At 42.1% G+C, this 141,308-nt stretch overlaps 6 protein-coding genes and 1 long non-coding RNA gene across 15 annotated transcripts; 3 read left to right on the top strand and 4 right to left on the bottom strand.

Moving 5' to 3' along the window:
* Positions 1 to 40,585: 40,585 nt before the first annotated feature.
* On the bottom strand, positions 40,586 to 64,679 carry LOC135555647 (uncharacterized). The gene is made up of 3 exons (XR_010457890.1): positions 64,449 to 64,679; positions 61,814 to 61,927; positions 40,586 to 41,064 (listed from the first exon to the last, which is right to left on the bottom strand). It is a non-coding gene; the product is annotated as an uncharacterized LOC135555647 (long non-coding RNA).
* LOC135555639 (myocardin-related transcription factor B-like) lies at positions 43,921 to 84,919 on the top strand. Of its 6 annotated transcripts, none has more exons than XM_064988256.1 (15): positions 43,921 to 44,060; positions 61,352 to 61,554; positions 70,440 to 70,505; positions 72,528 to 72,583; positions 72,694 to 72,769; positions 73,519 to 73,683; positions 73,919 to 74,139; positions 74,474 to 74,620; positions 75,761 to 76,008; positions 76,420 to 76,582; positions 78,254 to 79,129; positions 80,226 to 80,393; positions 80,516 to 80,626; positions 80,729 to 80,789; positions 80,897 to 84,919. In XM_064988256.1, exons 2-15 carry the CDS (start codon positions 61,398 to 61,400, stop codon positions 81,394 to 81,396), a joined length of 3,015 nt encoding a protein of 1,004 aa, XP_064844328.1. In that variant the 5' UTR covers positions 43,921 to 44,060; positions 61,352 to 61,397; the 3' UTR covers positions 81,397 to 84,919. The 6 variants fall into 6 exon arrangements, with proteins under 6 accessions (XP_064844328.1, XP_064844327.1, XP_064844331.1 ...); XM_064988255.1 differs by having other exon boundaries at positions 61,308 to 61,554; XM_064988259.1 differs by lacking the exons at positions 43,921 to 44,060; positions 61,352 to 61,554 and adding exons at positions 64,711 to 64,960; positions 66,929 to 67,353.
* Positions 84,920 to 90,668: 5,749 nt separating this feature from the next.
* LOC135555644 (U11/U12 small nuclear ribonucleoprotein 25 kDa protein-like) lies at positions 90,669 to 93,147 on the bottom strand. 2 transcript variants are annotated; one of them, XM_064988265.1, is made up of 7 exons: positions 93,067 to 93,147; positions 92,370 to 92,620; positions 92,176 to 92,266; positions 91,957 to 92,062; positions 91,444 to 91,518; positions 91,284 to 91,348; positions 90,669 to 90,951 (listed from the first exon to the last, which is right to left on the bottom strand). In XM_064988265.1, the coding sequence occupies exons 2-6, from the start codon at positions 92,613 to 92,615 to the stop codon at positions 91,291 to 91,293; spliced, it is 576 nt and encodes a 191-aa protein (XP_064844337.1). In that variant the 5' UTR covers positions 92,616 to 92,620; positions 93,067 to 93,147; the 3' UTR covers positions 90,669 to 90,951; positions 91,284 to 91,290. The 2 variants fall into 2 exon arrangements, with proteins under 2 accessions (XP_064844337.1, XP_064844338.1); XM_064988266.1 differs by lacking the exons at positions 91,444 to 91,518; positions 93,067 to 93,147 and having other exon boundaries at positions 92,370 to 92,883.
* A 67-nt stretch (positions 93,148 to 93,214) lies between these two features.
* LOC135555646 (DNA-directed RNA polymerase III subunit RPC10) lies at positions 93,215 to 95,321 on the top strand. Its single transcript, XM_064988269.1, has 3 exons — positions 93,215 to 93,325; positions 93,453 to 93,540; positions 93,805 to 95,321. Exons 1-3 carry the CDS (start codon positions 93,215 to 93,217, stop codon positions 93,930 to 93,932), a joined length of 327 nt encoding a protein of 108 aa, XP_064844341.1. The 3' UTR covers positions 93,933 to 95,321.
* Positions 95,322 to 95,866: 545 nt separating this feature from the next.
* Positions 95,867 to 109,058, bottom strand: LOC135555642 (cell death-inducing p53-target protein 1-like). Of its 2 annotated transcripts, none has more exons than XM_064988264.1 (6): positions 108,948 to 109,058; positions 104,402 to 104,462; positions 103,708 to 103,868; positions 102,735 to 102,878; positions 102,321 to 102,603; positions 95,867 to 97,102 (listed from the first exon to the last, which is right to left on the bottom strand). In XM_064988264.1, the coding sequence occupies exons 3-6, from the start codon at positions 103,790 to 103,792 to the stop codon at positions 96,991 to 96,993; spliced, it is 624 nt and encodes a 207-aa protein (XP_064844336.1). In that variant the 5' UTR covers positions 103,793 to 103,868; positions 104,402 to 104,462; positions 108,948 to 109,058; the 3' UTR covers positions 95,867 to 96,990. The 2 variants fall into 2 exon arrangements, with proteins under 2 accessions (XP_064844336.1, XP_064844335.1); XM_064988263.1 differs by lacking the exon at positions 108,948 to 109,058 and adding an exon at positions 107,789 to 107,939.
* A 9,250-nt stretch (positions 109,059 to 118,308) lies between these two features.
* On the bottom strand, positions 118,309 to 124,397 carry LOC135555645 (UBA-like domain-containing protein 1). The gene is made up of 3 exons (XM_064988268.1): positions 124,093 to 124,397; positions 123,680 to 123,739; positions 118,309 to 119,817 (listed from the first exon to the last, which is right to left on the bottom strand). The coding sequence occupies exons 1-3, from the start codon at positions 124,198 to 124,200 to the stop codon at positions 119,521 to 119,523; spliced, it is 465 nt and encodes a 154-aa protein (XP_064844340.1). The 5' UTR covers positions 124,201 to 124,397; the 3' UTR covers positions 118,309 to 119,520.
* A 51-nt stretch (positions 124,398 to 124,448) lies between these two features.
* Positions 124,449 to 134,133, top strand: mgrn1b (mahogunin, ring finger 1b). 2 transcript variants are annotated; one of them, XM_064988262.1, is made up of 16 exons: positions 124,449 to 124,805; positions 125,084 to 125,202; positions 125,441 to 125,529; positions 125,875 to 126,021; positions 126,628 to 126,745; positions 126,846 to 126,912; positions 127,103 to 127,146; positions 127,286 to 127,333; positions 127,559 to 127,627; positions 127,876 to 128,035; positions 128,285 to 128,394; positions 128,586 to 128,800; positions 129,534 to 129,691; positions 129,873 to 129,983; positions 130,610 to 130,655; positions 130,902 to 131,012. In XM_064988262.1, the coding sequence occupies exons 1-15, from the start codon at positions 124,718 to 124,720 to the stop codon at positions 130,648 to 130,650; spliced, it is 1,584 nt and encodes a 527-aa protein (XP_064844334.1). In that variant the 5' UTR covers positions 124,449 to 124,717; the 3' UTR covers positions 130,651 to 130,655; positions 130,902 to 131,012. The 2 variants fall into 2 exon arrangements, with proteins under 2 accessions (XP_064844334.1, XP_064844333.1); XM_064988261.1 differs by lacking the exon at positions 130,610 to 130,655 and having other exon boundaries at positions 130,902 to 134,133.
* Positions 134,134 to 141,308: the final 7,175 nt, after the last annotated feature.

Genomic DNA, 141,308 nt, shown 5'->3' with positions numbered 1-141,308 from the left:
TGTATTGAACCATTCCTGAGGGCTTTTTTAAGTGTGTCATTGTCCTGGTCATTGTCCTGCTGAAAGACCCATGACCTTCGATGGAGACCCGGCTTTCTGACACTGGGTACGACATTGCAATCAAGATTTCATGATGCAATGCACACGTTCAAGGCACCCAGTGCCAGAGGCAGCAAAGCAACCCCAAAACATCACTGAACCTCCTCCTTGACTGACTGTCGAGAAGGTATTATTTTCTTTGAAGTCTTCATTTTGTTTTCTATAAACATAGAGATGGTGTGCTTTACCGAAAAGCTCTAATTTGGTCTTCAATGTCCATAGGACATTCTCCCAGAAGGATTTTGGCATGTTCAGGTGTGTTTTGGAAAATTGCCGTCAGGCTTTCTTATGTCTCTTTCTCAGCAGTGGGGTCCTCCTGGGTCTCTCACCATTTTACCCCCTTTCATTGAGTTGGCAACAGATGCTGTGAGTTGAAACCATCGTACCTTGTGTCCGAAGGTCAGCTTGAATCTGTGGGGCAGTTGATCGTGGTTCTTTCTCCACCAATCAAACAATTCTTCTCTGCAATCTTCCATCAGGTTTTCTATTGTGTCCACGTCCAGTGAGTTTGGCTACAGTGGCATGGGCCATAAACGTCTTGATAACATTACGTACGGTGGAAACAAGAACATTAAGGTCTCTGGTGATGGACTTGTAGCCTTCAGATTGTCTATGCTTGGCTACAATCTTGTGTCTGACCTACTCAGATAATTCTCTTGTTTTGTTTATTTTCTCCATGCTCATTGCAGTGACACAAAACAGGAGAATGAGTCCTTTTCTCTATTCCAACTGGTTGAATTAGTCATTTTTATATTGCAGGCACCTTCAACTCTCCACAGGTGAGTTCAATTCCAAAGTAAAGCAGAATCACCTGCTCAAAATCGAATCATTTCTATCTGTAACGATGTGCGCTGAGAGTTGAGAAGCAAGTTCAGGGAGTGAGAGTTTTAGTAAATAAACACAACATAATACAAAACAAGAAACACGGACAAGGCACAGACATGACACAGGAACAGAAATAATGACGACTGGGGAAGAAAACAAAGGGAGTGACATATAAAGGGCAGGTAATCAAGGAGGAGATGGAGCCTGGTGACCTAGAGGCCGGAGAGGGACAGTACCCCTAATCCGATGCGCGGCACCAGACACAGATCCCGGGGATCAGGAGTGGACCGGTCACCTCTGCTAAGATGCGGGAACCTGTCAATCCGGCTAAGGCACAGGAGCATGACGACCTAGAGTGCCGGAGAGAGCGCATACGTGACAGTAGCCTCTCTCTGGAGCGTTCGGCTCCAGCCGCAGGGCGCCATCCACAGAGACGTTCCTGGGGATGAGCGGATCAGTTGCCTCTGCTGAGGCGCAGAAACATGATGAACCGGCTGAGGAGTAAGAGCCTGATGAGCCTGCTGAGATCTCCCCGGTTGCCTCTGCTGAGGCGCAGAAACATGATGAACCGGCTGAGGAGTAAGAGCCTGATGAGCCTGCTGAGATCTCCCCGGTTGCCTCTGCTGAGGCGCAGAAACATGATGAACCGGCTGAGGAGTAAGAGCCTGATGAGCCTGCTGAGATCTCCCCAGTTGCCTCGGATGAGGCACGGGAACCTGATCATCCAGCTTATGCATGGGAGCCCATCCAACCCGCTGAGGAATGGGAGCCTACAAACCGGCTGAGGCCTCCCAAGTAGCTCCGCTCCAACACCCGGACCCTACATCACCCCCAACACCATTTTTTTTTGAAAACCTCCCTGATGATTCCCTTTGTTGAGTCGTCATTCTGTAACGATGTGCGCTGAGAGTTGAGAAGCAAGTTCAGGCAGTGAGTGTTTTAATAAATAAACACAACATAATACAAAACAAGAAACACAGACAATGCACAGACATGACACAGGAACAGAAACAATGACGACTGGGAAAGAAATCAAAGGGAGTGACATATAAACATACTACCCACCATTGCGACCTGTATGATCTCGTTGGCTGGTCCTCGCTACATATTCGTCCCCAAACCCACTGGCTCCAGGTCATCTATAAGTCTTTGCTAGGTAAAGCTCCGCCTTATCTCAGCTCACTGGTCACCATAGCAACACCCACCCATAGCACGTGCTTCAGCAGGTATATTTCACTGGTCATCCCCAAAGCCAACACCTCCTTTGGCTGCCTTTCCTTCCAGTTCGCTGCTGCCAATGACTGGAACGAATTGCAACAATCACTGAAGTTGGAGACTTATATCTCCCTCACTAACTTACTAAAGTATCGGCTGTCAGAGCAGCTTACCGGTCGCTGCAGCTGTACGCAGGCCATCTGTAAATAGCCCATCCAACCAACTACCTACCTCATCCCCATATTTTTTTCTCCTCTTTTGCACACCAGTATTTCTACTTGCACATCCTCATCTGCACATCTATCACTCTGTGTTAATTGCTAAATTGTAATTACTTCGCAACTATGGCCTATTTATTGCCTTTTCTCCTTACTTCATTTGCACGCACGTATACAGATTTTCTATTGTGTTATTGACTGTATGTTTGTTTATCCCATGTGTAACTCTGTGTTGTTGTTTTTGTCGCACTGCTTTGCTTTATCTTGGCCAGGTCGCAGTTGTAAATGAGAACTTGTTCTCAACTGGCCTACCTGGTTAAATAAATGAAGGTTAAATAAAAATAAATATTAAAAAAAGGGCAGGTAATCAAGGAGATGATGGAGCCCAGGTGAGTGTCATAATGCGCAAATGTGCGTAAAGTTGGTGACAGGTGTGCACCATAAACAAGCAGCCTGGTGACCTAGAGGCCGGACAGGGAGCACACGTGACACTAACTACTTCTAGAAGTTGCCAATAAAAATGTCCGGGCCATTTTAGTAGGGGTTCAACTGCAAACCAAAAACATACATATGCATACGTGGATACCAAATATATTTTTATTTCAACAGTTTTCTGGAAGAAATGTGCATTATTAGAAAAACGTTAGAGTGCCAATATTTTTGGCCACAACTGCATCGGCATGCCAATTTCAAGTCTAACAAACGTTACTGGTGAGCTCATCATGCTTGTGACATTATGCTAGCTAGCTATCCCCAGTTAGCTTGTTAATTGGTTTTCACTTGTCGCATCTGTGCTTGTCACATCGACGGTTCTGTAGTGGGGTGGGTTGAGAGCTTCAAGTTCCTCGGTGTCCAAATCACTAAGGACATATTATGATCCAAAGACACCAACACTGTCGTAAAGAAGGCACGACAACGCCTCTAACCCCTCTGGAGGCTGAAAAGATTTGGCATTGGCCTTCAAATCTTCAAAAAGTTAAACAGCTGCAGCATTGAGAGCTGGCTACATCATCGCTTGGTATGGCAACTGCTTTGCATCTAACCATGAGCCATTACAGAGTAGTAGTGTGTACAGTAGTGTGTACAGCCCAGTACATCACTGGGGTCGAGCTCCCTGCCATCCAGGACCTTTATACCAGGGGGTGTCAGAGGAAGGCCCTGAAAATTGTCAAAGATTTCAGCCACCCAAGTCATAAACTGTTCTCTCTGCTACCGCATGGCAAGCAGTACCGGAGCGCCAAGTCTGGGACCAAAAGGCTTCTGAACAGTTTCTACCCACATGCCATAAGACTGCTGAACAGTTAGTTTATCAAATGGCTTCCTGGACTATTTGCATTGACACTCTTTTTTTGTACTGACGCTTTTGCACTGGCTCTATGCACACTCACTGACACTCCAGCACACACATACACACACTACATAAGCTCACACACACAAAACACACACATACATGCATATTGACACCGCACACACACTCACACATACACACACTTTCACACTGTTTCACACTCTTCACACATGCTGCTGGTACTCTGCTTATTATCTATCCTGATTGTCTAGACACTTTCACCCCTACCTACATGTACATATTACCTCAACTAACTTGTATCCCTGCACATTGACTTGGTACCGGTACTCATTGTACATTGCCTTGTTATTGCTATTTTATTTTGTTTGTGTCATTTTTTTAAACTTTTAACTCTGCATTGTTGGGAAAGGGCTCGTATGTAAGTATTTCACGGTAGTCTACACCTATTGTATTCAGCGCATGTGACATAACATTTTATTTTATGCGTTTTCCCTGTGCTTGTGAGTGTGATCGATGCACTGTTAAGCTGGCTAGCTGCTCTCTGCATGTTCTAAATATAGACAACATTGGCAGCATGGGCAGTTGTGGTGATTCTGTTTACACGCAAAAGTGAAATACAGTATACATTAAATACAAAGTATGTGGACAACCCTTCAAATTAGTGTATTTGGCCATTTCAGCCAGACCCGTTTCTGACAGGTATATAAAATCAATCGCACCCCCATGCAATCTCCATAGACAAACATTGACAATAGATTGGCCCATACTGAAGAGCTCAATGACTTTCAATGTGGCTTTGTCATAGGATGCCACCTTTCCAAAAAGTCAGTTTGTCAAACTAGAGCTGCCCCAGTCAACTGTAAGTGCTGTTATTATGAAGTGGAAACGTCTAGGAGCAACAACGGCTCGTCCTCGAAGTGGTTGGCCACACAAGCTCACAGAATGGGGCTTCCAAGTGCTGTAGCACGTAGCGCATTCAAATTGTCTACCGAGCTCCAAACTGCCTCTGGAAGCAACGTCAGCACAAGTACTGTTAGTCGGGAGCTTCATGAAATGGGTTTCCATGGCCGAGCAGCCACACACAAGCCTAAGATCACCATGTGCAATGCCAAGCGTTGGCTGGAGTGGTGTAAAGCTTGCCAGCATTGGACTGTGGAGCAGTGGAAACGTGTTGTCTGGAGTGACTAATCACTCTTCACCATCTGGCAGTCTGACGGACGAATCTGGGTTTGGTGGATACCAGGAGAACGCTACCTGCCCCAATGCATAGTGCCAACTGTGAAGTTTGGTGGAGGAGGAATAATGGTCTGGGGCTGTTTTTCATGGTTTGTGCTAGGCCCCTTAGTTGAAGTGAAGTGAAATCTTAACGCTTCAGCATACAATGGCATTCTAGACAATTCTGTGCTTCCAACTTTGTGGCAACAGTTTGAGGAAGGCCCTTTCCTGTTTCATCAAGACAATGCCCCCAGGCACAAAGCAAGGTCCATACAGAAATGGTTTGTCGAGATTGGTGTGGAAGAACTTGACAGGCCTGCACAGAGCCCTGACCTCAACCCTATTGAACACCTTTGGGATGAATTGGAACGCAGACTGCGAGCCAGGCCTAATCAACCCAACATCAGTGCCCAACTCACTGATGTTCTTGTAGCTGAATGGAAGCAAGTCCCCACAGCAATGTTCCAACATCTAGTGGAAAGCCTTCCCAGAAGAGTGGAGGCTGTTACAGCCGCAAAGACGGGACCAACTCCATATTAATGCCCATGATTTTGGAATGAGATGTTCGACGAGCACGTGTCCACATACTTTTGGCCATGTTGTGTATGGGTGTATATTTTCTGTTGTTCAAATGCACAGATCACTTTATAAATATATCTTCCCAAAAAACAACCGGTAATTTGTAAACTTGGCATGATTATTATTTTGTGCTTTGCTGACAATATGACAATCCCCCCTGCCCCGGGTATTCAGCTTAGCAGGCAAGTAAGTATTTTGTGCAAATGGGGGATTTGATGACACACTTATTCATTAAAAAAGTACAACAAAAACAGAACACATAAAGATGCAGCTATTTGCCATTATTGAGAAGAGTGAACATCTAGGCCTATGTGTATTATTTTTGGAATCTAAAATAATTAGAAATTATAATCTTTTTCCTGATTATTTTCATAACCATTGTAGAATAAATTCCTCATCTTTACTGGCTGTGATCAGTTCATATTCCTGAAGTAGCCACATAACACATTTCTATGCGCATCTCTCATTTAACTGGGCATAGTAGCCCAGTAAATAGACTATGTATTTAAGGTTTTGCTGTATGTAATCCCATAGAGCAACACTTATAATACACAGTCGAATTTAACTGGTGAACAGACAGTTGATATTTTACATTGAAGTATGTAGGCTGCAGCTAGCTACTACTGTAAGTGCTGTCATTTCCATTTTTCTGAGTAGCCTCGACAATGTTTCAGAATTTGCGAGCAGTCCACCATATTTAGGTTGGTGGAAAAGTCAATGGAAGACATTGAATTCTAACGTTCTGCTGACAGGTCCACAATAATTTGCCATTGCTCTTTCTTTTAGAAACTGCTGTGGGCCAACTCCAATAGTTCCACATTATACAGCGTTATTGTCACCATGAAAGGTGAATGGAGGACGTTTTCCAGGCGGACTGTTGATTCTTGTTCACCTGAGTACAGTTTTACGACAGGTCTGATTTATAACGGGAAACATACATATGTGTAGTATGCGCCAAATATGCATTCTAACACAGGCTATTCATTTTGAAAAATGGCATGCGCAGATATTTAGTGGGAAATTTATAAATTAGGTCCCAGGCGTGTAGTGTCGATAACTTAATTGCTTCAAACTCAGAAAATGCTTTGAATAGCATTAAAAGTTTTCCCTTAAGTTTTTGGTAATCATATTCAGAGCAGCTTGAACTGCTGTTTTTCCTCTCTATGTGTGGTAAATATAATATATGCATCCTTAACAACTAATTACTTCTCTCTTTAGTCTTTTATTACCAAGAAATTATAATGAAGGGGTCTTGTCAAGCATGAATTTGCAAAAAAGTTATGTATTTAATCATTTCTTTTTAGCGAGGCTGCTTTTATGTACGTTTATGATCATTCTTGTTTGAAAGTACCACCTGCCACCTGAGAAATCTCACTCATTTGGTGTTTGAAGTCAGTTCGTCAAAGGCACTGAAAGCCTACTTTTATTTACAATTGGTTGTCATGGGAATATGGGCTGCTGGTCTTGTCTATTCATATCTTTAAAGTTCCCTGTAAATAGTTCAGACGCTCCCCAGGGATGTTACTTTTCAAGTTTGTTTAGAGTAACAAACTGCAGCTTTATTAGAGCCTCATAGAGCCTCATAGACACTGGCATCTCCTCATCACAACGACAGATTGTTAAGTAACAGGACATGTGACTGCAAGGTTCGGAATAACACTGTACTCTAGTGATTCCATCTGGATACAAGTGCATTACACATCTTTCACGGGCCCACACTTGTCGATAGGTGGTTCATTAATTAACCTTACACTGAACAGTAAAAAGCATTTACAAATTAATTATGTAGCAAATGGCAAATAGTGCAGTCTTCTATTTCCATGGCACAGAATTTGGTACTTTTTAACAACCACCAGTGTCTGTCTTCCCTCTGTGCCACCTCTCATTTCTTTATCTCCATGTGATGGAGAGATCTACCATATACACTTTCATTCAGAAAAGGCTTGGGTTTGTGTTTAACATTCAAGAGGCGGATGATGAAGGGGTTCCCTGGGGAGAACGTAAAGGCAGTGTCATCATCGAGCCTGAGGAAGGAATGAGTAATTCAGTATGCTGCTTGCTCCATCCACTCTCTGTTTCTCCAAACTCAAATGAGAGGAGCACTAGGGGCCCAGTTGTAAACAGCCAGGGAAATGTAGTCAGAAAACATTTTTATGGAAAATTCCCGACAAGACACTAACAGATGCAGGATTACAGAAACACTGTCTGTATACTGGAATGTTTGGTTCAGAATTAGAATGAAGTTGTGACAAATTCATTCTTTGGATGGACTGAACGGTGCAAATACCTGTCGCTACACATCAACTTCGACTTTACAAGTACAATGTTTGAAAATACAGATTATTAGAAAACACAACACAAATCTCCACTCTATAGAATCCATTTACAAACCTCCACCCTCACATGAATATACAAAGTCAAGACACATCTTTACCCTCGTTGAAAAGCACCATAATAGAACGTATAAATGGTTCCTCGTTAGCTTCTTCCTCCGTCAGTCTTCGTGGCCACCAACTGGGCACACCATGACATTTCAAAGTGGAAAATTGGGTCATATTTGGTTGAGACGTTGATCAATCAGATTTCAACTTTTATTCATCCACTCAAAAAGTCAGAAGTTTGTTGAATTCCCAATGTGTTATCACTATACTTTCAACCATCTAAAAGCACAACCAAATTATGATGGAAAATCAATGTCTAATGTTTGGTTTTGTTGTCATCTAAATGTAATATCACTGCACGTTCAACCAATTAAAAGCACAACAAAGTTCAAATGTAAATACAATGTCAGATATTTTGTATTTATACAACAACTAAATGTGTTATCACTAATAGCACAACCTGTAACGGCTGTCGTCAGATGAAGAAGGAGACCAAGGTGCAGTGTAAGTGTTCATGATAAATGTATTACTCCAAACACTCAAACAAAATAACAAAGAGTGATCCATGGCTCCGGGCCATGGATCATCACTACAGGCTTCGGGCCATGGATCATCACTACAGGCTCCGGGCCATGGATCATCACTGGAGGCTTCGTGCCATGGATCATCACTGGATGCTTCGGACCATGGATCATCACTGGATGCTTCGTGCCATGGATCATCACTAGAGGCTAAGGGCCATGGATCATCACTGGAGGCTCCGGGCCATGGATCATCACTGGAGGCTTCGTGCCATGGATAATCACTACAGGCTCCGGGCCATGGATCATCACTGGATGCTTCGTGCCATGGATAATCACTACAGGCTCCGGGCCATGGATCATCACTGGATGCTTCGTGCCATGGATCATCACTGGAGGCTCCGGGCCATGGATCATCACTGGAGGCTGCGTGCCATGGATCATCACTGGAGGCTTCGTACCATGGATCATCACCACAGGCTCCGGGCCATGGATCATCACTAGAGGCTTCGGACCATGGATCATCACTGGAGGCTTCGTGCCATGGATCATCACTACAGGCTTCGTGCCATGGAACATCACTGGAGGCTTCGTACCATGGATCATCACTGGAGGCTTCGTACCATGGATCATCACTGGAGGCTTCGTACCATGGATCATCACTACAGGCTTCGTGCCATGGATCATCACTAGAGGCTTCGGACCATGGATCATCACTGGAGGCTTTGTGCCATGGATAATCACTACAGGCTTCGTGCCATGGATCATCACTGGAGGCTTCGTGCCATGGATCATCACTACAGGCTTCGTGCCATGGATCATCACTGGAGGCTTCGTGCCATGGATCATCACTGGAGGCTTCGTGCCATGGATCCACTACAGGCTCCGGGCCATGGATCATCACTACAGGCTTCGTGCCATGGATAATCACTGGAGGCTTCGTACCATGGATCATCACTGGAGGCTTCGTACCATGGATCATCACTACAGGCTTCGTGCCATGGATCATCACTAGAGGTTTCGGACCATGGATCATCACTGGAGGCTTCGTGCCATGGATCATCACTACAGGCTTCGTGCCATGGATCATCACTGGAGGCTTTGTGCCATGGATAATCACTAAAGGCTCCGGGCCATGGATCATCACTGGAGGCTTCGTGCCATGGATCATCACTACAGGCTTCGTGCCATGGATCATCACTGGAGGCTTCGTGCCATGGATCATCACTGGAGGCTTCGTGCCATGGATCATCACTACAGGCTCCGGGCCATGGATCATCACTACAGGCTTCGTGCCATGGATCATCACTGGAGGCTTCGTGCCATGGATCATCACTACAGGCTCCAGGCCATGGATCATCACTGGAGGCTTCGTGCCATGGATCATCACTGGAGGCTTCGTGCCATGGATCATCACTAGAGGCTTCGGACCATGGATCATCACTGGAGTCTTTGTGCCATGGATCATCACTGGAGGCTTCGTGCCATGGATCATCACTGGAGGCTTCGGACCATGGATCATCACTGGAGGCTTCGTGCCATGGATCATCACTACAGGTGCCGGGCCATGGATCATCACTGGAGGCTTCGTGCCATGGATCATCACTACAGGCGCCGGGCCATGGATCACCAATAGAGGCTTCGTGCCATGGATCATCACTACAGGCTTTGTGCCATGGATCATCACTACAGGCTCCGGGCCATGGATCATCACTACAGGCTTCGTGCCATGGATCATCACTGGAGGCTTCGTACCATGGATCATCACTGGAGGCCTGGTACGTGGAACCGGAATAGGTCTCACCGGACTGGGGAGATACACTGGAAGCCTGGTGCGTGGAGCAGGCACCGGATACACTGGGCCGTGGAGGCGCACTGGAGGTCTCAAGCGTAGAGTTGGCACAACCCATTCTGGCTGGATGGTTACTTTCGCTCGGCAAATGCGGGGCGCTAGCACAGAACGCACTGGGCTGTGCAGACGCACCGGAGACACAGTGCGCAGAGCCGGCGCAGGATGTCCTCGGCCGAAGAGACACACTGGAGGCCAGGAGCGCTGAGCGGGCACCATCCATCCTGGCTGGATGTCCACTCTAGCCCGGCCTGGGAGGCGACCCCTCCCAGCCAGAATCTCCTCATACGTCCAGGATCCTTTCCCATTCAAAATGTCCTCCCACATCCATTCCTACTGACCACGCTACTTGGTCTTTTTGTGGTGGGTAGTTCTGTAACGGCTGTCGTCGGATGAAGAAGGGGCGGCAGGGTAGCCTAGTGGTTAGAGCGTTGGACTAGTAACAATCTAGCTGACAAGGTACAAATCTGTCATTCTGCCCCTGAACGGGCAGTTAACCCACTGTTCCTAGGCCGTCATTGAAAATAAGAATTTGTTCTTAACTGACTTGCCTGGTTAAATAAAGGTAAAATAAAAAATAAAATAAAAAAGAAGGAGACCAATGTGCAGCGTAAGTGTTCATGATAAATGTATTACTCCAAACACTCAAACAAAATAACAAAGAGTGAAAACCGAAACAGTCCTGTCAGGTGCAGACACGAAACATAACTACCCACAAAACCCAAACGAAAAAGGACAACTTATATATGATCCCCAATCAGAGACAATGACAGACAGCTGCCTCTGTGTCACACCCTGACCATAGTTTGCTTTGTATGTTTCTATGTTTTGTTTGGTCAGGGTGTGATCTGAGTGGGCATTCTATGTTGGATGTCTAGTTTGTCTGTTTCTGTGTTTGGCCTGATATGGTTCTCAATCAGAGGCAGATGTTAGTCATTGTCTCTGATTGGGAGCCATATTTAGGTAGCCTGTTTTGTCATTTTGGGTTGTGGGTGATTGTCTATGTTAGTTGCTTGTGTCAGCACAGTTCTTATGATAGCGTCACGGTCGTTATTTGTTTATTGTTTTTGTACAGTTTACTTTGTGTTTTTTGTCATCTATTAAATGATGCATTCACACCACGCTGTGCTTTGGTCCACTTCTTACGACGATCGTGACACTCTGAATGGGAACCACACCAACATAGAAATAAAGAAACTAGAATGCCCACCCTAGTCACACCCTGGCCTAACCAAGATAGAGAATAAAAGCCTCTCTATGGCCAGGGCGTGACACAACCAAATGACCTGGATGGCAGTTGAGATAACATTAAAAGTATACAGTACAAGTGATCAATGCTGTTCGAGATTCTGCTCAGATTATTATAGAACTTGTGAAGGTCTCCACAGACCTGCAACCTTTGCATGCTATTTTGAACATGCACGCTTTCTATGATTACATAAGAAGACATTTATAGTTACAGTAGGCTAACCTCAACATGTGGCCAAGGATGTGTCACTCATTTTAAGGTGGAATAAATACTTCTACATTAGTTTGTAAGAGCTTTAACTTTAGGATATTTACTGTATTACAAAAGTATTGAAATGTGTTTGGTTCACAATGCAACCAAATATCAACACTTAAAGGATATATTAATCTGAACCACATTTTTTTTTGGGGGGGGGGGGGTTAGAGACGTGAATCCAACATACTTTTGGTCATGTAGTGCATGTGGACACCTGTTAGTCAAACATCTCATTCCAAAATCATGGGCATTAATATGGAGCTGGTCCCCCCTTTGCTGCTATAACAGCTTCCACTCTTCTGGTTGGATTTGCTGCGGGGATTTGCTTCCATTCAGCCACAAGATCATTAGTGGAGTCGGGTACTGATGTTGGACAATTAGGCCTGGCTCGTAGTCAGCGTTCCAATTCATCCCAAATGTATTTGATGGGGTTGAAGACAGGCCAGTCAAGTTCTTACAGCCCGATCTCGACAAACCATTTCTGTATGGACCTCAATTTTTGCACTGGGGCATTGTCATGCTGAAAAGGAAACTGTTGCCCCAGACAATTATTCCTCCTCCACCAAAAATTTAGTTGGCACTATGCATTCGGGCAGGTAGCATTCTCCTGGTTTCTGCCAAATCCAGATTGGTCTGTCAGACTGACAGATGGTGAAGAGTGATTCATCACTCCAGAGAAGACGTTTCCATTGCTCCAGTGTCCAATGGCGGCAAGCTTTACACCACTCCAGCCGTCGCTTGGCATTGCACATGATGATCCTCGTCTTGTGAGCGGCTGCTCGTCCATGGAAACCCATTTCATGAAGCTCCCGACGAACAGTTATTGCGCTGACGTTGCTTCCAGAGGCAGTTTGGAACTCGGTAGTGAGTGTTGCAACTGAGGACAGTTGATGTTTACACAAAAATCAGTTGATATGCGCTTCATCTCTTGGCGGTCCCGTTCTGTGAGCTTGTGTGGCCTACTACTTAGCGGCTGAGCCGTTGTTGCTCCGAGACGTTTCCACTTCACAATAACAACACTTACAGTTGACTGGAGCAGGGCAGAAATTTGACGAGCTGACTTGTTGGAAAAGCGGCATGCTATGATGGTGCCATTCTACTGCCAATGTTTTCCTATGGAGATTGCATGGTAGTGTGCTCGATTTTACACACCTGCCAGCAACGGGGATGGCTGTAATAGCCGAATCCACTAATTTGAAGGGGTGTCCATATACTTTGTATATGTATATAGTGTATCATTTGTTAACTTTACTGTATTACAAAAGTTTCTTTAATTCCAGTTTGTCTTCAAATTAACCTTGGTAGCCTATTGTTTTTCGTGGTTGTAAATTGAACTATACGTATTGGACACGTGTTTATGGTAGGCTGACATTGCTTAATTGATTATGTGGGTCAAATTTGATCCACATAAGTGTATTGTGCCATGTCACAACTTGTTGCTGTACTCATGAGCAGCATGGTTTTCAATGTTTGAAGTGGGCCTATAGGCCTATTTGTTTGGCAAGACAGCTTTGCGTTGGCTGTTTTGGTTATTTGGATGTCCAGTCACCTTTTGTTTACTGCGTTTGTTTACTGTTAATGTAACTTGCCTAAATATAGATTGTGGTATGCCTTTATCGGTCTGATATTTAAGCCTACTTTGTATCGTTGTTTTGTTCTGTTCGCATTCATTCTTTCGCATTTGCAGTTGTGTCGCTATTCTAAGCCAAAATGCTAGTCAGTATTTTTGTTTGCATGCATGAATAACTAGGCTACTACTTTCAGCATTTAGTTTGCATTATTTTGGTAAGACAACTGTATGTACGGCTGCATTCACATAGGTTGTTTGTAATAGGTACATTACCCTATCTATCTTGTAGCCTATTTTCATTACCAAAACGGCCTGGCTTTAGTGTGTAGGGTACTGTCTATTGCGCTGATACAGCGCCAACCTGTCACTTCAACATGGTCTCAGAGTCTCTGCATTTGAAATGTATGTTTATTTTGGTATAGCATGATAAGCAAAATTCAATATAATTCTAATTCAAGAAAATTGGTTTTAATGATCACATTACCTTGTGGTTGAAATTTCCACATCACACGACAGTTTGCACTTACAGTTTAGCCATTTAGCAGATGCTCATATCCATACCGACTTGCCAGAGCAATTAGGGTTAAGTGCCTTGCTCAAGGGCACATTGACCGATTTTTCACCGAGTGGGCTCCAGGATTTGAACCAGCGACCTATCGGTTACTGGCCCAAAGCAATAGGTTACCTAACGCTGCTGAATATGTTGACAAATTACGATGACACAACGTTGATTCAACCAGTTTATGCCCAGTGGGCACTGAGCTCTGCTATTACTCATGCATGAATCAGAGCATCCTTCTAGAATGGCCTCTAATATGCATGCAGAGTATGAGGCGGAAGCCGCCCACTGTACTTGTTGCCATCAAGTGTAACAAAGCAATTTGAGTATTTTTCCCCAGAAACACTCAAAGGGGTGGTATTTAGGATAGCGTAGAGGAAGTGAAGCACAGAGAGTTGTCAGGTTGGACACGTCAGGTAAGAGCCTTCTGGTGTAGAGAAGAGAGTAGAGCAACAGCATAGAACTCATGAGAAACAATGCAAAATGTGACATCAGATAAACTCCACAAAAATGGGGTGTAAAATTCGATATATGATGTAGAATGTAGATGTAGAATCAAAAATACATACCATAGCCTACATTGTCTTCCCATGGCTATGTTTTCTCATTTACGGTGACAGATCTTGTCGGTTCCACCTAATTTCAAGGCTTCTCTGCTCAAGCTTTAACTGGTTTCCCACTGGACAAAAACTGGTTGACCTAACATTGTTTCCACGTCATTTCAACCAAAGAAATAATTTCTATGGTGAGTAAACCATGCATGTGCCTGTCTCATTCAAAAGTGGGGGATTTTGTGAAGGGAAATAAATCTGCAAATTACATTTGTTCCTCAATTCCCCTATGCACCGTTGCTATACCATCTGGCGTTTCAAGATAAAACAAGCAATATTATGTGATTTCAAAGAGCTTAGGATGCACTTCCAGGACTTCACTAACATCACCTAGCCATTCCTCCTCACAGGCTACCAGCGCTTTATACAACATGTGAATTCCAACAATGCCTGTGTTGTGTGTTAATATCTATTTGCATTACCTTGAGGATTGAGAATGGCACACAGAGCAAACACAGATGCAGGGAGCATACACAAGTTTGGGGATTTAAGCGTCTGCCTCGATAAATATTCCATGAGTGAAATGATGCTGTAAGCGAACTGACCCCAGCATGGTATAGTTCCCACCCGGGCTTTGGCTTTGACCTTTACCTTCATCTCTCAGTCAGAATTATCATTCTGCTCATTGTTTGATTATGCCATGTTCTTTTCGAATGCCCCTTGTGAGAGTGGAACCTGACAAAACCATTTTACAGAGAGCAGAAGGACAATGGCTTTGACTGCTACATGTCTGAGGGATGGAGAGACTAACCATGGCTGATAGTGGGTAGGGTACTATACAAAGCAACTAACACCCGAAGACAATGCACCAATTAACAATAACAATGCATGTTATAAATGCTGTATGTTAGTAATATCGAACCTGGCTTGGTGTGAATGCTTTCCCAGTACTTGTAGTACAGCCATGGGTGATTGGCAGCACAATGCAGTTGAAGTGATGACAATTCAGATGTTTTCAGGTGCTCCCCATATGAATCAGGAAGAGGGAGTTCAATGTGTCACATTATCTCACTTCTGTCTCTCTCTCTCTCTCTCTCTCTCTCTCTCTTCCTCTACTCTGTTACCAAGTTACCAAGGATATATATTTTTTCTTCTTTCCATTCCCCCAGCATAACCACAGATAACCTTAGGGCAGCCATTACGGTGTGTTTAATCTGGCATGTAGGCAGCCTGAGCTCCCTCCCCTCCTGCAAACAGTCTGTGATTGAGCTGGAAACCACATAATCAGAACTGTCCCTCCACTCACCAGGGCTGACCTGCCTGCCTGACTGCTGCCTGCTGGGTAATTGAAAAAGGAAATGAAATGTGATTCGCGGTCTGCAAGGAGTCCACCTGATGGGGCTCACTATTGACTAGTCCAGGACTAATGTAGATATCAGAATATTCCCTGTGTGGATGTTACTTGAGGTAGAATCCTGTAGAGGCACACCATCACACACTCAGGGAGAGAACCCGTTATGCACATGGGTTCAAAGACAGTGTGAAATATGTCACACTGGGAGATTGTTGTGAATGGGCAATTCCACGGTGACGGAATTGCTCTGAGACTCATATTTCTCACTTAAAATGTTTTCCAAACAAAAACCATTGATTTCAAAGTTTAACAAACCATACAACACTATGCATAATAACTACTTTTAAAGATGCACTATGCAGAAATAGTCTAATAGTTTCTGTGACAAAACAAGAAAGTATAATGTAGAGAATACTTGTACCATCTAAAACGATGTGAAATATATTTTTCATAACCAAAAATATGGGTTATTACTGTTTATTGCTTTTTGAAACTGGTGTATAAAACCGAAAGTAAAATACGCAAAAACAAACGTATCCCATTTAATCCCGAATTTTTCCCAGACATGAAAATATCCACATCAAGTGTCATTAGTAACCCTTTGAAGTAATCAATCATTAGTTTTCGATATTTTAGTGGAAAAGTAGGTGAAAAAGTATGTTTCATAATGGGATAATGTTACATATACTAAATTAACATATTTCTCCTATGCAGTTATCAAGGTTCTTATAAATCCCAACCCAGTTATTAACACATTTAAAACTCTGTCACTAGCAGTCTCCAGCATTGCCACTAAAATGCCCCGTCACATTCCAGTGTGACTATTTTACACGTCCAAAACCCTTATACAGCACGATATGAATACTGAGAGCAAAGACAAAACAAACAAAAAAGCATCAACATATTTCAACATTGTTACTTTATGGTTACATACATTGTAACATTGTTACTTTAGTGCAATATGTATTGAAACATTAATATTGTAACTTTGTAACATTTGAACTTGTACTTTAGTGCAACATTCACTAACAACTGTATAGCAGTTGTGTGATTAATTCCCACTGAACATAAAAGGTAACATTTAGGATAGAGGTAGCCTGTAGATTATTGTTGGTATAATTTCATTTATTCCAATATGTTTTCATTAATTTAATTCACTTAGTCTATTTTATGAGAATTTGTAAGATTCTTATTTGCATAAAATAGACGGAGACCAGTCTTGTCAAAATTAGATAATAGTATTTATTCTCGGAGCGCGCTGCCATGTAACCACGAACAGCAGTTTATATACAAAATATGACGTCACAGGTCATAAAATATTCTTTCTCCCAACAGTTCAAAAGTTAATTCGAGATAACTTCAGAAGGTTTTTCATTGATCACCCTTCAGCAGACAGTTCCAGCTAATGGAAAACCTAAGAAAACACACAATGTCTTTATCTGAACATTCCAGTGCTAAATTGAGTCGGTTCAACCATAGGTTAATTACCCTTTCTGCTTACTTAAAAAAAAACACTTCCAATCTTCTCCAACCTGGCTGGAATGGTATTTATTTTATTTCCCCCTATTTCAGGCTCCACAATCCCTCACTTATGAATTCATATTGTTAATCAGATATAATAAAACAGAGTATAAGTTTACTTAGTTACAGTTCTATTTAAAGTAGGGATATTGTTTAGTCATTTATTCATAAAATTCATAAAAAATATGCATTCCAGTAGAGGCCTACACTGAACAAAATACAATTATATATATAAAAAGCTCCACTGCACATTGAGTGCTTATGAATATATATATATATATATTATAGAGTTAGGCTTCAGACCCAAGTGCAAGATTTGTTTGTGCATCACTATTTTAAACTGTGATCTGTCAGACCTACTGTCATACAGTATGTCTTGAATCAATTGACCTTCTTTACCAAAAACATTTCAGTCATTTTGATTGTCTTTTTCGGCGACTTTTCTTTTCTTCCTAGAGTCCGTTGTACTGCTTCTCCTCACCATTTATCCACTTTTCTTTTCTTCCTTGAGTCCGTTGTACTGCTTCTCCTCACCCTTTATCCACTTTTCTTTTCTTCCTAGAGTCCGTTGTACTGCTTCTCCTCACCATTTATCCACTTTTCTTTTCTTCCTAGAGTCCGTTCTACTGCTTCTCCTCACCCTTTATCCACTTTTCTTTTCTTCCTAGAGTCCGTTGTACCAAAGTCTCAATGAAGATGCATAGGTAGTGCCACAAATGACTGATACAGTTTTCCTGTCATGATCTATTTGAAAACAGCCTGGCTGGAGGCCTGTCTCCCCTTCAGGACATGGAGGGATAACTGCAATGTTGCCTCTTCCAACGCTTCTCCTCACCCTTTATCCACTTTTCTTTTCTTCCTAGAGTCCGTTGTACTGCTTCTCCTCACCATTTATCCACTTTTCTTTTCTTCCTAGAGTCCGTTGTACTGCTTCTCCTCACCATTTATCCACTTTTCTTTTCTTCCTAGAGTCCGTTGTACTGCTTCTCCTCACCCTTTATCCACTTTTCTATTTTTCTTTTATGATCTTTTTCAGCCCTTTTTCATTCGCTCTTATCTCCTTTTCTCCTGTCCATGGTATATCTTGAAGCACTCATGTGCAGTGGCGCTTTGCATTTCTCAGATGCATAGGTAGTACGTTTGTCACAATGATGACTGATACAGTTGTTCCTGTCATGATCTATTTGCGTAGGTTCAGCCTATAGATTCAACAGCCTGGCTGGCAAATGGCCTGTCTCCCCCTCAAGGTCCATATCTGACCCATCGCTATCACAATCACTCAGGACAGCATCTTTCTCATTTTGAGGGATAACTGCAATGTTGCATGCCTTGTCTGGGCAGTCACTTAGATCGAACATATCCAGTACTTGACTCAAAGTGAATCTAAAAGAAAGGACAGAGTAGAACGTTAGATAAACAAGAACTATGTATGTGTATCAGTATGTGTACACCTAGATGCACTGTGTTATCCCGCCGGTCACTATTGTTGCCGTCAACATGTTTTACATTCTATGACCACACTGAACAAAGTTGAGTAATTGCAAATGCATATATCAATACTAGACACCTTAAAGATGATGTGTACCAAAAATCTTTGTCCTAACTTTATGTTAACATACTTTACTAACCATTTGTTTGGGAGCGTTGATGCAGCCCTCCTCTTCTCATGGTGCAACCAGGAAGTAAACAGCTCTGGTCATGTAACATTTTACACTAAACATGTGACACTGCACATCATTCATTGAGACCCTTTATTATTTCAATATTTGATGGAAATACATTGATAGATCATTCAGTAACATTTATCGAGCCTTATAACCGAAAACGTTTGCTTACGGTCACTATTGTGACCGTTGGGATTAAATAGGTTAAGAATGGGAAGCATAGAAATAATGGAGAGAGAACAGATCTAATGCTTCATAGACTTGCTTTCAATGAGAATGACAGATCTGTAACTGTAATTTCTATGTGAATTTGTTCGGGTAGCCCAAAAAAATAGCAGAATTTATTCCGAACATTTTACAAAAACATATTTACTGGAAGATCTGTGCAGATGCTAAGTTTTTACACCCTGTAACAGAATTGTGATAAAGGAATTTCATCATGCATCTTTGATCAGTACTACACAGAAATCCATAATTATGGATATAAATGTCACTCTCTTCATGGTGAGGTATCCTAAATAGGCACACAAAAGTAGAAATATGCAATATCCTCCTTTGCATGTTTGGGTATTATTTTCACACGGGCTATTATTTTTTTATGAACTCCACCTCCAAATAAAACTGCTATTTGGTTGGTCCGAACTGGACAAATTTAAATCAATCATAGACGTCTATGTTTCACAAGTATGGACATCGAAACACAGCACAGTAGAGGTCAGTAGTGTACAGTGGAGTACAGTACAGTAGAGTTCAGTACAGTAGATTATAGTCAAGTAGAGTATAGTACAGTAGAGTTCAGTACTATATTATATTCTACTTTTCTTTCTGTACTGCAGTGGTTCACAAACTCAGTCAGGCTTTCAACTTACTCTTGAGTGGGTGAGGATGCTGGTTACAGAATGGGTAGGTGTAAGTAAGAGCCGGAAGAGGTGACATTAATTGGAGAGAGGAGAAGAGAGAGAGAGCGAAAGGGGTTGTCCAGACTTTTCACATTCTTGCTTTGACCATCAGATGACAGAAAGAGAAAGAAGACAGTAATGAGCTGAACGTAACAGTATTTCATTGAGGGTAGGACAATAGCAGGTGACCCAGCACTGGTTTGTGACTACTAGGATTTCCCATTGTAGCCAAATAAGTTGCAGAAATTATCTTAATAATTAATAAAATGTATATCAGTAAAAACACTAACTAATTGATAGGTCTACCTTGTTACTTCTGTGAACTTTTGTTATCCTCCTTTCCCATGAGGGAGAGAAATTAGAAAATATCCTAAAGATATGTGGGGTTTTGGTAACGGAATTACAAGGCACAAGGTAATGTTTCTTAAACTTACAGAAGGCAGAAAAATTATCCTAAACTAAATATAAGTGTTGATATTAGTTGGCAGGAGTCTGTACTTCATTCTTATGTTTTGATGTACTGTATTTCTAATGACTTTTAAGACTTTTTCTGTTTTTGGAAATGTGTACAAATGAAAACTTCTTCAGGCTAGGGTTTATTTTTCTCAATTTCTGCCTGACTGACATGCCCAAAGTAATCTGCCTGTTGCTCGGGCCCTGAATCCAGGATATGCATATAATTGGTACCATTGGAAAGAAAACACTCTGAAATTTGTAGAAATGTTTAAATAAAGTAGGAGACTATAACACAATAGATATGGTAGGAGAAAATCCAAAGAAAAACCAACCAGAATTATTTTCTTTGAGAGCCCATGCTCTTCCAATGGAACGTGTAGGGAAATAATTAAATCAAGCTCACAGTATGCAATTCATATGGCTTCCACTGGGTGTCAGTAGTCTTTGTTCAAGATTTCAGGCTTGTTTCTTCCAAAACGAGTAAGAAATATGAGTTTTACTACATGGACACAGACTTGGAAATTTGTGCATGTGCACGCGATAAATAGGATGCACACCTGCTAATATTGCTTTCCTATTGAACATACTTCTTTCCGTATTAAATATTATAGTTTTATTACATTTTAGGGTATCTGAGGATTGAATAGAAATGTATTTTGACTTTGTTGAAACAACGTTTAGGGGTACATTTTTGGATTCCTATCTTGGCATGTTGAACAAGTAGATTACTCAAATCGATGGCGCCAACTAAACAGACTTTTTGGGATATAAAGAAGGATTTTATCTAACAAAACGACACTACATGTTATAGCTGGGACGATTTTCAAAAAGTAAGTGAATATTTCATCGCTATTTGTGAATTTATGAAGCCTGTGCCGGTGAAAAAAAAAACATTTTGATGTGGGGAGCCATCCTCAACAATCGCATGGCATGCTTTCGCTGTAAAGCCTACAGTAAATTGGACAGTGCAATTAGATTAACAATAATTTTAGCTTTTAACCGATATAAGACACTTGTATGTACCTAAATGTTTAATATCCATAATTTTTATTATTATTTATTTGAATTTCACGCCTTCCAGTTTCACTCAAAGTTGTCCCTCTAGTGGGACGACTAGCCTTAAGTTAACTCAAAAATGAAGTCAATAATTATTCAACCCCTTTGTTATGGCAATACTAAATAAGGTCAAATCTTATCAAGTCACAAGTTGCATGGACTCAATCTGTGTGCAATAATAGTGTTTAGCATGATTTTTGAATGACTACCTCATCTCTGTAACCCCACGCATACAATTATCTGTAAGGTCCCTCAATCCAGCAGTGAATTTCAAACACAGATTCAACCACAGGGAGGTTTTCCAGTGCCAGGGAAATTTTCCAGTGCCTTGCCAAGAAGGGCATCTATTGGTAGATGGGTTAAAAAAGAAGCAGACATTAAATATTCCTTTGAGCATGGTGAAGTTAGTAATTACACTTTGGATGGTGTATCAATACACCCAGTCACAACAAAGATACAGACGTTCTTCCAGTTGTCGGAGAGGAAGGAGACCGCTCAGGGATTTCATGAGGCCAATGGTGACTTTAAAACAGTGTTAAATGGCTGTGATAGGAGAAAACTGAGGATGGATCAACAACATTGTAGTTACTCCACAATACTAACCTAATTGACAGAGTGAAAAGAAGGAAGCCTATACTGAATAAAAATATTCAAAAACATGCATCCTGTTTGCAACAAGCCACTACTAAAAAAATGAGGCAAATCAATTCACTTTTTGTCCTGAATATAATGTGTTAGATTTGGGACAAATCACATTACATCACATTACTGAGTATCACTAGATATTTTCATTGTCATGGCTGCATCATGTTATGGGTATGCTTGTAATCTTTAAAGACTGGGGAGTTTTTCAGGAAACTATCAGAAATGGAATGGAACTAAACACAGGCAAAATCCTAGTGGAAAACCTGGTTCTGTCTGCTTTCCACCAGACACTGGGAGATGAATCCACCTTTCAGCAGGACAATAACCTAAAACACAAGGCCAAATCTACACAGGAGTTGCTTACCAAGAAGACAGTGAATGTTTCTGAGTGGCCTGGTTGCAATTTGGACTTAAATATACTTGAAAATCTATGGCAACACATGAAAATGGTTGTCTAGCGATGATCAACAACCAATTTGACAGAGCTTGAAGAATTTTGAAAAGAATAATTGGCTCCTACAGACTTACCCAGAAAGACTCACATCTGTAAGCCCTAACTACAGTATACAGATGAAGGATCTTAATTTGAGCCAGTTTGCTGTAGCAGGAAAATAATCCTGCAGAAACTTGAAACGTGAATTACTATGTGGATTATAATTAATTAACATTTTTGTAGGGGTTGAAAGAAAGTTCTCCTGCAACAGGGTGATCAAAATAAGATCCATCATCTGTATGAGGCCTCCTGCTGTTGAACTATGCATGCCGTCTGGGAAGAATGGATCTGTTGGGGATACATATTACATAATGTAATCATGAGGAATGTTCAACAATGAATGCTAAGTGAAGGCATCCTTGTAATCTCCAAGGTTCAGCAACCCCTTTAATAAATGGTGTTTACACCAATAAATCATGCAATCCTTGAGGTTTTACACTTTTCATTAAGATTTTACATTCAGAGTTAAACCCCAATTTATTTGGAGGAATACTACAATGGGTCTTATCCTAAACCAAAAACCCCTGTTGAAAGGAGCGGTTTTGAAACCTTCATAATAAAGTTTTGTCCTAGAACCGTGATGTTTGGCCTTTAAATTCATCTATCATTTCTGTGTTCCATTGAAAATTCAGCTCCTCGTGTTAGAAGCTGACATTTGTCCCAGGGGAAATGGTAAGCAGAACTAAGGCTCTCCTTTCCTTTCTAAGGCTCTCCTTTCCCGATGCTTCAAACCATACACGGTGAAAGATGGATCAGAATCTTAGGGGACCAGCTCTGGACCATGCAGATGTGTGCAGCTGATTAATGTTCATTACCTTTTACAAAACTGGTTGAGGAGAGTCATTATCCCGATGCTGAATTCTGATGAGAAGATTCTGTTGAACATTTGCTCTCTGATGTTTTTGAATTTAGAATTTTAGCTAAGATGTATAACCTACACACTGTAATGTTTGTTTTACATATTAGAAAGGAATCTGTCTGCATAATACACAGCCACACGAGATCCCCACAAACTTGACCCTGTAGTATATCATCATTCATTTCACGCTATCACGTTAGTTCATTACATTTTGATTGATGACGCACAGTCACATAACCGAGTTTCACCTTCAGAGACATAAATTATGTTTGAGGAGACACCTTGAGGGAATAGACTGGATTGATCAACAGTTTTGGACACCATTCATTTAACAGAGTTGAACAGAGGCAATTTAAACTTTGGGAAAATGTCCATCTGGTGGAGTCGGTCTGAACTGGACTCTTTCCACACATTCATGTCCATTATCCTTGGATTTGGAGTGAAGAAGGTTGTTTTAGCCATCAATTTCAGGCTGTATCACAACCAGTTATGATTGTGAGTCCCATAGGGTGCCACGCAATTGGCCCAGCATCATCTGTGTTAAGGTTTGGCCGGGGTAGACTGTCATTTTACATAAGAATTGGTTCTTAACCGACTTGCCTGATTAAATTAAGGGGCAGTAGTGGTGCTGCAGCACCCCCTGTAAAATCAGAATAAAAAAAATATATGAATCAATTAAAAAAATAACAAAAATAACAAAAGTAGCGCACTTGGCCTTTACTAGTCCTGTAATAGTGGAACGATATAGCCATCTGTAGCGCGGGCAAAATATATATGTCAAACACCTCTGTATTGTAATCTGTGTTTTCACTGATATCACCACTTGTCGTAGTCAAGTCCACACTCCATCCATATTTCATCTATCTTGCCTGTGAGCCAGTAATGTTGATGGATGACTTGTTTTGACAAGCAGGATAGACTGTGTCGCACTGTTGAACTATTGAGGTGTCACAAGGTGAAATATAAACTTGACTGAGAGGAGCGTAGTAACAACGCTCCCAGACTCAACATCTCTGTCACACCCTGACTGAAGTCAAGGTTTTATCCTCCTCTATTTTGCTTCTCTGTCACTTACCATTACCTCAATGTATCAGCCACACACAACCTCACTTCCACCCCACGGAACTGCAGACTCATTGTGCTGCAGAATTATAGAACTTGCTTGTGAAATTACAAGCCCATTATATGTGATTCAAATTGGCTCATGCACAAGAGACGTCTCTTCTTCTGATGACTGTAATTTAGGCCATCTGGTTGGAGATCAGATCAGGTTGACTTCACAGCTCAATCACAGCTCCCTTTCAAATGTAATTGTGATTTTCAAATGGTTCTGTCAACTTAGTCATAGAATGTCAATATCAACCGCAATTTACAGTGTGAAGGTAATTTTCTAATCTCAGTTGGAAAGATAACAATTATGCCTACCTTATTTCATGGACAACCGAGGTGCTGTGTCGAAGTACAAACGCTCTATCAAAGCAGTCAATTGTATTTGACTCTTAACATGACTTTTGTACTAAACCACTACACAGGAGTATCCAATCTATTGAAGCGCATGTGAATTCATTAATTACATGTTGTCAGCAAAACAACTTCCACACTGTGAAAACCCTCGGTGTTGACATGCACCCAATCAACAGTAATTCCTGTCTCAGTCGTAATTTCTCTGGCAAAGTTTGTAATAAGTGAATGTTTTCTTGCCGTGCTGACTTGAGCAGAATCAGTATGCCCAAAGGGATGTGGACGTGGTTCCATCTGTACGTATGCATCCGCAGCGCAGCCTGAACCAGTCAGCTTCCTCAGCCAGACCTCCAGGCGAAGCAGCGAAGGCACTGATGGGCTTGAGTGCTAATCCTACCTTATCCCCAGGACAACGCTTCCCAGGTGCCAGAACCCAATACTGACAGGCACTTCAATCAAGGATTTTGTCTTTCATTCTCTCTCTCTCTATCTCTCTCTCCTTCAATTATTTTGTCTGTGTCAGTTGTTCCTCTACAATTTTCCTTATGGTGTATTAGCTTTTTGCATGGCCCCATGCTGAGTTTCTATTCTTCCTCCTCCCATCTCAATGCGCTTCACCAAGTTTTAGAGCAACAAAAGCGTAAAGGCATGAAATGCTGTCTCTATTCATCCTGGCTTACATCCCTGGTATTTTCACTTTGAAGAATTACTGCCTCATCTTGGACACACTATGAAGCTCCATTTTTATTCTCAGCCAGCTGTCTGCATTAGCTGACCTTTCAGGGTTCTAACACTGGGACAATGGACCTGTCTTGTCTGGCAGTCTGCAGTATTCAGAGATCAGGACTGGATGGCGGCAATTCCAATTCAGCCTCCGAAAACTAGGCCCGGAATTCATACCTCGTGACAGATTTTATTAACGCAGGAAGACGTTGATGGATTAGCCTTCCTTTGAGGTGCAGACGCATCCTTTTCAATGACAGACTATAAATAGTTGCCTGTGAATTTGGAATATAAAATATGTGCTTGTGACATTTTAATGTTTTTCTTCCTCGCTTCACATCTCTATTGCTGAGATACTGTATTTAAACAGGAAACAAGTCCTTTGGAAACTTTATATCCATCTAACTAATTTCCTAACTCTAAGCTTCAAATGCAATAACAAGGCAATACAATAATCTATTCTTATGACTTAAACAAAAATTGTGTATGAAGCTGTTGTGGGAGGCTTGTTCTCCTGGATATATTTGCCCTGGAGGCGGGTGCTAACGATCATACTGTCGGGGGTCTGGATCCTCTTTCACCTACTGTGCGTTCATAACAGTCCATTTCCTATTCACTCTTTCTTTCATTTCTCCACGATGCTACAATAATTAATTTAATAAGGCCTCTCTTTTTCAGAATTGTTCATGTCCAAAGGTTGAATATTTTTTTGTTTGACCTTTTCTCAGATAGTCATCAAATAATCCAAGTTGCCTGAATGACAACATCAACATCATGACAACACATGAGTCAGACATCTTTCAAACCAACAATTGGTTTGATTTATATTGCGTTTGTCACATGCAGAGGATGAACAGCTCTTTAGATGTCTTTTTTTCTGCACAGTTTCAGTGAGCCAAATGCCTGAAAGAGTCTTGTACAGATGCTTGCTGAGAAACCCAATCCGTTTACAAGCAGACAGAAACATTGGCTCGCTTGATGCCCCAGTTTTCCAAGACCTCAAAGATATCTTTAAGAGGATTGACCATAACATTCAACCCCAATCCTGGCTCTTTTATATAAACCTGTTTTATTCAATAAGATGAATATAATGATAATAGTGTATATTGAGAGATGGTCGTCATCATGCATTATCTGTCAACGACTTGACCATACAGTGGTGATGTATTATGAAGGGGTAGGCACATGATAGTATTGCAACATCAACTGGGGAAACAAGCAGAGCATCTGAAATGTGTCCTACTTCACATTATTTTGACAACATTCACTTTTCACAGTCAATCTGTCTCATCAAACCCAGACGATTGCTCAAAGAGGAACTTTTACCTCTTTTTTCCCTCCCCAATATCTGCCATACTGCAAGTGCACTGTAATTACACACTATTGAGCAATGAGGCAATCTGGATTGCAAAGCAAATTAAAAGGTTTTCAAACCAATATCCATGTGCTGATACACCGACAAGCTGTTCTTTGAGCTCTGTGTGTGAACTCACTTTGAAAAATATTAAATGTGTGTGTGTGAAGATTATTCTGTGAGCTTTTCTTCTGTAGATGCAAGCATTGTTACTGCATATGGTGACACTTGTGCTTCAAGGTTACAACCTGCGATCCGATGTAATAAGTCAAAAATGTTCCCAAATATCATGGCAAATAGTCCTAATACATAGAGAGCTCATTATATGGCATAGCCTGTCTTGGAGATGGTCTCAGCCCACTGTGCTACTTACTGTATACGGAAGCAGACTAACAAGTAGAAACCTCATGTGTGCACACTAATATGTAGCCGCAGGGCTAATTCAGGGGCTATGTATTTCAGCAGTACAGTTGGCTCCTCTGTGCCAGGAAGCATCTCTTCATCTGTAAACCTTTAACTAAAAGAGGGAGCTGGGAGACTTTACAGACTGTGGATGAAGAGCAACATCTCTAGTAACTCATTGATTTGGATGATCATTTTATTTGATGTCAATGAGCAGTGACTCTTATTAAGAGTGACAATAGCTGGTAGATTGGGAGTGCCTTTGAACATGGTGTGACATACACGTTCCTTATACACGTTCCTTATCCAGTGTAATACGTCCAAACATACAGTATGTGTGTCAAAATCACTCGTGTTTTATGTTTCCTCCTTTTCCCTGTGGTGTTCTCTATCCATGGAGACCAGACCAGAGTAATGAGCTCCAGAGAGAATTCAGCGTGAGTTAAACGCCGTTCATCTTGAATATTTATACACAACCAGAGCAAACATTTGAGGTCTATCGTGAGTGGAGCGCCTGTCATCATCCTGTTCTTCACTCAAGGACGTCCCTTACAGTTGATCTAACTCTTACACGGAACCCAAAACATGCTGCGTTCATGCACCATCGTGCTCCATCATGCATAAATTTGTTTTGTTCCCCCCCACACCAAATGCGATCACGACACGCAGGAAGCAATTAAATTAATTTGGGGACAGGTCGAAAAGCATTAAACATTTATGGCAATTTAGCTAGCTAGCTTGTACTTGCTAGCTAATTTGTCCTATTTAGCTAGCTTGCTATATCCTGGGATATAAACATTGAGTTGTTATTTTATCTGAAATGCACATGGTCCTCTACTCTGACAATTAATCCACATATAAAACGGTCAACCGAATCATTTCTAGTCATCTCTCATCCTTCCAGGCTTTTTCTTCTTTGAACTTATATCCTGATTGGTATCTAAACTTTCATAGTATTACCACGAAGACGAACAACACAGTCCGTCTTTCAATCACCCATGTGGGTATAAACAATGAGGAGATTGCACATGGGTATCTGCTTCTATAAACCAATGAGGAAATGGGAGAGGCAGGACTTGCAGCTCGATCTGCGTCACAAATACAACTGACTTCTATTTTAGCCCTTGGCAACACAGATGCTCGTTGACGTGGGCGAGCAGTGTGGATGCAATAATTTAATAATATAGATTTCTAAATGTATTTTGCAATGCTTGCACATGACACCAGCAGTGTAGTCAGGGTGTTACATGCTGACTATACCGCTTGCGTCGTGAGCGCGAGCATTGCAAAATAAAGGTACACATACATGTTACTCAATCAATGTACCCACACTGCGAGCACGCGAGCACGAGCGTCTGCGTTGCCAGGCGCTAAAATAGAAGTTGCTTCTATTTGTGGTGCAGAATGCACTGCAAGTCCTGCCTCTCTCATCTCCTCATTGGCTTTTAGAAGCATTTGCCCACGTGCCATCTCCTCATTGGTTATACCCACGTGGGTGACTGAAAGATGAACGGAGGTCAGTGGTGGTAATATACCTTATGAAAGTTAGTATATTGCCATATAAAGTCCAAAGAAGAAAAAGCCAGGAAGGAGGAGAGATGACTAGAAACGATTCGGTTGACCGTTTTATGTATGGATTAATTGTCGGAGTAGAGGTAGAGGACCATGTTCATTTCAGGCAAAATAACAACTCAACATTTATATCCCAGGACAAATTAGCTAGCAACAGCAAGCTAGCTAAATAGTACAAATTAGCTAGCAACTGCAAGCTAGCTAGCTAAATTGACATACATGTATAATGCTTTTCAACCTGTCCCCAAATTTATATAATTGGTTCAAAGTTTGTTTTGATATTTCAACCTGCGTGTTGTGATCGTGTTTGGTGTGGGGGGACAAAATCAACTTGCAGATGCACGCGCACACCCGGTTTGGGTATGTTTAGTCTTACTTGGCCCATAGTGTGAGACTGGGCTGAGACTACAGCTAAGAGTCACAGGCAAAGTCAAACAAATGTTTTTTCATTTTTACTTTGTTATAGTAAGTTTGTTTTGGCTGCGGGTGTTCCTGTCTGTCACTGTGATTCGATCAAGGGGTAGTCAATCTCTGAATTGATATTTTAGGAGGCTGACAGCAAAGTCAGTGCAGAGTTGTGTCTATCTTCTATGAAGCTGAGGTAGGGACAGGGTCTGAAATGCCTCAGTATAACTGGAGTATCCTCCTAGGATGGTGCAGCATGCTCTCTTCTGAATACGCTCCAGGTCATCAGACTGGGCCTTGGTCAGTGAGCTGTGCCAAGCAGGAGCGGGGTGTGTAAATGCTCACTAGGTCTTCCTATGGCACATGGAACCTTTTAAGGCAGCGAGTGAGAAAACACTTTCGTAAGAAGACATTTATTCTTAACTGACATTTTATCCTTCGCTATAGATTCAAGAAGAAAGTTAAGCAAAGTTCCTCAAAAAATGTACTGGAAATTTTATTGCGCTATTTCTGATGTTTCTCCTGAAAGCAAAAAGTTAAGAAGTAATTAGATTCTTGAAAATAAAGTTATTGGAAATGTTCTTCATTCCAAGATAGCTAAACCGTTGTCTTAAACTCTGAGCAGTGAGAGAAAAAGCTCATAAAAGCAATTGAACATGCTCAATTCCCTCACAAATGGATTATTTTAAACACAAGAACATGTTTTAGAACAGTAATCTTAGTAAGAAATATGCTAATTAGATTGCCATTGCTAGCTAGATCGCTAGCTAAAATGGTTGCCTAGCAACAAGCATCTTAAGAAGACTTGTAAGAAGATATTTGAGAAGTTCGTAAGAAAATCATTAAATCTTAAGATATTGTTGAGGAATTGCACTTACAAACTATTTTATGAACTTCTTTTTTTTTAAGAAGCTTCTTAAGTTTTTGCGTAAGAAGTGTTTTGTGAATCTGGGCCCTGCTCATCCCATTGTGAGTCCTTCTGTACCGTTACCCCTGAAATGTTCACACTATCACACAGTTTGAGATCCTGGCCCTTGATCCGGAGAGGGCATGGGACAGGGGCATGATAGGACTTTGCACTTGGCAGGGTTCAGTGACATTCTGCTTGCACGAACCCACATGTCGAAGTTGTTCAGGGCCCGGCTGCTGTGTGCTGATGTTTCCTGATATATGCGTGTGAACCAGATTTAGATCGTCAACATATTTCCACCGACAGTTGACATCCTGGGCTGTGCTGTCAATGACCGCAAGGAAGATGAAAGAGCCCAGAAGAGTTCTTGAGCCTTACCTCCTTCCGACTCCTGCCAGGCTGAGAGGCTGTCTTGGTAGTGTACCGGTTGGTTGCGGCCGGTCACAAAATTGCAGAGCCATGCTATGAGGGCAGGTTTGACACTCAGTTGGATTAGGCGTTCAACGCCAATGGTGTGGTCGATTTTGTCAAAGGCCTTGGAGAAGTCAGTGGGGATGAATGTGGTTATGGTGGATGAGATGTTGAATTGCTTGTATAAACAGTACAGGAGGCATAGGTAGATGATCTTTCTGGGGTCTACGTTGGGTGTTGTGTCTTCCTTCATCCAGTTGGCAGCGAAGCTCTCAGCAGCTTTTGATAGTTGTGGTGTTAGGGATATTGGCCGTAGCTGGTTGAGTGAAGGATGGTGGGCCTCGAGGATGGGCACGACCATGGTTTCTTTCCACTGGGAGGGGAATTCACCTTGCTGGAATGCAATATTGAGGATGTCACAGATGTATTGATTCAACTCGCAGGCGAATTCTCATAGGATCCGCTGTGGCACATCGTTGGGGCCGTTGGTACTGTGCTGGTAATGTGACACTGTGCTGGTAATGTGACACTGTGCTGGTAATGTGACACTGTGCTGGTAATGTGACACTGTGCTGGTAATGTGACACTGTGCTGGTAATGTGACACTGTGCTGGTAATGTGACACTGTGCTGGTAATGTGACACTGTGCTGGTAATGTGACACTGTGCTGGTAATGTGACACTGTGCTGGTAATGTGACACTGTGCTGGTAATGTGACACTGTGCTGGTAATGTGACACTGTGTTTCTCATCAGGACACCAATGTTTTTCCATTGTTGCTACAGAGGGGATTCCATTTACCATGTTCAAATCATTTTTCAACATTTAGTCATAGGCTACAAATACCACATTTTTCTTACATCCGTTAGTCATATTCAAATTTCTACACTCCAATTTCCAACATAAAAATGTATAATCTAGTTTAAGCTACATTATGGACCAAAACTGACTAGTCGACAGGTGACTAAAGTTCATATTCCATAATGACGAGTCACAATCTCAAGCTTTCAACTACTGCACTTCTTTCCGTGATATTGTAAAACCACTGAGGTTAGTGATCAGCAGCATTGAAGGCAGCTGCTGATGGTCTGAAGAATTCTGCCTCGGTCTCCTTGTACATTCAGAAAGCAGGGAGGGCTAGTGCAGAGGGATGTTGTCATGGTAACAGATGAAAAACAGCCATGGATGACCATGAGTGACGAAGGACTGCCAGTAGGATGGTTTGTATTGTGGAAGTTGTTTCATGACCTGATTTCATACCGCACTGCATCACGTTGAGAATTTCCACAATCACATGGCAATAAAAAGTAGCAAGAGTGCTAAATCAAGATTATAGTATAGCACTGAAGTACACAGCTCAGTGTTTTAATACTGCTTCTCGCTCCCATTGAAATGTATATAAACAAGGCTGACGTTTGACGTTTCTGTGTTGCATTTGTCAAATAAATTCAGACAGTACTTGGGTGGAGGAATTCTAACGATGAGCATAACTTTGAAAGAAAATAATGCTGTTGTTTATCTCTGCATAACCTCTTATTTCACCCTGTCTTGGGCTTGTATTCGATGAAGCCCAGTATAGCTCCTCAAGTAGCCTTTTCACTAAAACGACACAAATACAGGGCCGTAGTTGAAATGAAACATCATAGCTTTGTCCTTATCATAGTCACAGTTTGTCAAACTGACCTAGATTTTCTTTGAAACGGCTCATTTAATTCCCTGTGCTGTTGTTTCCTTTGCGTATTCCATTTCAAACAAGCCAAGAGAAGAAGATACAGGAAGGCTTATTCCATGCACACAAATTATCGGATGGTTATTCACAGTGGACCAATTTCAGACTCCATATACAGTAGCTGCTGTTTCTATTGTTGTTGTGGACAACCTTGGGATTCACTGTCATTTGCATGTAGTCCCTTCACTATGAGGAAAGTATGTGAAAAATATTTGAGAAAAGTCTTAAAGCAGACCGAGCCACAACATTTTCAAAGCGGCAGCTGAGAGGATTCCATTTAGATTCTGTTTCCAAACAGGAATCTAAATGGAGTGTGTGTTGCTGAGTTTGTGCACACACCTTTTATGAGCAGGGAGGTGGTGAATAATACCTCATAAACGTGTGACACCGTGGGATATGCTACACTAGTAGATCTAGATTCAGAAGGAGTATCAACACACGCTGTCTTCAGTAATTGATGAATACTTTTACCTCGGCTATTTGGACACTTTCATTCAAGAAGCTCATTGTTGTCATTACGTTGTGATGATGCAGCTACTATGGAGCTGTTGTCCTCAGCATGCACAGGACTATAGTTGAGTGTCTGCTGTGCCGTGAGAGGGAAGAGCGACTCACAGAGAGCTCTCATTACCCTGACACCAGAGAGCCAGACTGAAGCAAACCCCTGATTGGGGCATAATACCATGGTCAGCAGGCAACACTCTTTGTCAAGGGGTCAAATGTGGCTCAGGCTGATAAACTAATGGGACCTCTTTTCCATCATCCGTATTCTTAAAAAGACATTGATTTATTCAAGTACAAAAGGCCTTTGTTGTGATTTGTGAGCTTTTCAGTGCCAGTCGTGATGAATGCGTGTGTTATCAGAGGGGTTGGGTTGAATGCGGGGGACACTATTCAGTTGAATGCATTCAGTTGTACAGCTGACTGGGTATCCCCCGTTCCCTTACTTTCTTTCTTGCTCTAATACATAGTCACAACTCAGAATAAAGGCTTGAAACAACCAGACTGAATATATTGACAGCATTGAATAATTTTGTTCTTTCTTTGTAAAGTAGTCAAGGGATACAGTGCATAGACACAGTAGCAGTGCGTGGGTAAAATCACTGGGGAAACCAAGCTAGGAGGAAAAAAGCTATATTACAACCTATGTGTTGTGATAATTGCGTTGTTTGCTCAATAACCTGTTAAGTCACATGCCTTGCCTAAAAGCCGATACAATATACAGTGGCAGAAGAAATTCAACCACGCCTTTGTTTCATCACAAAACCGGAGAGCAAAGCAAATTGCATGTAACAAACAGTTACATGACCTACAGCATGGTCAATCAAGTTACTATTTCGTACATTTTTGGACTAATAAACCACTATTGATTTAGAATGTTATTTTATTTTATTTAATCTTTATTAAACTATGCAAGTCAATTAAGAACAAATTCGTATTTACAATGACGGCCTACCAAGAGGCAAAAGGCCGGAGAGTTACCACAAGTCGCAAAGAAATTGGAGCTATCTCTACTATTCAGCACCATTTCAACCTCAACATTTGAACGTTATTAAAGAACCTATGCTTAGTATAATACAGTGACAACTAAGATACCAAAAACGATTTAGTCCAACGTCAACTAAATATCATGTGTCTGTCCATGGCGCTGACTCCTCATCTCTTTCATGTTGCCAAAACGGTCTATGACGCTGTCATAGAGTACATGCTTTTAGTTTTTGTTGTCCTAGGCTACCTGGCTAAAATGCTTGCTTGCTAGCCCAACATCCTTTCATGGGAAACGATTAGCTAGTTAACATTAGCCTACTACATCTAGCTACATATTGAACTTCCATATTCTCAGGCCAGAGGCACAATGTGTGAATGTACGGTTGGATCAGAATCATCATTATAATCAATGGCCAGTACAGAGAATTAAGTAAAACCCCAAGACTAAATCCCTATCTCCGTCCATGGCTAATTTAGGAAAGGGACAATTTTAGCTAGCTAGCTAGCCACCGGAGGACAACAACACAACGAGATGCAACAATTCAAGTGTTTTTCTGTCAATTATGTTATGCTTGATGTGATGCGATTGGTTTGAAGCCAAATCCAAACTGGCTTCCCATGACACTTGGCCAAATGCTCGCTAGCTTCCCTTGCATTCAATGCTCGGTGCTGCAATAATATCAATACTATTTTTTACCAGACAGCATCAGATAGTTGGGCTGCACATACAGTACAAACAACAACATACAGTAAAGCATATTCCATCAATCAACTCCTGAGTTTTGAAACGTAAAATTGGCCAAAACAAGGTCGACAAAAGCCCTATAAATTGCTACACTTACTAATCTTGATGACATCAAGGTCAGTTTTTGCCGTGAAGAGAGCTGTGGGGCAATGATGCGCGGCAACAGACACTCAGCAGAAGTCATTCAGATAGTCATCTGGGGCCCATGCAGCTCACAACCTCCCTGTATGGTGAACATGTTAGGAGCTACATCAGACGACTGACAGCAAATACATGCTACATCATTGGATGTCTTGTGTAGAATGTAAGTCCTAATATGTGCACCGTGCGGCAGAACAACAAGGATGCATGGAGCCTGACATCCTCCAGGTGGGTCTGCTTCAAAGAGCCACAGAGCAGATGAGTCTCTGGTGGACCATCAGACACATTCGGACCAGGATGAGAGTTCACTTCTACCCTAACAGTGTGAGGCTTTGGAGGAGCAAATGAACCCCCTGTTTGTCTGTTGGGAGTAAACAGAAACCTGTCTTGACTTGCCTCTCCAGTTTTTTAAAGTGGTGTGGCTGCAGTGCTTCCAGTCTGCCTCTTTTGTTTCACCTCTCTCTATCCTTCTCGTCCTCTCTCTCTCTCCCCAGTGGAATCCTGAAGATCAGCCAAACAAATACTTCTGCAACTTTTCCTCACCTACCTGCACACCCTGTAGTGAAAGGAAATGGGGTTGTTTTGTAAGAGTATGATGGGTAGACAGCAAGTCCCAGTCAATAGCTGGAAGTCTGATCAGGTCTTTGGGTGTGACTACCTCAGAGCAAATCATGATAGAATCTTTTGTTCAGAAATAAAGAGACTTTGAAGGGTTTTTTGCAAAATGCAGAAATCAGCTGGATCATCATAGCACCAGACCTACAGGGATTTTATGATTGAAATGAGCGGCTCATTCATGACAGAGAATCATCAAACATCATCAAAAATATTGGAAATGAATGAAAGGGAAATACTGCTGTGATGTACTCGATGTCGCTAATGTTCTACAGAGTTGGAGTTGGTTTATAATACAGTCAGGGGGGGAAGTCATCTGATTAAAACATAGCTTTTCTCAAAAGCTTTGAAAGTTACAGTTGAGAAATTGGAGCAGGTCTTTCTAAATAAATATTTAAGCTCCGATCCCTTACATCCCAGAGACATCTTCCCTCTAAGAAGCCCCAGCGTTTGTTTCCCTGTCGATAGGCTTTTTCCTTTTACCAGAAATACAGCTGCAGGTGCTTATTTTAGCCGTCAATCACAATTTACCTCTTGAAAAAAAAAAGACAATCTCTTAGTTGGTAGTGCATTTGCAAAACATTATGTCTTATAGACCACGCTGAGGAGAGAGAGAAAGAGACACACAGAGAGAGAGAGAGCACCATTAGCGCTGAGAGCATTAGCAGTGCTGAGTGGAAGAACTCTGTGGACCTGACAAAGTGGAGATACTAAACAGAGCTATGCTGTTGCGAACCTTGAAAGGCTTCCCAGTCAAATGTGACTCACTGTGACAACGACATGTGAATCTGCTCCCAGGTGTGGTGGACTGGTGAGCTCTGCCAGGCTTATTGCTGCTGGTTTTGTTGAAATTTTCTGACCCCAGAATGCAAGGCTACGCTCTAGAAATTTACTGGCACATTGCTTTGTGAATACTTGAAGGGGAAAGAGAACGTCAACCTGAAAGAGATACTGAATAGAAATTCCTTCAAATGTAGTGCTCTGTCACTCCATCTGAGCCACAGAACTCTGACAAGAGATCGTTTTTCAGTAATTTATTGAGAAACCACCAAGACCGTGGCCTTGTCAGACCATTAGTTGAGACACAGACAAAGACATTGGTTGGCAAGACCAAGGTCCAGACCAAGACCTTTGGTACTGAGGCCCACACCCATATCCCTTTATACGCTACGACCAAAGAGAAATACTTCATCTCTGTCCAAGCTAGTTTTGTGACAATATTCATTTCTGTATTCAAACCCTGTTAGAACCACATTTCCCACCCAGTAGGAAAAGGAATGTGTATGTGGAATGTACTGTGCTCATGTTTCTAACTCAGCACATACAGCATATCAGATAAGAAAACCAAATACCAGACCTGATAGAATTGGAGGATTCACTGTAAGCCATGGTTTCGGTTTTCCAAGCAGCTCATATGTGGAGACAGTGAAGAGGTCTTGTCAAAATGTTCTGATGAAGAAGAAATGCCACTGCTTTATTACTCTCCCAAAACATCATGCCAACACAGATGAAATATGTTTAACATATGGTTGGAAAAAGGTATAACCGGTGTAACACGTGGGATATGAACCCGAGTCTCCCACAGGATCAACCAATGTATTAGACCAAGAGGAAATTCCCTCTTGGGCTGAGGGCAGACACTGGTTTTGAAGATCGCAGGAGGGGCTACCTCATAACGTGAACATGACTGACTCCTGTCCACTACATTCACCACCCTTTTGACCCCCTCGTCGGGAGCCATTGTAACATGTGGGATATGAATCCGGGGGTCCCACGGGAGCAACCAACGTATTAGAACAAGAGGAAATTCCCTCCTGGGCCGAGGGCAGACACTGGTTTTGAAGATTGAGGGTGGGGCTACGTCATCACGTGACCATGACCGACTCATGTCCACTACACTGGCACAATATCTGCAACATGCAATATGGTTTGTTGGATCACCCCACAAAGTTAATTTCAGGTCCTCAGTGATACCCTCTATAGCAGCCTACATAACTAGTGATAAACACATACAGTACTGCATGATAATGTGACCCTTATAAGCGTCCTACAGGAATCCCATCTCATGTTATCTGGGATGAGTTTAGACCCATTCTGCTAATGAGGACATCCGTGAAGGCTGTGTCTGCTGTATTGCAGGGGCTTGGGTCTCCAGTGCACTGTAACACGAAACACAAACCCTTCGATCAGGCCATCTATTTACGGCCCACACTTTTTACTGGAGCAAAACGTGTCCCTCGAAGCCTGTACTCTGTCAGAATTCGGCAGCCTGGCAGCTGACTGAGACACAGAAGATAGTGGGCTGGCTTATTCTTCCAAGTGAAACCAGGGCTATAGTTGACCTTATTTTCTTGTACAACTGCCTCAGAATAGCTTGCATGCATGAATAGGTGCATACTGTTGTCAGATATCTGTGTACAGTCAGTATGAGCTGGATGACTGTGGGTTTGTGGCATAGACCTCCTGCATCGTCAATTTGACAATGTCCCTATCTGCGATTCCTCCCTGCAGTTGGAAACCAAACTGTTTGGTTTTGGCTTTGAGTCCATGTGCTTCTTCTAAGTGCCTCCACTGTTTCAAGTCAAGTTCCGACTTTATTTTGTTTTGTCAGGGATCATCAAACAAAAGTTTACTCTCCTTTTCAAATTTTGCTTCCATAAAACATGCATATATTTCATCTTGTTGAATATGTTAGATTCATTTAATGAGCTGGTGACACTACCACTGCATTTCAAAGCACAGCTTCTGTCACCGTCTGACGGGCTGCTCAAACATCCCCCATCTTTCTCAAGGCTGACATACCTCCCTATTTAAGTTTCCAACAAATGTAGCTCTTTTTTTTTACCTTAGCGTCTGTCATGGCAGTTTTTCACCACAGCAAGGATGTCTATTTGTTTTGCTCCTATTTACTTTCTCTCTACAAATTTACCTTCCCCAAGTCATATACCTCTGCTGTTCTTTTTCCTGTGCACAATGTTTTCCAGGTTTTATTGCTAAAGTCGTTTGGTTGTGCTGAATTGAATCTGACATCATTGTTATAGTTGCAACAACATCAGAATTATGGCTAGAAGTAGTCTTTTGTTGGGATGTTATTTTCTGTGTAGACATTTGATTACAAAGTTTGAATGCAACATTTGAATATACGTACTGGCCTATACAATGAGTGTACAAAACATTGAGGAAACCTCCACCCTCCCCCCATTTTGCCCTCAGAACAGCCTCAATTCATCGGGGGCATGGACTCTACAAGGTGTCAAAACCGTTCCACAGGGATGTTGACTCCAATGCTTGCCACAGTTGTGTCAAGTTGGCTGGATGTCCTTTGGGTGGTGAACCATTCTTGATACACATGGGAAACTGTTGAGCATGAAAAACCCAGCAGTTCTTGACACACTCACACTCCTGGCACCTACTATAGTACCATACCTTGTTCAAAGGCACTTAAATATTTTATCTTGCCCATTCACCCTCTGAATGGCACACAATCCATGTTGCAATTGTCTCAAGGCTTACCAATCCTTCTTTAACCTGTCTCCTCCACATCATCTACACTGATTGAAGTGGATTTAACAAGTGACATCAATAAGTGATCATAGCTTTCAGCTGGATTCACCTGGTCAGTCTATGTCATGGAAAGAGCAGGTGTCCTTAATGTTTTGTACACTCAGTGTATGCCGACAAAGTATAGCTTTTCAAGTTTGGCCAAATTGTAAATGGCATGTATAATTGCCTTGGAATCATTAAAATTACCCCTGTACTGCCATTAACCCAGATAATTATAATAGCCACCCAATTAACTGCCATTACCAAATTAGTCTGATACTGAAGTGATGATAATTAGTCCACTGAATGTCCAGCCACAGGTACTACTGAGTCTGCCATAGCGGCATCCATTGAACAGTAGCCAAAGAACCCTGCCGCAAACCCTCCATTCGTACCGCCTAACTTTAACATAAGTAATATCATTGTAATTACAGTACATTGTAGAATATTCTCCGTGGTACTGGTCCAGGCTTAACTTGAGATCACGAGAAGACCTGGAGATGTTGTTAAACACATACACCAACAAATCTGAACGGAGAGAACATCTTGTTTTATTCTATATATTCTATTCTAAAGTGATCTGCACTCGGTGGAATCTTTCAACCTCCAAGGTAAACCCCTTAGAAAGTCAAGGAGCTTTTGATGTCAGTTTGACCATTATTTCATTACATTTTCACTGAAGAAAGCCTTAGTATTCAGCCTCTACTCCTGCACCTCTACAGTTCCTCCAACGTGGGTTTGACATTTGATTTGAATACACTTGTTGAGTCACTTACTAGTAACTAGATTTTTTTATTTTTTGTGAATTTATCTGAAATTGCGTTGTTCGTCACAATCACCGTGGACTTTAATGCAATCATGGTAACTAAGGCTTTTTTGTTTCCTTCTTTTGTTGAGACCTTTTCCTAATTTATTGATTATTACTCAACTTCATTGAAATACATTTCAGATGTTTAGACTTGGCTTGCACCCCCAGTATTTGACGAAGCCTCGGAATATTTCAGTTTCCTTCTCTTTTCTACCTGGACTGAATATTGTTACTATATGTTGATACGAGACAGTCTCGAGACTGCCATGGATCAGTGTTTCGCATCTGCCAATGGCTATTTTACAGGATTTATGTTACCAGAGAATCTTACTGTACAGTAGTTGATGTCCTTCCTGAAAGCATTTTAGTCCTCTTTACCATGCTAATAAACATGAGTTTGGGATGCCTTTTCGACTTATGAATTAAACATGAGTTTGGGATGCCTTTTCGACTTATGAATGCAAGTAATGTAGTCATGGGCATTTCGGCTACGAGTCACGACACATTTCCACATAACAGTGAGCATCATCCGTGAGCCCTATGGTTTGTGTGCTGAGGACTCAGTTGCCTTTGAGTCACTTTGCTGGACACTGAGGTGTGACTGTCTGTTATGGCAACAGATTCTGGGGGCAGGGATGGCATCAGGAGCTCAGCTGCAGCCTGCGACGCTGTGTGTACTCTAGGAAGGTGACATCCCAGCTTTGTGAAACTTCTTCTTGATTGTAGGAGTGACACTGAGTCAGAGCTGGGGATGTATTATGTAGGCTACTGTTGACCGAAAAACAAATTATTGTGTCTGAATAATACCAAAGAATAATAGCACAGACCATAATCGACTCACTCCTCTCTCCGCACAAATGCCAGAATTTTTAAGACAGAGAGAATAAACAACATGTGAATTGAAAAGGCGTTTTTAAGTAATCATTCTGTTCAGGTGATTTAATGCCACAACATTGAAACCAATAACTTTACGGTGTCCCAGATCAAATGTAGACGGCAAATACATCCATAGTTGTCTCTTTAGGAATACTATACTGCCCCCTTGTGACTTTGTGAAAATAAATCCCAAAATGACAATGTATTGTTTTCTTCTGATTCTGTAAATCACTTCTAGAAAAATGACATCTCATGCACCACCAGTGAGCACAAAGCATATACATAGTGGCACATTACCGTCTGGGTTTACGTCAACTAAATGATGTCTCCGTCCTATGTAAGCTACTGTTAATGACAAAACACCAAGTGTAGTCTTGATAACAGCAGGCTCCACTTGTCCACCCACCAGGGCTCTGATGACGGTCCATACACCTTCTAGGCTCCTGTAGTGTCACACACAGTCCCACTCCATGGTCCCTCCTTTGCCACCCAGTTTTTCTCCCTCCATCTGTATCAGCGAGGGAATGAAAGGCTGCAGGGCTGGAAAAGACAGACCACAGAGATGAGTCACTTCACACATAACCACTCCTCCTACTAGTGATAGGGTTGGCATTTGGTCCCTCAGTGAGGGGCAGCCCCCCCCCCCCCCACACACACACACACCAATTGCCTCCTGATATTTTTGGGGCCGGTGATTAAGACTCACAACACATTGACAAAAGTGTGGGCTTTGCTTTGCAGGACATGTGTCAGACAGGTTCCAGCAATAGCATAGGAATAGCAGTGGCACAGGGAACAAAGACATGGGAAGACGAGAACAACTCCTCTCATGACTCGTACCACAGCATGCGGTCATGTGTGTTCTCGTGTGTGAGGAGAAAATATTCAACCGCTATCTCTCCAAGATGCATATGAACAGCACATGCACTCCACACTATACGCAATCTACAAGCACTATTTCTTTTACACTTGTCATTGGAATTAAATGGTGTATAGCGAGTGGAATCTCATCTTTGATTTCTCTAGAAATATACACTACCGTTCAAAAGTTTGGGGTCACTTAGAAATGTCCTTGTTTTTGAAAGAAAAGCTCATTTTTTTGTCCATTAAAATAACATCAAATTGATCAGAAATACAGTGTAGACATTGTTAATGTTGTAAATAACTACTGTAGCTGGAATATCTACATAGGTGTACAGAGGCCCATTATCAGCAACCACCACCATCGTCATTAAAAATAGTTCCCAGAAAACACCAGTCTCAACGTCAATAGTGAAGAGGCGGCTGCAGGATGCTGAACTTCTAGGCAGGTATAAAAAGTATTGGCAGCCTTGATAAATATGAGCAAAAAAGACTGTATAAAATAAATAATACAAATACCAGTGGTGGAAAAAGTACCCAATTGTCATACTTGGTAAAAGTATTGATACTTTAATAGAAAATGTCTCAAGTAAAAGTGAATCACCTGGTAAAATACTACTTGAGTAAAAGTCTAAAAGTATTTGTTTTAAAATATACTTCAGTATCAAATGTAAATGTAATTGATAAAATATACTTAAGATCAAAAGTAAAAGTGTAAATAATTTCAAATTCCTTATATTAAGGAAACCAGAAGGCATACATTTCTTGTTTTTATTTACATACAGATAGCCCGTGCCACACTCCAACACTCAGACATAATTTACAAACAAAGCATGTGTTTAGTGAGTCCACCAGATCAGAGGCTGTATGGATGACCAGGGATGTTCTTTTGATAAGCGTGTGAATTAGTGTCACACCCTGATCGTAGATTGCTTTGTATGTTTCTATTTTTAGTTTGGTCAGGGTGTGATGTGGGTGGGTATTCTATGTTGTATGTCTGGGTGTTGTGTTTCTATGTTTAGGCCTGGTATGTTTCCCAATCAGAGGCAGCTGGTTATCGTTGTCTCTGATTGAGAACCATACTTCGGCAGCCTGTTTTCCCACTATGGGTGTGGGTAGTTTTCTGTCTTTGTGTGTCTGCACCAGACAGAACTGTTTCGTTTGTTCCGGTTTTGTTGTTTTAATGTTCTAGTATTCAGTTTCTTTATTAAATTTACCATGAACATGTACCACGCTGCACCTTGGTCCTCATCACCTTCTTCCACCTACGAATATCGTTACAATTAGACCATTTTATTGTCCTGCTAAGCATTTCAAAATGTAATGAATACTTTTGGGTGTCAGGAAAAATGTAAGGAGTCAAAGTGCATCATTTTCTTTAAGAATGTAGTGAAGTACAGATACCCCCAAAAACTACTTAAGTAGTACTTTCAAGTATTTTTTACTTAAGTACTTTACACTACTGACAAATACTGAGCTATATTGTATGCTAAAAAATAATGAAATTATTTTATTTATGTTAATACAATTGCTCAAAAGGCACTCGCACATCTGAGCTTTTTTTTGCAGGTGCATAGTAAAAAATAAGAAACCCGGACACTGCTCTTGATGGTATCACCGCTCTTTAACAAGTAAAAAAAAAAAAATCTCAAAGATAGGGGTCAAAATTATTGCCACCTACTGTTTTCAATATCTTTCTATACCTCACCTTGTGAGGATGACAACAATGAACCTTTTTTCTAAAATGTTTTATGAGATTGGAGAACACATTGAGAGGGATCTTAGACCATTCCTCCATACAGAACCTTTCCAGATCCTTGATATCCTTCCTCTACGCTTGTTTACTGCCCTCTTCAATTCAAACAACAGGTTTTGAATGGGGTTCAAATCCGGAGACTGAGATGGGCATTGCAAAATGTTGATTTTGTGACCAATTAACCATTTCTTTGTGAAAAGTGATGTGCGCTTGGGGTTACTGTGTTGCTGGAAGATCCACTTGCGGCCAAGTTTCAGCCTCCTGCCAGAGGCAACCAGGTCTTTAGCTAAAAACGTCCTGGTACTGGGTAAAGTTTATGATGTCGATGACCTTAACATTGCCCCAGCCAGGACCGGTGGAAGCAAAATAACCCATAACATCAGATATCCACCACCATATTTTAAAGGAGATATGGGGTTCTTTTCTGCTTATTGAATCCAGGGGTGCCAAAAATCTTTTTCGATTGTTTTAATTCTTGCTTAACAAAATCACTTTTTCTGAGCAATTGTATTAGTACTTTTTTTTATTTCCCATTGTTTTGGAGCATACAATATCGTTCAGTATTTGTATTATTTATTTTATACAGTATTTTTTTGCTCATCTTTATCAAGGGTGCCAATAATTATGGACCTGACTGTATATCAAACATTTAAAAATTCAGTGATTTTAAAACAATTATGAAGGGTTTATTGAATTCAGAATGAGACGGAGCAGGAATAAACACTTCTATTGAACACATCAAAGGGTTAAAATTCAGATTACATCATCGACTCCAGCCGAGGAGCAGCCATCTTTTTCCAAGACCAACAATTTCACTTTCACCGAAGAAAAACAAATAGATATTTCTTTATTAATTATCTCAAACAAGCGACTATTCCGTTCCTTCGAGACAAATACCAACGAACTCCAAGGAAAATCGGTAAGATTTGCATGTCAATGTTTCAATAATTCTTCTGTCACTGTTTTTCATGGCTGTTTCAATATGCATCACTGCCACCGGTTGCTTTGGTGATGCATTGTAACAGTGCAATAATAAGTGATGAACAGTGGATACAATGTCGCGAGGCTAGATTTGGCAAAAACATAATGGCAGATCTTGACAGGCTATTCTCACGATAACGGTAGGTTTTGTATGTTGATTGTATGTAGAAAAACTCATATGCGTGACCATAATAACATGCAACTTTTCTGATAATGTATTAGGTAACCTAACACACCTGACATTTTGAAATATTGTCTATCTACTTGGCAATAGCCCCACACGTGTATTTGTCACCAATTAAATACAGCTCATAGTGGGGGGATTTGAGCTAGATTCGATTAGATGTAGTGTTCTTATGTGAAAAAGTATTTTAAATGTTAAAAGTCGCAATCAGCCGTCGCTACATCCATTTTTGACTTATACATTAATTATATGTACCCATTGATTCTAGAAGAATATAACTTGTTAATGCAACTTGTTAATTTCATACCCAATCAGAACCCAAAATATAAGCTTGTTTTACCCCAACATTTGTAAACAAAGAAAATGTAAACAAACATGGTTAAAACTATCATTTTGATTTCATGGATGGTCAGTCCTTGAGTCCATAGCTATGTCTATGAATTTGAGAGAGGTTACATTTCTCCAGCCCCATCCCATAGCTTTTTACCGAACTAGGAGTGGGGAACCACTTTGTTGTTGTCAAATCAAATCAAGATGACGCCGATAGACATGGCAGCTCTGTTTCTAGCTCCTTTTTGTTTCTACTGCTGATTGACGCCTTAAGATTAACTCTAAATGCTCTGTTAAAATTCTGGGAGTTTATATGCCGCTTAACATGGTTAACAAACACAACATATATTTGAAGTCTTTTCGGACTTCATTCGTTTTGAAATCCCACTCACCAAACAAACCCATGTAACCAGAAAGCGTCTCTCAAGGGAAAACAGTTTCTAGATTGAGACAGATTGATCTTCCAGCACCCTTTCACCACTGTATGATGCACATGGATGTGACTGTGAGTGTAGGGCCTGAGTAAATAATGTATCCATCTGAGCCAGCAGCACTGTGAGGGATGGAGGAAGGAAGGAAACGGTTGTAATCAGGGGAACTGAACTGTTTTCCAAAGTGGAGGCAGGAAGTCAATCAGCTCTGGGGAGATGACAGCCAATGAATGCAGAAGAGAGAGAGTGAGCGAGAGAGAGAGAGAGAGAGGGAGTGAGAGAGCAAGAGAGAGAGGGGAGTGAGCGAGCGACAGAGAGAGAGAGAGAACCGTTTTTGACAGAGAGATGCTGTGCGCTGCATTTCATGTTGAATTTGAGAGAGATGGAAAACATGTATGGTACATGACGGTCTACTTCATAAACTTCCTTTCATAATTGATTTAATCTCTGTTGCAACAGATGCAGATGTATACAACGTAAATTGTCAAATCAATGACAAACTCTTGAAGGGCAGACCACCTGGAGAATTGCACACTCCTTTTTGTCTCTGCTACCGTTTTCTGTCAATGTTGGTGTATCGGTCCATTGATATGGGCCCATTGCAACTAATGGAAGAAGCGTGTTTACATTACAGTTTTACAAGGGTCTACAGAAGGGCAAAGTTGTATATTTAAAGTCTGTTTATTGAAGCAGCTAGCCTGGACAGCATCAATGTTCTCACACTCATTCAGTAGTTCATGTTGCAGTATTTTTGCAGAGCTGGTGAGAAGTTCAGTTTGCATCGAGAGTCCAAAAGATAAGATAAAAATTGAATCAAATTGTATTTGTCACATGCACCGAATACAACAGGTATTTCACCTGACAGTGAAATGCTTACTTACAAGACCTTAACCAACAATACTTTAAGGCATTTTAAGAAAAAAAGTGTTGGAGTATAAAAGTTCAAATAAAAGTAACAAATAATGAAACTGCAGCAGTAAAATAACAATAGCGAGGCTTTATACAAGGGGTACCGGTACAGAGTCAATGTAGAAACTTGAGGTAATATGTCCATGTAGGTAGAGTTAAAGTGACTATGCATAGATAATAAACAGAGAATAGCAGCAGATTAAAAGAGGGGTCTGGGTAGCCATTTGATTAGCTGTTCAGGAGTCTTGGGCTTGGGGGTAGAAGCTGTTAAAAAGCATTTTGGACCTAGCAGGAGCAGAGAGAACAGTCTGGCTTGGGTGACTGGAGTCTTTGACAATTCTTTGGGCCTTCTTCTGACACCGCCTGGTACAGTGGTTCTTCCTTTAAAAGTTTGAGCTTATGCTGCTACCATTTGTGGTAGATGGTGGCGTATTGTGGTAAATTGCGTCATTCTGGCAACAGTGGATGACACTTTAAATAACGTGCCATAGAATTATGCGGCATCCTGCAAGCTGTGCTGCAGTACGCCGCAACCTTTAAAGGAAGAACCACTGTATAGAGGTCCTGGATGGCAGGGAGCTCGACCCCAGTGATGTACTGGGCGATAGGCACTACCCTCTGTAGTGACTTGCGCTCGGATGCCCAGCAGTTACCATACCAAGCGGTGATGCAGTCAGTCAAGATGCTCTCGATTGTGCAGCTGTAGAACTTTTTGAGGATCTGATGTCCCATGCCAAATATTTTCAGCCACCTGTCGTTCCCTCTTGACAACTGTGTTGGTGTGTTTGGACCATGATAGATCCTTAGTGATGTGTTACACTGAGGAACTTAGAGCTTAGGACCTAAAACATTCCTAATATTGAGTTGTGCCCCCTTTTGTCTGCAGAACAGCCTCAATGTGTCAGGGCATGGATTCTACAAGGCGAGGAAAGCATTTCAAAGGGTTGCTGGCCCATATTGACTCCAATGCTTCCCATAGTTGTGTCAAGTTGGCAGAATGTTCTTTGGGTGGTGGACCATTCTTGATACACACGGGGAACTGTTGAGCATGAAAAATCCAGCAGGGTTGCAGATCTTGACACACTCACACCTGGCAGCTACTACCATACCTCGTTCAAAAGCACTTAAATATTTTGTCTTGCCCATTCATGCTCTGAATGGCACACATACACAATCCATGTCACAATCATCTCAAGGCTTAAAAATAATAATTTAACCTGTCTCCTCCCCTTCATCTACACTAATTGAAGTTAATTGTATTGAAGTGGACGTCAATAAGGGATCATAGCTTTAACCTGGATTGACCTGGTCAGTCTATGTCATGGAACACCATAGTGCCATCAGACTTCTGATACCAATGCAGGGTAAAAGGGGGGGGGCACAAAATGTGAATCGCTATTTTTTTTAATTATAAAGAAAAGTTTTTCATATTTAAAAACAATTACAAAATACATTGGTGTAGTCGGCCCAGTGTAATTCAAATGACAAAATACGTAATTATGAACTTCAAATACATAAATACTGCCCATCTCTGGGTATTCTTAGTGAGACAGCACAGCGCAGGGAGAGGACAGGCCAGACATGGTGGTTCTCTGGTGTTCTGGGGTGTGTTTTCTCAGTCCTGCTGTGCTGTCTGTCCGTATTCAGGCAGGAGGCCTGTTACACTGTTCTGACGCTGTTATTGTTACCATTTATTCCAATGAATAAATGTTATTCCTAATCTTTTCTGGGGAATCGTAAGTGTATACAGCACTTTGCTGGGCCCATGTGAACAGACTTGTATGTAATATGAATACTACAAGAGCGACATGTTTTCTGTGTGAACATGATCCAGAAAGTCATGACAAGCATTTGTTCCTCATTTATATTTGGGTTGAGTGGAATGACGGTTCCAGTGAATTTGTTTGAATAACATGTTCACACCTCATGAGATACTACCCTCCAGTGGAATGATCCCGGTTGACATCATCCCGATTCCCTATGCAGTTAGAACTGATTCCCGGCATCACATTTCCATGGCACAGCATCAATTTCAGTAACATGAACAGCATAACAATCTAAGGGCAGTGAGTGCTAGAGATGAGCAGGGAATCGGAAGCATTTCCCACTGAGTCAGCGGGATTACAGGCTGGTGATTGTGTTACACAAAGGACACATAGGGTCAGCAGCACTCTGTCCACTCACAAACACATTAAAGCGATGGGTCTCTGCTCTCCATGGCCACTTCGGGCTTCTAAGAAACAACTTTCTTTCAAGAGACAGATTTTCCTTTTGTCTTCACTCTGAAAAGGGTTTTACTCTAGCATCTTGTCTCCATTGCTACTTTTAAATGTTTGGCATATATATAGTTTATACACATGTATACCCTATCTAAACAAAAGTACTTGGACACCCTTTCAAATTAGTGGATTCGGCTATTTCAACCACACCCATTCCTGACATGTGTATAAAATTGAGCACGCAGCCATGCTATCTCGATAGATAAACATTGGCAGTAGGATGGCCTTACTGAAGAGCTCAGTGACTTTCAACATGGCACTGTCATAGGATGCCGCCTTTCCAACAAATCAGTTGGGGAAATTTCAGCCCTTCTAGAGCTGCCCCGGTCAACTGCATGTGCTGTTATTGTGCAGTGGAATCGTCTAGGAGCAACAACGGCTCAGCCACGAAGTGGTAGGCCACACAAGCTCACAGAATGGGGCCGCCAAGTGCTGAAGCGCGTAGCGTATAAAAATTGTCTACCAAGCTCCAAACTGCCTCTGGATGAACTTGACTGGCCTGCACAGAGCCCTGACCTCAACCCCATCTAACACCTTTGGGATGAATTGGAACGACCGACTGCGAGCCAGGCCTAATCACCCAACATCAGTGCCCGATCTCACTATTGGTTTTGTGGCTGAATGGAAGTCCCTGCAGCAAAGTTACAATATCTAGTGGAAAGCCTTCCCAGAGGAGTGCAGGCTCTTAAAGCAGCAAAGGGGAGACCAACTCCATATTAATAATCATGATTTTGGAATGAGATGTTCGACGAGCAGGTGTCCACATACTTTTGATCATGTAGTGTATATATAGTTACAGCTTGAATTTAAAGTGTATTACATGTATGTTTTGTGTCATTGGTGTAACGGTTTTCCTCCTCTTCTGAGGAGGAGTAGGAAAGATCGGACCAATGCGCAGCGTGGTAAGTGTCCATTTTTTTATGAAAGATAACCGAACACTGAATACAACAGATCAAGAGAAATAAAAGAAAACCGAAACAGTTCTGTATGGTAAAACACAGACACAGAAAACAACTACCCACAACCCATAGTGGGAAAACAGGCTGCCTAAGTATGGTTTTCAATCAGAGACAACGATCGACAGCTGCCTCTGATTGGGAACCATACCAGGCCAAACACAGAAAAACAAAACCTAGAATACACAACATAGAATGTCCACCCCAACTCACGCCCTGACCAAACTAAAACAGAAACATAAAAAAGGAACTAAGGTCAGGACGTGACAATTGGCCTACACACAATACCCCATAATGTCAAATTAGAATAATGTTTTTAGAAATGTTTACTAATTCATTAAAGATAAATATGTGAAATATCTTGAGTCAATAAATAATCAACCCCTTTGTTATGGCAAGCCTAAATAAGTTCATGATCACTCTGTGTGCAATAATAGTTTGGATTTTTGAATGACTACCTCATCTCTGTACCCCACACATACAATTATCTGTAAGGTCCTTGTCGAGCAATGCATTTCAAACACAGATTCAACCACAAAGACCAAGGAAGTTTTCCAATGCCTGACAAAGAAGGGCAACTATTGGTAGATGGGTAAAATAAAAAGAATAGACATTGAATATCCCTTTGAGCATGGTGAAGTTATTATTACACTTTGGATGGTGTATCAAGGAAGGAAACCGTTCAGGGATTTCACCATGAGGCCAGTGGTGACTTTAAAACAGTTACAGAGTTTAATGGCTGTGATAGGATAAAACTGAGGATGGATCAACAACATTGTAGTTAATCCACAATACTGACCTAATTGACAGAGTTAAAAGAAGGAAGCCTGTACTGAATAACAATATTCAAAAACATGCATCTTGTTTGCAATAACACACTAAAGTAATATTCAAAAAAAATGTGTCAAGGAAATAAACTTGAATTCAAAGCATTATGTTTGGGGGAAATACAATACAACACATCACTGAGTACCACTCTTCATATTTTCAAGCATGGTGCATTATGTTATGGATATGCTTGTCATCGGCAATGCTTGTTTTTTATTAAAAGAAACAGAATAGAGCTAAGCACGTGCAAAATCCTAGAGGAAAACCTGGTTCAGTCTGCTTTCAACAGACACTGGGAGACAAATTGACCTTTCAGTAGGACAATAACCTAAAACTCAATGCCAAATTTACAGTGGAGTTGCTTAACAAAACAACATTGAATATTCCTGAGTGGCCTAGTTACAGTTTTGACTGAAATCGGCATTCAAATCTATGGTAAGACTTGAAAATGGCTGTTTAGCAATGATCAACAACCAACTTGACAGAGTTTGAAGAATAACGTGCAAATATTGTCCAATCCAGGTGTGCAAAATTCTTAGACTTACCCAGAAAGAAACACAGCTGTAATCGCTGCCAAAGGGGATTCTAACATGTATTGACTCAGGGATGTGAATACTTACATACATTTGATAATTCTGTATTACACTTTCAATAAATGTGCAAAAATGTCTAAAAACATGTTTTCACTTTGTCATTATGGGGTATTGTGTGTAGAGGATGAGAGAAAAATCTATTTAATCCCATTTAAATTCAGGCTGTAACACAACAAAATGTGGAATAAGTATGAAATATGAATCCTTTCTGAAGGCAATGTATATACTAGAATTTGAAATCTTAAAATATCAAGAGGTATAGGCTACATCTCTATTTGGTAATACTGGAGCACAGGTCGTTGTGTTGTATAGTATATCTGTTCCATTGCAGTAGTATCTGCCTCATTATTTTATCATAGGTCATTTTAGTTGGACTAAATGACGACCTCAAACTCTCCCAGTAACATTGTTTGAATGGAAACTTGCCATCTGGAAAGCAGAGCAGCACTCCCCAACTGTGATTTTAGACCAAAACAGATACTCCCTCCCTCCTCCCATGCCCATGCCATGAGTCCCAACATGCCAACGGCCAAGTGGAAGGCTATTTCTGTCTGCGGTCGGCCGGTCCAGCCGCCCCCTCCTCCACTGACCCAATGCTGAGTGCAGTGGCCCGCTCCGCTGCCTGGACCCTACAGGGGCCCGTCCAGGAGGGGAAGTGGGAGGGTCAGACACCATGTGTGAAGTTCTCAGTCATGGCCACTGGAGAATTTATTAGACTTATGGGAAAGTTACAGTGTTTGAAATGGGGGAATTTTGTGTGTGTGTGTGTGGGGGGGGGGGGGGGGGTTAAGGATGAGGAAGTCCCCCTCCTCTTTCTGCAGTGCTGCAGTAGTCAGTCTCACACGGTTTTCTTTTGTGCAGTTCTGAGTGCGGTGAGACCCATATGGCCTGAGACACACATGGAAAAGGAGGCTTTTTTCCTGTCTTTTTTCCAGCAGCTTATTCTGGCAAGTCACTATCAGCTATTTTTAGCCATACAGTAGACCTCCTCTGGCTAACTGGTGGCTATTGAGGTTCAAGTTATAAATGTGTAATGTGGTAACATACCATTTTTTTCTCTATTCCACAGACATTTGAGTTTTTTCCCAATCCTCTTTCTGTCACCACTGAGGATTTTTCATTTCAACTTCTTCTGTTCTAACTCCTGTTGTGCTGAACTGCTTTTAAGTCTTACTATTTCCTGATAGGACATAATGATTTTTTTATTTATCTCACCACTGTCTGTGTCTTCTCATGAATGATCCAGATAACAATCAGATCACAGGCTTTGCCTTCCATGTCTGTCAGTTGTTTTCTACAGATGTGTCCCAACAAGTCTCAAATGAGTCCATGCACTGTGATCAGATTTGACATGGCGTAGCTACTTAGCATCAAATTGCATCTACACCAACCATGAGGACAAACACCATGACCATGGATCCATGAGGACACTTTTAACCCCCAGGATAGGGTGGAATTCTTACTACGATGACACTCAATGCTTAGTCATGTGCACTATGTGGCTCACTTCCTGCCCTAGGTGGTGACACGGTACATCCCAATTCAGTGGACTGCAAGTGAACTCGGGCGAGGCAGGCTTTGAGCTGTCGCCTCGGCCCCAACAGAGGTGGCCTCATGCTCACTAGGGGTTTAACCTTGTGGTACACAAGGAACCTATGAAATATATATTTTCTGTGTCAGTTCAAAGGGACAAAGATTTAGTGTCATGTGTATTTTGAAGAATGTGCAGGGGACAAGTATTGATTTCTACACTATTGTGAAACCAATCCCCTGCCAGTAGGCCTTGTGGGTTACACAGAATCAAACCCCTGCTGGGATAACAGAGTTGTTAATTGTGTCAGGAAGAGGTCAGCTTTTGAGTCATACAGGCAGCCCATTGCCTGGACATGTATACACCCGCATCTGCCTCTTGGTCGTAATTTACTGAGGCAAAGTGTTTCATTATTTCCTTCAATTCGCGAGAAGCTGAATATATCTCACAGGAGAAAGCATCTGTGCAAGCAAACAGCACCCCTCTGTCTCTCTACGTGTAGGCCATCTATCTGATGCTGTCTGGTCCAAACGAGGATGACATTGTTGCCGTCATAGCATTGAAGGCATGGGAAGCCAGCGAGCATTTGGCCTCCTTTGATTAAAAAAGTATCAAAAATGCGTTGAGCTAAACTGAGCGAGCTTAACTGTGAATGGTCCTGGCGCAACAACAAAAAAGTGTCAAAGCCAGCTTGGATTTTGGCGTCACTCCTATCAAATCCCATTGAGAGCATACGTCATTGACAGAAAAACTTGTTGTATCTCGTTGTGTTGTTGTCCTCTGGTTGCTAGCTAGCTAGCTAAAAGTGTCCCCTTCCTAAATTAGCCATGGATTGAGATAGAGATTTGGACTTAATTCTCCTTAATGGCATATGATTATAATGGCAATTCTGATCCAACCATTAATTCATACATTATTGTGCCCCTGGGCTGAGAGGATGGAAGTTCAATATGTACAGTAGCTAGATGTAGAAGGCTAATATTAACTAGCTAACATTGCCCATGAATGGAAGTTAGGGTAGCAAGCAAGCATTTTAGCCAGGTAGCCTAGGACAACAACAAATAAAGGTGTGTAGTGTATGACAGAGTGATCGTTTGGTCAACATGAAAGAGAGTAGGATGGCATTGGTGTTTCTCTTAGTAGGGTGAGTCAACATGTTTTTCTACTTGCACGAACGCGCATACACACACACACACACAGAGAGAAATCATAACCATGGACAGCCACATCATATTTAGCTTACATTGATTGGATTAAATAGGTTTTGGTATCTTTTAGTTGTCACTGTATTAGACTAAGCAGAGGTGATTTAATGATCAAATCAAATCAAACTTTATTTGTCACATGCGCCGAATACAACAAGTGTAGACATTACCATGAAATTCTTACTTACAAGCCCTTAACCAACAGTACAGATAATATTTACCAAGTAGACTCAAATAAAAAGTCATAATAAAAAGTAACACAATAAGAATAACAATAACAAGGCTATATGCAGGGGGCACCAGTACTGAGTCAGTGTGCAGGGGTACAGGCTAGTTGAGGTAATGTAGGTGGGGGTGAAGTGACTATGCATAGATAACAAACAAACAGCGAGTAGCAGCAGTGTACAAAAGGGAGGGGGGGAGTCAATGTAAATTGTCCGGTGGCGATTTTATTAAATTGTTCAGCAGTCTTTTGGCTTGGGGGTAGAACTTACAACCTTCCGGTTACTAGTCCAACGCTCTAACCACTAGGCTACCCTGCCGCCCCAACTTGTGGTAAACTCTCTGTGATTCTTAATCTATAGTTGTTTAGTGGTCCAAGAATGTGGGAAACATTAATTTGCTTGACCATTCTGTAGGTCATGTAACTGTACGTTACATGCAATATGCACCGTGGACTTCACTGGACAGAGGTAGCTGTCCGGTTTTGTGGTAAAACAAAGGTGTTGTTGAATTTATTTGTCCACTGTGTCTTCTTATTGTCTCTGCCTTTAGGCCTATATATCACGGTCCCAATGCGCAAGTATGGCTTCCCCAGTGATTTTACCCACACACTGCTACTGCATATCAGTAGGGGGCAGCATAGAGACCCTGAGGGATGACTGCTCTGGGAGATGAAGTCACAGCTGGACCCTATGGCTTCAGCGTGCCTGTTTTCCATATCTTAAGGCTGCCACTCCAGTGAAGAGCCACTGATCTATAAATACCTGTCCTGTTATTGTTTAGCCCCAACCAACACTGCACTCTGCTCACCAATTAGCGTCACCACGGCAACCCACTCCAATGTGACGCAAACTTTCAAGCTGAAAATCAAGTCTCAATCTGGTTTACATGTTGGTGTATAATTTCCTTTTGAGAGAATATTTGTTCTCATTGGTGAAGGGATGGTAGTCTAATTTCAAAGTGACTGGGAAAGGGGGTTCAATGCTAAAAATATATTTTCTTTGTGTGCCAGTTTTCTAGCGCCATGACCTATTGAGTTGTACAGCAGCACTGCCAGACAGTGTCCTCTCCTTGCTCCCTCTCGTACTGTCACAGGTAAACCCAGATAACACCTCAAGGTTGTCTCACCCAGTTTAAATATTCTCCTCCTCGACCACTGTGCTGTAAATCATCAATTGAACATTTACTTTCAATTTACTTGAAAGGACTTCTTATAATCCAATATGTGTTTATTTTAATTGATAATATCCTTTCCTTAATGCCTTTAAGTTAAACCTAAACATCATCATAGAGGTTGGGTTCGAAAAACATATACTAAATTACCGAAATAACAATGGTGACACATGGCTGAAGTTTCCTTTCCTTTAGGGATCAGTCATTTTGAATAAAAAATAAAATAAAGGCACTGCCAGGGTTAGGAACAGAACATTCTTGAAAATGACATGTAATTGGCTTCCAACAACATCGGTTAAGGAATGCGAAGTGACTCACTCAAGCTAACGCACTGCAGCGCCATCTACTGCTGCTCTGTGGTTTGTTCTATGAGGAAAATAATAGAAGACAAATATAGAATAAAGACCTGTGGCTCACTTCAATTCTTACACTCAAATATTTGTCAGACTAAATACACAGTGGTGTGTATTTAATGACCAGGAGTGTGTGTTGCCGTCTTTCTCACCAGTAGTAGTATTGTATAGACTGATTTTATGTCCAGGCATTGAGTTCATTATCTCATTATCATCATTTGCAATAAATATAAATGTGACAGCAGCAATCCAGCTGAGGTACTTTACAGTGATCAGTGTGTCACTTTTGTGTGTGTGTGTGTGTGTGTGTGTGTTTTATGTGTGTTTATGTGTGTGTGTATGTAAGTGTGTGTATGTAAGTGTGTGTATGTATGCATCCATGTGTGTGTGGTGAAGATGATGTGACCCACACAGCCAGAGGAATGCCTTTCCGTAGACTCTTCTTGGCAGCTGCCTGCATGCCGCATAGCCTTCATGGCCTTCAAAGAGAAGTCAGAGGCCTACAGGGATTTCCCTCTGGCTTTCCCACCATGTGCACTGCACTGCAGAGAGACTAGCAGGGGATGAGGAGCATAGCAGCAAGAATGGGAAGGTAGTGGGTGTAGAGGAGATTCCTCTGTAAAAACTAAGGAAAACCAAGAGCCAAGATACTGAATTGTATCAGCCTGCTCCCCGTGGTAGTACAATCTTTATTGATCATTATAATAAATAAAAGTATCTGGATTTACAGAGTCCACTGTAATGTCGAGGCACTGTAATCACAAATGGCTAGACTAGCAAGTCTATTCCCTCTGAGATAGTATTCCTACAGTGTCAGACCCTTGGCTTGGCCACTTAGATAACATCTAAAACCAGGTGGAAGGCGATACACCTCGTTCCTGGACTGACAGACAGGGTCAAACTGTGCCAACTACGCAGACCTCTCTCAATAATGAATAACACTAGGCTAAGGGCTTGTAATCTCAATGTTTTATAACCTGCAATCAATCAGCCCAAACCCTCAACCCTGACACTATACTCATGTGTTCTAGCTAGGCTGTCAGGCCTTGATCCAACTAGGCATTTATCTTGGTTGTATCAACATGCCAGGTGGTTTATGTAGCCAAAACCAAGTCCATTTATTTTATTTGCCCAGAATTGGACTTAGAGCTGTGGCAAGACCTACTAACTCTCTTCACATGTGTGTACCTGTAGCCAGATCACATTGAACATGTGGGTGTCTTAGCCATGCTCTGCGCACACGCTCTCTCTCTCTTTCTCTCTCTCTCTCTCACTCTCTCTTTCTCTCTCTTGTTCTCTCTCTCTCTCTCTCTCACTCTCTCACTCTCTCTCTCTTTCTCTCTCTTTCTCTCTCTTTCTCTCTCTTTCTTTCTCTCTCTCTTCCTCTCTCTCGCTCTCTCTCTTGCTCTCTCTCCTGCTCTCTCTCTCTCTTGCTCTCTCTCTTGCTCTCTCTTTCTTCCTCTCTCTGTCTTTCTTTCTCTCTCTCTCTCTCTCTCTCTCTCTCTCTCTCTCTCTCTCTCTCTCTCTCTCTCTCTCACGCTCTCTCTCTCGTTCTCTCTCTCTTTCTCTTGCTCTCTCTGTCACTCTCGCTCTCACTCACTTAAAGCAAGTCTTTGTTTCATAGCAAACACCAGTGTGATGCAGAGGCATGAGCAACAGATTCTGCCACAGTGCATCTGAACTTAGTTAGAGCACACGTCATGTACCTTTGGGGGAAGACAGAGGATTGCTTCAGTGTTTGGTCTCTCTAATGAGAAACCATAGCCTGCTAGTTAGTGGTGCCTTAAATCAGTTTGAGTGTCTTATAAGGGTTTGTCAACCACATTATTGCTGGCTACTTATACTGTGGTTCTTCTTATGCGTTGTAAGCTAAAGTGACCAAGTTAATTGCTGAATCTGGTTTCATCTTGATTTGGTTCTTTGTACTGTAACCTGAGAACGCTTCACTAGATGTAACTCTGTAGTTACACACTTTCTTTGGACTGAACGCTCAAGATTTCACACTAAAAAGGCTTTGATGTCTAAAGGCATTCTCTTTGGGGGAAAAGAAGTGGAAATGTTCACTGTGAAAGATAATTTAGGATATAGGGTCAACAGTTCAATGAGATCAAAATAGTCATATTGGAAATGTATGTTTTCTCATCATGACAACATATGGCATCAACCAGGAGAAAGACCTAGTATGCAGTACAGGAAAAACGTAATGGGGTTTATGGCCTGTAAGTTCAAGTTTAATGAGCCATTATTGGTATGCCGGAAAGTTATCTCAGTGATGGAGTGTTGTATTGTGTTGAAGTAGCTTCCTAACTGAAAGGTTAGACCCATCAGTATGGCATCCACTGGAAATGTCATGTTTGTTCTGGCAATAGTCTAGAAAGGATGTGGCAGGTCAGTTGTAGAGCTACATTCTTTTCTTTTCTCATGTTCATTTTATTTCATGATGAGTGATGAGTACATTTTGGTAGAAATGACTAATGACAGATTTTTCATTGAAAAGAATCCAGTAAACAACTCTCGTAAGGTTTGCAAGTTTATCCAAACAAAAAACCCAGGCTATTCCAATTGATATGATCTACATCTGGTTGTTCAAGGAGCCAGAACGCCCCATAGTTATGGCATGGCATGGTTCCTGGTCTGTCTTCGGCCAAAACAGGCTATCTAAGGAACAGGACTGGCTTGAGTGCTAAACCATATTTAACAGACCTGTAGAGTACCACAGACCATGTACCAATAGGATTCATCTTGACAGTACACTTCCATCCGAGCCAAAGGTGCACCTGACTTTTTTGAACTGGTGCATACTTGGCTAACTGAATACAGCCAGGCAGGCCGATGCATTGTAGAGCGATAAACTCTTTGCATGGAGGATATAATAGACTGTATAGTGTTAATAATGGGACTCAGCCTGGGTTTGGAGACGCTTTATCTTTATTTACATGCATCGCCGATAAGACCGGTTTATTTGGCCAGCCGGAGCATCTCAAGTGAAGAGAGGTAGTCCTTCATCTCCTTCACAGCCCTGGTTGTAAACAACACTAATGTGTGTACTTCAGCTGACGTAGAGTGTAAACTAAGAAGCATTGGGGTCTGAGTATGGTTCAAATGTCAACAACACACTGGAAGCTGACATTAGTCTTGGCAAAGACTCCAGGGATCACATTACAAACCCGCTCCTAGCTGCAAACAAACCCTCTCCTAGCTGCAAACAAACCCTCTCCTAGCTGCAAACAAACCCTCTCCTAGCTGCAAACAAACCCTCTCCTAGCTGCAAACAAACCCTCTCCTAGCTGCAAACAAACCCTCTCCTAGCTGCAAATAAATCCTCTCCAAGCTGCAAACAAACCCTCTCCTAGCTGCAAATAAATCCTCTCCAAGCTGCAAACAAACCCTCTCCTAGCTGCAAATAAATCCTCTCCAAGCTGCAAACAAACCCTCTCCTAGCTGCAAATAAACCCTCGCATAGCTGCAAACAAACCCTCTCCTAGCTGCAAATAAATCCTCTCCAAGCTGCAAACAAACCCTCTCCTAGCTGCAAACAAACCCTCTCCTAGCTGCAAACAAACCCTCTCCTAGCTGCAAACAAACCCTCTCCTAGCTGCAAACAAACCCTCTCCTAGCTGCAAACAATCCCTCTCCTAGCTGCAAAAAACCCTCTCCTAGCTGCAAACAAACCCTCTCCTAGCTGCAAACAAACCTCTCCTAGCTGCAAACAAACCTTCTCCTAGCTGCAAACAAACCCTCTCCTAGCTGCAAACAAACCCTCTCCTAGCTGCAAACAAACCTTCTCCTAGCTGCAAACAATCCCTCTCCTAGCTGAAAACAAACCCTCTCCTAGCTGCAAACAAACCCTCTCCTAGTACAGTATATCAACTGAGTTAAGTAGCAGCTTTCTCATTTGTTTTGCCCATCTTGATAATGTGCCTCGTGTGGTAGAGAGCACAGACCTCATTGTGTAAAACTATCTTTGTCCGTCTTCTATTCTGACATTTTTTTGGCACTGCTACTCATACCAAAGCACTATGGAGATGTATATGTGTGTTGTAGATAAATAACAATATTTCCATTTTGGACTGTGTCTTTATCCAGAGGTATCCTGCAACACAGCTGGTTCTCTTTTTACCCAGCATAACACCCTGGAGCCAGACAGGAGAAATGGGACTGGTGCCACTCCATCCTCTGGGAGGCTGGAGCACATTATATATAGAGAGAGAGAGTAGATTCTGGGTTGGGACGGAGGGAATGGAAGGGTGATATGTTTGGCTCCATGGCACATCATTGAAAGCATTTTGCTATCTCTGTGATTTAACCCATTGTATTGCATATATCAATCAGCAAACTCTAGGCTTTGCGTACGCTGCGATGGAATTGACTATTATATGAGGAAAGTGTATCTGATATGTTTTATGACATCACTATCTGACATAGGACAGTCAAATGGGTGATAGGGGAAGTGGCACATCTGTCTGGTACAAGGTGCTAGAAATAACTGGTTTTGACATCCCATACAGTATATCACTTAAATGATTGGAATGATTTTTTTATATATATATATATATATATATATATATATATATATATATATTTCCTCCCGCATCTAAATAAAAAAACACACTTACAAGCCTCGATATGTAGCTCCAAGCATCAGTTCACACGTCAAGCTGACATAAATATTCACATTCTCTCTAAGATTGCACACTCTACCCTTAAAGCCACATGTTCTGACATTCAAAAAATAAATTCTGTACTAGTGATGTGAATTCAAGAAAAGAACCATAATGACCTAGGCTAATGCTGAGATGTGCTAAACAGTTGCTGTGCTGAGTGCACGCTGAGATGGGAGGACTGTGCCCAGAATGCTGTCATTGTCCATAGCCACCTCTCATACCTCTCCCAGTCTGCCAGCTCCCAGTGGAGCTGAAACCGGAATGCATGAAGAAGAACAAACAAAGATCCGCCTTAGTTTTAACACAGCTGGAGTTTGTTTTAGAGATGGAAGGTGCCTTGCAGCTCAGATGTCTTTGGTTTCTACTTTTGGATGGCAGGTTTCAGAAGCCAGACACTGTAGCAGCTATAGGGTAAGGTCATTTCATATCTGGCACTTGAAGGGTATGTTGTGTACACCTGAACCCCCTCTGTAGGCTGTTCTCCTGAAACAGACTGACAATGGCTCCATTCCTAAGCAGCCTGGATCTGTATCTGCACCACAGTCTGCCTCACGTTGCACATTCAGCATCTGTCACTGGCAGACATAGAACAGGGCCACATTCAGTTGCAAAACGTTCTCCAACGTTACAGATAGAATTTCCGTGCATAGAGCTGACGTTATTCCTTATTCAACACATACAAGAGGAATGTCTGTTCTACATAGCATATTTCTATCTGACCGTCCTGCTGAACACGCCCCAGCTGTGGAGCCTTGCGCCCAGTCTACACGATCTACAATGCTGTCTACACACTCCTTATCCCACTCTTACTCTGGGATAAGAGCCACATAAAGACATGTATAGAACATATACAGTTGAAGTTGGAAGTTTACATAAACCTTCTTGTTAACAAACTATAGTTTTGGCAAGTCAGTTAGGACATCTACTTTGTGCATGACACAAGTAATTTTTCCAACAATTGTTTACAGACAGATTATTTCACTTATAATTCACTGTATCACAATTTCAGTGGGTCATACACTAAATTGACTGTGCCTTTAAACAGCTTAGAAAATTTACATACACCTTAGCCAAATACATTTAAACTCAGTTTTTCACAATTCCTGGCATTTAATCCTAGTAAAAATTCCCTGTTTTAGGTCAGTTAGGACCTAAGAATATGGGTTGATGAAGTGACGGTAAGACCAACAGGAAACTTTGGAATCTAATTCTATACAAAACTTGGGAAATGTATTACTAATTAGAAACGTACAATATGCTAAGACCTTTTACATTTTGTGCATTCATCTTTTAAAATAAGTAATTTGGCTTTTAGCGTGATTCTTATTGATCAGCATCAGATTAAATGTTAACTCTTTAACTTTATTGTCAAGCTCCCTTCTGCTTCAGTTCCATAGTGATCTCCATGCAATCAACTGTTAGAAGTAAAACTGTTATAAGTAGATGAAATTATTCAATTGGCAGCCAAGTTTGTCATGTGATGAATAACTCCTGCTGTAAAATGACACAATGTTCCCATCTCCCCAGCAACAACTGACAACAGCACCTCTATCTGCCCTGCTGGTTTCCAGGAGACCCGGCCTAGCTCCTCCTCCTGAGGAGTGCTGAGGCTGCAGCATGGAGCCCCAGGGGAGTCTGGGAGTGGAGGGGGACTTCAGCCTGCAGCTGGCGCTGCTGGAGCCCAGTCTCCGGAGCGAGGCAGTGACCCACGAGCTGGAAGATCTGACTATGGAGCCCAGTCCCAGCCTGCCACCTCTCAAAGAGCGTAAGAACGGTGAGTAGTAGACCATTCAGTCACCTAGGTCAATCACCTAGGGCTGCCCAACCCTCTTCCTGGAGATCTACTGTCCTGTAGATTTTCAGTCCAACCCTAATTTAGCATATCTGATTCAGCTAGTTAAGGTCTTGTTGAGCAGCACAGCAGGAAATGCAAACTTGGCTGCCAGTTGAATAGTGTATTAGAGGTTTAAAAAGGCTTCTAAAAGTTTGTAATTTCCACTTTGCATATTAATTTCCAATTTGTAATTGCATACCTAGTATCAGGAGGATGAGTGGTGAAAACACAGAGGGTGAATCAATTGTATTTGATTTCTTGCATCCTCTCTCCTTGCCTCCTTCTCAAAATGCATTGAATCAGATCCGAGGCTCTGAAAAATCAAGGAAATAAGATTGAAATTAACCCAGAGACTCTGGTTTCTATATCATCCATCAGAGAGCAAGCCTGCCCTGACAGTGAGAAAACAAACTCTTCTCCAGTCCAGAGAGATTTGTTTGTGGAGAGAAGTGGGGAATTATACTGGAATTGCATCTGGAAGCCAACACATAATCACAGCTTGAACGGTTCCTGACATCAAGTCCCAAAGTCAGTCCTCTCCTTGGGCCACTAAGTGTTTTGTTTGTTGGTTGCTCTCAGAAAAGTGGGAATTATTAATGAGTTAAATATTATAAATTAGATGCAGATTCTGATGAACACACTTCATCAAAAGTCAATGAACGGGTTGAGCCTCTAATTTAACTTTTCACTGATGATGAATTCCTTACTAATATTTCCCAGTACATTTTCCTTGAAATTGTGGACCTTCAGTATCTTGAGATCTCCTCTGTTATCTCACTCTCCTGACCCACTGGTTCTCAGACCAAAGCCAGAACCTCAGTCTGGAAATATTCCTCTGGCATGTGAACCATAGTGAGGGGTAGCACTGAGGCAGTGTCTGGTGGGCAGGCTGACACTCACCCACCCCGAGTGGTAGCCTGACATTTTCCCAGTCCCTAGAGAGGGCACAGTCAGGAATGGAGAGTATGGGGTGGAGACCACTGTTCACCCCAACCTTATTGCCCAAGAGACAGACATTGGGAAAACTCAAATGTGTTGCACTCTACGCCTTGTTGATGATGTGATGATGTAGTGGAGATTTTTTAATTTAGTTCAGTTTCAAAATACATGCGTCTGGCCAAGTTTAATCTCTCGTGTACTGACCCTTACTACCCTCCCCTCACAAGCCCCTCCCTCAGAAAACTTGGACTCGACTCAGATTATGATGTCTTTTATCACCAGAATAATACAGGAAGTTCGCTGTTTGTTTTCTCTTCTGGTTAATGTCTGATTAATAATTTCCAATGCAGCTCACGTGATACGCGGGACCCAACATTTTTGTATTGATAGCGATGCACATCACCTCATACGCCATCCATTATTGAAGTGTTTACTCCATACAGTATGCACTTGTGGAGGCCCTTGACATTGCAACATCAGCACACCCCTTTAGTGGGGAGCTCTCATAGGCCAGTGTCTCTGCTTGGTACTCCATCTTGGGCCACTCTCTGTATTGATTGCCACTTTCTTCTTGCTCTGGGCTGCAGACACATTGATCCCATTCAGACACATTGATCCCATTGCAGGCCAGGTCTGAGCACCATGAATCCCTCCCCGCCACGGCTCTTTCTCCCTCCCTGGGCCCCCAGCAGGAGCTGACACAGTCAGGCACGTCACAGGGAGCATCTGGGGCGTCTAGAGCACAGACTGCATCCTGTCCTTCTTCCTAAGAGGGAGACCCCTGTAGTGGATTCACATGCACAACAGGGGCTAGAATCAGGATCAGGCCCGGCTCTATAAAGGAGCTTGCTTTCATTTAAGCAGCATTCCTAATCCATTTGAACACATAGAACCGGCCAGTCATTTCCTTTCGGGTCTGTATCTTTGTTAGTGTCATAATATGACTACCGCTGTTTATCTAGACATTCAGCTTGCTGTTGTTTCATTTTATAGTATTGTAAGGTTAACACGTTCATGACTGTTCCCAAGTTGTCCTTGAACATTGACATGGGTGAAATATACCAGGGCGAAATGGATTGGAATGGAAATAGAAGCAGCATGCCAGTTCATGTTGGCTGCCCTCTGCCCTTTAACCTGCAGTGTTATGGAGTAGGGAGGGACACAGATCTGGACTTCATGACTCATACTTCCTGTATGTGAATGCTAACCCGGCTGGAAATGACCATCTATTCATCTGTTATCACTCTTCAGTGTTCTCTCTTTCCTGTTGTCCCTTTAGAAGTCTCCTCTGGGTGGGTGATATTTCTCTTTGCTGTTATTGGTTCTCAGACACAGAGACCACATTGATATATGTTCTCCTAGACAACATTGTGAAAGAGACAGGGTTGAATGCAACCACCTCCCATTTCTAATGTTTACATTTAATCTATTTTGTTTGAAATCCGAAAGAAAATATTGATACTTATGTCAATATTAGTCAGCAACAGCTATGGTTGGGTCTACACAAATGAAAACAATAGATAAGATTGTATTAATGTCATGTTTGTGCTTTGAGTGTCGTGTTGTAGTCGAAATAATGAAATGAAAATGATAGCAATAACAAGAATGTGCTAAATGTCAGAAATACACACTTTACAACTGGGAAAAGTGACAAAGATAAACATCAATGTCCCAGGGGCCTCAGCATGTTTGTTTTTGTCATTCTTATCCAGTGACACAACATGGTATGAAAATAAACTCCCAGCTCGTTTTCTCATGGAGCTTTTCATCCTCGCACTCAAAAGTCACAAATACTCAATGTTTTTGGGCCAAGAAAGACACAATAAGTTAAAATGACATTTCAACACATGCATGTAGTTAGCCTATTTCATGATATGGTTGAAAGTATGACTTACCTTTATAGACTTTTAGGACAGCAGTTGGTTTAGTCAAAAGTTTGTATTGTTCTCTGTGTTGTTTTGGTAATTAAAGTTGCTTGACTCATTGTATTTAGTTCTAATGAGGCTAGTGTTGAAAGAGCAGAGCACTGAGAGCTGAGCAGAGTGACCCAGCAGGGGTTAACAGTGGCTCGTCTGTCTGTGTTCCCTCCTCCTCCTGACGCTGAGCCCAGCCAGAGCATGAGTGAGCGCACACTCGCTCCCGCTGAGACCAACACAAAGACAGGCAGAGCGAGATTGGAGAGACTGGAGAGAGAGAGGGAGGGACTGTACGTACCAGACTGTGAGAAACAGTTCTCTTACCATACGCTCCTAGCTGGGTGTTTTCCCTCATTACCTAACCCTCATGCTGGTCCTCGTTCCTCACTGCCCTGATCACTCCATGGGACTCCAGACCCGGCCGCTAAGCGACCCGGCTCTCTCCTCCTCTATGGCGTGCCTCGACGTGGAGTCCCCCGCCGTCTGCAGGGGTAAATTTAAATCAGGTGCCCCTGTCTCTCTCTGTCTTTCCTTTTCCCTCCTCATTCTTTCACTCTGTCTTTCTATCACTTACCTTTTCACTCTTTCTTGCTCTCTCTGCTAGGTAGCATCACTACGTTGTTGGCATGAAGCCTTGTATCAACATAAATCAGAATCCATTTTGGTTTCCTCTACGGTTGTCTCCAAAAATGTTGTGTGTTTAGGACTTTTTAACTACAGTATATTCTCACTAGAAGGCAAATGGTTGTTTAAGTTCTCAGTAAAATAATGTAGTTACAGTGAAATGTGTATGGCTTTATGGGTTTAGGTCTGCTTTTCAGTCAACGTGATTACTTTGAATGAAATATACAGCTACTTATAGGCCTTGACCAACGGCGTGATGTCAGAGTAATCTGTACTGATTCATTGATGATAACACCTTGATGCTGGGCTAGGACAGAGACAGAGAACCCCACCAGGAAATGATAGGGCATTACAGAGCGAATAGCTATTAAATGATGTCCAGTATCCGTTTGAGACTGGATTAACAGCATCACAATAGTGTAAAGAGTTGTTGTTTTCTATTAGAAACAAGCAAAGTCAAAATGAGGGAGGAGATGAGGCCAGAATGAGGGAGGGGACTAGGGAGGTGGGTTTATATAGCGTATCATATTATTAGGATCCTTAAACCCAGGACTCTGTGTTCACTTCTTATGATGACAAATAACTGCAGAGCTCAGTGTTACCCTCAGGCTATCATCTAAGCATGATGTCACCACTTAGTTTGTTCCTTTTCCTGAACGATAGCATTCTCCTGTACAGTATGTTGGCTGGGAGGAATAGTCCCCAGTGAAATGCTAAACCTGGAAATGTTCTGTTTGTGATCTGCATACTGTTACAGCGCAGCTCCTGATAGTATTAGGTGTTTCAAAGAACAACTTGGTGTGTAAAGAAAAGGTGATATAACTCTATTACTTGGCTTCAATGTAGGTCATATTTTAAAGCTATTGTGTCCCCTCGGGTCATGGGTGTAGAATCATGCTTGGATGAGTTTGATGGATCTGGTTTGAATTTATTACCAATGTTTTATTCCTTATCTATCTTCGAGCATACATCAAACAACAAACTGACTCATCGAGTGAATGAGCATTTGCAAGGGCATGGAGCACAGCTGAGCTGCAAGGAGAATACTGTATATTTCCAGTAATAATGTCAACATAGCTTGTGTCAGACTGTTTCTATAACAGTGTAGCCATAACAAAACAGATTCTCTTTTATATTTACGCAGAGTGTTTCTAGGAAAAAGTCAGGCCAAGAGATCTAATGGTAGACTTTGTCCAGAGATGAGTTTTGTTGAGACGAACATAGGCAGGGGATTAGAGGTAGAATCAGGAGACAGGGATATTAGTAAAGCCTATGTACACTCTGAGGTTTGTGAAGTACCTCTGTTTATGTTGTGCTGGAGAGCAGGGGAGTACAGCCGACTTGCATCACACAGAGGTTAGCCAGGGTTCACTGAGAACAGCACTATTGACATCGGCCAAACAAAATGTAAGGAGCACCTCAGGCATGGGCTGTACGGTCCACGTTGATGTCAAGAATAACAACTTGAAATGCAGTATTGTTCTCATAAATCGACAATTATTCTTTAGCATTCTTTTCCAGTCGAGTCAAAGTGGATAATATGAATTTTGAAACCAACCAATGGTAATTTTCTCCTATCTTCCAGAATGATCTTTCTGTGTCGGTGCCCCCCTGGTGTGCAGGTTGACGTGTATTGTCATAAGACTTATCCTGGAGGCAGCACTGAGCGATTTCCCCTTAGATAGGCGATCTGTAAAGTCACAATTTTGTAAAAATGAATGAAAACAAACATGAGCTTTTTGGTATTCATTTAAAGTTAGGGTTAGGCATTAGGGTTATCAGTGTGGTTAAAGATATGGTCAAAATCTAATTTTATGTCTTTGTGGCTGTTCCAGCTAGTGACCGCTGCAGAACTTCCTCCAGAACAAGATTCATGAAAAAACTGCTAACCTGACCCTGGTGTGAACGTGTAATGGGAACCATGGATAGGGAGCAGGAACACAGTGTTCTGAGCCATGGAGGCGCAGAGGGGCTTTGTAAAAGTTTTGGGGGCTCTGAGCATGGGCTCAGTTGCTCCCCTGCCTTGGCTCCCTGGGACACTCTGTGCTCATCTGTCCACCAGTGGGAGCGGGTCCCCCCCACTCTGTACAATGCTTTGGGTTCCAGTCCAGTCCCGGCCCCCACCCCCATCCCACCTCCAGACTCCATGGTTCCCAGGCCTTCTTCTCACAGCTGCCCAGTTTATTTTAGCTGGAGTGAGTCACGTTGACCTGGTCAGACGCAGTGACTGTCCCAGGGGACTAGAGCAGAGCAGGCCTGGGTGTGTATGTAGTATGTAGTGTTTAGTGTGTATGTGTGTGTTTGACTGTGCATTGACCATCTGGCTATAGCCAATGAGCAGTTTACTCCAGCAGCAGTCCAACCTCTCTATGAACAGAGTGCCTTGGTGACGATAAGGGCCCCAACATTCTTCACAGCGCCGCGTCGCTCGTCACCATCAACCGTCACCTTCCTCTTCAAATATTTTTGCCGAGGATCACTGTTATTCCACTGAAATAACACGTCCACGCTCGCCTGTTTATAATATGTTTAAACTGGGCCCACACTGCAGTTTATTATGATAGAAAAATAACATTGGGTGCCGTCCAAGGATTTGGAGCCTCCTGCATAAGAGGCCTTCTTGTCTTTTTATGTTCCAAGGACTTCATGGATCGGTGCTTACCGCTCCAAAACAAGACTACACATCTCACTTTTTATGGGGCGGCACTTACAAAAGAGACCGAGTTCACTCAGTCCTGGGATGACATCATCTCCAACTCGGAGGTGACTCGGACATATGAACATTGCCCTGTAATTAGTCTTCAGGGTTTGTTCTTTCTACAGTGGTACTTGAGAAAGACTCATCCCTTGCCTGTGTCTATCTATGTTTTGTATTTCAAGTTGAACATCTATGTAAAGTTACCTCTGCATTTGCATCCCAGTCCGTCCTCAGTATGTCCTTGTCTTCACTTTATTTGAAGAGAGCTTGTATATTAATATTTAAAGCCCATGTAATCGCTCAAATGTAAACTCACAGTGCCAAGAAGAGTGCAATTGCTAGTTGTCTGGTAGGTTAACCATGCATAAAGACTGTAGGCTGTCTTTATAGGATGTCTTAGGTGGAGGAACAGGACTTCCTGTTTTGTTCTGACTGGGCTGTGATGTGTGTGTCAACACAAATTGGTGACTCGTCAATTTTTTCAGGTCCATTACACAATTTTCTTCTTCATAACAAATTGTGTCCAGTACACAATGTTCTTTATAAGGAATTCCAATTTGTTGTGGCTAAAGTTATCTAGGTGGCTAACGTTAGCTAGGCTAGTGGTTAAGGTTCGGAGTTAGGGTTAGGGATTAAGGTTAGGGTCAGCTAACATGCTAGCTAAGTAGTTAAAAAGTAGTAAGTACAGTGGAAGTGGGAAGTTTACATCCACTTAGGTTGGAGTCATTAAAACTTGTTTTTCAGCCACTCCACACATTTCTGGTTAACAAACTATAGTTTTGGCAAGTCGGTTACGACATCTACTTTTCCAACAATTGTTTACAGACAGATTATTTCACTTATACTTCATTGTATCACAATTCCAGTGGGTCAACATACACTAAGTTGACTGTGACTTTAAACAGCTTAGAAAATTCCAGAAATGTCATGGCTTTAGAAGCTTCTGATAGGCTAATTTACATTTCTTTGAGTCAATTGGAGGTGTACCTGTGGATGTATTTCAAGGCCTACCTTCAAACTCAGTGCCTCTTTGCTTCAAAATAAATCAGCCAAGACCTCAGAAAGAAAATTGTAGACCTCCACAGATCTGGTACATCCTTGGGAGCAATTTCCAAACGCCTGAAGGTACCACATTAATCTGTACAAACAATAGTATGCAAGTGTAAACACCATGGGACCACGCAGCCGCCATACCACTCAGCGAGGAGACGCGTTCTGTCTCCTAGAGATGAACGTACTTTGATGAGAAAAATGTGAATCAATCCCAGAACAAAAGCAAAGGACCTTGTGAAGATGCTGGAGGAAACAGGTACAAAAGTATCTATATCCACAGTAAAACTAATCCTATATTGACATAACCTGAAAGGCCGCTCAGCAAGGAAGAAGCCACTGCTCCAAAAAAAGCCAGACTACGGTTTGCAACTCACATGGGGACAAAGATCGTACTTTTTGGAGAAATGTCCTCTGGTCTTGTGAAAAAAATAGAACTGTTTTGCCATAATGACCATTGTTATGTTTGGAGGAAAAATGGGGAGGAAGAACACCATCCCAACCGTGAAGCACGGGGGTGGCAGCATCATGTTGTGGGGGAGCTTTGCTGCATGAGGAACTGGTGCACTTCACAAAATAGATGGCATCATGAGGAGGAAAATTATGTGGATATATTGAAGCAACATCTCAAGACATCAGTCAGGAAGTTAAAGCTTGGTCGCAAATGGGTCTTCCAAATGGACAATGACCCCAAGCATACTTCCAAAGTTGTGGCAAAATGGCTTAAGGACAACAAAGTCAAGATATTGGAGTGGCCATCACAAAGCCCTGATCTCAATCCTATAGAAAATGTGTGTGCAGAACTGAAAAATAGTGTGCAACAAAGGCAAGGAGGCCTACAAACCTGACTCAGTTACAGCAGCTTTGTCAGGAGGAATGGGCCAAAATTCACCCAACTTATTGTGGGAAGCTTGTGGAAGGCTACCCTGAAAGGTTTGACCCAAGTTAAACAATTTAAAGGCAATGCTACCAAATACTAATTGAGTGTATGTAAACTTCTGACCCACTGGGAATGTGATGGAAGAAGTAAAATCTGAAATAAATCATCCTCTCTACTATTATTCTGACATTTCAAATTCTTAAAAGTGGTGATCCTAACTGACCTAAAACAGGGGATTTTTTTATGTATTTGGCTAAGTTTAAATGTATTTGGCTAAGGTGTATGTAAACTTGTAAACTTGCTAATTAGCTCAAATGTAAAAGTTGTCCATTATGTGAGTCGAATATGCAACGTTTGGGTTGCTAGACCTTCACGTTATATGCCCACCTACCCTCCACGACCAACCTCCCTCCTATCGTTTCTGTCTTAAGTAACCTACTGCCTTAATCTGTGGGTTTAGGTGTGTAGTAGAACTGGGTGGACAAAATCCATATTGCAATAAATTGCCAGAATTTTAGAACATGAATGTGCACCAGTGACTGGTATCGATCATTTTCAGTTCATCGTCCCAGCTCTAGGATGTAAATGGAGGGTCCCAGATATGTTTATGCTGTCTTGCTAACTCCTATGGTCATTGGCATGGCGGCACAAACAGATCTGGCACCAGGCTAGTTAGGCATAGGTTGAACTCTAACTTATCTCTGCTTCTCTCCCACAGTCCTCCAGCGCCGCCTGCAGCAGAGACGCACCCGTGAGCAGCTAGTGGAGCAGGGCATCATGCCACGTGAGTATAACCACTGAGCATTGGGCACCGCCACTCTCAAAGCACCAAGGATTTAATATACTGTAACTCACCTCTACCAGAGTTAAGGTTATTGGTCTGGCATGTAGAACAAGTATAACTGCACCCACACCACAGTCATTAAAGTGGGTCTTGGTTCCAGAAAGCTCTCAGAAAATAAATGTCATACAATTATTACCTAAATTCATACCATAGATTGAACTACGTGCTGTCTGATTTGCTACTATTATGACAACCATACAGGAGTGGAATTCTGCCACTACTGATGTCTCAAACCACCCTCCACCACAACCTCGTCATGATGTTTGTAGAATAAATAAATACTCTGAATGGCCCAGGGTCTTAATCCACAGTGAGGCATACATCGGTGGCCAGTGGCATACCAGAAACCAAAAGGCATACTGAAAACTTCCACACCCGGCTCTCAAAGTCAGCAAAGTGGAGCACAATCCTTCCTCTTGCTGCCCTTACTGAATCAGTCTCTCTGGGAGCCAGTGGGTTGCAGACTAGAGCAGACAGACTGATAAGAAGTCAGACAGCAGACAGACACAGAGAGAGGGAGAACAGTGATGTAGCTAAGTTATTTGTGGCTAGAGCTGCAGGAGCCCCAGACCAGAGACCTCTCAGTGCTGGGAGTGTGCTCTGTCTTGTCTTGTCCAGCCCTATAATAGGCCTCCTCCATGTGGACTCTAAGCTCCTCTTATTAGGCTCCACAGTCAGAGCTGTATGAGTCAGTGACTGGGCCTGCGCTGGAGGTCAGTAACCCCCACTGTGGCCCTAGAACAGGCAGCACAGGAACCTCCCAGCCAGCGACACTGGGTGAATCGCTCTGGTTCTCCCACACAGAGGACTTACAATAGGTATGCAGGCCAGGACTTGGGTGACGCTCAGGAATGCTTAGCTCTGCTCCTCTGAGTTTGACACACTCCCTCTGACTAAGAAGAACCACTGGTCAGTGTGTGTTCAGACCTCGGTTTGTGTGTGTGTAGAGAGCAAACAGTGCTTGTGTTAGTTAGAAGTGACTAATGGGTGTAGCCGTGCCATGCCAACAGCAGGATAAGTGTGTCTGATGAGATCAAAGTCTCGGCCTGACTGTCTCACTAGTTGGATGAGTGGAACATTCAGAGACATCCTGTCCTACTCCCGTCAGCTATTGTGTAGTAGCAAAGTCATCCTCTCTTCCAAAGAAATAACAAACATTATTGTCTCTCCCTTGTTGTCGTCAGCTTGTCATCAAGTACAACTACTTAATGTGTCAAATATGACATTTCAGGAGGACGAGTTGACCTTTTACCCCTCAGAAGATATAGGTAGTTACAGTGAGCTCCAAAAGTATTGGGACAGTGACAAATGTTTTGGTTTTGTACTCCAGCACTTTGGATTTGAAATGATACAATGACTATTAAAGTGCAGACTGTCAGCTTTCATTTGAGTTTTTTTTATCCATATCTGGTGAACCGTTTAGAAATGACAGCACTTTTTGTACATAGTCCCCCATTTTAAGGGACCAAAAGTATTGGGACAAATTCACTTATATGTGTATTAAAGTAGTCAAAAGTTGAGTATTTGCTCCCATATTCCTAGCACGCAATGACTACATCAAGCTTGTGACTCTACAAACTTTTTGGGTGCATTTGCTGTTTGTTTTGGTTGTGTTTCAGATTATTTTGTGCCCAATAGAAATGAATGGTAAATAATGTATTGTGCCATTTTGCAGTCACTTTTATTGTAAATAAGAATATAATATGTTTCTAAACACTTCTACATGAATGTGGATGTTACCATGGTTACAGAGTGTCCTGAATAAATCAGAAATAATGATGAGAACCTCCCCTGTTATTGTAATGGTTAGCATAGTAATGGTTAGTATTAATCTGTCGTTAATACACTGTTCCTAGGCCGTCATTGTAAATAAGAATTTGTTCTTAACTGACTTGCCTAGTTAAATAAAAGAAACATACTTTTGGAGCTCACTGTACATGATGTTGATCTTCCCTCCCATAGCACTGAAATGCCCTGCTGCCTTCCACGAACAGATCCGCAGCCTGCAGAGGTCCAGGGTAAGACCTCACTGTTCACTGTACTTCATTGAGATAAAAACACACTATCACAAACACATGCCATTCCATATCATCTCTATTAAATGTAGCTTTATGTTGTTTTCTTACAGACTGAGAACTTCTTGAAGCACAAAATCCGCAGTAGACCTGAACGTTCAGAGCTGGTCCGCATGCACATCCTGCAAGGTAACCTCACTGCCATGTACTGTATGCTTTATGATAAGCTATAGAGAAGACAGATGATATGGAGCATACTCAGCTACCACCAGAAAGTACATGTCACGCCCTGGTCGAAGTATATTGTGTTTGTCTGCATTTATTTGGTTAGGCCAGGGTGTGACATGGGTTTTTTGTGGTGTGTTTTGTCTTGGGGGTGTATAGCATAGTCTATGGCTGCCTGAGGCGGTTCTCAATCAGAGTCAGGTGATTATCGTTGTCTCTGATTGGGAACCATATTTAGGCAGCCATATTCTTTGAATATTTCGTGGGTGATTGTTCCTGTCTCTGTGTTTATGTTCACCAGATAGGCTGTATAGGTTTTCATGTTCGTTTATTGTTTTGTTTAGTTATTTCATGTCGAGTCATTTATTAAAGAACATGAATAACCACCACGCTGCATTTTGGTCCGCTTCTCTTCCACCAGACGAAAGCCGTTACAGTACATGTGCATTTAGTTGACCAAGTTAGCTCTCAGAAGAGAGATGATGACAGAAGAGGAGAATCCTGTGAAATTGAATCCCTCCCTATTGGATACAATCCATAGGATATTAAATATTCTTGAGATGTTACAATCAGTTGTCTGATTGATTGTCTTTGACGTATGAGGACATACCACCTTAAACAGTCTCCACTGTGAGACACACAGTAGTAGAACAGTACTGTTGTGAGTTCTAGGTAGACTAGCAGTTACTGATGACTTGCTGTCTGTCCCACAGAGACCCATGCGGAGCCCTCTCTGCAGGCCACTCAGATGATGTTGAAGAGAGCCAGGCTGGAGGATGACCTCAATGAGAAGCTGGCCCAGCGACCCGGCCCCATGGAGCTGGTGGTCAAGAACATTCTGCCTGTGGAACCCAGCCTTGTCAAGGACGGCGTCACCGGTAGAGAACACTCTTGACTTTATACATTATTATTTCCAGGCTAAGGGCGAAGTAACTCATTCAACTCCCACTCCCTGCATATTTGTATGGTGTAGATTTCTGAAAGTGCCTATTACGACAAACACAGCAATGAGGCATTTCCAGTGACTACCATGAGAAACAACTTAGTACAAACCTCTCTCCATTGGTCTACTTGTAATTAATAAGCTGTGCTTTTGCACGTGTTACGTTGCAGATCCCCCAGACGGTGAGGTGGAGAATGACTTCCCCAAGACGAAAACACCTGATGTGTACAACTTTGACGAGGACAGCAGCGACGCCCTGTCCCCAGAGCAGCCAGCCAGCCAGGAGTCCCAGAGCTCCTCTGCCCCCTCACCCTCCCCCAGAACCCCCAGGGTGACAGAAGCCCCTGTTGCCCTCTCCACCTCCCCACCGACCAGCTCCATCACCATGAAGGTAGGTCCCATCGCAGTACCTCACCACCTATAAATACCCATCTTAAATTGTGTTGTTATGGTATAACAACACAAAACTAACAGCGTAAATATTTTATGTTTCTACATTTTGGGCCTAAATAATAGTCTCCCATTGTACCTGCCTGTTGTATATCAAATTCTGCTTGCTAGAAAACATTCTTTGCCTCCTGTTTTCTGTTAGACAACATCCATCTTTTTTAGTCTTTTTCCAGTTGCTCTGCCCTTGTGGCTTAGTGTGGGAGGGGGATTTACAGGCCTCTGTTCCCCTTCTTACTGAACGGGCCATGTGGTTTCTATCTGTCTCTTTATCTCAGCACTGCCCACCTACCTCCCAGTCCACAACAGACTTCTTCAACTTCTCTCATGTCTCCACCAATGAGCATCAGAACAATCGCCTGGAGACCACGCCTCAGCCAATCACCATTGTTGCCACTCCAAAGCCGGGGCCCATGTTAGTAAAGGTGAGCCACAAATTTGAAAGAAAGTGATGTCATATCACATGATGGAGAGTACTTGAACCTTGTGGCAAAGGTATGGTATTTCATGGCAATGTGCAAAGCTGTACATTCAATGCAAATATTAAATTTGTTTATAGCGCTTTGTGGAGCACAGTACTAGCTATAACCAAACTTTTCTGTCCCTTGGTACAGAAAGCTATTTATTTCATCAATGACGATGTTTTGGTTCCTTTTTGATCCCAGTTAGCTGAGCAAGCTTTTCCTACAAACACTAAATATACCCTGTAAACATGAAAGTCACCTCTGATATTTGACTCTCTCTCTCTGATCTGCTGTGGTTTTCATGCTGCTTCCTTTGGAACTGTAATCAGAGATAAGAAGTCAGAGGAGGACAAACACTGGGGCTGTGTTCGGTCACAGTGAAAGAGCCCGTCAGTGCAGGCAGAGACCAGTCGAAACTGATGGTTCAGCCAATTCAAATGTGGTTCAAAGCACAACAAGGCCTGGAGGAGTTTTTCCACAAATCCTTGGACTTAAACTGCCAGCCGCTCTCAGTCTTCAATTAAGGTTAAGTGACAGGCTTTCCCTTAGCCTTCAGGGCATAAAGGATGGAAGCAAGAGAAGGGAGTGAAGTAATAACTTGGGCATTTGTCACAATCCTTTACACACAAAGCAAATGAATATTTTGTGAGCTCTGCCCCTCCCGTGTTGAAGAAAAGGGAGGAACACATTCGAGGCTGTGTGTTTGCATAAACCAACTTGAATTGGTGTTTATGGCTTGCTTGCATCTACCTCTCAAATGCCAAGCCATTTAACGTGCATCCTGTAATTTAGTTACTGAACAATAAGGGTCACCCCACATCCCTTTCCACATTCCATTTCCCCATCCTGTCTTTCTCACTGGGCGTTATCACAATGTCGCACATATTCATTTGATACTACAGTATGAAATGGGCACAATTTCATGGACAAGCCTCACAATACTGGCAAGATGTTTAGACGTTATCCACAACAGTCAGAACACTAAACAATCCACAATCCACTCAGTGAGATGAACCTTTGAAGTTTTCAGTGAAAACGTTTCACTGCTCCTCCCGGATAGTATCCAGTAGGTTGTAACCGTCCCTCTTTTCCCCTGTGCAGCAAAGCCAGCCGAAGACACCCAATGACAAGAGCCGCAGTAAGAAGAATAAGGATCCCAAGCCACGGGTGAAGAAGCTAAAGTACCACCAGTACATCCCCCCGGACCAGAAACAGGAGGCCAACGAGGCCCCCATGGACTCAGCCTACGCCAGGCTCCTGCATCAGCAGCAGCAGTTCCTCCAGCTGCAGATACTGAGCCAGCAGCAGCAGCACTATAACTACCAGACCATCCTGCCTGCCCCACTCAAGTATGGCCCACTGTAAAAAGGACATAGGAATGTAATGTATTACCGCAGCTTGAATACCGTAGGCCAAGTAATGTGGCTAGCCCTTACATTCTAGTTGCAGTTTAATTGACTGACAGCTTTGAGTTGAGGGCGGTTAGTACATCATCGCTACACCTGGAAGGCAAACATTGTTTCCTTTGAACAATGTGATTCAAGCAAACAATCCTCCCGAACAGAATAAGTCCACACCTGGATGATAGCGATGTAATCTGTCACATCCGTTTCCTGCACAGCTTCTGTTTGGCTTAGATATAGTATTCCTGTGTGCATTGTCCCGGACGGAGACTGTTGATTGTGAATGATGGGACATACAGGAAACTCTTTCTCCCATCCAAACACTAAACCCTCCTCCCGTTGTCTGTGTTCCTACAGGTCGGCGGAGGGTCAGAACAGCTGCTCCAACATGTCTCTGAGTGGCAGCAGTCTGTCCAGTCCCATCATGGTCTCTCTACCCAGCGCTGCCCCAGCACGGTCTAACCAGACTCTGACAAACCGCAAGCCTGGTGTCCTACCTGCCAACCTGGACGAAATGAAGGTGAAGCTCACTCCTGCTCCGTACAAACATAGATTATTTTACTCAAACATAGATTTTCACTACATGATAGATATAAACTCAGCAAAAAAAATAAATGTTCTCTCACTGTCAACTGCGTTTATTTTCAGCAAACTTAACATGTGTAAATATTTGTACGAACATAACAAGATTCAACAACTGAGACATAAACTGAACTAGTTCCACAGACATGTGACAAACAGAAATTGAATAATGTGTCCCTGAACAACGGTGGGTCAAAATCAAAAGTAACAGTCAGTATCTGGTGTGGCCACCAGTTGCATTAAGTACTGCAGTGCTGCAGAGCCAGCTGTGCCATCATAGACTCTGGGTTCGCGCCCAGGCTCTGTCGTAACCGGCTGTGACTGGGAGGTCCGTGGGGCGACGCACAATTGGCCTAGTGTCGTCCGGGTTAGGGAGGGCTTGGCCGGTAGGGATGTCCTTGTCTCATCGCGCACCAGCGACTCCTGTGGTGGGCCAGGCGCAGTGCACGCTAACCAAGGTTTCCAGGTGCACAGTGTTTCCTCCGACACATTGGTGCGGCTGGCTTCCGGGTTGGATGCTGCTGTGTTAAGAAGCAGTGCGGCTTGGTTAGGTTGTGTATCGGAGGACGCATGACTTTCAACCTTCGTCTCTCCCGAGCCCGTACGGGAGTTGTAGCGATGAGACAAGATAGTAGCTACTAAAACAATTGGATACCACGAAATTGGGGAGAAAAAGGGGTAAAATTCAATAAAATAAAAAAATACTGCAGTGCATCTCCTCCTCATGGACTGCACCGGATTTGCCAGTTCTTGCTATCAGATGTTACCCCACTCTTCCACCAAGGCACCTGCAAGTTCCCAGACATTTTGGGGGGGAATGGCCCTATGCCCTCACCCTCTGATCCAACAGGTCCCAAAGGTGCTCAATGGGATTGAGATCCGGGCTCTTCGCTGGCCATGGCATGATTTTCTGTCTTGCAGGAAATCATGCACAGAACGAGCAGTATGGCTGGTGGCATTTTCATGCTGGAGGGTCATGTCAGAATGAGAATGCAGGAAGAGTACCACATGAGGGAAGAGGATGTCTTCCCTGTAACGCACAGCGTTGAGATTGCCTGCAATGACAACAAGCTCAGTCCGATGATGCTGTGACACACCGCCCTTGACCATGACGGACCCTCCATCTCCATATCGATCCCGCTCCAGAGTACAGGCCTCGCTGTAACGCTAATTCCTTCGACGATAAACACGAATCCGACCATCACTCCTGGTGAGCCAAAACAACGTTGTTGCCGGTGATGTCTGGTGAGGACCTGCCTTACAACAGGCCTACAAGCCCTCAGTCCAGCCTCTCTCAACCTATTGCGGACAGTCTGAGCACTGATGGGGGGATTGTGCATTCCTGGTGTAACTCGGGCAGTTGTTGTTGCCATCTTGTACCTGTCTCGCAGGTGTGATGTTTGGATGTACCAAAGTTATTTGGATTTTTACAAATGATCTTATTATCTTTGAAAGACAGGGTCCTGAAAAAGGGATGTTTCTGTTTTTTCTGAGTTTATTAAAGGGCAGAGCGCAGCCCCTAGGCAGTGACATGTTATATGGAGATTTATTGTGAGGGCTTGTTTTTTGTTATTATGACTCATGACTGTTCATTATACCTGGCCCGTAGGTAGCTGAGCTGAAGATGGAGCTGAAACTGAGAGGTCTTCCGGTGTCTGGCACCAAGACTGACCTGATAGAGAGACTAAAGCCTTATCAGGAGATCCCCAGCAGCCAGGCTGCCACTGCCATGGAGCTGACAGGCTACACAGGGGCCCCACAACCTGAGAGCATGAGCTCCACACCTCCTGTGTCACCAGTGCCCTCGGAGGTCTCCAGCCTGGGCATGGAGGAGGCTGGAATGCCAGGAGCTCTTTCCCCAGCTCGGCCCACTCCTTCTGGGTCGTCTCCCCTCCAAGGCCGCCTGGAGGACAGCCCAATGGAAACCAGAACCTCAGAGAAGGACCATCGACTGCACGAGAAGGAGCGTCAGATCGAGGAGCTGATGAGGAAGCTGGAGCAGGAGCAGAAGCTGGTGGAGGAGCTGAAGATGCAGCTAGAGGTGGAGAAGAGGGGTCTGCCCAGCCCTCCAGCCCCCATGGCCCTGGCCCAGGTCAAAGAAGAGGGCAGGGCCGCCTCAATCTGCTCTGCCTCTGCGCATAGCCCACTAGCAGTGGTGAAACAGGAGGAGCCCAGCTCAGGCCAGGTGCAGACGTCCCCCCTGCCTCAGTTCTTCATCAGCCACCAGCAGGTGCCTCAGGTCCTCAGACAGCCCCAGCCTCAGACCTCACTGTCTGGCCAGCCTGGGACACAGATCCTGCTGCCTGTCTCCCTGCCCACCAGCACTGCCACCATCCAGCTACCGAACAACAGCATTAAGCTGCAGGTCAGAGAGCCAGTCCTGCAGACCACATTTAGTACTACAGCTCCAGGCCTCTTCCAGAAAACAGAGGCCTCAGCACCCCACCAACAACAACACACCACCCAGACCCAACCCATAGCACAGGTGAGAATGTATGGTTTAATTTACTCTAATCCCATATTTAGAGTGGGATATTCCCCAAGGTACTGTCAGCAGACACCATTTTACCCACCTGTATTGTAGTGTCTCTGTGTATTGTGTTAAGGTACTCTCCATGGGCTGTGTGCTGCTCCAAACCATAACTAAATAAATTGCCGTCTGGTCTGTGGATGAGTTGTTCCGCTGAATAAATTGCACATCCTATTTTTGTGCCCTTTTTCTGGGATAACACCATTTCCAGAGACACTTTATAAATCGCTGCTTACATTCTATTGTGATGGGCCGGCCTAATCACATTTTTGAAGGCATTAGCCGTGTTTTGAAAGCAGAGAGTCTCCCTCTCCAACTTCTATAATATTCTCTTCTCTGGGTGATTTATCTAGTGTGTAGCCAAGGTAATAGCAGGCCTGGACAGGGTGATGAATTCCTCTCCTAGTCACATCAAAAGGAGGGCCGGAGCCTGCCTAAGCTCCGGTTACTGGAGCAGGTGCTGACAGACGGCCAGACAGACAGCACACTAGATTACGCTGTCTGCTCTAGTCTCTATAGTACCAGACCTGTGTTCAAATAGCATTTGTTTTCCTTCAAATACTTAAGCTGTGCTTGACTGGGCCTGCCTGGCAAAATTGTAACCAACTGAATAGTCCCAAAAGTGCACACTCCGTCCATCTGTCACTCAAATGCAAGCTTAAGCAAACACTACTTAATTGAAAGATGTCAAATACTATTTGAACCCAGGTCTGCAGATCTGCACTGGGCCGAATCAACAGCCAGCTAGAATTAGCAACAGCAACTGCAGCACAACACTCATTTACGAGTGCTCCCACATCAAGAAACACACTGCATTGTGTTGCACTGCACTGATATTATTATTATTATTATTATTATGTCCCTAGAGATTGTGTACTACCACATAATAATACATAAACACTTTTTATTCCTCCCAGAGAGAGTGTGTACCCTGTCCAACCACTGTGTGCCTTCTAATGGAGGGTGTGTACTACTACAGCTGACCAGTATTTATCTGCCCCAGAAGGAGTGTGTACCATGGGGTTAACCACTGTTCATCATTCCTCTACAGATGACAGTCCCACTGTGCACCACCACCACCTCAGGCTCTGGGTTCCAGTTCAGAGCAGGCCCAGGTCAGACAGAGATCCCCCAGTGTTTCCTAAACACTTTCCCAGGGAGCAGGTCCCCTGCCAGGGCCTCGTCCAACCAAGCAGTCCCCAATGGTCCAACAAATAAGGCATTGTTTAATTAAATACTGCATTATATCCACGTATTAATTTAGTTGTGTTGAATATGTGAACCGCATAGGTTGTTTAGAGCTTATAGGGATTATATCTCATAGTTTTTTCTGTCCATCAGTCCCCTTCTCCCTGCCAGCCCAACTTCTCAAACCACATCCCCAAGAGTAAGGACCCGCCACGCTACGAAGAGGCCGTTAAACAGACGCGCAGAATGCAGACTGCTGCACAGGTAATAGAGCTTTTATAACACCCTACTAAAACACATTGGAAAGACCTTCTAGGTCTGTTAGGCGCTGAGGCAGGTATTGACTGGTCTTTATTGTCTATGCAGGTACCCACTGCAACCAGCCAGCACATGGATGACCTGTTTGACGTGTTGATCGAGAGTGGAGGTGAGAAAAATACTTGACTATGGTTGGGGTCTCCTCCTCTCCATTACGACAGCTGAGTCCCTCCCTGGCCATGAATCCATCATCTCCCATGTTCTTTTCTTCTACAGAGATCTCCCCCTTCGTCAGACTGGACCCTTCCTTTCCAGACAAGCTGCTTCCTGTGACCGCCAGCGTAACCACCCTGCCCTTCAACACGGTGCTATCCCGCCCCCCGCCCCAGATCCAGGTGGCCCGCCCGCCTGCCCCCACCCTTAACCCCCCGGCCCCACCCAGCCTGACAGGCCTGGCCATAGACAACCAGCTGGAGGCCTTCCTGGAATGCACGCTGAAGGGGGAGACTGAGCCCCAGACACTGAGGTTGATGGAAGAGCTGCACAGTCAGCTGCTGGAGCACTCCCCCATGGACACGGACACCACCGGGTTCAACAATGTCAGTGCACCCCCCTCCAGCTACCACCTGGACCACACCAACCTGGACAACATGGAGTGGCTGGACCTGACCATGCCCGGGCCGACGGGGGGACTCAACCCACTAGGCCTTCCCCCGTCTGGGGTCTTCTCCTCTGACTTCCTGGACTCCCATGACCTGCAACTACATTGGGAATAAGGGGCGTCAATGTGACCTCCACCCCCCACCCCACCCAAACAGGCCTGTTCAGACAGAGGGCTGTCAGGGAGAGACACACACATACTGATAAGTGAGACGGAGAGGTCAGTCCTTCTCCAGTGGAAGTGGGGGAGGAGAGTGCAGTGCTGCTGGCCTTGAGTCCCTGCAGGGCTACAGCAGCACTAGTGGTGGATCTCACTGCTCTGAGCAGATCGGAGTGCTAGAGGCATGGACCCTCCTTTGTCATTGGATATACAGTGTAGCTGTTTCCCTCTGAGGTATCGTCCCTCATAACAGCCACTCATTCTAAGGAAGGCTAAGCACCCGCTGGGCTGTGGTATAGATCAATGGTATGAAGAGGTCGATCTCCCCCTGTGATCTCTTTCAGAAGAGGACCTGGTCTGAGGAAGGGTGGTCTCTCCTGAAATAGTGCTACAGTAGATAAGGAGCGGGATCAGGAAATGTGATCCTGGCTCAGGATGAGAACACGCTAGTGGAAACAGATGTTGACCCAGGTGTTAGAGAATTTCACGCCTGGTTCTGACTGCGCCAGTGGCATGGTTACTGAGTGACTTTCGTGATAAATTTGACAGACAGCGCAGAGAGATTGTATATATTATAAGCCTATGTCTACAGTAGCAGTAGTCTGTCTGCTCTGCTGCATACATCACTAAGGCCGCTTTATTACAGTCCTGTGTATGTATATGACATATTGGAATGTGGTATTAGCTTAGCATTATGGCTTTGAAATAACTGCTATTGCTTTACTCAGTGCCCCCATGCGATTCCCATCACGGGAGGGAATTGGACACAGATGCGAAAAGACTGCACATATTGCATTATGCCTTATAAGACCATTTGCCAAATATCTTGATATTTTTAACACGTTTCTTTCACTTAATTCAACTAAAGACTTTCCAAAGAGTACACAGAGTGATGACTGATTGTGTTGTAACTAAAATAAAGCAGGAGACTACTTAAAGTGAGTGTTAACAGTAAGCACCCTTATGTCATGTAAGATAAAACAGTGAGTGCACGATACCCTCATTTAGTATCATTGGTTGACAATACGATAGCTGTCGCCCTGAGAACTCTTGAATTAATCCAAATTAGAAGTTGAGAGCCATCACATTTTTAGCAGCTGTTGTTCTTACTCTATTCTTGTGTAGGGGAGAGTAGGGCCAATGTGAGTTTGTTTACCAAACTACAACGTGCTTTGCCTGAGTGTGCATGGGGTCACAATAGGTGGCACAGCACCGCTGTAGCTAGCTAGCCCAGGCCTATGTCCTTTATATTATCGACAAAAGAGCCTTTGAAAATATTCTCTCTCTCAACCCTATTGTCAGGTCTGGAGTGGATTTATCCCAATGTACAGATCAGCTGAATCCTGCTTGTTTATGTGTGACATGCAGTGCACCTGAGCTAGAGCTGGTGTGTAGAGCTGGTGTGTAGAGCTGGTGTGTAGAGCTGGTGTCTGTGTGTGCACTGCACATCTGTGTTGCATATCGCTTTTGCTTGTTTTGACTCTAGGAACTGGCAGAAATATAGCCAGTAAATTCCCCTCGGCATTTCAATGGCTCTCTTCAATATACCGTCTGACCTTAGTTGGCTGACATACCGAGAACAAACAAATTGACATCATTCAGTTTGACAAGCCAAGGAGTCACAGTGAATCAGCAGAGGTGATTCAAGGCTGTCTTGTGCTTTTGTGATCAGTTTAGCAATATTTGTGGCTATAGTTCTGCAGGTTCAAATGTAAGCATCATTATTGTATAATTTTGTTGTAGTAGGCCTGATGTGTCTCTATTCATGAAGCCTTAGTCCAGCAGATTATGTAGGATCGGGATTTCAGCCACTCACATCACATCAAGAGGCAACCTTTCAAAACACCTTTCAAAACACATTTCAAAGCAGTGTGTGATCCATATGTACAATTACTACCAACAGATGGGTATTAAAATGATCTCCACACTGTTGTAATAGCCTTGGTTTTCACTCCTCTCTCCCAGTTGAAGTCTTCTTTTAGGTCAAAATCCTACATGATTATTGCAATCGTACACATGTAGTTAAAAAATTACATTACAGTGACATATACTGGCCAAAGATCAAATGTGAAAGCATTTGAAATGTTGAACCAACGGTTAAAATGGGTTAAGGCAGAGGGGTTTACAGATGGGTTGACTTTACAAAAGTTGTCAGTCCTCTTTATCAAGCAGTCTGGGCTACACAACGGATAACTGCCTTTAGAAACACAGAAACCTTTCTGCAATTTAGTAGAGCCCCCAAAAATGGAAGAAGCTTTAAAACACTATTCGGCATGATAAAGTTTGACGCACCAACGACAGCATAAGCATTCATTGGAAATACACTGCAGACCGTGCTAAAGAAATATGTATTTCAACGGTTTGGATCAATTCTAGCCTACCTGTCTGTCCCCTACCAAAGAAAATGACTTATAGGTCCAATGCAGCTGTTTTTAACTCAATATCAAATACTTTCTGAGTAACAATGAAGTACCTTACTGTTATTGTTTTCACTTAAAATGATCAAAAAGAAACTAAAACAGCTCCTTAGCAAAGAGCAATAATTTTACTATGACTGTCTGGGAGTGGTCTGAGTGAGGAGGGGGAAACTGAAAACTAGCTGATATTGGCAGAGAGGTTTGGAACTAGACACACCGGTGTGCCAGACACACTGGTTTGAGTCTGTCAATAACTGCAAAGCTGCTGGGTTTTCATGCTCAACAGTTTCCCGTGTGTATCAAGAATGGTCCACCACCCAAAGGATATCCAGCCAACTTGACACAACTGTGAGAAGCAAGCATTGGAGTAAACATGGGCCAGCATCTCTGTGGAACACTTCAACACCTTGTAGTCCATGCGCCGACAAATTGAGTCTGTTCTGGGGGGGAAAGAGGGGTGCAACTCAATGTTAGGAAGCTGTTCCTAATTCCTAATGTTTTGTACAGTGTATATAAATGCTTTTGAGTGCACTGGTCCTTTAATGCCTCAATGTCACACATTTCTGTTAGAAATACAGACAAAAGTACTTAAATTGCAAAGCAGTTTACACTGTGAGTGGATAAAAATGGGTAGCTAATCAAAAAAACACTGCCTGCTCCTGATTGGTCTTTGTGCACAACTTTGTTTTTGTCTGAGCATCAGTGCCCCATTGATCATGTGTCCAAACTACAGAAAGGGAGAATGAGCTGGAATCAGAAGTCATTTTATTTGTACTATACTAGTATAGCCCCTTCCCTTGCAATGGTGTATTGATACATAGTTAGTATGCCATACATTTTGCACATTGTGTATATATTTTGTCATGCATTTAAAAAAAACTTTTTTTTTTTTTTTTTTACAAATGTCGCACATGAGCTCTTTTCGTACATTTTATACAAATGTAGCACATCTAAGCTCTTTTGTATTAAGACTGTTTGGTGTATACAGTATGCATACTACTGTATACCCATAATGTGTATATATAGCCTTTTTGTGTCAATAAAAACGGTCATGTACATTGAGTGTGAAAATGATTCAGTTGTGTTTAGTAGATAAAACAACCATATCATGTGACTTTTTGTTTATCAAGGAGTTCCAAACCCTAACACACACAGCTTGGATAAGTCACATGCAGCTTTAGAGTTCACAGACCTTGAAACACTATTTTCCTCCGATGTTTTACAATTCACACAGGTTTTTTGCAGGTCAATAAAGAAAATTAAAAAAAAAAACATTTTAATGCAGTTTCTCTAATAAATTGCATTGATGAATACATTTTATTCCAAGAACAATGCCATACACACTAACTTAAAATGTACAGGATGCAGCCACAGTTCTCACAGTATGACTACATCATCATCACAGGAGTGATGGGAGTGACACTGACCTCAGTACAGTTGTTGGGAATTTATGATCACTTCTCACTCAGCAGAACATGTTTCACTATGGCTTGGCTCCATTCCACATTCATTGTCCATGTCCTCCACATCCAATGCTGTCCTGTACCTGCATGGTGGGACAGGGTGTCTACTGAACCCCAAATGGGTCACCTCAGATTCATGGTAGATGTCTCATCATCACAAGGGGAGATCTCCAAGCCCAGTCTGAGACCTGTTTATTAGTCTCTATGTACATGTGGGCCCTTACCTCAGAGCTTTTTGATGGTGATTATTGAACTTCGACACTTAGGACATCTATGCGTGACATCTTTGAAGTTATCAATGCAGAAAGGGATAAGGCAGCAGCCAGCCACACAGCTGAATAAGAATAGACCAGAAAAGATAGTGTTAAACTTTGCGTTCCATCAGGTGATGTGATTATCAGATATGACACTAGCCCAAAGGCACTACAAACTGAAATTTGCATAGTACTGCAGGAAACAAACATCTGGAATGCAGTCTCCAAAAAGCACCTGTTGGCACCTCTACTTAAGAGACCTAAGCAGTGTTCCTATTCTTTGTTAACTGAAATATCCTACTCCCTCCAACTCCAGATGAAGAATAGAGTTGAAAACACCTCATTGTCCACCTCCTGTCCATTCAAAGATGGCAGACAATTGGTAGTAACACAGAAGTAAGACAGTGCTGGTCAACTCACCCAAGTATAGACATTGTGACACAGACCAGACAGGCCACATTGCCTACTGAAGTGACCATCTCTGTGGTGATGAACTGTCGACACTGTGGGCACTGGGTCTGAGATGAGCAGGGAGGAAGTTTCTGGATGTCCAGGATTACCTCCGGAGCTATGGAGGGAGTGTAGTTATGACCATAAGACATCACTCATCTATAGGACTAGCCTCTGATCTAAGCAGGCCAGGAAAATAATTATAGCAAAATGGGGGTCCCGCTTGAAATAACCCACAAATGAACAAGTTCACACCTCATTTGATTCTCAGTCCAAGTGACTCACCTGGTATAGAGGGTGGAGCTTCAACAAAGACAACAGAGGGGTCAGGGAGAACAGACACGCCACCCTGACTGATGATGCACTCTGAAAAGGATATTAAAGGGAGACAATCATGATCAGAATGTGAGTGTTAAGAGAGTGCTGTGTGAGGACAGTATCACCATAACGACGGTAGAGTAGACACACCTTTTCTTTGGTCCTTGGAATGGAGAATGTTATCTTGGCTTTCCTGCAGCGCTCTCTTCTTCTCAGACAGCTCCTGCAGTTCCTGATCAATGCATTGAATCTCACTCTGCTGCTTGGATCCCTCTGCTGGACAAAGAGAGATAATACATGTCTCAGAGGGAGTCAGTGATAGAACACATCAGCCCTGCTGGGTCATAGCTCGAGGACACATCACACAGTACATCCATGCCTGCCATGAGCATTTACTCAACAATAGCGGTTCCAGACAGTGAATTTCCTCTTTACCTGTGCTATTGTTGTTGGAGCGGTTCCTGAACTCCTGCAGGATGGTCAGCATTTTCCTGCGGTCGATCAGTTGCTGCCTCCTGAATGACAGTTGGTTCATCTCCATGGAGATCCTATCCAGCTCCCTGTGCTCAGGATAGAAAATACCCGAGCTCTGAAGCAAGCTTCCAGACAATTGGAACGGAAATGGCGCCACACCAAACTGGAAGTCTTCCGACTAGCTTGGAAAGACAGTACCGTGCAGTATCGAAGAGCCCTCACTGCTGCTCGATCATCCTATTTGTCCAACTTAATTGAGGAAAATAAGAACAATCCAACAGTTATTTTTGATACTGTCGCAAAGCTAACTAAAAAGCAGCATTCCCCAAGTGAGGATGGCTTTCACTTCAGCAGTAATACATTCGTGAACTTCTTTGAGAAAAAGATCATGATCATTAGAAAGCAAATTACGGACTCCTCTTTAAATCTGCGTATTCCTCCAAAGCTCAGTTGTCCTGAGTCTGCACAACTCTGCTAGGGCCTAGGATCAAGAGAGACACTCAGGTGTTTTAGTACTATATCTCTTGACACAATGACGAAAATAATCATGGCCTCTAAATCTTCAAGCTGCATACTGGACCCTATTCCAACTAAACTACTGAAAGAGCTGCTTCCTGGGCTTGGTCCTCCTATGTTGAACATAATAAATGGCTCTCTATCCACCGGATGTGTACCAAACTCACTAAAAGTGGCAGAAATAATGCCTCTGTTGAAAAAGCCAAACCTTGACCCAGAAAATATAAAAAACTATCAGCCTGTATCGAATCTTCCATTCATCTCAAAAACGTAAGAAAAAGCTGTTGCACAGCAACTTACTGCCTTCCTGAAGACAAACAATGTATACAAAATGCTTCAGTCTGGTTTTAGACCCCATCATAGCACTGAGACTGCACTTGTGAAGGTGGTAAATTACCTTTTAATGGCGTCAGACCGAGGCTCTGCATCTGTCCTCCTAGACCTTAGTGCTGCTTTTGCATCGATCGCCACATTCTTTTGGAGAGATTGGAAACCCAAATTGGTCTACACGGACAAGTTCTGGCCTGGTTTAAATCTTATCTGTCGGAAAGATATCAGTTTGTCTCTGTGAATGGTTTGTCCTCTGACAAATCAACTGTAAATTTTGGTGTTCCTCAAGGTTCCGTTTTAGGACCACTATTGTTTTCACTATATATTTTACCTCTTGGGGATGTCATTCGAAAACATAATGTTAACTTTCACTGCTATGCAGATGACACATAGTTGTACATTTCAATGAAACATGGTGAAGCCCCAAAATTGCCCTCGCTAGAAGCCTGTGTTTCAGACATAAGGAAGTGGATGGCTGCAAACTTTCTACTTTTAAACTCGGAGAAAACAGAGATGCTTGTTTTAGGTCCCAAGAAACAAAAAGATCTTCTGTTGAATCTGACAATTAATCTTGATGGTTGTACAGTCGTCTCAAATAAAACTGTGAAGGCCCTTGGTGTTACTCTGGTCCCTAATCTCTCTTTTGACGAACATATCAAGACTGTTTCAAGGACAGCTTTTTTCCATCTACATAACATTGCAAACATCAGAAACTTTCTGTCCAAAAATTATGCAGAAAAATTAATCCATGCTTTTGTTACTTCTAGGTTAGACTACTGCAATGTGTTACTTTCCAGCTACCCGGATAAAGCACTAAATAAACTTCAGTTAGTGCTAAATACGGCTGCTAGAATTCTGACTAGCACCATTTAAAAAAATCATATTACTCCAGTGTTAGCCTCCCTACACTGGCTTCCTGTCAAGGCAAAGGCTGATTTCAAGGTTTTAACTGCTAACCTACAAAGCATTACATGGGCTTGCTCCTACCTATCTCTCTGATTTTGTCCTGTCGTACATACCTACACGTACGCTACGGTCACAAGACGCAGGCCTCCTAATTGTACCTAGAATTTCTAAGAAAACTGCTGGAGGCAGGGCTTTCTCCTATAGAGCTCCATTTTTATGGAATGGTCTGCCTACCCATGTGAGAGACGCAGACTCAGTCTCAACCTGTAAGTCTTTACTGAAGACTCATCTCTTCAGTGGGTCATATGATTGAGTGTAGTCTGGCCCAGGAGTGTGAAGGTGAACGGAAAGGCTCTGGAGCAACGAACCGCCCTTGCTGTCTCTGCCTGGTCGGTTCCCCTCTCTCCACTGGGATTCTCTACCTCTAACCCTATTACAGGGGCTGAGTCACTGGCTTACTGGTGCTCTTTCATGCCGTCCCTAGGAGGGGTGCGTCACTTGAGTGGGTTGAGTCACTGACGTGATCTTCCTGTCTGGGTTGGCGCCCCCCCTTTGGTTGTGCCGTGGCGGAGATCTTTGTGGGCTATATTCGGCCTTGTCTCAGGATTTTAAGTTGGTGTTTGAAGATATCCCTCTAGTGGTGTGGGGGCTGTGCTTTGGCAAAGTGGGTGGGGTTGTATCCTTTCTGTTTGTCCCTGTCCGGGGGTATCATCGGATGGGGCCAGTGTCTCCTGACCCCTCCTGTCTCAGCCTCCAGTATTTATGCTGCAGTAGTTTATGTGTCGGGGGGCTAGGGTCAGTTTGTTATATCTGGAGTACTTCTCCTGTCTTGTTCTGTGTGATTTAAGTATGCTCTCTCTAATTATTTTTCTTTCTTTCTCTCTCTCGGAGGACCTGAGCCCTAGGACCATGCCCCAGGACTACCTGGCATGATGACTCCTTGCTGTCCCCAGTCCACCTGGCCGTGCTGCTGCTCCAGTTTCAACTGTTCTCCCTGCATCTATGGAACCCTGACCTGTTCACCGGATGTGCTACCTGTCCCAGACCTGCTGTTTTCAACTCTCTAGAGACAGCAGGAGCGGTAGAGATACTCCTGACATTTACTCCTGAGGTTCTGACTTGCTGCATCCTCGACAACTACTGTGATTATTATTATTTGATCATGCTGGTCATTTATGAACATTTGAACATCCTGGCCATGTTGTTATAATCTCCACCCGGCACAGCCAGAAGAGGACTGGCTACCCCTCATATCCTGGTTCCTCTCTAGGTTTTGGCCTTTCTAGAGAGTTTTTCCTAGCCACTGTGCTTCTACACCTACATTGCTTGCGGTTTGGGGTTTTCGGCTGGGTTTCTGTACAGCACTGAGATATCAGCTGTTGTAAGAAGGGCTATATAAATACATTTGATTTGATAGCCAGACATCCTGGGAGCTGAAATGAACCACCAGCATCAGATATCACATTTCAAACACCACCAGTCAATGCTAGCAATCAAGTAGTCCGGTCTGAAACGCATGCCAGTCATGAAGATTGGGTCATGAAGTTAGATACATTCAGATCAATTCGATCTATTCCTGTTATGCAACACTTGGATGATAAGCCAAAAGAAGACACAGCACTAACTTTATATATCAATGTAAGCATCAACCTTGCACATCTACAAATACGTCATACCAAGACAAACTAATGTAAGATCATGTTCTGTTTGTACAAGTCAGATAGATTGATGTGACCCAACATTACTAAAAACCAAGAATGCAAAGATAAGAAATATATTTCACATTTTCTCTTATCCATCTTTGCTGCTGCCTGCAAATTAAATATTTACTGTAATGAGACAATATAGATTTGTACCTGGTTTCACTGGTTGCTCCCAGATTGTGCTGTGGGAAATGTGATGCTCCTCTATGTACTCCAGGAAATAGTGAAACATTTTGTTTCAGTTTTGAACAAGGACTACAGGAGATATTTACATATTGTGGTTGTACTCTCACTGTTAGACCAGGCGGGACACCCAGGTCTGGTTAAAGGATTTAACGCCAGCTAAAATTCTAAAACATTTTCACTGCAATAAAGTGATATTTCAGGGGCGTTTTGGTTGCACTGTAGCCTTTATTCATATTTGAAGTGGCACAATTTTACTGTACAAGATGACAAGAGAATATGTCCAAACAATAAAAAATTGAGACTGTACGAAACATTCCACACAATCATATCTAGAACATGTAAAAAAACATTTGAGATGTCCATTGAAAAACCTTTTAGACATCAACTGAGTCATGTCAGTGTATGAATATAGTTGCTGTACATCTCCAGGTTGAAGCAACGGGGACTGTGCAGGCAACTCACAGAGTAGGCAGGACTCCACACGGTAGTGAAATCTGAAGTTAGAAGCACATAGAGCAGCGTTATTCATCGTTCAACTCAATGTATTATCAATAATATTACAAACATCAAATATATATTTCAAAGGGTTGCCAGTGTTATACTCCCATGGGGAGTGCAAGAAATGCAAAAGTTGAGTCCTTTCAAAATTAGCATTATCTTATTATAATGGGAAATACCACAGGCACATAAGACAGGGGTATTTTCCAATAACTTTCTCTCATTCACACAGCCATAAAATTGTGATAGTTACAGTCAACATTATAATGGTACCACTTTGCCTGTCAACATCTTTCGGGTGAGATCATAGTTCAGAAGACTACTGTACCTCCGTTTCACTTCTTCCTCAGTCTCTTCATGAATGTCACCTCATCTCTGTTTCTGATCCCATAACTGACAATAAAACAATACAAGAAATGTTGTTTTCAGTTAACAAAAGCATTATGTAATATACTCCATAATCACAATGGTGTTTGATTGAAACTTACTCCTTTAGTTTCATTTTGTCATCATCAAGCTTCTCTCCTTGAAATACAAGATGAAAGGTTCTCCATACATATCTCCTTCACAAAAAAAGAAAAACTGTGTCTGTGTGTGTTGTGTGTGTATAACTATAGTTGTGGGGACAAGAATTTCCCACAAGAATAGTAAAAAACAACAAAAAATTACCAACTGGGTAATTTAGTCCCCAGAAGGCCAAATGCTATTTCTAGGGGGTTAAGGGTTAAGATTAGAATTAGTGTTAGGAGCTAGGGTTTGTTTTAGGGTAAGGGTTAGGAGCCAGGGTTTAGAGTTAAGGTTTTCGGGTTAATTTTTAGGATTAGGGTAAGGGTTAGTTTTGGGGAAAATAGGATTTTGAATGGGACTGAATTGTGTCCCCCACAAGGTTAGTGTGTGTGTGTGTGTGTGTGTGTGTGTGTGTGTGTGTGTGTGTGTGTGTGTGTGTGTGTGTGTGTGTGTGTGTGTGTGTGTGTGTGTGTGTGTGTGTGTGTGTGTGTTACCAGCTGACGTGCTTTACCCCACCCTCCCGTTGCTGTTTCAGCTCCATGAACCTCTGGATGGCTTTCTTCAAATCCAGCACCATAGCATTCTGCACCACCACTATGGCTGACCAACACACATTGGAATGTCACCTACACACACACAGTATCAATCATTTGACCTGCTCAAATAGTAGAATACCATATTTTTGTTTTAAGAAACATTAGTCAGAAACTCACGCATTACTTCACCATCCGCTTTGCATACACGGACCGTCATGGCTTGGCCATACTCCAGGGCAACCTGGGAATTCACCTCCTCCAGAGTCACCTGCAGGAAAGCGACAGACAGTAAGTAGTGAGCCATTGGATAGGCTGGAGGACTTTACATCATCAAATAGATACATTTCACCAGTATGGATTAGGTCACCAACCTGAATGGGAAGGTCACAGAGTAGAGGGTCCTGTACAAGGCGAGCCAGTCCTTCTTCAAAGATGTCCAGGAATTCTGAGTGTGGCAATGCTTCTTCATCCTCCTCCTCCTCCTCATCTTCCTCTTCAACCTCCTCTGGTTTTTCATCCTTCACTTGGTTCATCTTTCCCTCTGCCTGTCCGAACTCCTCTTCCTTTATAGACAGTTCCTCGTCCAGGTGAACGGACTGGGTCTCCTCCCCCATCATTTACACTGGGAATAGGAGTTTGTAACTAAAGTTGCTGACCAGTTTATGTTAGCTAGCTAGCTATTTCATGTAAGAGTAGCTAGCTAGATAAACGAAGATTTTCACACCTTATACTCTATTGATCAACGTGTACAGTGAAATATATATTTCGTCATTACTAAAACATACATAAACTGTAGTTTAAAATTAAAAGTATATTTGGTTAAGTCTGAAGCTCTGCAATTCATACTAAAACATTTAGCGACCGGCATGTACGTCACCTACAACATGCCGTAGTCAAACTAGCCCGAGTGGAGGTTCTGACTTGTACCGATTTGGGATACTGCTATTTCTATCATCAATGCTCCATTTCTAGGGCTATTTTTCTAATATAATATAATATAGTTAACTTTAAATATAAATTATGATTTTAACAAAGAACCATAAAGAAAGAGCAAATGTAGTTTCTTACCGAACCTTTTTAGATGTAACAACGTTTCACACGAGCGTGGAGGTCAACAACGTTGTCAGGGATTTCGTAATTTAGATAAATGATTGAAATAGATGTACAAACCTAGCTACATTGTGAGATCGGTGCTGACCAATTTAGTCAAAAGAATATGCTTCTGTTTTGTCCAACATGTGGGAATGTGTTGATTGTAGAGGAAGGACAGAAGTGCTATCGATTCGCCTGCAACACATGTCCGTACGTGCATAACATTACTAGGAAGGTAAAACTAACTTTTACTTAATTCCTAGACTTCTTGCCAAGTAACTGATGTGTCTGTCATGTGTTCTCTCTTACAATGTGTCATTTTAAAACGTATTGATACATTAACATGTCCATCTTTCCCATAGGTAAACAACAGGAAGTATCCCAAACTGAAAGAGGTTGATGATGTGCTTGGTGGAGCTGCAGCCTGGGAAAATGTGGATTCCACGCCAGGTAAATTACCAAATCACCTGCATAATTTAGCTAACATTTCAATCATTCTGTGGTCACTGGTTATCCACGCCTAAAATTATAGAACACTGGCTGGATTGTAGCCTAAAGGCTGGCAGATGGCATAGCTGGATTAGATTTGCCCAGCCTCCTCTGTCCTGTGTCTACCACCGGACCTATAGAGGACAGATGGTCCTAATGGGCAATATTCACTGTTACTTATAGCCAGGTATGTATTTACTCAAACCCTTGTTTTTTGTTCTTTAGAAAAATGTCCCAAGTGTGAGCACCCCCGAGCATTCTTCATGCAGATTCAGACAAGATCTGCAGATGAACCGATGACAACGTTCTACAAATGCTGCAATTATGAGTGTGGACATCGCTGGAGAGACTAAACTGGTGTTCAATAGGATCTCTACCTGAGAACACTAGTTGAGTCAGCTAACCTGGTTTTATGGTGTATGTGCTGTAGCCAAATCTTCTGTTGTCATGCCAGACAGCGAATAAACAGGACTTTGCTAATAGCACAAACAGACTGGACCACATGACTTCTAGTTGACCACACCATTGGTGCCAAGCGTGTTGGGAAAAAGTAGCAAGAGTTGGTGTAATATACACTTCTACCAAATGTACTTCATACACAAGAGTATGTCCTTACTTTATTTATCATTGTGATTAGTTAACTTCTCTGGGTTGTTTCCTATTACATTCAGAAGTCAATTGCACTTCTAATTTATAGCTGAAGATACATAATTTGTGTTTGAGTAGTTGCCGAAGGACCAGAATCCATTGTTGGTGTCATTATTTTATTTCTCCTAGATGTTTAACATACTATAAAAATGACTGTTTTTGGATTGAAAGAGTATGACCATCTGACAAATTACTAATAATATAAAATCACAAATACTGGTTTATGTTAAAATAACTGCACTGTATGCAACAGTAATGACCCAACTTATCATTTAGATGTACATTATACCATTTTTTTTGAGGGGGCAACAGACCAAACTAGCTACCAACAACAAAAGCCATCATTGTGTTCAAAGTTAAATACAATCCCTAAACTCTGCTTTTACTACATGTTCTTACACAGCTTCAAGCCACTTCACACAGCATGTAGAAGATTCAATAGAGTATAAAGTTAAGAGGCCAGCCTGTGAAACATATCCATAAGAATGTATGTAAATGCGGACATACTCCACCTGCCGTCAGTGTTTACTGTATATAATCATGCTGGTTATTGGTAGTATTGAGATGAGACGAGAGATCCTACAGACGACTCAAATGAAGCAGACAAAATATCTTGCATACCATACATTGGTGTACTTGGACTGGATCGAACACGTTAATGTGGGGTCAAAATGATCACAAGAACGGTGAGCAAATATCCCAGAACCACACGGGGGGACCTAGTGAATGACCTGCAGAGAGCTGGGACCAAAGTAACACAGCCTACCATCAGAAACACACTACGCCGCCAGGGACTCAAATCCTGGAGTGGCCTAGCCAGTCTCCAGATCTCAACCCCATAGACAATCTTTGGAGGGAGTTGAAAGTCCGTGTTGCCCAGCAACAGCCCTAAAACATCAGTGCTCTAGAGGAGATCTGCATGGAGGAATGGGCCAAAATACCAGCAACAGTGTGTGAAAACCTTGTGAAGACTTACAGAAAATGTTTGACCTCTGTCATTGCCAACAAAGGGTATATAAAATTGAGAAACTTTTGTTATTGACCAAATTCTTATTTTCAACCATAATTTGCAAATAAATTAATTTTGAAAAATCCTACAATGTGATTTTCTGGATTTTTTTTCTAATTTTGTCTGTCATAGTTGAAGTGTACCTATGATGAAAATTACAGGCCTCATCTTTTTAAGTGGGAGAACTTGCACAATTAGTGACTGACTAAATACTTTTTTGCCCCACTGTATGGCCAGAGAGGACAAGTGCACAAAATTACAGTGATATCATGCAGAGCGCTTCACCATTCTAATGTGCCCCTCCTGCAGAGCGGATTGGACTCTGCCAGCCAGGTCGGCTTCGCTCCGTTCCCTTCCTATACGGAAAAATACCAGGAAACCTGTTTCTCTGTGGACTGATAGATCAACTAGAAAATCTCAGCCTCTGACATGTGCGTGGTGCTCGGTGACTGCACGGAGCTCATTGAAGCTCAATGTCGTCCTGCATCAATGACAGGTGATCAGGTCGTACAAAATTAGCTAGTCTCCTTACCAGTTGGGTCTTAATGATAATGAAGCTTGGCAAGCAAGGCTATAAAGTATCTAACTGAATGACAGTCCAAACCACTTAAATAAATACTGTACAGTAAATTCATGGTAATTCTGGTTTTATGAATGTATGAAATTTCACATGGGAACTTGTGCTTATATAATGGTATTGCGAATGCACACATTTGCTTCATTATCAAAATTGAATACATTAACATGGACATGACTGGCATTATTGTAACAGCTCTAGCAAAAATCACTGGACATCAAGTGACTATCTAAAGCACAAAAAAAGACAGTAGCACATACTTCTCTCACTTAAGTGAGAACTAAATAAATTAAACTCAGTCTTACCAACTCGAGTTTGTCCTGACATTTACTTGTAACATTTAAAATGGATATACATTAAGGTTGTAGGACAAACAGGGTGATAGAACATAAACATAAAGTAGGTCTCAGACATGGACGTAACCTTCATTGTGCTCAATATTAACATGTTAAAATACATTAAATTACAAAAAACAACAAAATAGTGACCCTGCAATTGCTGATGATTGCTGACGATTTTGATTAAAGTGACAAATGTTTACAGCTTTCCCAAAGTGTGACCTTCTCTACCCCTCAAATTCGCTCCATAAATGTCAAATTCAGAGCCTTCCCGTAACCAAAGACGTTTTTATAAAATATGCAAGATGTACCGTGTCTGCAACTCATCTTTTCTCAATTGTTATAGGTTTCTGTTTTTAGATCAGGTTCAGTCCTGTGTGATGTGTCTATCTAGCACTTATCTAAATGCCTGTACATAGCTAGGTAAGTGAGTCTGGACAATATATATAGCATAGGCGGCTGGTGGGAGGAACTATAGGAGGACAGGCTCATTGTAATGCCTGGAATGGAATTGTACCAAACAAATCGAATACATGGACACAACGTGTTGGACTCCGTTCCATGGATTCCATTCCAGCCATTACAATGAGCCTGTCCTCTTACAGCTCCTCCCACCAGCCTCCTATGATATACAGTAAGTATAGTGAGTGTGAACAAGTGCTTTAGAAAGCAAGAGTAAAGTTAGGAAGGCTAAAGGAAGCACGACACACTGAGCAAATGTTGGAGAAAGAACATGGGCTGCAACTACAACCATGAGGAGCTGTGAGTTAATGTGTGCATTATATATATATATATATATATATACACACACACACACACACACGTCTGTCTGTTGGTGGTTAGCAGATACGCTTGTATGTGTAGATGTAGCCCTTGCAGTAAGGGCAGGTGTGTATCACATCCTTGAGATCATCGATCAGACAGGGAATCAAGCAGCAGCCCAGATCACACCTGTGGTAGAGGAGAGAAAAAAATTATATAAACAAACCACCAGAGAATACAGACCAAAATCAATAGTCTTATTATAGTTAACCCCCCACTCATTTCATTCTGTGGTGTTCGGCCTGAAATCAAATATTTCCTGCCATAGTATATTATTCTGTGTTTATACCATGGTATTGTTGAATACTCGTTTCCGATTGGCTTGAATGTCATTCTAGAGCATGCATTATTTCCTTATAACACATGGTAGAATTCAATGGCTACTTCATTCTTACATGTTCTATGTTTGAGTTGCTTTTGAAAGCAGAAGTTTAAATTGAAAACATTATTGGCATTGTTGCATTCGATTTTCATAACAGCAAGCAGGACTGATGGTTCGGTTAGCTATACTAGAAAGTCTGTTTGGTTACCGAGGCAACTACTCTCGCTACAGTGTCTTCAGAAAGTATTCACACCCCTAGAGTTTTTCCAAATTTTGCTGTGTTACAGCCAGAATTTAAATTGGATTCAATTGAGATTTTGTCATCACTGGCCTACACACAATACCCCATAATGTCAAAGTGGAATTATGTTTTTTTTTTTTTTTTTTTACAAATTAACAGATTGTACCTTTTTTCCCCCTTCCAATTTTCACGTAAAATGACATACCCAAATCTACTTGCCTGTAGCTCAGGACCTGAAGAAAGGATATACATATTCTTGATACCATTTGCAAGGAAACACTTTGTTGCCGTGATAAAAAAGTGTTTTGTTGTCATGCACTCTCTGCAAACAATAGCATGGCATTTTAACTGTAATAGCTACTGTAAATTTGGCAGTGCAGTTAGCTTAAATTCTTGTTAAACTTTCTGCCCATATAAAACATGTCTATGTCCTGGAAAGTTGGCTGTCATTCTAGTCACATTAGCAACAACCGTCCCGGTTCAGGGACACCGATCCTGTGGACGTTTTAATAAAAATTAAAAAGTTGAGTCAATAAATACTCAACCCCTTTTTTCAATGGAAGACTAAATAAGTTCAAGAGTAAAATGTTGCTTAACAAATCACATAAAAAGTTGCATGGACTCACTGTGTGCAACTGTTTAACATGATTTTTGAATGACTACCTCATCTTTTGTACCCCCACACACACACAGTAGTGACCCGTCATTCAGAGCAGAGTTGCTTTGACCCCTACATTTTTTAGCTAAAACCCCCCCCCACCAAAAACGATTTTTGGGGGGTGCCTGTTTTTCATGTTATTTTGGCATTAATACATGTCACATATCAGTTTGCAAACAATGTAAAAAAAAAGTTAATAAAGACATACAAATATGATCTCTTTTTTTTTTGCTTTCTTGCGTAAGGCAGCTCCAAAATGCAGGTGTTTCAGCCTAGCTCAGTGCTTTCAGTGGTGGTGGGGTAAGCCAGCGCAAAAAAACGATGTGTAGGGGTTGGTAATGTTCTCTAGTTGCGCTGTGATTGGCTCAGTGTTCTGTTAGAAGTGCCCATCCAAGAAGGCTCAAGGTCATTGGCCACATAAAATGACATCAAATCACATTATATCTACAGTAGCTTTGATTGGACTGATCATGTCAGTATCATACTTTTCAAAATCTTTGCTAGTAATCATCATGAATCAAGTCAACGATTTACTGGCAAATCCTTTTCAATCCTTGTCATATGAAGAGAAATAATAGATAAAACGTATCGGTGCTCATTGGCCATTGGACATAAACATCACACAACAAGTTGGAAATCACAAATTCAACAATGAGTGGTTTGGAAGGAATCTGTGGCTAACTGGTAGGAATGCAAAGCAATCACTAGCCTGCTATTCAATGGAATGGCTGTGCGGTCCCAAGTCTGTGTTTAAGGGTCTCTTTTCCAAGCTTAAAATTCTAAACATTCAACATTGACCATGCTGTCAATCCAGCGTGATTTCTGCCTCGCTCAAAACAACTTAACTTGGAACTGGGAAAATCTGACTACAGTGAGTTCAAGACAACTAGGAACTCGAAAAAACCGGACTCCTACTGTGAAAATACGATTTAAACGGTCATCCAACTCGGAATTGTAAGTCAGAAACTCAGACCTCTTCCTAGAACTACGACCTGAAGATCACTGACGTAATCGTGATTCGACCTTGTTTTTTCCCCAAATTCCCAGTTGTCTGGAAGCAACATAAATCCAGAGAATGCCAGACTTTGATGACAAAATTTGCCCACAATGGACCGCTGCGCCACCTTCCTGTTCAAATGAGTACAGCACAACAAGGTGAGTCCAAAAATGTCTTGTATGTTGCGGCATAAATGATCTAATATGCCAGGGAGATATGTATACAGTAGCTAAGAAAGTAATACTAAGTGTATGTTGTGTAGTAAGCTTGGGTAGTAGCCCATGTGACTCACCCTAATAATTTGGTCGAGTTCACCTACTGCCCTGACTTTGTGGTGCACATGAAGACTATAACCTGTTTTAGAGAAATGTAATCATTGAATATTGTAAGACCTTTCATTGTCTGCTCATGTGCCCTTTATTTATCCTACGGTTCTGGCTTGGTGTACAGAGAGAACACTGTAAGAACGGCCCATGTTCTGAATTCTGCCACTATACATTTCAAAAGTTCCGAACAAATAGTTATACAGACTACGTCCTAGCTCGCTCATTAATGTCTTAATCAAAATGACGGATTGCCTCTTTTCAGCTTGACGTCCCCTTATGCCACAGTTTGTACATCTCAATTGTCAGTAGAAACCACATTTGTTTAAGCAAGTTAGCCATAACAGCTGTTTTTTTAAAGGCAGACAAGGCTCCACTGATAGCCAGGTGTAGCATTGGTAAGGTGTTGGGACTCTGCTGATATGACAGCTTTATGTAGGCCCTAACGGTTTGTGGGCACCGTTTGTCACTGTTATAATGCAATTAATTTATTGTTTAGTGTTGTGGCTTTGCTGGCATGCAAACCCCCCACAAAAAAAAAATGTCCCACCAAGTAGCCACTGCCCACACATACAGATAATTGTATGGTCCCTCAGTTGGGCAGTGAATTTCAAACACAGGTTCAACAACAAAGACCAGGGAGGTTCTCCAATGCCTCATAAAGAAGGGCACCTATTGGTAGACGGGTAGAAAAGAAGCAGACATTAAATATCCCTTTGAGCATGGTGAAGTTATTAATTGCACTTTGGATGGTGTATCAATACACCCAGTCACTATAAAGATACAGGTGTCCTTCCTAACTCAGTTGCCGGAGAGGAAGGAAACCGCTCAGGGATTTTACCATGAAGTGAATGGTGACATTAAAACAGTTACAGAATTTAATGGTTGTGAGGATGGATCAACAAATCAAATCAAATTTTATTTGTCACATACACATGGTTAGCAGATGTTAATGCGAGTGTAGCGAAATGCTTGTGCTTCTAGTTCCGACAATGCAGTAATAACCAACAAGTAATCTAACTAACAATTCCTAAACTACTGTCTTATACACAGTGTAAGGGGATAAAGAATATGTACATAAGGATATATGAATGAGTGATGGTACAGAGCAGCATAGGCAAGATACAGTAGATGGTATCGAGTACAGTATATACATATGAGATGAGTATGTAAACAAAGTGGCATAGTTAAAGTGGCTAGTGATACATGTATTACATAAGGATGCAGTCGATGATATAGAGTACAGTATATACGTATGCATATGAGATGAATAATGTAGGGTAAGTAACATTATATAAGGTAGCATTGTTTAAAGTGGCTAGTGATATATTTACATCATTTCCCATCAATTCCCATTATTAAAGTGGCTGGAGTTGAGTCAGTGTCAGTGTGTTGGTAGCAGCCACTCAATGTTAGTGGTGGCTGTTTAACAGTCTGATGGCCTTGAGATAGAAGCTGTTTTTCAGTCTCTCGGTCCCAGCTTTGATGCACCTGTACTGACCTCGCCTTCTGGATGATAGCGGGGTGAACAGGCAGTGGCTCGGGTGGTTGATGTCCTTGATGATCTTTATGGCCTTCCTGTAACATCGGGTGATGTAGGTGTCCTGGAGGGCAGGTAGTTTGCCCCCGATGATGCGTTGTGCAGACCTCACTACCCTCTGGAGAGCCTTACGGTTGAGGGCGGAGCAGTTGCCGTACCAGGCGGTGATACAGCCCGCCAGGATGCTCTCGATTGTGCATCTGTAGAAGTTTGTGAGTGCTTTTGGTGACAAGCCGAATTTCTTCAGCCTTCTGAGGTTGAAGAGGCGCTGCTGCGCCTTCTTCACGATGCTGTCTGTGTGAGTGGACCAATTCAGTTTGTCTGTGATGTGTATGCCGAGGAACTTAAAACTTGCTACTCTCTCCACTACTGTTCCATCGATGTGGATAGGGGGGTGTTCCAACAGTGTTACTCCAATACAACACATTACGGAGTACCACTCTCCATATTTTCAAGCATATGAATGTTATGGGTATTCATGTTATGGGTATTCTTGTAATCATGAAGGACTGGGGAGTTTTTCAGGATAAAAAAAATAAACAGAATGGAGCTAAGCACGGGCAAAATCCTAGAGGAAAACCTGGTTCAGTCTGCTTTCCACCAGACAGTGGGAGATGAAAATGGTTGTCTCGCAATGATCAACAACCAATTTGACAGAGTTTGAAGAATTTTTTAATAATAAAATGGCCAAATGTCGCACAATCCAGGTGTGGAAAGCTCTTAGAGACTTACCCAGAAAAGACGCACAGCTGTAATCGCTGCTTCTACAAAGTATTGACTCAGTGGTGTGATTACTCATGTAAATTAAATATTTCTGTATTTAATTTTTAATACATTTGCTAACATTTCTAAAAACATGTGTTCACTTTGTCATTATGGTGTATTATGTGTAGATGGGTGAGAATAAAACATTAAATACATTTTGAATTCAGGCTGTAACAACAAAATATTGAATAAGTTGAGGGGTATGAATACTTTCTGAAGGCACTATATCTAGTAAACATGTTAGCTACTTCAGTGGATGTGGAACACATTTCTACCTGCAAATGAACACATTTCTAGCAGCAAATGTGTTCAATTATAGCCATGGTGTGAAAGAGATAATCAACTCGGGGCCTTATGCGCTCTCTGGAAAATAATGTAACTAAACATATCGTGGAACACATCTTCCACGCCGTTTATTATTTACCATAGAACGCATAGCCACTCGTTGGTTATCCCTTACATAACCTCTATACAATATAGTACACCAACTCTTCCTCTTACCCAACAAAGAAGCAGAAGAGGCAGAAGACAGCGTTCATGAGGCCCACGCTGTGGTTGATGCGGGTGATGATGGGCTGCTGGCAGTGGTGACACACAGTCTGTACGGGTGCTGTCTGGAATATCTCCCCCTGTAGCACGGTCACTGTGGTAGCTGTCCCAGGGGGTGCCGGCACCGTGTGAGCCGTCTGACCTGCCACAGGCCCAAATTGAATGGGCCCCGGGCCAAAGTGCCCCGGGCCAAAGTGCCCCGGGCCAAAGTGACCTGGCGGAGGGTAGAAGCCACCTGTAGGGTAAAAACACAAGGAGGCATGTACTGTTTATATTCTGTATACAGGTCCTATGCCAAATGACATGTGTATGCATTTAGAGTCGCCCATCTTATTTCATTCCCTCTGTAGACCAGTGTATGCCTACCATGTGGTATGGGCATGGCCCCATCTCCTGGGACGTGTGGCGGCAAGAAGCCTGGCTGTAGCGTGGCCTCGTAGGGTGGAGGGCCATAGTCTGGAGGCAGGGGGTGCCCCTGAGGAGGCCCCGTCGTTACAGGGGTCGCCGAGTCTGGGAGAGAAAAAACAGACAAACAAGAAGCATTTATTAGTGAGCTTTCACAGCAATGATTGGTTGAAGAAACATGACTTATGTTGGGCTCAAATCAAGTAAGGCATTGGCCCATTATTGAGAACATGCATCATCTGTTGCTGACGCCAGAATAGCCGCACTAGTGTTTTTTCATAGCTTTACAATTCTCAAGGATTGGTTACGTAGTTTGTAACAAATACACTTTGTTGATCACATTCCTTTGACTGATCAAAAAAAGTATTTTGTTGTAAGGAAACCTGGGGTGGAAGGGGAGCCAGACAAATAAAGATTTGTTCACAGACAGGGCCAACTTTCAAGGTTTAACTGATGATGTTTCTCCAGGCCTTCCTCTAACCAGCCACACAAGAGCTGTTATGGGAGGCATTTATGCAAATTCACACCAGTTTCCCTACAGCTAGTCAGCTACAGTGCAAATACTAAATCAGCAGCCCAGTCAAAGAAACCAGATGGTATTTTGAAGTTCACAGGTAATCAAAAGGCACTTGCACATCTGAGCAAACTTATTGCAGGTGCATGGCAAAGCTGAACTTCATGAATGAAAAAGAAAACCGCACACTGCTCTTGATAGTGTCACTGATCTTTAATAAGCTTACGTATCGGTCTCACGGCCTTCGTCAGAGCTCTGATGAAGTTCACAGGTAAGCCTGTGTGTGGTTCCTACTCTGGACTTCTGTCCTTTCGTAAAATAGTCTCTTAAAATGTATCTTTTTGTAGTCTTTTCCCAAACTAAATGTTTTTTTTTCCTCCACATCATACACAATAAGAGACAGTTATAGAATAATTGTACCCGGAGCGGCTGGCTGTCCATTCTTCTCCTCGATAACAGGGGCGCTGGGACCTCCGGGGTAGGGAGGAGGTGGGTCGCTGGACATGCTGGCTGGACCTTTGGATGGGGGGGCCTGGGGTAGAAGCTCCACTCACCACTGGCCTTGAAGTCACTCAGCCACTCTGTGAGAAGAACACGCACACAGGCCTATCAGTTCAATACCCACACACTGCAACATGATACAGCAGCTGTCTCGCACTTCAGCTACTGATGCATTCAAGTAAATTAATTTATTTGTCATTTTGTCTCAGTATTGACTCGTCTAGGAAGACCCTAGATCTTTTCAATCAAGTGAATTGGTATGATAAATATGATGGGTGCAGACAACATTCAACAGTATAGCTGGATAACGCTGGGTTTAGACTAGGGCTAGGCTACTGCCTCTGAGGCCTCTAGAATATTACATTTACAGGGATTTAAGACAAAAGCAACGGGCAAATGCCTTCAATCCACTCTTTACCTAAACGTGTGTTAGGATAATAAACATTAGTAATGTTTAACATCTAACACACTCACGACAGTAAACATTAGGGAGTTTAGCAATGAGTTGGCAGTCTGACATTAAACAGAAATGACCTCTTAAAGCCACTAATATATACATAAAAACAAAACCTATGGCAGCAAGATGAAGAGAAGGGACATTAGTCATGATTACCTGCTGATGACAGTGGGGAGTCTCCACCTACAGAGCCTGCTCTTCTGTCAGGTCCAACAGCCTTCAAGAAAAAGGGAAAAGAAAATATGACAAAAGTTTCTTGCATGTGGTCCTATTTGGAAATTGCAATTGCTATTTTCTCAGGCGAATGAAAAACACTAACAGTGTGCAGCCATTAACAAGTGCTAGGTTAATTATAGACAACTTGCTTCCCTTAAAGATTGGTACATTGACATTTAGTCCCCAACATCATAACTATAAGATACTAACACATGCATGCCCATTAATCACAGTCGACTGCATTATGGCATTTCTATGGCTTCAATTCATTCACCTGACAACACAAGCGCTTACCCAAGCTAATCGCAGTAGCCTTTAAATAAAACAAGCACATTGCCTCAAAAATGGAGCAGCAAAGCTGTCTGGTGTAACCAACTTATTAGCCTATGCCAATGAGAAAGGTAACTCTATAGTCCTCCTTACTACAATTCACTTTAGCATAAAGGAGATTGACTGGTCAAATGACACAAGAGGAGCTGATATTATTGGAACAGTTAAGAACTAGATATCAAATCAAATTGTATTTGTCACATGCACCCAATACAACAGGTGTAGTAGACCTTACCGTGAAATGCTTACTTACAAGCCCTTTACCAACAATGCAGTTAAGAAAATAAAAAAAGAGTAACAAATACTTAAAGAGAAGCAGTAAATAACAATAGTGGGGCTATATACAGGGGGTAGCTGTACAGAGTCAATGTGCGGGGGCAATGCAAATAGTCTGGGTAGCCATTTGATTAGCTGTTCAAGAGTCATATGGCTTGGGGGTAGAAGCTGTTTAGAAGCCTCTTGGACCTAGGCTTGGCGCTCCGGTACCACTTGCCGTGTGGTAGAAGAGAGAACAATCTATGACTAGGGTGGCTGGAGTCTGACATTTTTTATATACTTTCGTCTGACACTACCTGGTATAGAGGTCTTGGATGGCCCCGGTGATGTACAGGGCCGTACGCACTACCCTCTGTAGTGCCTTGCGGTTGGATGCCAAGCAGTTTCCATACCAGGCAGTGATGCAACCCATCAGGATACTCTCGATGGTGAATCTGTAAAACCTTTTAATGATCTGAGGACCCATGACAAATCTTTTCATTCTCCTGGGGGGGAATAGATTTTGTCATGCCCTCTTCACGACTGTCTTGGTGTGCTTGGACCATGTTAGTGTGTTGCTGATGTGGACGCCAAAGAACTTGAAACTCTCAATCTGCTCCACTACAGCCCCGTCGATGAGAATGGGGCGTGCTCGGTCCTCCTTTTCCTGTAGTCCACAATCATCTCCTTTGTCTTGATCATCTTGAGGAAGAGGTTGTTGTCATTGCGCCACACAGCCAGGTCTCTGGTCTCCTCCCTATAGGATCTCTCATTGTTGTCGGTGATCAGGCCTACCACTGTTGTGTCATTAGCAAACTTAAATTATGGTGTTGGAGTCGTGCCTGGCCGTGCAGTCATAAGTGAACAGGGAGTACAGGAGGGGACTGAGCACGCACCCCTGAGGGGCCCCCGTGTTGAGGATCAGCATGCGAGATGTGTTGTTACCTACCCTTACCACCTTGGGGTGGCCCATCAGGAGGTCCAGGATCCAGTTGCAGAGGGAAGTGTTTAGTCCAAGGGTCCTTGGCTTAGTGATGAGCTTTGAGGGCACTATGGTGTTGAACTCTGAGCTGTAGTCAATAAATAGCATTCACACATGGGTGTTCCTTTTGTGCAGGTGTTAAAGGCACAGTGTGGCATGCAACAGAGAGGGCATCATCTGTGGATCTGTTGGTGCGGTATGCAAATTGGAGTGGGTCTAGGGTTTTGGGATAATGGTGTTGATGTGAGCCATGACCAGCCTTTCAAAGCATTTCATGGCTACAGACGTGAGTGCTACAAGTCAGTAGTCATTTAGGCAGGTTACCTTAGTGTTCTTGGACACAGTGACTATGGTGGTCTGCATGAAACATGTTGGTATTACAGACTCATATGTCATCTCAGCAATGCAGTGCAATTAACATGGCTACAGAGTAGTTGAACAATTTCCCTAACAGACTCTACAACAACATAAACCTCACCTGACTACTACACGTGTCTGAAAACAAACACAGCCTAGCCTAGGGAGCCGCTATGCCACCAGCTGTCCAGACCTGCCATCCATACTACGGCCTACTAGGCTTCACTTTCCCAGGTCAGCTGACCATGCCTGTGAGAGATCACCATGCATGTCAGGGTGTCTCTAATTTGGACATAAGATGATTAGGAGGCTGGCCCGCCTGCTCCAAAACAAACAGTCAGAATGCTAGTCAGCGCAATAAAAATAAGCCTGTCAAATAACTGGGTAATCTAAGACAGAGGAGGCAGAGGAGAGCTATCCAACCAGTTAGTGAGTGTGATGTGAACACTGATTAAGCTGGGGAAATGACAGGAATGTCCAGGGTATGATAGAAATAAAACTGTACAAATGCATGACATCTAAATGTAGGCCACAGTTCTATAAGAGCTAGGCTAAGTTAATACCCGTATTTTGCCCAAGGCAACCTAGATGATGCCATGAATTTGCACTTCCTTTACAGTTTAATCAAACAGAACAAGCATTAAGACCTCGTACAATAGAACAGCATCAGAAATTCAGAATCAGAGTACAGAACACTTTGGTTTAAGGGACATTCATTATGTCTGGATGAGTTTGATTTGATCACAAACAGTTGAAGCGGGCCTTAATTTGTTTCAACAAAGTAATTGAGGATCAATGGATGGTGATGTTACAAAAAAGTGTAATTGTCAATGTATGTATATGAATGAGCCATCATCATTTTCAATAATTTCTCTCTCGTGAGAGGCGACTTTCTAGAAAGCTTCATCCATCATTCTCCGGAATCCTCTTGCTACAGTAACGTTATTTACGTAGATGATCTGCTCAACCCACCAGACAAACACTCTTTACGTAATGTAGCTAGCTATCTAGACATTGACACAGTTTATATCAAACATAAATTGCTATCTTAGCTAACTAGCTCGTCGTTACTGCATTTAGGACTTGTTGACGAGAGAGAAGCCTCGATTTGACTGGATGTTTACATCAGCTAGCTAGCGTTATACAACTGTCTGCCTAGTTAGTGTAGTTGCTAATGTAACTAGTTCAACTAGCAAGTTAGGTATCTAGCTAGCTATTATTTTCATCAGTGAAAATGGAACACATTTCAAAAGAACAGTCAAGTAACATGTAACGTTAGCTAGTTCACATTGAGTAACATCAGTTTAAAACTAAACGGTGAATAATGTTAGCTAGCTACGTTACGTTAGCTAGCTGATAGCCTTTCAAATATTGTTTCCTAGTTATCTCCACACGGAATTTACCTGATGTGTTGTCTCTTCCACACAATTTGAATTGGGTGATGAGGATAGCTATATCCCAAGCCTGTTCGTAGGGAAGACAAATTATGGAAACCGTTAGCTAGTCTGTATATCATGAATCTACTCAACATCCGCCTCTTGTGGTGCTTTCAAGACAACTGGGAACTCGGCGAAAAAAACGAGGTCAAATCACGACATCGGTGAGCTTCAGGTCAGAGCTCAAGAAAGATGCAGCGTTAAAAACTCGGAAAGAAATCAGTTCAATTCAAATGGGCTTTATTGACATGGGAAATATGTGTTTACATTGCCAATGCAAGTGAAATAGTATTTACAATGTTTGTGATCCACTGGTTGCCCTTTTCACATGGCAACGGCCACACATCCTGCTGCTTTGATTGCACACTGCTGTATTTCGCCGAACAGATATGGGAGTTTATCAATGCTTGATTTGTTTTAGAATTCTTTGTGGTTCTGTGGGAAATATGTATCTAATGTGGTCATACATTTGGCAGGAGGTTAGGAAGTGCAGCTCAGTTTCCACCATTTTTTTTGTGGGCACACAGTCGGTCTTCTCTCAAGATCAAAGTCTGCTATGGCAGCCTCTCTCAGTAGCAAGGCTATGTTCCCTGAGTCTGTACATAGTCAAGGTTTTTATTCATTTTGAGTCAGTCACAGTGGTAGAGTATTCTGCCACTGTGTACTCTCTGTTTAGGGACAGATAGCGTTCCAATTTGCTCCGTTTTTTTAATTGATTCTTTCCAGTGTGTCAAATAGTTATCTTTTTGCTTTCTCATAATTTGTTTGGGTCAAAATGTGTTGCTGTCCTGTGGGTCTGTTTGTGAACAGAGTGTGAGCATAGCGAGAGATATTGGAACTGGAAACTTGGAAATCTCCGACTTCGGGCTTCAATGTGTTCAAGACTGAACTCCGACTGGGAGAATCGCTTCGAACGGTCATCCAACTCGGAATTGATACCTTATTGAGTAACGAAGATGATAAATTAAGCTTTTCTTATATAGACTAATTGCCTAAAATTAAATGTATTATGGATATGTCAAGTTATTCTATTTGATGTAAAAAAAAAACATTTTGAACATAGGATATTTACTGTGTGTTAGATGGGGGCTCTTGGAAAGCGTATATTGTTCAGCTGTTAAGTTACCAGTAAATGTAGGGCAGAGGCTCTTCTAGGCTTGATGTGCATTCCCCGTAATACACTCGTGGACCGGTTCGTACTGTAAATGAAGCATCCTCCATTCAGGCTGCAAAGGCATAATTTTCCTCCTTAAGTAGCTACATTGACAAGAAGGCAGTAAAAAAAAAAAAAAAATTGTATTTTCTGACACCAGTGGCAGCAATGCGTTGTGCAACATCCTAAATTGCCCAAAAATAAAACCAGTGAGTGTGACGTGAACACTGATTCGGTTGGGGAAGTTACAGGACTTTCTAGGGTAGGAAAAAATAAGAATTTACAAATGCATGGCACCTGAATGAATGGCACAGTTCTATAAGAGCTAGGCTAAGTTATCCGTATTTGGCTTAAGGCAACCTAGATGAGGTCATGAGTCTGCACTTACTTTACAGTTGAATCAAACGGAACATGCATTTAGGCCTCATGCATTGATGGAACCGCTTTGGAATCAGAGAACAGAACACTTAGGCTTGATGGACATCCAGAGAAGCTTCAGTCATTCACTTCATTATGTCTGGAGGAGTTTGATTTGATCACAAACAGTTGCTATAACTTTACCTTGATGTCCAATTAGTGAGCAACAAAGTAATTGAGGATCAAGGTTGACACCATTTTCCACCACCATTTTTGTATTTTCTGACCATTTAGGATGTTGGACACCTGTGGCTGAATGGTGGTGGAAAATGGTGTTTCATAAAGAATGTATGCATAGTTTCCCTGTTTTTCTGCCTTTTCCCGCTCCACTCTCACTCCAATAACACATTGCATCATTTAGTGATAGTTCACACTTAAACACTATGGCAAAATATTCACATTACATGTCTCACATTCAGTATGTTCGCATATAGGTCTATCCTCTTCAGACCTTATATTGATTGACCTATGTTCTGGGAAGTTTGAAGTATCAAACAGATGACAGCGTACATGATGTTGATACTCCTGTGATACAGGCCGATCCACTAGCCAGAGCATGTAGGGATGCCTCCTGCTAGCTGGCATTTGAAAACCACTTGGGGACCTAGGTCCTTGCCCAATTCTGTTTCTCCCCTTTTCCCCGTGGGCACTCGCAACACAGGCTGTTCTCTGATATGAAAATCAGCATGTGGAACTTGATTTTCTGAGGGTGATCATTGTACGTGTGTTCCATGCATATTTCTGATCTTTATCATTTGATCCCTGGGCTTTTCTCCCATACAAACACACTGGAAGTTGACATAGGCCTCTGCGCTGTGGCAATGATACAAACACAATCAGCCTGAAACTAAATACACACAAGAGAAAGGGTATTTGAGTTATACCGATGACTGCCTGGGTCTTTCCAAGAATAGAGTGCTTTTTTGCATGACTTTAATATTATTATTTAACTAGGCATGTCAGTTAAGAACTAATTCTTATTTACAATGACGGCGTACACTGGGCAAACCCAGACAATGCTGGGTTTGTGCGCCCTATGGGACTCCCAATCACGGCTGGTTGTGATACAGCCTGGATTCAAACCAGGGTGTCTGTAGTGACACCTTTAGCACTGAGATGCAGTGCCTTAGATCGCTGCGCCACTCAGGAGCCCCAAAATTAGAAATTGTGCACCAATATTGAATTATTTAAAGCCTGTAATATTAAATGACATGCCCTTCAATATAAACCACATAGAACACTTAATAAGATTATATATATATATATGTTATATCTATGGTAATGAGACTAACATAACTATGCAAATTATTATTGTGACAAAGGAAAAGTGTGAACGAAATAAGCACGACAACTGTGGTTTATGTGTGTGGACCCAAGGAAAGAAACAATAAGTATTCAAAAACACCCCTAAGCTAGACTAGTGCTAACTAACTAACCAAAAATACAGTGGGTGGTCCGCCCAGTTCAGGCTTCAAAGTGCCAGAAATCTGCATTTTGACATGTCCCATGGCAGGTTTAACTGATTTCTAGGATCATTTTAACCCACTTAATCACCACATTTTCCAAAGTTTCCACCATCATTTTAAAGCTCTAGTCATTCTGTTATTTATTTCATGTGATTAATGATTCATTTATGTTTGTCCCTCATTTTAAATTCAAGCCTGTTTTTTATTTATTTATATATATTTTTTATTTATTTAACTGAACTCTTGTTTTAATGTGGTTAAACCATTCCTTTTGATGACTCCTTGCTGTCCCCAGTTCACCTGGCTGTGCTGCTGCTCCAGTTTCAACTGTTCTGCCTGTGATTATTATTATTTGACCATGCTGGTCATTTATGAACATTTGAACATCTTGGCCATGTTCTGTTATAATCTCCACCCGGCAAAGCCAGAAGAGGACTGGCCACTCCACATAGCCTGGTTCCTCTCTAGGTTTCTTCCTAGGTTTGGGCCTTTCTAGGGAGTTTTTAACCAAATTGAACAACCCTAAAGGCACTCTATTGGTGGATTGACCCGCCGATTACATTTCGTGTTTGCTTTTGCACTCACATAGACAATTTGTAGTTCTTTACAATTATATTTGTAGTTCTTTACAATTATATTGATAAAATTCACTGTGTGTCCTAGAGAGATTTACATGGTTATTAAAAAGTCACACCGGGGTTTTAAGCGTTTTAAAATCCCCTATGGGAAAAATGAATGGTGGAAAAACAATTGGAACCATTTCCCTGTTTGACCACTAGGTTTTATGGGTATTATGACTCATACTGTGGTACTCTATGAACATATAGCAATGAACCAAACAGTGGCAACCCGTCATTCAGAGCCCCACAATTTTTGCAAAACCCCCCCATCAAAATTATGTTATTTTGTCATTAATACGTGTCACATATCAGTTTTCAAACAAAGTTAAAAATATATATTTAAAAAATCATTGAGTTAATAAAGCTGCACACAAACATGATCTCTTTTTTGCTTTCTTGTGTAAGGCAGCTCCAAAATGCAGGTGTTCAGCCTACCTCATTGCTTTCTGTGGTGGTGGGGCAGCCAGTGGAAAATACAGAGCGTAGGTCTTGGTAATGTTCTTTACTTGTGCCATGATTAGCTCAGAGTTCTGTCACTCGTGGGGACAGTATGTCAAGTCCAAGGGTAGACCTCGAAAATTCAAGCCCCTTGGGTGCTGCCATAGAGTTACATTTGAAGTGCCCATCCAATAAGGCTCAAGGTCATTGGCCACAGATAAAATGATGTCAAATTATGTTATCTCTACAGTAGCTTTGATTGGACTGTCAACATCATACTTTCAAAACCTTCGATTTCAGGCATCATCATGAATCATGTCGACAATCTACTGGCAAATCCTTTTTTATCCTTGTCATATGAAGATAAATAATGAAGAGAAATTATAGGTAAAACGTATCGGTGCTCATGGGCCATTGGACATAAACATTACACAAGTTTGGAATCGCAAATTCAACAATGAGTGGTTTGGAAGGAATCAGTGACAGTGGCTAACTGCAAGCGTTGCAAAGCAATCACTGGCCTGCTATTCAGTGGATTGGCTGTGTGGTCCCAAATCTGGGATTAAGTGTCTCTTTTCCAAGTTTAAAATGATAAATCATGCTGTCAATGAAGCGTGATTTGTGCCGCGCTCAAAACAACTGTTAACTCGGAATTTCGAAAAATTGACTTCAGTTCAAGACAACTGGGAATTCCGGAAAAAATTATCTCCGGCTGGGAAATACGTTTTGAATGGTCATCCAACTCGGAATTGTAAGTCGGGAACTCAGGCCTCTTTCTAGAGCTACGACCTGAAGATCAATGATGTCATCATGATTCAACCTTGTTTTTTTTCAGAGTTTCCAGTTGAAAGCACCATAAATCCAGAGAAGGCCAGACTTTGATGACAACATTTGCCTAGAAAGGACTGCCGTGCCACCTTCCTGTTCAAGTGAGCATAGCACAACAAGGTGAGTCCAGAAATGTCCCGTATGCTGCTGCATAAATTATGTAATATGCCAGGGAGATATGTACACTGTATCTAAGAAAGTAATGCTAAGTGTACATTGTGTAGTAAGCTGTTAGTAGCCCATGTGCCTCACCCTAATAATTTGGTCAATTTACTGCTCTTAATTTCACCAACTGTTTTGACTTGGTGGTGCACATGTAGCCTATAACCTGTTTTAGAGAAATGTAATCAACAAATTTTGTTAGAGCCTTCATTGTCTGCTTATATGCCCCCTTTATTTATCCTACCGTTCTGACTTGGTGTACAGAGAGAACAGTGTAAGAATGACCCATGTTCTGAATTCTGTCGCTGTACATTTCAAAAGTGCTAAACAAATAGTTATATTAACTACGTCTGTCCTAGCTCGCTCTTAATCGAAATTACCGATTGCCTCTTATCCGCTTGTCGTCCCCTTATGCCACAGTTTGTACATCTCAATTGTCATTAGAAACCACATTTGTTTAAGCAAGTCAGCCATATCAGCTATGTTTTTTAAAGGCAGTAAATGAGGCTGATTTAACTGTTTTGCTGGCAGACAAGGCTCCGCTGATAGCCAGGTGTAGCAGTGGTAAGATGTTGGGACAGCTTTATGTAGGCCCTAACAGTTTGTGGGCACCGTTTGTCACCGTTATAGTGCAATTAATGTATTGTTTAGTGTTGTGTTGTGGCTTTGCTGGCATGCATCCCACTTATTATTCATTTTTTTGCTCCAACAAGATTTAAATGTTAAAATCGCCACTGGAACCACAATGATTTGTCTTTCTTAACATATATTAATATGCCTCGTGTGTTTTGTTTGTAAGCTCAAGTGATGTCCAATGGGCCTTCAAAAAACAAAATACTTTTTCTGTCTGTTATCATAGAATATGGAGTCATCCTCCAGGTTGTTTCTGAAACAAAATAAATATTTGTCAGAACATTTTGAGTCTAACATAGGGAGGGTTTCCGTCCAAGGTCAAGATAGAATGCCCTGCGCTGTTGTCCACTCCAGCCGCTAACAAGCTGCTTGTATCTGTAGTCTCATGTCAACAACATTGATGTGATGATTAAGCTCGTCACCACCAAATATGGTCTACCTACCGGTTTATTGAAACTCTACACTCAAGCTGTTGTGATATGTTGAATTTGATTACTGTACAATTATTGCAAGGCGCATTATGATGCAAAACCAGGTATAAACAGAGATGAACAAGAAAGTAAGGCTTTGACAAAATGTACTTGAGACCTGTACTAGAGTTTTCTCCCAGGTGCCCTGGCATGTATGTCTCTGCTTGTCTTTGTCAATAAAACATCTAATACTCTGAAAGCCATCTGGATCTTTCTTTCTTATTGATTACCCCGAGACCTTCACTGTCATTGAAAGTAACATGATAATTGTTGTTTGAACAGACCTGAAAAAGTGATATGTATCCTCATATCTTTCTTATAATGTTCCCTTTGCTTCAATAGTAAGCGTGCTGAGTCAGAGAAGTCCGTCCTGTTCTTTGGGAGATGTAGGCATATTTTCAGTCCTACAGAACAGAGAGTCATGAACCACTAGCTCCCTTTTCTTGCACAGCACGAGAGGAAGTAGTGCTTGGGTGCGAGCCAAAGAGAACCTCCTGATACCGTGCAACTCTGAAGCAGACTATCTACTGAGTCTTCTCTCTGGCTCAGAGCACTCTCAGTTTCACTACCCCCAGATGGCCTCTCACAGTCTTTCTCAGGCAGCTACTGTTAGAATACTCAGTAGACACTTGAGCAGCTGAGCCCACAACCCTGTACCAGAAGAGTGCCATGTTCTTTTAAAGCTTGGATCTCTGTTTAAAAACATTAATTGGAGACTTGTGCATGTAAAAGGAACAAATTAGACAAATCAGTAACCCGCTATGTAAAGAGAGGATTACGCTATTGTTGCCGTTGGCCCTAGGATTTCCCAGACTCCCACTCCCTAGGTTTCCTTAGAGAGAATAAACTTAACTTAATTCCGCCCTCTGTTGAAGATAAATTAATGATATACATCATGCTAGGGGGCAAAACAGCAAAAACATTCTCTTCAATACACAGACATAAACAAAAGAATGAAAGCGGTTGAAATAGGTGTCTCGATGGAGGTTTGCGATTATTTATATAGCCTGAATTTGTATGGTGTTGTGAAGCAATGGCTCCATGCCTAAAATGTCCACTAGAGAGCACTGTGCACAATGCATAACGATAGTCAGAAGTCTCCTCCTCAGAAGACACATTTAGTCTACCACTGCACTCAAATGCAACTATTTCCCCCGCATCTTAGGTGCAGATAATATGGACAATTGTATGCTGTTTTATCTCTAATGAGATATTTGTTTTTAGAGCATTCTGTATGTTTTTGTTTCACATTGCATTTTAGTCATTAGGCCTACTGTAAGTTTTCCCATGCATTAAACTTAAACAATAGTAAAGTTCCAGGCCCTCAAGTTATAACAACAAAGTACTGCTGTTGGCAGAGTAGACACTCCCTTGTTCTCTGGCAAGTTTTACATCCCATAGTCTGAGCCAAGTTTAGAGGCCAACCAACCCAATCTCTCCTTTTCTATCACACTCCCTGTGATTGGTGAACTTGATCACAGTTTCCATGTGTTTATTGCCAGATAGATTTGATGTGGTTATATTAAGAAAGTTGTTACTATGTCTGGTTTTGCAGTAGGATACATATTGACAAACTGTCCAGAAATAACTTGTTACATAGACTACAGTAGGCTACTAATTCGTGTTTTAGTACTAATATGAAGAGGCTGCTGTAACATGTTGAAACAGCAAAACCAGCAAAACCAACCACCCTCCCTGTCCAGAATCTCCCAAACACACACGCTGGTGCTACAATTACTACAACTACTACACTAAAGCATGACTGGTGTTCAGAGTGAGATTGTTTCAGCAGACAAGGGGGTGAGGGGTCAGTCACATGCATGAATGGAATGAATGAAAGGGATTGTTGTCTGTCCCACCAGAGCGTTATGAAAGGGCATTTCTCTCTACCTGTGTCCCTGTGTCTGTTTCGTTTCACTGGAACACTACGTTTCTGTTCTCAGATCAGTCTGTGTAATGAGAGACAGGGCACACTGCAGTGCTCTTATGTAACAATGGGGGGGGGGGGGGCAAGAGAGAGAGGGTGGGGGTCATGGTGGAAAGAAAAGTGTCTCCTCCCCATCCTTTGAAAGTTGAACAGTCCTATTCCCCCCATTTGCACGAGCACACAAGTGAGATGTAATCAGCAGTCCCACAGCAGAAACGATAGATGCTCATGGTGTACGTGTGTCAATATGATCATTCCCTTTAGGCAGTAGGCTAAATGCGACATGTTAATGCCATAGTAGCAGAGGTGCTTACAAGTGATAAACATAGCTCTTTTCTTCGTCCTCGTTGCTGTAATCTCTACCTCCCTCTCCCTTTCTTCTATCATGTGCTACTTTGTCCCCATCACCTTTCACCCACTTCCTGCTTTTGAGGGTTCACTCCAGGCTTACTCTCGTGTAGGTTTTTATCTCAGCAATCACGTCAGCTTCTCACAAGTGTCCAGCAACATGTCTTATCTGAGATTGCATACTGCGACAGTCTATCCAAACAATGACCCTGACATAAACAATAGCTATCTTGTTATTGTATAGGCTAACCCACAATGTTCTGGAGATGGAGTGTAATCATTTCTGTATATTTGAACCATTTCCCATCAGTACAATAGCTGGAGCACTTCTATTGTGTTATATCTTGAACACACCTACAATGCATACGTTTCAATAAACATTGCATGAAATCCATGTAAAGAACTATGAAGTCAGCCTAATAGTCATGGATGTGGTGGGTTGGAATGTGAGCAGTACGGAGTAGCAGAGAGTGGGGCAGTGTATTGTAGGAATTTCAGCCATGTAGCTCTGCTCCTCCATCTCGTCTTGTGTTCCTGGCAGCTCCACTATCATCCATGGCCAACCTGGCAGCTGCCTGGTATTCATGTCACGCCCTGCAAACAGAAACACACACAGCCAGCGAGGTGACGGGGATAGGGAGGGGGACTGGTTCCAGCAGGATGGGTCTAAAGGAGACTCAAAAGTATTTTATGCACTGCTGCTGCCAGTGAAGTGGAGGTGAAACAAGGATAGTCATAGTCAGAAGAGACACACAACCCACCTCTCATTACTACTGGTTATGTGGGGTGACCGAGAGATAGAGGGAGGGTGGGGGTAGAAATATAAAAAGAGGGAGAGAAAAAGAAAGAAAGAAAGAACAGGAGGGGGTTCTGCATTATGAGAGAAGCCGTTCATGTTTGCATGCCTGAGTGTTCTCCACATTTTGGGGCAAAAGCAAGTCACATTGCTGATCTCCCCTGGCGCATACTCTCACCATTTCCTCTATTCTATTTCAGGCTAAAAGTACATCTCCAGTATGTATACCCAAACCATCATGTCTTAGTTTGGCTCAAACTAGCTTGCGCTTACAGTACTTCAAGGCTTGTGAAATCTTGTGCTAGCCTGCTTACAGTTTTACAGTGCAGCAATTTGCAGTGTAAACAAACACCAATCCCATGAGTTTTGAGGAGTTATGAGGATGGGTGGACTGCTCGGGGGCCACTCACCTTTCATTGTCAACTCAGTACAGACAGATCAGATCGATCAGTCTGATGTCAGCATGACATTATACAATGTACCAGACTAAGGCCTGTCCAGCTACAGAATACAGGGAGGTTCACCATGTGAGCAGAAGAACAATAATTGTTTGAGGTTGATAGGTTCACACTCCAACTAGGCTCTGGTAAATGTTTGAATCCATGTCGCGATGTGCTATGACTGTTGGAGCATAACCACGCTCACAGAACTGATGACGATCTTCAAGAGTTAAGTGGAGATTTTGCAAGGATACAAAACCACTCAAGTCAAAATAGAGAGAAGTTGAATAGCATACACAGGGGATGACATGAATGAAGACAACGTCTATCAAATGGAGAGAGCTGATTTCCTAAGCAGATAGGGGGGAAGTACAGTGGGGTGAAAATGTTTGTCATACAAAAACAAATCTGTACCACATAGACAAGGAAGTGGCCATAACATAGCACTGTTTGGTCTCTGCTTGTCCTTGTAGTGAGGGATAAACAGTATCTGACTCAACATCTCCTCCTCAGTCTGCTCTGAGGTTTTTTCATCAATCCAAGGATGGAGAGAGAAGGCCAAACATTCCTCTGTTTAGACCATTTCACATTTCCCCTGGTTTTTAAACAGTGTATCTCTCCTTGATGTGATGTGTGTGACTGAAGATTGCGTCATACCAACTCACTGGATTCAACATCCGCTGAGAAATAAACTGCCATCTGGAAAATACTAAAAGAACACAGGGTGTTGTGGGTTATAGTTCCTTTAGAGCCCCATGTCCATTTGATACATAGAGTCAGACTCCAAGATCTAATGCCGTGTAATACATACAATATTTATTCAGAAACACAAAATAATTAAGTTAATTGCCTGGTAATCCACAAAATTGTTGTGGTAGCTGTCTCATGGAAAACATCGAGGAACAGGCGTGTGTTCACGCAAATGATGTGCAAAGCAAAACTACAGTGTGATTATCAGACTAACAGATCGTAGAATATAAAACGTTTGGATGGGCCTTCCCTGAATTTATCAGTTCCTTTCAATTGCAATTTTCATTCCATTGTACAAAATAAAAAAGATGATCAGGTGCCTAGACGAAACATTTTTGAGCCGAGAGTTCCTGAGACAGCATCACCAAATATGCTGGGTTTTTTCTTATTTTTATTTTTTAAATCTATATTTTTTAAATATATTTTCCCTCTTTATTATTTTCCTCTAATATGCTGATTTCCATCTTAAGCAACGACGACACTTTATCAAAAAATGTGTGCTACTTAGAGATGGTGCACAGCTGGAATATCAAGCAAGATGTCTCACTCTGACAGAAACCTTTATCTCACTTATCCTCTGACACTAGTTGCTGAAAACAAAATCATACAAAAAACACTGAACAATGATTGAAGTATAACATCCTTTAGCATTCAATGCAGACAAAAGACATAAAGAGGAGCGGTTTGTAAAGTTGCTTATTAAACATAGTTGGATAGCTGGTGTTCCTTGATTGTGTGAGTGGGACAGTCAATGTCATTACCCAATGTTTGAAAAAGCAGATCCAAGTTGGTTTCTAAGCACATTAGAATACTAGAACACATGATATTCACACACTTACACTGGTTAAAAAATCAAGAAGAATGATATTTATGCAGTGCACCCCCAGTATCAAAGGCATCCAGTCCATTGACACCACTCCAGAAAGACAAAGGAAAGATGATGACACTGTCATACACATCGGTGTGAACAACAAGAAGATCCTTCTTCGGCACTAGTCATACAAGTCCATCTTTGTCTCTGGTTTCAGATCAATGGAAACTAAATGAAACGTATGCCTAGCTAAAATTGTCTGCAGATTTGTACAATGTGGTGTCATGTGAATGTTCATCAGCTGTATGCTCATAATTCCTCCTTCCTGTCCTCAGTGCATGTCCACAACATTGCTTGGTTTTCTGCTTTCCCTTGCAGATAACTCAAAGAGGACTGCCCGATGTTGGTTCCCTTGTTATCGCGAGGCCCCTGCAGTGCTCTCATCTCTCTGCCTCCATGGTGACGCTGGCCTGTTCACTGGATGCCTGCTGAGTGACGGCTTGGGGCCACCCACGGGGAGGCACCTGAGAGGGCAGCTGCCCAGAAGTCCACAGGCCCTGCTGGGTCTGACCTGGAGCAGAAGGGCCCATGGCCCAGTTGACCTGAGGAGGAGAGGTCGCCATGGAGGCTATGGGACTGCTGCCGTAGAAGCTCTCTGAGGCCTTGAGGCGGGAGAACATGGCCAGGGCATCTGGGAAGTTGGGAGGTGTTGCTGGTGTGTTGGCTGGAGTGTGCATCTGTGGAGAAAGGAGAGAACCATTAATAAGAGAACATAAATCTGTACTCATTTATGATTGCATATTTCACTACTGACTTTTGTAATTACTGGCACATTGTCTCCAGTTCTAATTGACATGCTTGGTTTGATTTGCCACCTTGACACTTATGTCCTCCCTCAACTGGTCCTTACATCATAATAGTTGTGGAAGCGAAAAAGGAAAAATATTTTCCCTTCGAAGCCCAACTTCCTCAGACTGACCCTTTGTCTTTCCACCAAATTCTACATCCTGCCCTGAGTCTGCCCTCTCAGCTGACACTACAGAGCGCAGGCCTCAGGAGACTGCTCTGTGACTGCCAAACACAGGACCAGTCAGCCAAAACAAACACCATTCCCTGAGCAAGAACCTAAGAGTGTCCAAAGGAATCGTACCTTCCAGGACATAAAAGGTCAAAGCAACCCGTGTTAGGATTCACCCCAACCATCTGAAGGCTACCAGAATGTCTGTTTTCTCATTGTGTGGACAGGATATCCACCACATAATAGATTATGCAATATCTCAAAACAGTCATGTGATTTGTAGTGGAACTAGAGGAAACAGATACCACCCCCCCCCCCCCCAAGGCACATGCTTGCCTTCAGAATAAGTTTGGACTGCGGTAAACATATTTCTGTAGGAGGATTGTCAGACAATTTAACTACATTTTGTTAATGAGAGCTGAAATTCGTACAAGAAGAAAAAGATCACCACAGGCTAATAAAGAAATCCTTATTACTTGATAAGAACATTAGTGGAGTATCCCACCCACATGGATTTCTAAGTTTTCTATGGTGCAGTAAGAATGAATGAGTGAATTTTTTTATTTTACCTTTATTTTACTAGGCAAGTCAGTTAAGAACAAATTCTTATTTTCAATGACGGCCTAGGAACAGTGGGTTAACTGCCTGTTCAGGGGCAGAACAGCAGATTTGTACCTTGTCAGCTCAGGGATTCGAACTTGCAACCTTTCGGTTACTAGTCCAACGCTCTAACCACTAGGCTACCCTTAATGAATGAATGAGCAAACATTGGATTTCCCACAGGCATTAGCGTTGACCTGCTTCGATAGGAACGAGACATGCCTTTATTCAACGTAATCACTTATGATGCACAGTGAAGCTGGTGTGTGCATTGCTCAGTTCAGGACAAGCATGTCTTTGTACAAAAAAACAGGTCAGCAGCAGCCATACTAGCATAAGGCTGGCTGCTTCCGAAATGTCCTTTTGCAGATCACTGGTAGCCTACATTTGCTTCAGTCGATAACACTGCAATAAATTGCAGCAATAAATTGTAAGTGATCATAACAGACTTTCTGTCAATTGACACACATGGCGGCAACAAAACCATGACCTAAGATATGATTTTGAACTTTTAAAAAAAATTCTGTATCGGTTTACAAAATGGTTAAAACTGTACAGCTGAAAAACACATATAATACAAAGTACTTCCGTTATTTGATCACAATAACAAGACAGCCTGGCCTGTGTGGGAGTTTCCACTGCTTTACATTGAAAGAGGTCAGCAGTGTATAGGGAGAAGGGTGTTGAAGGGGTTGGCTATGTGGACACACGGGGTGTGGGCCTCAGTGTGTGGCAGCTGCTCAGTCAGATCAGCTGGCTCTGTACACATAAACACACAGGAGACCGACCTTGCATTTTCTCATCTGGAGCTGCAAAGTTGCTATAGAAACAGTCCTGTTTGATAGGGATAGATCCTGTAATAGCAGCTGCAGCCCGGGAAACAGTACATGAGAGCTTGTTTTAGAGAGTGTGGTCTTTCTCATCCCTTTTCCTATTGTTTATTGTCAGTTTGCCATATTTGTGCCTCAGAATAAACAATGGCAAACTGTACCCTGTACTAAAGCCCTGCATCCTGCCAACCAGCATTGTCCATATTAAAACACAATGTGCTATTGTACAACAGGCAGTCTACTCTGTTATTGTTCAAAGGGCTTGTAAACAAGCATCAGAGCACATCTAAATGTAGACACTAAACGTCTAATAGCCATCCCAAATAGTAATAACAAGGGTAGTAGTACAGTTTACAAAAGCTGTTTCTTTTGGACGATGTTATGAAGACTCTTTAACTGACTCGATTCATGACTGCCACAGACCTCCTGGCATCCTAGACATTGACTGGGACATTGTGATAAGCCACACGTCTACAATATTGCCACCAGCCTATGCCTTATTAGCCTGCTTTAGTTAAAAACCCCTATGTACATTTTAATCATGAGGGATGTAATCATCTGTGGATGTAACATCCAATAAGCACGTTGAGTTTCAACACTGACCTCCATTGTGTGATCTACAAGATAAAATTGTTGAGGGCATCATGGGTAATCTGTCTTTCATGAGGCTGCAACCTTTTCCAGAGCAGTTTCACTAACTCACAGTCACCCTACACATTGTCTGTCTCCATCTATGTGGTCAACTGTCCAACGAGATCAAAGAAAGGAAATTCAAACATCACGTGACACACAGTTTACATGACTGTTTTCTGTATCAACAAATCAATCTCACCAACCTCCAACACAAACAGGTCAATGAGCAACCATAGAGTGAGTCAATAATTAACCAAACACAGTCCCTTGTTTTTTATTATACAGCCAGGGATAGATTAATATACAGATGCTGGGTTGTCATGTCAACTTGTTCAAGTGACAGAAGTGTCATTTTAAAACAAAGTCGCAGTGCTCTTCATAGCAATACAACCCCTACTGACAACAGCAACAATAAACTACAGCACTTTCAAAAACATTACTTTTAATAGCCTTGGATGTAACAGAATTAGTTTCGTAACCTCACTCCCCAGCTTGAAATGTCTCCACATCATGTTACATGTGCATTGGGCCTCTCCTACGCCTGGCCTTTCTGCACTGGTCTGTTTAAGGACACAGTGGGCACATACTGCACCGTAGTTAACCTGACAAACATTTGTCAATGAAAGGGGCTCAATTTAACCTTATGCCACGCCTGACAGCCAACCCCTAATGTAAACAGACCACGCCAGATGTATTGCCGATGTCACTGCTTCTAATCTAATCTAATGTCTGCCCACATCCTGTTTATTTTCATCAGTTTGAAAATGAAAATAGAAGCCGAATGAGATCACTGGGAAATGGCAGACCCAGTGGTAGGTTATGAGAGGTAAGGTTCTAGACTTAAATGAGCTGATGTCTTATTGCTCATGAAGCCAGTTGTTGTTTTGAAAGGAGGAAATCTATCGGCCAAATTGACAATCTATATGACAAATGGTCTAGATTAAACTGTGCTAATGTCCTGTTATACATGTGTCAAGATTTTAACACTGCCATTCATTTTCAGTAATAATTTTAAATTAAAAGACAGCTTATGTACGTTTTGTATAGTATGTACAGCATCATAAATCATTTTATTTTATAACCTTTGTTTTAGTAAAAAAAAAAATAAAAAAAAAAAGGTTCACTTTTGCTGGAATCACCCTCCCCCACAAGACACATTTTCATGGCTTCAATTCAAGAAAAAGTATAGTAGCAGTACAGATCATCCATAACTCACATGACTTCATTTGACGACTATAAGTATTAGAAACATAGTAGCCTATCATGTCACCGTTCATGTGAAATAACACTGTAAGTAATATGCTACAGTACATGACAACGCACTATGAACAACGTGGCCAATGTGTGTTTATTTTTGTCAGGCTTGTGTTTCGGTACAGCATGGCGGACATGGACGGCAAGTGAATGAATATAAATATAATCATAGATGTTGCAATAATCATCATCATAATGTAATAATAATAACAATACATCAATCATTCATTGTTATCAATAATACTGTAGGTTTTCTATACTTACCATTTGATGATGGTGACTGTATGGAATATTGGTTTCTTGAAAAAAGGCACTTAAAGCAGTCTATTGAAAATAAAATATGTGTCAGTAAACACCAGTCCAGTGTGCATTGCACATATAATAGCCTATTGCAGACAGATACAACCTAAATCGATATTATACTATCTCCTGTGAAAATGTTACATTGTGCCATTAGGCTGCTGAATACCATAGTTAGCTACATTTTCATTGCATAATAGCATTACCCTATGGGGTGTTGTAAAGATAACCAGGTTATTTTACAAATGATTGGCATTGCTGTATTAATTAGATGTATTTAATTAATGACTCCGAGAAACAGACACAGACTGATCTCTGTAACTGATCTATCTTCCATGCACCAAACTCAGACCATTGTCAAGAAAAGGTTCCCATACCTCGAACTGCCAATGTGCCGCTTGTAGAAGCTGTTTCGCTTGGTCTGCCGCGCATCCAGCAGTCAGGACGAACTGATTTATCATAACTTGGTGCTTTAGATCATCCATATTTGCAGAAGCGGGCTATTCTAAACCTTTCCCCTTGGGTTGGTGCTCAGTCCTTGAGGTTATTCTCCCTTGCATTAGCCTTTCCTCTCATCGACCATGGAGACAGCACAGTCCGCAGTGAAAACCCCAATATTTACTGTCTGAACTATGTTCAATGTCCTGAGCGCCCCTTTGATCAGCAGCACGAGAGCGCAAATCAGAGCGATGGGGAGGGGCGATCAGTAGGTCGGTGAGAGAAAGAACTACAAGTCCCTAACACCATGTAGTTTGACGTATCACACATCAGAAGGCTTTTGGCTAGAAACTTGTGTTTATTTTCTTTAGCGGACACCAAGTTATCCTTGGTTCTATCGTTATTCTTGACAGGTACACAGTTGAATATATAAGTCGCTGTGTACTACCGAAGAAAGTCTAAAACTTGTTACAAAACGGTCCCTTGGACGATAAATACACTAGCGTTGGTGTTAGTAGTTAGCTAATTCTGTAGCTAATTAGCTAGCAAGCAACAACAAGGAAAATGGGGTCGATTCTTAGTCGGAGAATCGCTGGCGTTGAGGATATTGATATCCAGGCGAATTCTGCATACAGATTTCCACCGAAATCGGGTAAATATAGCTATTAATTTGTATTGAAACCCTAAAACTCGAGCTATAGCTAACGTTAGCTAAACTGATATCATCAGCTCCCAACATTATAGGCCTAACGTTACACGTGAACGCTATAAATGGTTAATTGTATGATATTCAGTCGTGGTGAGATGTTTATTTGATGAGGCAGAGTTGTGCATCGGTACACTGATCTTGTCCTGATTAAAGATAGGCCTTCCATCCTGACTTTATCCTGGTTCTAATCCAGTCACATACTTCTATTTTCTTTTATTAAGGGAATTACTTTGCCAGCCATTTTTTCATGGGAGGGGAGAAATTTGACACTCCACATCCAGAGGGTTACCTATTCGGAGAAAACATGGATCTGAACTTCCTTGGAAATAGGCCTGTACAAGTAAGGACAAACAAGTGTGCTATACATTGGCAAAGGTTCTTATTTATGTTGTTAAGTTTTTCATTTTGCAAGTTGCTGACAGATAAGTAACATGTACAGCATATTAGTTGAAGTGGAAGTTCAGGAGTAGTCCTTGATTCACATCCCCCATGCTATTGATGAGGATAAAGCATTTGAAGTGTATCTGCATTGGGCTGTTCTTTTCTTAGACTAGTTGTCGTGTCTCACCTTTGCTTAGTTTCCGTACGTGACCCCGGCACCTCATGAGCCTGTGAAGACCCTGAGAAGTCTGGTCAATATCAGAAAGGACTCCCTGCGCTTGGTCAGGTGAGGAAAAACATCATCATATTCTACAGCAAGTAGTCTTCAGACTAACCTTTCCTCATTTATTTTTCTTTGTGGTTTTCATTATCAAGTGATTCAGGGTCAAGAATCCTGGCTGATTGAGTTTAGCTTAACATCTATTCACTGTACTTGTTTAGGCCTACCTTTTGTTTGATATTGACATGCTTTCATAAGTGTGGTGCATGAGCAATTTTTGTTTTGTTTTTTTGTTTTGTTTTTGTTGTTGTTAACTTACTCATAGCTTCATTTTCAAAGTTATGTAATTTTGATAATGGCCACTTGAGAAAGCTAGCCTAACATTGTTTTGTTTTTCTGCTTGAATACTAGGTACAAAGATGACACTGATGCTCCAGTAGAGGAAGGAGGGAAGCCAAAGGTTCTGTATGGTGTGGAGTTCACATTTGATGCTGATGCTCGTGTGGCTATCACCCTGTATTGCCAAGCTTTTGAGGAATTTACCAATGGGATGGCAATGTATGTAAGAGTCTGATTCAGAAACCTTTTCATTTATATGATAGACGATGCTTAGCATCAATATGCTATTTAAGTCATTCACTAATTAGAAATACATATTTTCTTCCACTGTCTCTTGCTCCCAAATATATAACTAAATACAATCCAGCGTTTTACATTTCTCATTTGAAATTAAATCCATGCCTTTTATCCGTTTCTGAAGATGTGCAGTGAAATTGATTTATTCATTTTAAAGACGCATTGTATAAGAACATCTTATGGTAGTGGCCAATGTACTGGGAGAGATACAATGGGTCCTTAGCAACCACCTGTCTCCATGGATACGCATGTCGTCTGAAGAAGGAATTAATATAGTAGTTTATGCTGAGGTCATTATGTGAGTGGATGGATGTGTTTTTAAGCTTTTTTGCATGTTTTTTATTGATATTTTCCATTGACAAATTTAAGAGGGAAATTTCAGAAATTGATTTGAGTTAGGCCTAATTTGTGGTCGAAGAAAGAGGTTTCAACAAGAGATCTAAAATTATCTTGTATTTCCAGTGTACTAAATTAACTTTCATAGTTTTGTATTGATAAGATAGACTTCACTGTTTCTGTTCGGTGTAGGTACAACCCAAAGGGCCCAGCCCTGGTTTCTGAGACTGTACACTATAAGAGGGGTGTGAGCCAACATTTCTCCCTGCCTTCTTTCAAAATCGATTTCACCGACTGGAAGGAGGAGGATGTGAGTATATCTGGGCAGCAGAACTTAATCCTGTTGAGTGATGTCACCAGCTGACAGTTGATAAACTCATCTGTTGTCACCATTTATTTTATCTTTACAGCTGAACTTTGACCTGGACCGGGGTGTTTTCCCCATGGTGATCCAAGCTGTGGTGGATGAAGGGGATGGTAGGTGGTCCAAACGGTCGACGCTGATGTTAATGTTCTTCGCTCCATTATATCACCTCAAGGCTGACCTAATAACAAACTTAGTTGGCAACTGTTTCTCCGCTGTACCACAATAGCAGGTGATAGATGAGACTTTCTGTATGCACAGAGTACAGTAATCCCTTATAAATTAGTGTTTGTCCTTTTCCAGATTGCTTTGGACATGCACATGTGCTGCTGGCAGCCTTTGAGAGAGTAAGTAACTCATTGTGATGATTCAGTAGAAGAGGACAGTGTTTGAATTTGACTCAAATTTGCATCCCGTGTCTGATGTCATGAAGTTCTGTTTTCACACATGAAATATGTGAAGTAAACACAATTTCATCCTTTCAAGCATGTGGATGGCAGTTTCTCCGTCAAGCCTCTGAAGCAGAAGCAAATTGTAAGTTAACACAAGTTAATCCATGTCTTCTCTATTATATTAGTAGATTATTCAAAATACAAAATGCCTGGATAACAAGAACATGCTCATTTACAACACATACATTTGTTAGCATGTGTGCTTACTTCCTCTTTATCTCCTATGGGACATAAGGCTACTATGTGTTCCTCCCATCGTTCTCTGTCCTTGGCCACGTGTTGCTACCATGTGTGCTCTCTGTTATAGGTGGATCGTGTGAGCTACCTGCTGCAGGAGATCTATGGAATTGAAAACAAAAACAACCAAGAGACCAAGGTTGTTATTCTAGAACTCACCAGGAACACCTTTTGTAGATGCATACAGTAGATTTATTTAACATGAATTTACAAAGGCTGTTGGAAAGCAGCACATTTTTACATTATAGAGGTGTAACCACACCTGACTCTTTCAGAAATGTAAACCAGAAATGTGGCTCATTATGCTGTAGGTTTTCAGACCGTTGGTTAGTCTATTTCTTTCTACATGTTCATCACTCTTAACAAATGTTTTTTGGTTCTCTGCAGCCATCGGAGGATGAGAACAGTGACAACAGCAATGAGTGTGTTGTTTGTCTGTCAGACCTCAGAGACACCATCATCCTGCCCTGCAGACACCTGTGTCTCTGCAACTCCTGTGCTGACACCCTGCGTTACCAGGCCAACAACTGTCCTATCTGCAGACTGCGTAAGGAGCGACGCTGATTTGTTTCCAATAGGCTTCCAAATGGGATGCTTTCGCTAATAGGAAATAGACATGCCCGGCTGCCATGTTTCAGAACTCAGCGAGAGAGACGCCAAATAGACGTAGAGATGAATGCCCTGTGGGGACTGAGCTGGTTTAAGGAAAATGTTGTGACGTTGACATTTTAGTAAAGATGCAGTCACATTTGACAGTGTGTAGTGTAACCAGTGTTTGGTCTCTTTCTCTCCCCAGCCTTCCGAGCCTTGCTGCAGATCAGAGCTGTGAGGAAGAAGCCTGGGCCGCTGTCCCCTGTCTCTTTCAGCCCTGTACTGGCTCAGACCATGGACCATGATGAGCACTCGGTACGGCGCACACGACCCAGGCATTTGTTGTTAATACACACATGGCATCATTGGTGTCAAGGATGGTTTCTTATTCTACTTGTATTTAACATAACTCAACTCCATCACTATGCAATTACAAAGCCTTTAATAAATGACTGTGAATGACTAGTGAAGATATGAGCAGTCTTTCTGTGTGTGCGTCTCTCCAGAGCTCAGACTCGGTTCCCCCAGGCTTTGAGCCCATCTCTCTGCTGGAGGCCCTGAACGGCCTGCACTCTGTGTCCCCCTCCATCCCCCCCGCCCCCCTCTACGATGATATTAACTTCTCTGGGAGCCTGGTAGGGGAGGGCCGGCCGCTGGGCTCCCCAGAACACTCCGGTGACGGGGGCCTGCAGAAGGGCAAAGTCAGCAAGTCACCTGACAGGTAATCCTGGGACACAAGGGTAGTAACAAGCCCAGATCACTTTCTCCTCCATCTGAGATGAACCATCTCCCTGAAGTATACACTACACTCCCCCTCATGGATTTAAAAAGAATGTGAGGGAAGATGGTGGAACCTCCCTCCAGCAAATATTTAAACCAATCCAAAGCTTTGAAATCTTTAGACATAGGGTGAACCAGTGCACACTTTAGGAAGAAGAGGGAGAAACTGAAGTGGGCTAAAGTGTTCCAGTGCTGCTCTCTACAGTCCAGCTGCCTGCTACTGTAATTTTTCACACCATTACATTACCATTTGGTTTGAACAGCCTCTAACTTGGAGCATATACAATTTTGAATGATTTAGTTTTAGTATTGAGTTAATAGCCCTGACAGATTAACTGCCCTGGATGGATTTGCTTGTTGACATTGAGTTTGACTCTGGATTGATTGCTCATCAGTTTGTGTAACAGCTGGCCCAGAGTCTGAATAAAATAGTCACCTTGATGAGCTGCTGCTAGAGGTCTTCTCCTGTATGCAGCACCATGCTACAAATTAATTAGACGGCAAGTCCCTGGCAATCCATCCAGTTGACATTGCTGAGCCTTGCCAACCTGCAGAAAATAAAATTACTAGGACAACAGTACAGAGCAGTCTGTTTTTTATAAAGCTTCACGTCGGTTGTAAATGTTTTTTTTGTTTACCAATGTCACCTCATTGTAAGTGTTTGACCCCCGCAGCACCCTGAGGTCGCCCTCATCACCTATCCAGGAGGAGGATGAGGAGAAGCTGTCTGAGATGTCGGACGCCCAGCCTCACACACTGCTCTCCAGCAGCCCTGCTCCCACCGAGGCCACTGCAGCCGAGGATGTACCGGAGTCCATCTCCCCAGATGATGGTGAGTTCTGTCATGCTCTGAATGCACGTAGTTAGCGGTCCAGTCTACATGTTTGGGTATGTGACCCCTCCAAATAATGACTTGAATTACCTACCAGGGTACATTGCAAACCCGTGTAAGGACATTTAGGTCTTGTTGCATGTTGTGACCTTGTCTCTCCCTCCTGTCATGGGTGGTACAGAGGACAGGCTGCACTCTGGAGGAGAGAGAGAGATCCTTCAGGACTACAGCAGTGAACACAGCAGCCTGACCAAAACAGAGAGTGACCCACCAGGGGACCTGTCTCTGCCAGGTAAGCTAATAATAACACAAGGCCCAGGCCCGTGCGTATCTGTGCACGTGTGCATGATTGTGTATGTTTGTCTGGATATTAAAGATATTCTCTGGTTCTTTTATATACTTTTTAGCCAAAGTAGCACCCAGGAGCTAAAAGTGGCCCCAGAAAATTGCGTACTATGTCACATGTGCACCATGTCTCTCTCTCGCTCTACTGTGTGCGTGTTGCTAGCTGTCGCTCCCTTGGCAGGCTGAAGATATTTGGCTGAAACTTTAATTGCTAGAGGGCTGGCCCACGTGGGGGTAAATGGAGGGAAAGTGGCACTGCACAGCTTCCAGAAAACAGGGATTTCATGGCTAGTTTTGCTCATAGATTATGCATTAACTACACATTAACACATAAAAAAACGGGATGTTTAAAAAAATACTTACTAGTTGCCAAAGTACCAGAGCATGTCTTTAATGCTCAAACCAATTGTAAACATACATTTTTGATTGCACGTATAACACCTTTTAGCTATTTTTCTCTTTATTCTCCCAGGCTTTCGGTCCCCCAGCTTTTCATCTAACCTGTGTGCTGTTTGTTCTTCTCTGTTTCCTTACTACCTGCCCTGTCCCTTTACCTGGCCTTGCTATGGCCAGCTCTAGGTCCTGATGCCTGCTCTATTGGTATGGAGGAATAAATGTGGTATGTAGGACTTCTCTGTCCTGTCTTTACCTATCTGTTTTTCTGTCACGTTGCTTCAGAGAAACCGATCCCTCGCAATCTGTCCGATTCAGGACAGTTGGTTAATAATCTGCTGCAGGTTGTAACTCTGTTTTATCATGCAAATAGACAGCACGTTTGTATTGATAAGTATGCAACTGTTAAGATTTATTTCACGGGTGTAAGAGATCCTCTTGTTTACTTGGATCATGCTCCTTGTGTCAACAGGGTCATCAGAGAGCCTGAAGAGTCAGAGTACCAACTGCTCCAGCCAGCCCCTCCTGTGTCCCCCCAGTAGCCTTCACATGGAGGATGAGCAACTTGACCCCTAACCTCTGGGCCCAATGGTTCTCCCTCTCTGGCTGAGTCCCAATTCACTTTCTCGCATGTATTTAACAATGGTGGAAACTCCCTCCAGTCAACAATTACACCAATCCAATGCTTTTAAATCCATGACGGGGAGAGTGAAAGTGCACATTTAGCCTGGATGAAAAATTGGGACTTGGTCTCCTCCCAAGCCATCCCTCCCCATGATCCAGTCCCCTTGGGCCTTGTAGAAGACCACTTTCCTAGTTTAGTCATCGATTCATGCCATAACTGGCATTGATTCAAACTGTGTTTGTGGTGGTCACTGCAAGGATTTACTAAAACCATACTATACCTTAACTAAAAAACAACAAGTCCTTAATTAGATTGCTTTACATTCAGTTGAAGTCGGAAGTTTACATATACCTTGGCCAAATGCATTTAAACACATTTTTTCACAGTTCCTGTCATTTAATTCTAGTAAAATTCCCTGTCTTAGGTCAGTTAGGATCACCACTTTATTTGAGAATGTGAAATGTCAGAATAATTGTATAGAGTGATTTTATTTCAGCTTTTATTTCTTTCATCACATTCCCAGTGGGTCAGAAGTTGTTTAAATTGTTTAACTCAAAAGTTTCGGGTAGCCTTCCACAAGCTTCCCACAATAAGTTGGGTGAATTTTGGCCCATTCCTCCTGACAGAGCTGGTGTAACTGAGTCAGGTTGTAGGCCTCCTTGCTTGCACACGCTTTTTCAGTTCTGCCTACAGATTTTCTATAGCATTGAGGTCAGGGTTTTGTGGTGGCCACTCCAATACCTTGACTTTGTTGTCCTTTAGCCATTTTGCTACAACTTTGGAAGTATACTTGGGGTCATTGTCCATTTGGAAGACCCATTTGCGACCAAGCTATAACTTCCTGACCGATGTCTCTGAGATGTTGCTTCAATTTATCCACATAATTTTCCTACCTCATGATGCCATCTATTTTGTGAAGCGCACCAGTCCCTCTTGCAACAAAGCACCCCCACAACATGATGCTGCCACCCCGTGCTTCACGGTTGGGATGGTGTTCTTCGGCTTGCAAGCCTCCCCCTTTTTCCTCCAAACATAACGATGGTCATTATGGCCAAACCAGAGGACATTTCTCCAAAAAGTATGATATTTGTCCCCATGTGCAGTTGCAAACTGTAGACTGGCTTTTTTATGGCGGTTTTGGAGCAGTGGCTTCTTCCTTGCTGAACAGCCTTTCAGGTTATGTCGATATAGGACTCGTTTTACTGTGGAAATAGATGCTTTTGTAGCTGTTTCCTCCAGACTCTTCACAAGTTCCTTTGCTGTTGTTCTGGGATTGATTTGCACTTTTCGCACCAAAGTGCGTTCATCTTTAGGAGACAGAATGCGTCTCCTTCCTGAGCGTTATAACGACTGCGTGGTCCCATGGTGTTCATTCTTGCATACTATTGTTTGTACAGATGAACATGGTACCTTCAGGGGTTTGGAAATTGCTCCCAAGGATGAACCAGACTTGTGGAGGTCCACAATTTTGTTTCTGAGGTCTTGGCTGATTTCTTTTGATTTTCCAATGATGTCAAGCAGAGGCACTGAGTTTGAAGGTAGGCCTTGAAATACATCCACAGGTATGGAATTTTATGGAATTTTCCAAGCTATTTAAAGGCACAGTCAACTTAGTGTATGTAAACTTCTGACCCACTGGAATTGTGATACTGTGAACTATAAGTGAAATAATCTGTCTGTAAACAATTGTTGGAAAAATGACTTGCGTCATGCACAAAGTAGATGTCCTAACCGTCTTGTCAAAAGTATAGTTTGTTAACAAGAAATTTGTGGAGTGGTTGAAAAACGAGTTTTAATGACTCCAGCCTAAGTAAACTTCAGACTTCAACTGTACATTTAGGAGTGTGTAATTGTTTGTCCATTCTGGATGGGGTTGTGGTGCAGTGGTGGACGTTGCATGATTCCAGTGGTTGAGTATGACTACCATCATATGGTAGTACTAGAAGCACACTCACTTTCAGTTTACTCTACTTAAATTACTGCTTGACACTAATTGTTTTAGAGAGCATTAATACCATTCCTGTTGTATTCATCTAAACTAATAACTTTTTAACATTTTATTTCTTGTTGCTTGTATGATATGAAATGTTTTGGTGGACATTTGACATGATTAAACATGACAATTTAATGGAGTCATTTTTAAAGGTTTTGAGGATTCATTCATTTTGCTTTGTGAAATGGTGAATTCCTATGTCATAACAAGTCAAATTGAGGCATTTAATTTCAAATTGTCTTCAAAGGTTTTGAGGATCCATTCATTTTTCTTTGTGAATATCTACATGTGTTCGTTTTTTTATACTGAATTATGTGATATATTGTACCTGTACTAGAAATGTATGTAGATTAATTTGCAAAATTGTATATTTGTGTGTTGTAGAAGAAAATCTGGGGATTCAAATAAGGAGATTAGTAGTTACAGCTACATGCACAGTATCTCAAATGTAGCTGATTGATTTTTAGTGACATAGTCCAGCTTTACACCTTAACAGCTGAACACAAAGAAAGATAGAGCCTGTAACAAGCCAATACACTATGCTGACCGTATAGCACAAACTGTGTTATTTGTAGATGTGGCATATTTCTATAGTTATATTGTGGCTTGTCATCCTGGCATAGTCGTTGCCTTGCTCAAGTTCCATGACTTGCAGTGTCTGACTTCCCTGTAGATGGAGCACCATTCATATAGATCTATGTGCCTTCAACTAAACAGATATGGCTGCTGCTTGTTGCATTATTGGTGTTCTTGTGATGAAACGGTTTCAGGATATACAGCTGTATGAGCCTGTAGTCTAGGAGGTTTTTATTCCCACTGGCTGATATACAGAGCTGTAAATGTATGACATTTCTTTGCATTCTCAATGGTTCATTAAATATTTTTAAGGAAACCTAATTGTTATTAAACCATTATTAAAACCCAACTGTTCAGCAATTACAATTGTTAAATCCATATATTGATACATTTAATCTATAAATGGTAAGTACATTATGATTAGACTTGGTTGTTATATGGTCTGTATTATGTGTGTGTGTTCTATTTTTTTCCCAGGAGGAATAAACTAAATGCTTCTTAACCATTTTACTTATGCAATATCTTGAGACATTGCATTTTTAACCTAATGTTATCTTTTGCTTGTGCGTTTTGTTGTAGAGGGGTGTAAAACGATCCAAACTGCTTTGGATTAATACTGTTCATGTCATGTGTCTGACTAACGATGTGCCATGTTAACTTTGATACACCTGTGCCTTGTTCCTGTTTCTCACTAGTATTGACCTGGTATCCAGGACAACCCCACATTTAGTGATTCATAACTCTATCAATATCGGTCTGTCCCTGTGTACAGATGTAGGATCTTCATTTGCTCAATCTTCTGTTACTGAGAATATTCCTGCACAGCAGGAAATGCAAACTTGTAGTGTATTCAAGGTTTAAAAAGGCTTCTAAAGTTTGTAATTTCCACTTTAAAATATCAGACTAGATTTGTCCTAACGAAAAATGTATCAACCCCTACAAAAATGTCAATTTATTATAGTCCGAACACACAATTTCAATTTCCTGTTGCTGCAGGATTATTTTCCTGCTGTAGCGAACTGGTTCAGATTAAGATCCTACACGTGTAGCCTACAGCCGCATGTGAATAACAATTAAATAAATGTAATGTTGAACACTTCTGTTTTTAACTGCATGTCTCATGCTTGACTTCCATTGACATGTGAGGACCATTTAGGGTGAATTCGGAAAAAGTGGGACACTGCATTTCCGTCTTCTGTAACCTCTTTCGACATCCATCCAACCTATTAGCCCAACACATGATACATTTCTGAAATCCTCCAGATGTTTCCTAATCACTCAAAAACAACACTACTGTTGATTTCATATTCACAGGAGGCATGACCATATTTTTAGTTCGCATTTATGACACCTTAGTTCGCAACTATGACACCTAATTGTACTTCAACGACGATTCAATTTTATATGCTTGGGAAACATTTGAGGATTTCAGAAATGTATCATGTTGGGCCAATATGTTGTATAGATGTCCAAAGAGGTTACAGAAGATGACAACGCAAAACGTGTTCCGCTTTCTGAATTCACTCAAATAACAGTACTACAAGACATAATTAACAGGATATAGTACTACAAGAACCAGAGCCTAACCTAAATACAGGTGGTCCCTAATGTAAACTAATGTAAATCTTTCCTCCATTAGTAAAGCCTACTCCATTCTGTCCTACTTTAGCTAGCTATGGTTGGTAATGCGGGACAACAACAAAAATGAATGATCATACAATTACAAAATTGAAAGATATTGGCAACATTATGTATTTTGATGCACCAGTACATAATATTTACATCAACATTTGACACAGTGCATTATGTATGACAGTTTTACTAACTTAACAACGAAACAGATAATCTATGTCACTGATTTTACCGTGTGCTTCCCGAGGTGAGCTTTCTGTTTGAAGCTTTCTCTGACCCTCACTGATGTCACCAAATAAGTGGTGATTTTGATCAGGCTTTTAGTAACAATAGTGCCTTGAATTCTAATTAAATCACTGACGTATCACCAGCAAAACACCATCACACCTCCTCCATGAGGGAACCACACATGTGGAGATCATGCGTTCACCTACTCTGCGATCTCACAAAGACACGACGGTTGGAACCAAAAATCTAAAATTTGGACTCATGAGACCAAAGGACAGATTTCCACTGATCTAATGTCCATTGCTCGTGTCTCTTGGTCCAATCAAGTCTCTTCTTATTGGTGTGCTTTAGTGGTGGCTTCTTTGCACTTTGCAGCAATTCTGCCACAAAGGCCTGATTCACGCAGTCTCCTCTGGACAGTTGATGTTGAGATGTGTCTGTTACTTGAACTCTGTGAAGCGGCAGGTAGCCTAGTAGTTAGCATGTTGGGCAAGTAACTTAAGGGTTGCCGGATCGAATCCCTGAGCTGACAAGGTAAAAATCTGTTGTTCTGCTCCTGAACAAGGCAGTTAACCCACTGTTCCCCTGTAGGCTGTCATTGTAAATAAGAATTTGTTATTTACTGACTTAGTTTACTGCCTAGTTAAATTTAAAAAGCATTTCTTTATGCTGCAATTTATAAGGCTGGTAACTCTAATGAACTTATCCTCTGTAGTAGTGGTACCTCTTGGTCTTCCTTTCCTGTGGCGGTCCTCATGAGAGCAAGTTTCATCATAGCGCTTGATGGTTTTTGTGACTGCACTTGAAGAAACTTTCAAAGTTCTTGAAATTTTCCGCATGGACTGACCTTTATGTCTTAGAGTAATGACGGACTCGTTTTTCTTTGCTTATTTGAGCTGTTCTTGCTTTAATATGGACTTGGTCTTTTACTAAATAGGGCTATATTCTGTATACCAATCCTACCTTGTCACAACACAACTGATTGGCTCAAACACATTAAAAAGGAAAGAAATTCCACAAATGAACTTTTAAGAAGGCACACCTGTTAATTGAAATGCATTCCAGATGACCACCTCATGAAGCTGGTTGAGAGAATACCAAGCTTTTGCAAAGCTGTCATCAAGGCAAAAGGAATTTTATATTTGAAGAATCTAAAATATATTTGGATTTATTTAACACTTTCTTGGTTACTACATGATTCCATATGTGTTATTTCTTAGTTTTTATGTCTTCACTATTATTAAAAAATATATATATATATGGATATATATATATATATATATATATTTCACCTTTATTTAACCAGGTAGGTAGGTTGAGAAGAAGTTTTCATTTACAACTGCGACCTGGCCAAGATAAAGCAAAGCAGTGCGACAAAAACAACCATACAGAGTTACACATGGGATTTTTTATTTATTTATTTATTTCACCTTTATTTAACCAGGTAGGCAAGTTGAGAACAAGTTCTCATTTACAATTGTGACCTGGCCAGGATAAAGCAAAGCAGTTCGACACATACAACAACACAGAGTTACACATGGAGTAAAACAAACATACAGTATAAACAAGTCTATATACGATGTGAGCAAATGAGGCGAGATAAGGGAGGTAAAGGCAAAAAAGGCCATGGTGGCAAAGTAAATACAATATAAAATCAAATCAAATTTTATTTGTCACATACACATGGTTAGCAGATGTTAATGCGAGTGTAGCGAAATGCTTGTGCTTCCAGTTCCGACAATGCAGTAATAACCAACAAGTAATCTAACTAACAATTCCAAAACTAATATCTTATACACAGTGTAAGGGGATAAAGAATATGTACATAAAGATATGAATGAGTGATGGTGCAGAGCAGCATAGGCAAGATACAGTAGATGGTATCGAGTACAGTATATACATATGAGATGAGTATGTAAACAAAGTGGCATAGTTAAAGTGGCTAGTGATACATGTTTTACATAAGGATGCAGTAGATGATAGAGTACAGTATATACATATACATATGAGATTAATAATGTAGGGTATGTAAACATTATATTAGGTAGCATTGTTTAAAGTGGCTAGTGATATATTTTACATCCTTTCCCATCAATTCCCATTATTGAAGTGGCTGGAGTTGAGTCAGTGTGTTGGCAGCAGCCACTCAATGTTAGTGGTTGCTGTTTAACAGTCTGATGGCCTTAAGATAGAAGCTGTTTTTCAGTCTCTCGGTCTCGGCTGCTGCGCCTTCTTCACGATGCTGTCTGTGTGAGTGGACCAATTTAGTTTGTCTGTGATGTGTATGACGAGGAACTTAAAACTTACTACCCTCTCCACTACTGTTCCATCGATGTGGATAGGGGGGTGTTCCCTCTGCTGTTTCCTGAAGTCCACAATCATCTCCTTAGTTTTGTTGACGTTGAGTGTGAGGTTATTGTCCTGACACCACACTCCGAGGGCCCTCACCTCCTCCCTGTAGGCCGTCTCGTCGTTGTTGGTAATCAAGCCTACCACTGTTGTGTCGTCCGCAAACTTGATGATTGAGTTGGAGCAAGTAAAACACTGGAATGGTAGATTTGCAATGGAAGAATGTGCAAAGTAGAAAAAATAAAAAAATAAAAAAAATAATGGGGTGCAAAGGAGCAAAATTAATTAATTAATTAAATACAGTAGGGAAAGAAGTAGTTGTTTGGGCTAAATTATAGGTGGGCTATGTACAGGTGCAGTAATCTGTAAGCTGCTCTGACAGTTGGTGCTTAAAGCTAGTGAGGGAGATAAGTGTTTCCAGTTTCAGAGATTTTTGTAGGTCTTTCCAGTCATTGGCAGCAGAGAACTGGAAGGAGATGCGGCCAAAGAAAGAATTGGTTTTGGGGGTGACTAGAGAGATATACCTGCTGGAGCGTGTGCTACAGGTGGGAGATGCTATGGTGACCAGCGAGCTGAGATAAGGGGGGACTTTACCTAGCAAGGTCTTGTAGATGACATGGAGCCAGTGGGTTTGGCGACGAGTATGAAGCGAGGGCCAGCCAACGAGAGCGTACAGGTCGCAATGGTGGGTAGTATATGGGGCTCTGGTGACAAAATGGATTGCACTGTGATAGACTGCATCCAATTTTTTGAGTAGGGTATTGGAGGCTATTTTGTAAATGACATCGCCAAAGTCGAGGATTGGTAGGATGGTCAGTTTTACAAGGGTATGTTTGGTAGCATGAGTGAAGGATGCTTTGTTGCGAAATAGGAAGCCAATTCTAGATTTAATTTGGGATTGGAGATGCTTAATGTGAGTCTGGAAGGAGAGGTTACAGTCTAACCAGACACCTAGGTATTTGTAGTTGTCCACATATTCTAAGTCAGAACTGTCCAGAGTAGTGATGTTGGACAGGCGGGCGGGTGCGGGTAGCGATCGGTTGAAAAGCATGCATTTAGTTTTACTTGCATTTAAGAGCATTTGGAGGCCAAGGAAGGAGTGTTTTATGGCATTGAAGCTTGTCTGGAGGTTTGTTAATACAGTGTCCAAAGAAGGGCCAGAAGTATACAGAATGGTGTCGTCTGTGTAGAGGTGGATCAGAGACTCACCAGCAGCAAGCGACATCATTGATGTATACAGAGAAGAGAGTCGGTCCAAGAATTGAACCCTGTGGCACCCCCATAGAGACTGCCAGAGGCCCGGACAACAGCCCCTCCGATTTGACACACTGAACTCTATCAGAGAAGTAGTTGGTGAACCAGGCGAGGCAATCATTTGAGAAACCAAGGCTGTCGAGTCTGCCGATGAGTATGTGGAGATTGACAGAGTCAAAAGCCTTAGCCAGGTCAATGAATACGTTTGCACAGTATTGTTTCTTATCGATGGCGGTTAAGATATAGTTTAGGACCTTGAGCGTGGCTGAGGTGCACCCATGACCAGCTCTGAAACCAGATTGCATAGCGGAGAAGGTATGGTGGGATTCGAAATGGTCGGTAATCTGTTTGTTGACTTGGCTTTCGAAGACCTTAGCAAGGCAGGGTAGGATAGATATAGGTCAATAGAAATTTGGGTCAAGAGTGTCCCCCTCCTTTGAAGAGGGGGATGACCGCAGCTGCTTTCCAATCTTTGGGAATCTCAGACGACACGAAACAGAGGTTGAACAGGCTAGTAATGGGGGTGGCAACAATTTCGGCAGATAATTTTAGAAAGAAAGGGTCCAGATTGTCTAGCCCGGCTGATTTGTAGGGGTCCAGATTTTGCAGCTCTTTCAGAACAACAGCTGACTGGATTTGGGAGAAGGAGAAATGGGGAAGGCTTGGGCGAGTTACTGTGGGGGGTGCAGTGCTGTTGAATGGGGTAGGGGTAGCCAGGTGGAAAGCATGGCCAGCCGTAGAAAAATGCTTTATTGAAATGCTCAATTATAGTGGATTTATCGGTGGTGACAGTGTTTCCTATCTTCAGTGCAGTGGGCAGCTGGGAGGAGGTGTTCTTATTCTCCATGCACTTTACAGTGTCCCAGAACTTTTTTGAGTTTGTGTCGCAGGAAGCAAATTTCTGCTTGAAAAATCTATCCTTGGCTTTTCTAACTGCCTGTGTATATTGGTTTCTAGCTTCCCTGAAAAGTTGCATATCACGGGGGCTGTTCGATGCTAATGCAGAACACCATAGGATGTTTTTGTGTTGGTTAAGGGAAGTCAGGTCTGGAGAGAACCAATGGCTATAACTGTTCCTGGTTCTTCATTTCTTGAATGGGGCATGCTTATTTAAGATGGTGAGGAAGGCATTTAAAAAGAATAACCAGGCATCCTCTACTGATGGGATGAGATCAATATCCTTCCAGGATACCCCGGCCAGGTCGATTAGAAAGGCCTGCTCGCTGAAGTGTTTCAGGGAGCGCTTGACAGTGTTGAGTGGAGGTCGTTTGACCTCTGACCCATTACACCCTGAATTAGAAAGACAGAGTTTGTGAGCCTGTGTCCCAGACTCCCAGGATCAGAGAAAGAGTGACTGTGATGGAGTTTTTTACAATGATCATATTCATTTTAACGGAATCATAGTATCCCTGTCAGCTGGGTATTCATACTGATTAAATAATGGGTATAGCAAATACGAGAACCTAACAACAATAACCAGTAGATGTCGCTAATACATCATGTCAAAACCAGAATTACCCAATTTCATCACAGAGCCAGTATGTTCGCAATGTCTACTACACACAATCTCATTAACTGTAACATATATGTATTCAATGTCTATAAAACGAGGAATTAATCAAAAGTAAATTCAAATATCGACCATGTGTAGGTAAAGTCACATCACAGTTGTAAAACATTTAACTCCAAAGGTGGCTGTTTTACAATTAACTAAGGATGTATTCATTATCTGCAGTTATTCAGGATACCGTTTAAATAATATGTATCATTAACTGTCCAATAGCCTACAGAAGAGCCTTAGTAACAAAACGGCACTTTCGTTTTTAAATCAAAACTCATCCTTCTTACAATTCATAAATGCACAACGTATTCAATGACAGTCAGAAGCCAATTTATTTCTGATTAATTAGGTAAAAAATATTACGTAGAATATTAAGTGCAATTACATTCTGTTTTCACTGATTTAATAACACATTTTGCCTATATATGCACTCATACAGTGAGCCGTAGAAACAAAGGTGAAACCTGTAAATCACGGAGCCAATCATCGACCTGCAATTTGTTTCGGGCTATTAAAACTCAAGGCGGTCTTTTCTGTCTGTCCCTCAGTATGTTCGGATCTGTTTCTCCGCCGCTGTGGGATTATTATCACACAACGACAGGATCTGAATGAAGACTACATTTGCAAATGTTTAGATAGCAGTACCTCACAAAGCCATCTG

This window comes from Oncorhynchus masou, chromosome 15 (genome assembly GCF_036934945.1).
Source record: "Oncorhynchus masou masou isolate Uvic2021 chromosome 15, UVic_Omas_1.1, whole genome shotgun sequence".
In the NCBI taxonomy this organism is placed as follows: Eukaryota; Metazoa; Chordata; class Actinopteri; order Salmoniformes; family Salmonidae; genus Oncorhynchus; species Oncorhynchus masou.
The sequence above is the reverse complement of the archived record's forward strand: the minus strand, read 5'-3'. Positions and strand labels throughout refer to the sequence as shown.

What these genes read in the sequence shown, in the direction of transcription:
- LOC135555639 (XM_064988256.1), top strand. Translation starts at nt 61,398, where the DNA reads ATGGAGCCCCAGGGGAGTCTGGGAGTGGAGGGGGACTTCAGCCTGCAG. An exon ending in CCGCATGCACATCCTGCAAG is followed by an intron (nt 72,770 to 73,518) that starts GTAACCTCACTG and finishes TCTGTCCCACAG; the next exon opens with AGACCCATGCGGAGCCCTCT. An exon ending in CCAACCTGGACGAAATGAAG is followed by an intron (nt 76,583 to 78,253) that starts GTGAAGCTCACT and finishes CCTGGCCCGTAG; the next exon opens with GTAGCTGAGCTGAAGATGGA.
- LOC135555644 (XM_064988265.1), bottom strand. Translation starts at nt 92,615, where the DNA reads ATGATGGGGGAGGAGACCCAGTCCGTTCACCTGGACGAGGAACTGTCT. An exon ending in AGCGGATGGTGAAGTAATGC is followed by an intron (nt 92,063 to 92,175) that starts GTGAGTTTCTGA and finishes TGTGTTGGTCAG; the next exon opens with CCATAGTGGTGGTGCAGAAT. An exon ending in GGGGTAAAGCACGTCAGCTG is followed by an intron (nt 91,519 to 91,956) that starts GTAACACACACA and finishes TTTTTTGTGAAG; the next exon opens with GAGATATGTATGGAGAACCT.
- LOC135555646 (XM_064988269.1), top strand. Translation starts at nt 93,215, where the DNA reads ATGCTTCTGTTTTGTCCAACATGTGGGAATGTGTTGATTGTAGAGGAA. An exon ending in TGCATAACATTACTAGGAAG is followed by an intron (nt 93,326 to 93,452) that starts GTAAAACTAACT and finishes TCTTTCCCATAG; the next exon opens with GTAAACAACAGGAAGTATCC. An exon ending in AAATGTGGATTCCACGCCAG is followed by an intron (nt 93,541 to 93,804) that starts GTAAATTACCAA and finishes TTTGTTCTTTAG; the next exon opens with AAAAATGTCCCAAGTGTGAG.
- LOC135555642 (XM_064988264.1), bottom strand. Translation starts at nt 103,792, where the DNA reads ATGTCCAGCGACCCACCTCCTCCCTACCCCGGAGGTCCCAGCGCCCCT. An exon ending in TGGACAGCCAGCCGCTCCGG is followed by an intron (nt 102,879 to 103,707) that starts GTACAATTATTC and finishes TTTCTCTCCCAG; the next exon opens with ACTCGGCGACCCCTGTAACG. An exon ending in CTCTTCTGCTTCTTTGTTGG is followed by an intron (nt 97,103 to 102,320) that starts GTAAGAGGAAGA and finishes CCTCTACCACAG; the next exon opens with GTGTGATCTGGGCTGCTGCT.
- LOC135555645 (XM_064988268.1), bottom strand. Translation starts at nt 124,200, where the DNA reads ATGGATGATCTAAAGCACCAAGTTATGATAAATCAGTTCGTCCTGACT. An exon ending in CGGCACATTGGCAGTTCGAG is followed by an intron (nt 123,740 to 124,092) that starts GTATGGGAACCT and finishes TATTTTCAATAG; the next exon opens with ACTGCTTTAAGTGCCTTTTT. An exon ending in ACAGTCACCATCATCAAATG is followed by an intron (nt 119,818 to 123,679) that starts GTAAGTATAGAA and finishes CTTTCTCCACAG; the next exon opens with ATGCACACTCCAGCCAACAC.
- mgrn1b (XM_064988261.1), top strand. Translation starts at nt 124,718, where the DNA reads ATGGGGTCGATTCTTAGTCGGAGAATCGCTGGCGTTGAGGATATTGAT. An exon ending in TTTACCAATGGGATGGCAAT is followed by an intron (nt 126,022 to 126,627) that starts GTATGTAAGAGT and finishes TGTTCGGTGTAG; the next exon opens with GTACAACCCAAAGGGCCCAG. An exon ending in AAAACAACCAAGAGACCAAG is followed by an intron (nt 127,628 to 127,875) that starts GTTGTTATTCTA and finishes GGTTCTCTGCAG; the next exon opens with CCATCGGAGGATGAGAACAG.